Raw genomic sequence first — 144,179 nt, 5'->3', positions numbered from 1 at the left:
TAGCGCCACTGCGGCCTGTTGGTAGTCGATCATATCTGAGGGCGTTTGAAACATGGCGGACGGGCGTTAGTGTTTTTTAACTTGGCCGTTAAGGTTTTTATGCATGCATGTCAGCTTTAAGCAATCAACTGATAACTTAGAAATTTAAAAACACATTCATTTTACATCGCCGTGTTTCGACAACAAGGTTCATGTTGCCGAGAGCTGCATAGGAAGTCCGACAGAAAATCCATTTCCTCGATATCAACTTTTTGTTTTTGGGCTCTAAGCGGGGATTTATATGTCCAGGATTGCCATTTCTAGCCAGAAACGTTCTCCATATCAGCCTTTTAGCAGACCAGTCCCGGAACATTGCTGCATCTAGCCTGTAGCAGTATCAGTTACCTGGGAAAGAAGATTCAATTTTGGCATGTTGGTTATTACCAACTGAATGCGGAATCATTGCGCCGACTGCTTCGCTATATCAGCTGTGTAAAGCATGTGTATGAAATAAATGGACTGTGTACTGGCTTTTTAGTACATTTTCATTTTCGTCTGGTATTAAGTACATCGCCAATCTTCGTATATTTCGTTTTATATGTATGTTTTAAGGGTCTTACATGGTTAAGTGCCGAGAATAAATTGCGTTTCGTTGGGACTGAGGCTGTTCTTATAAAAAAGGCAATTAGAGTTGATATCCCCGGGGACTTTCCATAAATGTTAGAAGAACCGATCATGACATATCGTTTAACCCACCCACTGGTTGAACCCTATCTGTACGCTTTTAAGTGAATTTGCCTTGAGCTGCCGTGCTTTTAAGTTCTTTCGTGTTATCTATAATTCGTTGCTTCTTAAGGGCACTTGGATGTGGTATCACTTTTAACATTTCTAAGAATATATGGGTGTATTCAAAGTTGAATTTATTGCTAGTTCTAGCTATTATTAGACAAAGTAACTGATATTTGTTCACAGTGACATTTCTTTGCCCTTTCGAAGAGACTTTTAATAAAACTTCAAGAAATTTTGTCGGTTCTACCTCTGCATGTCAGCGATATGCAATCGAGTAATTACTGAGTGATTGATGTTAATCCATAAAATTAAACCAAAGCACGACACGGTTTGACAGTAAAAATTTAGCAAACATCACTCTGCATGGCATCAATGGACTGATTGTGGGTATCATCCAAGGCTTCTATACAGTGACAAGTATACGCTGGCATGTTTAGTAGTACATTAAACAATCAAAAGTCCAATCATCCAACGTACACAATATGACAGTTCATTCTCAGACAGGCGCGATATATCATTAGCTAAACAGAAGACAAAGGAATGTCTGAATGTCACTATTCTTCGTCAGGGGCACCCTTTGACCTTAAATACGTTGACGACATCAAGCTTTGTCTTCAAGAAAAGCTGTAAGACATATTCTGACAGAAGAAATTGGTAAAAACGTTCATCAAAGAAAGTTCAAAGGATCGGCACTGAGCCGTTCATAGCTTCTTAGTTTCGAGGACAAGGATGGTTGAAGTGATGATGCCGTACCTTTCTGGGGTACTAGTCACAACTGGCATGAATGGTAAGATGGTAGTGGGGATGTATTACATCTTGAATACGTATCATTATCATTGCAGTAAGCTATAATGGATGTACATTTAGCTATATTTATACGATTTATTTGCAAATTAGGAAATGTTCAACTGACTGCACAGACTAGAACAACCACGACTCATCCCATTAACAAAACATTACTTTATTTGTACTCGATATCATTCATGCATAACTAATCGCACTTGTCGCATTCGCAGTAAATCAAGTAAATGGAAGGGGTGACGGATTACAAATTAAGCTGTCACCCCTCTTTATTTATTGGACAACTGCAAAAGCCGAACTATCGCTTTCACTCCAGCTGAACATTCAAAGAACGCTATATCCGAGTTTATCGTTAGAAAGAAATAGAAGGCCCATACGATCCTGATACATCACCGACACAATGGCGACCATAAAAACAATGTCAGCAAAGTGACCAAGGTCTCCTTGTTAAAAAGACAACGGCAAGAATTTGACAAGCCTATTACGCTGGCAAGCAAAAAGGAAGTCGACAAATAATCGATCAGAATATGCGATAGTAGGAAAAATGAAATGTGTAGGCCGCATTTCGTGTCAGTTGGGGAATCTGAGCATTTACGAGGAAAAAAGATCCAATATTTCTTTTAGAAGAGAAGCAAAGACATGGACGACGACACGACCTGCACTGAAACAAATGACAGGAAGACGGTAAATAATCGATCTGCAGATTCGATGGCAGAAAAGGCGTCACATGCCAACTCTGTGGAATCTGAACCTACCCGGAAAAGCATGCTCGTACCATTTGCAGGATCAACCCATTGACATGTTTGGCAATGAAGAAGATCGACTCCTGGAGAAAAAGTGTCTGTCAATTCGATGTGATCGGTGTGTTTTATTGGGTGCTTCCAATCATCCAAATGCATTCGATGCTTTTGAGTTTGACACGGTGAGATGTAACGTGAGATTGTGTCTAGTCCGACAGCGTTGTGTAATGGATCGCAGGGGAGTCGGATGAGATGATGTTGTTAATCGACTTTTTAACCAAAGACAACTTCAGAATCTGAATCTGTCGCCGTCAATCAGGCATGCCTATTGCAAGCGTGCAATGTCTGATACTGTGCCATGGCGACTGTGGGGTAAATTCCTAGGCTTTGGTATGCAAGGGCCAATCCACCAGTCACTGGTGTGTCATGCAGCAGGAATAGGCTCCTGTTTCTCAGGTTGCTGAACCTGGCAGCGGACACCTACTTACATTGAAGATGATTGTAGACCAGATCACAATGACCACGATGACGTGGCTTTAAATCTACTAATCACTTCCAAAACAATTCAAATTCTGACCACATTCGAATACAAGCAGTAAAACATAAACTCACCGAAATCCGATCAGAGGTCAAGTGTTTTCACTCAGGTCTGTACCATCGATAAATCGATGCAGTATAGTCGACCATCTACATGTATGTTCACAATATAGTTAAATGGAATAACTTGTAGTTATATGTAGCTATGCAGATAGTTCATTGTTATAGCAAAAGTGACACATGTTTAGGGACGCAGATGTTTGCGGCCGGGATTCTCATTTAAGGTTAATGACATTTTAAAACTGAACAGTTTGTATCAGCCGAGGAATCACTGGAATGATTATCGTTAACTTGGCTGTGATACTATTTGCACTGGTAACACCTGCGACTATACCTTAATCGCAGTAGTTTGACCATCATTTAATGATCTTTAATGGGGCCGTGGATCTGTCCAATGAATAAAATGAAAATCAATTGACTGAGGTTCTTTTTCTCATAGTCACAACTGATAGTCAGAAATTGAAGAACATGACTTATTAGGAGTAGAAGTAGTTTCTCAGATGGTCCAACAGGTTTAAATTAGATAGACCTCAAAGTTACTTTGCAGTATTTGGCGTTCAAAGTGTCTTTCGACTGAAGTACAACAGAGAGCAGGAGGGGAGTCCTTCTGAGACATGAGAATCCGTAATCCGAGCACATCCCGAAAGCCGCGACTGAAAGAATATACTCCTTAGTATGGGCAAGCTGGTCTTGATGTCTGAATGGAGATTTGTCTCGCCAGTTAGATCAGACATCTAACAGATTCTCCGATTGGGCTTGGTGTTGGAACAAAGAAACGAGCAAATAAGGGTGAGATATGCCATGAATACTTATTCATCGGCAAGATGGTTGATTTGCCGGGCAACAACTAGCGCTCAGCCACAGGTCGAACTGTCGTCGTCTCGAAATTAGGGTGGTTGTTCTGGCGATTTTGTAACGATGGAATGTCCGTACGTCGATACATCTGGTGACAGATGCAGGCACTCCAACACGATCAGCAAGTACATTGTACATATAAGACCAGTTGCAATACTGATAAAGTATCAATTCGGATCAATCGTGAATAACAGCTATTTCATGTAAAATGTACATTTTATAACCTTTTCTTATCGTTAACTTAACTCAATCATTTTTCTGTCTGTATTTGACGAGCAACCTGATCACAACAAGTGATCGATCACGTATTAATACACATGCTGTCACTATAACATACATGTACATCTAAAAATAAAATTGAAAGTAAAAAGGAATCATTTCCCATGATGAAAATCAATATGATATTGGCTCGGATCGAGTCTTAAACATGGAACTAACAACCTTAATAAAAGAGGCACTTCAGCTCCAAGTAGTAATTAGCCAGGATAGGTAATGGGTCATGTCGAGTGGCGTGATAGCGGGTAATACTAGAATCTCGCCGTTTATACCACTATAATCAGAGTCAATCAAAGTCAGACGAAATGGTTATACAATCGCGATTTTCAATTAGTATTCTGACAATAAACACGCACAGTCAGTCAGATCGATACGTAATCATTTTCATTCACTTGCCAGTTGCAGATGCCCAACACGAAGGGTGGTCCTGTAGGTCAACCGTGGTTGAGTCGGGCCCAAATTGCATGAAAGAGAGTGAAAAGTGCCGCCTGAATGACAGGCTACGTTAAGCGTTGTGAGCTCTAGTAGTTGATGATTCTCTCTGTGAACCAGAACAATATATACCCCAGAAGAACAAACATACCCCAGTATCTGTACAACGATCAGGAACATGTTGCATCTCAAGTAGTCTTATCGAGAAACCTTATTTTTCAAGACGCCCTCTCATTAATCAAGAATATTCTGTACGAAAACGCAACCTCAAAAGCACTTCTGAAAAACAATGGAAAACGACTGTTTAACAACCTCAAACACACAACGATGTCAAATTATAGAAATCCTTGCTCCGTTCAGTTTAACTAAAAGTCGTAGCCTTTGATGGCACCTCAATAAACATTAGCAGAAAGCAACGGTTATCTTCATGACGAGCTTTGATCGTCTTCTTCCTCCAAAGTAAAGATATTTTACGTTTATCTTCCCCGCTTATCAAGGGCATTTCAGTTATCGGAAGAGGACTTCCGATGTAATTATAACGTCATATTTAAAGAGGGTCGATAACCTGTTTGACTGAGGTTTGCAAGAATGAGATAGTGTTCCTGAGGACGTCAGATGGGTTTGGCTAGTCGGAATTTAATCGGACTGCCTCGTCGGCCTAATGACTGTCAACCTATGTGACGCTTCACCAGTGCTTATTTGCGTGAACTACGCATCAATATTCCAGAGTGCAGAGAAAGGTCTACACGTAGTCACAAGCGTCAAGCAACAGGTTCCCTACTTGCGTGAATCTCTAGAAAAAAGCACAGCCATGTCGTCGGACAGAATGCCTGGGATGGATTGAGCCCTGGGCATATTCTGTCACAACTCAGTCTCTAATAGAGAAAGGGAAAGCCGAGTGCTTGAGGGGATGATTAAGGCTTCCAATCTCCTTAATCCCTCGCTCGCAGCAATGAATAGCAAGGATGGGAATGGCATCTAAACTTGCAGCTGGTCCCTCGAGGCAAATTATGTCATATTCTCTACCAGCAAAGTTGGGCTGCCGTAGGTATAGAGATACTTCCAAGATTTTGCAAAGGATGATTTGATTCATCGGACATATAAGTCATCGGTGCGCGGTATACCCATCTTTATGACGTGATCAGTGAATTGTGGGGTACTCGATGAAGCCATCGTTGTCTTCGCATACATGGGTAAAGTGCTCGCCCCCTCCCCTGCAATAACTGACCCTGGTGCTGTCCGATGGTCATTCGCAAACTGAGGCAAAGAAAACACTCCTGTCAATAACAACAGTACGAAATGCGTTTCTGAGACACAAGTTGGTACAGATTTACACCCTGATGACGGGATGCTGTAACTGTAGAGAGAACAGCCTGCGATCACCGAGTGAAAGGACCTCACCTAGCTCTGGAGGCCTACGTCTGAGCTCCGTTAACGTCACTTAGTCCTGATCCAAGGTAGTCGAGTATGTTGGCCTCAACGGCGTGAAAAACCTGAAAACGGCTCAACATAAACCATGAGAACATCACTGCTGATAGCCATGTCACCTCTTGAGTTGCGTGCCAGTGTCGAAATAAAGCGAAATACGGCGTTCCTTAATCGATACACAGTTTATCCATCTCATGGCGTGCTGGGGGGTAGTGATGATCCGAATGGGCGGTGAGCCGTGTTCCTCAGCAGTCATCACGGAATGCGTGACCAAGTTCACGGGGCCAGTTGGCCAACTATTAATTGAAAATTGTAGCGCTGAACTATTTAAGTGTAGATGGTATCTTAAGCGAAATGGTGGTGAGGCTGATCACGCACTGATCGTGTCTTGAACTAATGATGTGACGTCACGTCATGGTGGAAGAAGAAGATGGATGGATGAGAAATATTTGTTTTGTGCTTAACAAGACAACAATGTTACGACCTGGTGATAAGACATCACAAACACGTTATCCTATCGGCGATGGGGATTGACAACAAGTTGATTGAGTCAATCAGTTCACATTTATGGCGCACAATACAATGATACCGGGTGATGTACATGCTCATGTCGACCAATAATGAAAAGGATTTATTTGAAGCTTTAGGGAATGTGGACCATTTATCCATGGTTTCCTTAGTAATGACACACTCCGTAATTCATATGTTGGACAACTACACAACGAACTAACTTAACTTCGTTGTTGCGGGTTCAGGGACGCTGCCCGAGGATAGGATAGCAATCTCTGATGGCAGCAAATTTGATTCTTTAACCTTGGTCGGAGTAGAATGACGCTGAGTTATCAGTTAGAATGGATCGGGTAGCAATGGGAATGGTACTGACACGGCCAAGTTCGGGGCTTGCTACTTTCGTTCAAGGTAGAAAGAAAGTTGCAAGTCCTGCAATGTCGGGACATGATAAATCATCTTTGGTTGTTGCTGACCTGGTTGATTGTCTTGCCATATCGTGAGTGCGTATGCAACCTACCTTAACTAGTAAGTTGAATCAAAATGTTCTGATAACCTATGAAGTTAAAGGGAACTAGTGAGACATACCTGAGATCTGTACGTGTTGCGACAACGGTTACTCAAGCGATACATGGTGAGATATGACCATTGCGAGAAGGAAGGCTTGTTGGTTCTTTGGAGACCGTGTAAATTTAGCATGACGGTTTATCACTAATGCACATTTATCCGTAAAGTCTATTCGTTCAATAAAGCCTCATACGATACCAATGCCACGAGAATAATCACCTGCGGCCTAAAGTATACATAAAGCACACTGATAAGGAACGATTGAAATAAGAGTTATTATTTGTAAATACATATTTTACGCTTTATCTTCGAACATACCTTGCCTGAAAACTATTTCGAACAGTATGACATTTCATTGACCCACTAAGTAAGCTTATGTGTGATTATTATCATTAAATATAAGTCATTCACCAAACTTACCTGAGAGGGTTTTTTTCTGAATTTTGACACCCACCTTCCGACCGCAGGAAGCTCCGACATTGGCCCCAATGTAATGGAGAAAGCGCATGTGGGCTGATTTAGCGCTGGCATACATGATCATGAACGCGCCCGACATTATCTAGGTCAATCTGGCATGGGTTGATACCCGCCTGCATCAGTTCGCAGTCGGACAGTGACCCCAGGGAATGCTTAATCAATCTAGGTGCAATCGTATAGGTGCAATTGGTGGTGTTTAGGCGATATCGATGCGATTCATATGGTTTTTATCCGCGACATATCGCTTTTTTCCTTGCAAATGGCACTAATGCACCACTAATTAGTGCAGATATATCGACCAGCCTTGAGAGTAAGGATTATATGTATTAGCGACCAATTGCAGATGTGGCCATGATTATGGTTTTTTTTATCTTTCTAGGGATTTTCGTCGCCACTATCCATCGAATTCGGTCTGGTGTGCAGGGCATGCATGTGCTAATTAGCCCACATGATATTGACCATTTCGGAACCTGACAACTCGGTGTGCATCCCGAGAACGGAAGCGGTCAAGACTGTTTTTGTAAGGATACATTATTGATGGAATCATTGATTGATTGGTCAATACCACAGTAATAGGCGCAATGTTTGTGTGCATTATCGTACATCAATGTCTCTGTCTATAATGACTTAACTGAGAGCAAATGATAAAGAAGGAAATATCAACAAAGTCAACATTAATGATGCCATTAGTATAGCGAGAATAGATAGGAAAAACAAAGTGATGGTATCATAAAAATGATCAATGGCCATTAATTATCAGAGGTTTTCTCTCATATAGCTGATAGCCTCAGGCAACATCAAATGTCAAGAGTTAAACCATATCAATACAAAATATATTGAAGAAGAGTAATTGTGCATTTGAGGTCTACTGGTGACCAACCAGTTGTAGTCAGAAAGGTGGCTCATAGACATCAACTTCTTATGTCTAATATAGACGAAGATCCATCATCAGAGTTTCACGGAGTACGGTACGTCTAACCATCACCACAATCAGATGAGATGAGGACAAAGTGTTAGTCAAAGATGCTGTCAAAAGTCTCGATAAGTGAATAAGCAGTATTTCCGCGTCCATCGATTATATGACATGAACGTTACTTGTATTCCTATTATCCGGCTAGACATCAATGGCCATTACAATATCATTAATCATAGGTGGTGAGGTATCCAATACTATGATCGGTAAACCCCGTTTGCCCGTGACAACACCGACCACTGATGACAAGTTGTCTCCATCAAGTTGACAGATGTAACAGGCTTCTTGACCACTTCCCTTTACTCACGGGGTGGATCGAGAGCATTGTGATACTTTCTTTTTTATCATGTCGACTTAACTGTCTCGACGACCAGCTAGCCTACAGGTGACGGTTTGGCGATAACGAATGACCTTTTGAGCAAACATAACGCTGCTGCTGGTTCAGAGGTCATTTTGTATTCGTCCCAGTCTTCAAACCGCTCCGTCGTATAAGACCAATACTGAAGTCATCTTAAAGCCTGCTTCATTCAACAACGAGTCGGACTTAACCTAATCACGTTCATGGAGGACGTTCTAAATCACTACAAGCTTCCTTTGACATCTTCTAATCTCGGGGAGACAACTCTAAATTGGATATGCCGTTTGTGAGATTAGACACCTTAGTTTCAAGGAACCCTTGGTCTCTATAAACTAGGCCTTCTCCACTTACGACCAGAAGGTATTCGGTCTGTAAATGTTGTGCTGTGTTAAAACCGATGTTCGAAAATAACGGTAGCGCTTGTCACCACTGAAGTCATTGGTTCGACGTCCGGTCGGTCACGTCTTTATGTGATCAAGAAGATGACTACCTAAGACAGCGTAGATTCTATCTGCAATGTCCTTCGACCTATTGGAGGTCATAATGGCCAGTTGAGGAATCGACTACTTCATTGATTGCATCGATCGGATGGGTCAAGATTCAACAAGACATCACAGGGATACGCCAAGCGATCAATTGGTGTTAGCGCTGGCTCGGCCAATTAGAGATCGTTTGTTAGCTGAGTATTTAGTTTCCAACTGAGACTGACATGACTGACTGACTTCTTTCGCGAAAATTTCAACTTAAGACGCTAGTCGGGATGATCTTTCGGTACCGATCGATATGCAGCTATCCCCCAAAGATCCTACATTGCTGCTCATCCAAATAGACCCTCAAAGACACAGACAGTTCCAAATTGCCATGATTGGACATAAAGAGAGAAAGGGTTAGGATCAATTATCGCCTCTACTCTCTCAACTGTTTCCTTCATGCTCCGATAAGACATTCTCCAGGCGACAAAACTTGCCTACCATGTTAGGAAATTAGCCATTTGCACTCTCCAACAGAGCTGATAACGAAACGACAAGGTCTTTAGCACCCCGAAGCATTCTTCCTAAGATAGATTTCTGTCAAAATGTTTTGAAATCTTGTGGATTATGACATCCTACCTAATGCACTCTTGGGAAAATTGATTATTCTAAGAACAACCTCCACACCCATTTTCCTCGAACCCGCAATAACTTACGAACGGTAAGCTCGTCGGAATTATGACCGAAGGGCAACTGAGATTGAAAAACATCAGAACTCTCGTAATTGAATTGCAAGAAAACTGATGCTGCCCAGACCAGCAATTTGTATTCTTGAAAAACCACAGGAAGGAAAGGGGAAACTGCGCACCATGCAACTATAATCTGAAGAACTGACATGGATTCCGACCAATATCTCGAGACAAGCTCAACTTCACCGAGTAGCCGGACACTGATGTACAATAATCTGTAATGAGTGGCGATTCAGACTCTGTTGTTGACATGGCCCGCTAAGTTGGGGGTCTGAGCTAACACTTGCGTTACTGGAGACTACAGACATGTGTAGTGATGTACGATACTGACTCTTCGATTTGAGAATTCTCGCCATTATGTACGGCAAGCATGCACCTGCTGTCGATGCATCAGAAAACTCAATTGAGTGAAGAGTATTGCAAGTATCGGCGATAGAAACGGAGCTACCAGTGTAAAAAGAAACTTGTTACTTGTAAAGTAAGCTGGCAGGGAGTACTTTTTCAGCCAGATCTAAACACATGCTGCTTATACAACACCACTATCGAAGTTCTGTCTGGACAGTGGACAAAAATTAGGATCACGGAATCACCGTTTGTTTTTCTTTGAGGCTCCTTTGAATAATTACCGCCTATCTCTGCCAGCCGAGTTGGCTAACTCCTCAAATAGGTTTTCTTATTCTCTGCGTGCCGGCCTTTGATCATAGTCTCCTTACGATAGCTACAGGAGTGGAAAGGAGTGATATGTAAGTCTATTGAAATAGACTGTAGAATAGAAGGGGTTCATGGTATGATAGAGAGGGGAGGAGCCATAACTTATAACAAGAATCAAGACATCTACTTACTAAGCTCGTGAGATTCGGTTATTCTGCTGTATCTTGTATCGGAGTATTGACATCGATCATGTAGTGCTCCAGTTCTCATACAGAAACATTCTCGGCATGCCGTTCTTTCCTTCTCAATACCGATGGATCAAATAACTTAAAAACATTCCACTTATGGAAGAAAGCCACAATGCAACGATAATCGATAGTGCATACTCGGATGCCAGGGAATGGGAAATCCGGTACCGATTTGATCCCAGGTGGTTCAATGTTTCGTTTTTATTACCACCACCTTTGTTCGATGTCGTTCCCGTATCAGTCACTAGCAATGAGATTCTGAAAATAAGTTAAAGTGACTAAATTCATGAAACCCACCACTTCCTGACTTGACAGTAAAATGTCTCGAAAATAAAACAGATTCAACTAGGTAGAGAGTTACAATGCCTTGCTTCGATCTGGCCTCATTGGAAGCTGGTAACAATTTGAACCCAGGTGGTTCAATGATAATGCAGTACCATTCCCCCTTTTCAATGAGGTTATCGTATTCATGCATCGGTCGTTGGCAGAAGACGAAATCAGTTGGTAAAAAAGATGAGTAAAGCCCAGTTCATGAGAGCCAATACTTCGTGACTTTCCAGTACTGATGCTTCCAAAAACTCTACAAGATTACCACTTGGTAGAGAGCCACAAAACCACACTTCGATTTTGCATCGGAATGGGAATCGAGTAACGACCAGAACACAGGCGGTCCATGCTTCGTATTTCTTACTATTCCCTTCGGTCGTTGATGATAACGTATTTCATGTCTATCACTCACGGGCAAAGGAAGCCGTTTCAGATAAAATGAACCTGCAAAACAATCTTATGTTTTTTCCAAATTTCAAATCAGTGATTCATCATGACTTATTCAACACGATTTAACATCCAAGATAAGATAATCACTCAAAGGGGATTTCTTTTGAATCCAATAATCCATTTGCATGTCAAGACATCTTTCAAATTAGATTAGAGAACTAAGAAATTATCCATTGGTGATTAAGGCAAAAATATGAAACGAAACGATGATTAAGGCAAAAACACGAAATTTGGTGGATTTTCCAGCGATTTGATGATGATAATAGTGGAAGAAGTTCAGGAAGTAACGAATGCTTCTTCGGCAAGTCTCGCCAAATAGACTAAGCTATATTGCCTTCATTTAGATGGAATAGGCTTTTTTATACCAATCATGGTAATTAATGAGGATAATTAGTATCTCTGTTCAAGCGACACATTCTGACATGATTAGAATAGTGCAAAAAAATAAGAATGGCTTGAACAGGTTATGTTTGTAGTAAGATCGTAACATCATTAAATTGATATAAGATATGGACGTAACCAAAATCATGCTATAAAACTCAATCTTATTGATGATGTATTTTCGTGTTTCCGATGATATGAATGGCTTTCATTTGTTGAGGAATTTGATTTATAGGAACAGCAAGTAATGTTTCCTGAAATTAAATCTATGATAATCCTTTGTTCAATGCACTCTCCGTCTTCAGAGTTCGAAGCCATTAAGAAAATATCCACTGATTAATATGCAGAATATGTCATTCTAAGGAAATGTTGCTTAATAAACTTCAAGTTTTCATAGATCAAAGGCTTTTGTTTGACTGACGAAGTGGACGGTATTTCTTGCGGAGTTAAGTTTTATCAAAGGGGACTGGGATCGACTAATTAGAGCGTATTCAGGTTTTTTCTGAGATATGATGGGGACAGGTTTCGTCGTCCTCTGTCAAATGATTTGACTGATCAGTCTGAACAGTTAAAAAGTATCTTTTTAAAGTGTACACTTTTAATCCATCAGCGCGCTAAAGCTGACCAACTTTCTCCCCACCAGCATCTTTCCCCCCATTCACTATTTCCCCTAAAGACAAAGCAGGTCTTCCAATCACTGTAAGCCTACTGGTACTCAATCAACATTTTTTTTCAGAAAATGAAAATCTACAGCCTAAGAGTAAAATCATGTTTAAACTCCCCAGAAGTGGATCAGTAATCAAGATCCAATTTATTTTGTTATTGGCACAGCAAATATGCCAAGCCAGATGACCGGATTGGTCCGCTTTGAAATCTTGTTGACGAAGGACAATCCTTGAATCGTATTACACTGAAACAGAATCCGTCTTAGAAATGGATCAAGTATTTAATCCTGTAGTGAGACAATAGCTCAGTGCGAGTTGAGAATTTGAGAGTATATGACAGCAGAGTGTAGTTTACTGAAGTCAGTATTGATATTATAATCCCCTACCGACATTTATGCTCACAGACTCAATTACGTGGGAAAAGATAGATAGTTCTCTGAGTTTTCCCAATGGACTATTTAACAATCATAAACCGATATAAAGCAAAGATGGTGACGCACGAGCCACTGTCAGTGATCTGGTGCGTGTCTGAGGAGATCATGCAATGACCTAATGGAGCAGGAAGCAAGCTTTGGACAGTGTCAACATTCTTCGAAACGTTGCCTATCTTCTGTCGAATAAAGTCGAAATCGAGACGCATATACATTTTCCTGCGAGCATGAATTATTGATGTGAAGTAGGATCTTCATTAGTCATCTGTGAAAAATGCTGCAAAAGTGTACTTCGACCTAGGTTTTGTCGGATTCTTTTACTGCTATATGTTTCATAAAGTAGTATGTTGGTGACTACGGGACGAAATAACCTACTGACCTAGTTTGGTATGTCCTTGGACCATATGTAGATTCATATGCGACCTTCACCTTTGTACAGGCCGGGAAATCTCCCTGACCTTGGTAGACATGAACGTTCATATGTTCCGTGGTCACATTCACTGGGTCAAAAGGTCAGTTCATTCCAAAGTCGCCCACATACTACTTAATAAAATGCCTTCATCGCGTTTGTTCGTTCGGAAATCACAAAACCAGCTTACAAAAAGCTGTACATGTACAATATCCCATTGGAAACAACATAGACCACTCTTTTTGGCAATCATGCAGCTCGTGCGATAGCTACTTCCCATTCATGATCGAAATGTGTCCTGATCAGCGTCTAATCATCTTCGCCGAGTCAAATGCTAGCTGATGGAGAAAAGATTACACAATGATCATGATGGTCGAATCAAATTATGCCATTACTTGGTCAATCGATTTGGCATCAATCGAACTCACATGATCTCGAATCAACCATATGCCGTAGAAGGATGGAACAAGCTTGGTGGACGATACCATTGTCATTGAGGTCATCGATACATTCATTTCCTTGCACCATTGTAAAGTTCATAAGTGTTTCTACAACTCGGTGATTCCCTTAGGAGGAACAGGAAGAAACTTTACACATGATACATTGTAATGATTGCAACATCGTCAAACAACGTACACCTACTCCAATGCAAATTCCGATATTCGGTTTGTCAAGGGGAATTGAAGAGTTACATTTGCCTATTGTTAACAGGACAATGATAGGAAAGAATACTCTCTCATCGATCAATATAAGTGGGAGTGATCGAGTGGAATATCACACACTTAGTGTGATACAGATGGGAAAAGATTTTCTAGTTTCCACGGACACAATATACAGGTCAGACGTACGTCTACATGACCTAAATAAGTGCTACTATTATCGACTGCATCAACCATACTACACTGTAATTATAATGGGTATAATGATAAGCCTTTACCAAAGAAGGTTAGTACATTTACTTTCGAATAAGGTACATACATGAAGATGGTAGGTAAGCAACACCTTTTCTCAACAGTGGCAATACTCTTAAGTGGACGATAGAACTTTTTATGATCATGGTAAGGCATCATGTTATGAGCCTAAATGTTCCTGGGCTCCAGCACTTGGGAAGAAACGGATATTAAAAAAGCAATGACTTTGTTAATCCGTTATGTGAAGAAGGAATTTGGTCCTGCTTTGGAAGATAGACACTCGCTCTGTATGGGTGACTTCACTATGCCATGCAAGGAACAACATCGCTGATCGAGAGATAGACTTGAGTGAAAAAAGTCACTTCATGATGACCCCCCCCCCCCCCAAATTCCTGTCTGAAATGAAGTCTGACTTCACATCCCGAGGCTAAGCTGGGTGTTGCTAAGCTGGTCCCTCTCGTCGCACCTATCTTTACCATTGATCGATCATCGAACTCGGATGTTCTCAACTTTAAAGGACTGAAGACCACCACCACAGCAAGTTGTTTCATGCCTGCTACCCTACTAATGCAATCAACTTCAAGTGCTTTGTATGCCTATTGAACAGCGAACAACTTGTCCAATTAGGAACATCACAAACTTTTCACAAATAAAAAAATTGAAAAAGACTCATCAGTTTGTCAATGAGGAAAACACTTCAGATTTAAATGCATACACAAGGTTGATTTTAGATTTTTTCCCTTCGGATTTATTTGTCAATTTGTCAATTTGTCCCATATATCCCTTAACGTCTGTCTTAACAGAAAGCTCATTTGGTGCAAACTATGGCCGCTTGTCAGGTGCGATGACAACAAGATGACAGCCTTTAGATTCCGCCTGCTTAGGTTCGTATCCGCAATGGGAATGTCCAAACATCCCCCCAGAGTTTTCGTTAAGGACTTAACGATCTGTGGTCAACCTGCCACCTCCTATTAGCTCTTTAAGACACTCTATAAATGTAAAGTGCATTCTTTCGCCTTGCACAAACAGCACGAGTGCAATGAAGGAGATGATTCGTGTGTTTCTAAAAGCAGGACTGCTGTCACCCTATTCTAAATATTCTTTTAGGATAGTACATGCCAATGTGCTAGCATATATTCCAGTTCAAATCGAATATTCAGCTTATTCCGGGACCATAGACAGAGTTGAGAAGAAAACAACTCGAGAAAAACACTGTCGTATTGAATAAAAACAAAATATTCAGCTATACTTTTTAGTTTGCAACAGGTTACTTCTAAACTGTGGCGTCCTCTCTTCCGCTAAATCAAACTTTTTTTTCTTCAAATTATTACACAACACCCGATTTTATCAGTATTGCAGTAGCCTAATCTGCCCTTAATAAGCAAAAGGCAGTACTGACCTATGTTTTTAATGATGAAAAAGGGAAGAAAGTCTCAGTTCGTTACGTTTCCCATGAATCAAATTGATAAAATCGTTTTCATTCACCTGTTGATACTCCAGGTGCTACAAACTGGCCAGGTTAAACCAAAAAGACAATCAATACATTTGTCAATCCATTTATTAGAATAATTGAGACTTGATTGATTTGATTCCATTAACCCATGTCACCTTGTCTCTTGGGACTGGATGTGAAGGAAAAGCATTTCATATCAATTGGTTGAACTCGATTTGATGGGCTTGCCTGATTCGAGCCGTAACTTCAAGTTAAACGCAAACTATCCTTTGTGAAAGAAGGGAACAAGTAAGAGCAAACATTCTTCCACCAATGATAAAAATGACGGTTATTGTATGGTACTTTCAGATGTAAGAAAAAATAAGCACATTCATGATATAATCGAAACTGAGATACAACCTACCTCTGAACCGATGACGCTAGGTTTATTCCCTTTGCACACATGACAATGAGCCTCCGACAAAACGATAATGCTCCTCCCTAATTGTCCTTTTCACTGAATTGCCGATGAAACTCGATCATTTGCTGATAAAACGAGCAATTTGCTTAAAAGTTTATTTTCAACAACCTTCAACAACTTCCACTGCTAAACAACTATTATCATTCCTTAGCTAACCTGATGCTTTGACAGAAATGTCAATACATGTCTTCTATCATTACCGTTTTACCAGGAAACACCAACAAATTTAAGAATCTCGATCACAATTATCTCGTTACCGACAGGTTTACAATGCCTTTGGTCAAAACGAACCGAATTTAAAATTCTAATTTTACTCTCGATTAGGCAATGGTTTACTTATTCAAAATTGAAATTTCCAAGCCAGTGGTCCGGTTAATCTTTCAACAGAATTAACCATTGTGAGTTATTTTGTTGTATTTTGTACCAGATTAGAACTACACTATTTCCATTAAGTAAAATCTTTGGGATTTGCACACATTTAGTTGGGAACTTAAAATAATGTGTTTAGTTGATATAAGTGGTTACCTCCAAGGCCTATGCCGAAGCTATTCATTATATTTTGGGCGAGGGGAAAATAAGCACAGCAGGGTCTGGCTAAGGAGTGTTAGCTGTCGAGGTAAGGATCTCGAAGGGACCAATTAAGGTCCAACTAGTCATTCACTACGTTAAGCTAACGTATAGTTGATGACAGGCTTACGATCTGAGTGATATTCAAATGAACATGTCCCGTGAGTAATATCGTCAAAATGCCAATACGTTCTCGTTCGCGGATCTACTGAACCTCTCTAATGTCCTATGGAAAGAATGATGTTTTTCAATCCCAACTTTAAATCAAATTAACGAATCAGTTGCCTTGTGAGCAATATCAATACAATAAAATCATCCCAAATCGATTAGTACAGAAATTGCTTCTTCGGAAGACACACATGAAAAACATATAAAAAAATCAGACCAGTACAAAATCGATCAACATTTTGTCCACAGCTACCCATTTTACTCTTTTTTTACTTGCTATCCACTTTTGCCATTATGTGGCAAACCATTTCTTGGGCAATAGCATTATTTCACAAAGCCAATAATTCTTCCTGTGCCCGGATACCTCTGACAAATAATAGGCTAAACCTATCCCAGCGGTCAGAGAATCCTTTCAAGACGAATACTTCTTTTATTGAATGATGCCAAATTTCTTTAGTGTTCTTTTTTACAGTAATCGACGCAGGAAAGAGAACGATGTCATAACAAGCAGAAACATTTCTTGGCATTTTCAGCAAAGCAGAAATCTGGAGTTTCCATAACATCCATCTGTATATTTGTTATGATAACAGCCAGCTTAGATAAAAAAATCCATGATTTCCATTTCTCTTGATAATGTTAATTTCAGAGATGATTTGAAAGAAACTGAAAGAACTAAATAAAACTACGGCAACTGTGTGTATACCACAATGCACACTGTATAAGGCCCCAAGAAGATGTATGTGTTCCACTTCCACGTCACTCCAATGTGTCTGTCAGTCAAAAGTTTGCCTGGATCTAAACGTAGGTATACCCTATGTCTTAAGTTGGGACATCTAATCATACTGTGTGCAGTTGAATGCAAAAGTACATGGCTTCATTATTGCTCGTTCAACATACCAGTCGCTGATATTTAAAGCTTTTGATTGAAATTGATAGATAAATTGGATCAATAAAATGTCCATTGACGATTTATAACTAAATTTATCGACGAAAATCACGAAATGAAGCCATTAATTCTGATGATATTGAAACGATATTGATGGAAGTCACGCTGCACGTTGTGCTTTGGTAACCGGAACAATCCAAGACTGATTACAAAACCATTATTGAATGGAAAGAGTCATTACTTGCAGAGGCATGTCATCATCTCATATTGACTGAGTGTCACAGTAATGACTGCCGAGACAATTTCTAATCTAACAGCTTTGCACAGACGAAGGCTCAAGGTCATGACGGCCAAGAATCAAGCTCAAACGGAAGGGGCATGTTCTTATCTTACATAGACTGATAGTCATGGTAAGCTTACCAAAGAGTATCTCACACAGAGTCAAGGTTTTCGAAGTCTTGCTTGTGTACTTTTTTCAAGCTGAATGACACCACTTTCCCAAAGCACTATTCCCAAAGACTTCCTGTCGCGTTAACCAATCGGAAACCACCTCAAACCTGCTTCATCGGCTCACTATTCGGAATTGTACCAATCAAAAGGGAGCATTTCCGGCCTTTGCAGGCGAAGGAACATCAAACTCGTCTTCGAGATGGGCGAGCCTGGACTACCTCGTACAGGTATGTACAACATCCGTCAAGGAGTACACTGATGTTTGCCGTCCAACCTCACTGACATCACGACGGTGTTTCTCATGTTTTTCACGGACTATAGAATCGAAAGCACATCCCACATAATGTGTCAAAGATAATCGACAACAAGCAGTCTTCCTCGGTGAGAAAATCACTTCCCTTGAGGTATTTATATATAGTTTTATAATCGCGTTGCTGAGGAAAATGATTAGACATAATTAGAGTCTTTAGTGGCCAATTACACTGGAGCCCAAAGTAAGAGAAGGATCTAGTGTCGCGAGATCGGCAAGATCAAATCAATTGACTTCATGCTTCCTTCATTGGAAGACAAGAGTGCTTCGTGTTCTTTATTGAAACATTACCAGATGATTTGACTCAACCAATTGCCCTGCTACTTCCTGTTTCGATCATTATTTCAGAGTAAAATATCATATGAAAGTAACTTCATGTACATTGTATCTAGTATCGGTAAACAGAATAAAAGATATATACACATGACGCTTAAAGTCAGCTGACTCGGTCCTCCCCCGTTTGATGAGGAAAACAAATTGAATTACAGACGTATAAACACTAAGGAGTATCCTTTGAAGAAAATGTTCTGCGGGTGAAATCAGTCATTTGATTTTTTTCAAAATTGGATTTTCTTTTAGTATAGATGATATGCCAAGGCATCATTGGCATAGCATTTAGAATGAAGTACAACACGATCAATAGGATACACCCCAATAGAAATACTTTCAACTTTATCAAGACATGTATGACGTATATTTATTTATCTTGTGGGAGAGTAAAAATATTACGTACATCAACATAGGTTTCGAAGTTGTAGACGGTGACGTTAGGCAAAACTTTCCCTCACATCCTAGGTATGTCTGTTTGTGAAATCTTCTTATTTGCAGCGAGGGATGAATAGATGAGATGAGTAAGTCAGTACTATCGTATTTCAAGCTTTAAATTTGAAGTGGTGAAAGTGGTGGAAAGAACCCACCACCGTCAGATACATAACTGTATATTCAGACTCCCCTAGTTTAATATCACCTAATAGACCTACTTGGAATCGGGGTAAGCATAAGAATAAGACATATACTGCTTCCAGACGTAATGGTCTGCAACTCACCGAGATCCTGGTCAATAGTGAAATGGTCATCTCTTTCTGAACTAAAGTAGCCTCTTTCGATCGCAAAGTTGGAGTTGGAGAAGTAGGTGTAAATGAGTGTACAAGCTAATATTTCAATCAACTTGTCGAACATTTTTTACCACAACAGAAGCTCGCCTTCCTCATCCGTATTCGTCTCATTTGTGTAGTTTGTCACGATGTCGTGTCATGCACACTTAACTGCGAAATACACAGCGATGCAGAGGTGAGAAAACATCCAATGGCAAACAAAGTCATTGTAAAAGTTGGCCTTCGTTTACAATGACTAGTGCAACTCGAAGGAGAATATCTGAAATTACTAGTGAAGACTACCTCAACCTAACAAACGATCAACCTATAATCATCCATGCCATACAATATAACCTGGGGAAACCAGGTTATACTCTATTTGCACCACATATCGATGTCCGTCTTCAGCGATTTTAATAGCCCTGGCATAGTCGAATCGAGGAGTTTCGAGAGGTTGTCGCCCGATCTGGAGATACAGGTATCCTTGGTCGACTCTTAATTGATTGACGTTGATTTTCCTTCTTTATTAATATAGACAGTACAAAGAGTGTGAAATTGCTTCTTGCGGTAGCGGATAGGTAGCTCCAGGGCTGACACGAGGGTCAATAAATATTCCTGGCGTAACTAGATAACAGTTCGTCACCCGGGACGTCAGGTGATGGTAATGAAATTCAATTTATCTTCAATAAGCAATTTAGATATGTGATTCACTGGAGTCCAGAAGATAGCGAAGATAGAATTGATAACTCATTGTGCTAAAGCGTGATAGGACAGCAGCATGGTCTGACAATACATTTGTACAGGCAACTAAATGTGTCAGCCGGAATGGGAGTCGCAAAATATATTTCGTATCAGCACCTTGATGGACTCATTCGTAAAACTGCTTCTAGTTGTAATGGCAGACGATAAAAAAGTGAATGAATGACTCCGCCATTCTCAAGAATACTCCTAGTGTCCCTTATCATAGTCATCTAATTGGTACAAATCATGATATCCGGATCAGAAATACAGCCTCTTCGAGGGACATTTGGCGCTCAGACAGTGGAATCTCTGAATGTGTTTGTCATACAATCTTCGCTCAGTTAGCGTGGGTGCATGTGTAGAATGTTGTACGTACGTATTGATAATGATCGACTCGAATTCAATAAGTAATGGATGGTAATAATGTTATGTTGAGAGTGGAGCGACGTGGTTTCGATTGTGTGACAAAAATGCGCTGAAGGGTACTGTCAGCGATGTTCTTTATCTGATAGAAGTGTGGAGAAGCCACTGTCTTTTTTGATTTAGTTCATGTTCTAATCCTTGATTCAAACTTTGTGAAGCGCGCTTCCAATCTTCACAGGAGCAATGACCAATGCTGTATAAGTGTAAATTCTGCGAGCATGGCCACTGTGCACGGGCCTGTTGACTCTGCAAAACTCGTATTCGAACAGACTTACTCTGAGGGCAGATGTAAACAAGATTGCATGATATTACTGAAGAATGGCTAGTTATAAGCCACTACTATCAAGCTTCATTTCATCTAAATGTCCCTTGAATTATTTGTCACATAAAACCGAATTAAATACCAGCATGGAGACAAAGGGCACTTTTATCCTATCACAGTTAGTTTATTGTCGCCATACTTTATACCTTCGTGCTGTAACCAACAAAGCATTAGGGGTAACTGTGAATAACTACTGCTGTCAAGACATGGTTTTTTTCCTGTATTTTAGAGCGACCTTTCGTAAACCACAGTTTGGGTGTATATGTGACTAAAAATATCGTTTAAGAGGTGCGATAATCAAAGGACATGTAATATCATATCGCCACCCTCATAAAATAATTGCCAAATACTCAAATACGACTTAGGCAGTTTTATATCTGACTTAGGTAGGTCGTTGTCACAAAGGGGTCAACATAAAGGAACATACTGCAATACAGAATATCATACACAATTTCATACACAATATATTTCAGCACAGTCTATGTAATACCTTATGCGTATGCTACGACACTGCGACGGAAAAAGATGATGCTTTTCTTATCCGCATGGAAACTAATAACGCGTCCTTTGATCCTTTACGAAGCCCATTCTGTCCGGCTATTGTCAAGGACGTGAAGACATGGTCTTAGCCACAGTGACTTAGCTGCCAGAGATAGGTTCTCATCCATAATTATTTCCCCATTTTTCATCAAGTTATACTCGGTGTATGATGTCGACCTAAATGTCACAGCATCAACAAAGGATTTACATTAATAAACTTGTGAAAAATACGAATTGCTTCAGTCGAGTTGGAGTATTCATCCATTATAACGGCAAACAAGCCATATTCTCACGCGCTATTGGTCTTCGTGTCCCAAGGCTACGTCGTGTTTTCTTGTCAGAGACACCATACTGTTTTCGCCCATCTGCATCATATTTTCATGAGAAAGGCCAATATTCTACCCAACAAAGGAAAATTGGTATATATTTTTATACTGTACATTGTACTGTCTCGAGAAATGATTTGATGAATAGTCGGGCCTACTATTTATAAATGATGTGACTAAACCGTTGCAAATACAACGAGGGAGGATTATCAATGTAGTGGGTGGCATATTTTTGTTCGCAACCTGCCTTATGAAATTAGTATGTTGAAAAACTAAATATAAATCTGTCTGTTCCTTTCTCATCACTTTCTTTGATGTCCCACTGAGTCTGTGCCTTGACATTCTAGGCCCTATCTTATGTACTACATGCTCCAGTCTAACGTATTAGATGATAACATCAAAGATTACTGTACTGTAGTACTTCCATCCTTTAACCTTAAGCGCCGCGCAAACGAGACACCTTCTTGCAGCGACCTGCACTGACTATCGCATGAGACAGAAATCCTCTCGTTTGAGGAAGTTATTCCAGCTATTACAGGTTTTACCGGCAGACGAACAATCTTTTTATCGCCCTTTGCAATGATAATTGCCACAGGTCGCAAGTATGCCATATTTTCAGCACACCACGATATTCTTTGATTTATATAAAAAGCGTTGACATAAAAGTAATTCTCGTGTGGTTTTCCGGTCCGCAATCACATTGTATGCCTACCTTACGGCCGCATCCGACGCGGCACTCACCTGCTAAAACTATACAATTAAAGTTGATGAATTGATAAAAGATTCATAGATTAAATAAATGTTCATCAATTAAACATGAAAGCCAGACGTATGAATCATAACTGTGAACGTTCATATGTTGGTATCGGGTTATGGTCAGTGAATGACATTGGTGAATGGATAAAGTGCAGAAAGAGGAAGACACAAAAAATTACTCTCCAGATGAAAGGCACTGCATTAGAAGCAAATTGAAAACATTCCGGTCGTGTTATTTTGGCTGTCCTGAGCAAACCTTGGCGAACATGTGTAAACAACTAGCAGCTATTGGTGGGATACAGTTTTCCACACCTTAAGCCGCGGACTTTTCCTTGACAAGGCGGATATAAGGTGGTAGCGAACAACAACACATCAAAGATACTATTCGGACAATGATGAAAATGTTAGTAATCGTAATGTTAAAAAAATATTCCAGAATCTTAAAAATAATAATTTTGAGAAATGATTGAAGATGTGATTGCAACTGAGTACGTGTCGGACAATTGTAACTTCTCTGTTCAGGTTTTTTTTTCTCTCACGACTGATGTCCTTAAAGTAGCTTTAAGCTGACGAATGGCAGTAGAGGGATGTGAAAAATATCTTGAGCAACAAGTATATACTACAGAATCGTGAAGAACAATACCATCTCGAACCTTACGAGCATCTTGATGTAACACTAGGTTATGAAACGAAGGTCATGCGTGCGAATGTTGTTACTTGATAGTATGAGCCTTAAAAGGAATACAAGGTAGAGTGGTGTCATCAGACTTACCTAAAATTGAACCAAATGCCAAGTAAACTGTTGCTGAAATCCCGAGTTACTCCAAGGAATTCTCACAAGAGAAAGCTCTATCCGACCACAGGAACAACTGCATGAATGGCAAGCTAGCACCGGGCGGACAACCTTAAGTAATCTAAGTAGCTCGCATGGCGGAATGATCCCAATGTTTATAGCCCTTGTGTAGCGCCCAGGACACTTTCCACTGCCCTGAACCCTGTTTTAACGCGTTAGCTTAATTTGGCTTGTAGTTGGGCTTCGTTGGTCGGGAAAACAGGCCTTGTTAGGATAGCTGTTTTAAATTCAAGTGCCAGAACATAAGGGGGACACAATTTGTGTTCCCTAAGTAGATAAAATCGGAACATTTCCCCAAGGTCATCGACCCAAGGGAGGAATGTTAAAAACTGTTCCAAATTCTTCCGTCGCTCCATGACAAATTGATGTAACGTTCTTGAGTAGCCACACTCTTCAGGACAAACGCAATCATGGAAAAGCACATCCGTGCGTTTGCACCGATATGAGGATAAAACGAAACTGAGTGTCCAAGGAACAGCGATTCTATTGCTTTACTGACCAAACGACTCAATGGTCTATGGGGATTGGACCTCAATCAGTCATCACAAACCTCCCGCGCCTATTCATACCATGAATTGTGATTCGTAAAAATTGCCAAACCGATCAAATTGATGCTACGGTATGAAACCGGTTCCATATCTTGGCGATCATCGCATGATAAATTGCTTTGGAAGTCAGTGTTATATTTCACCGTTGCATTTGGATAGAATCCGAATATCAGTCGACGCCCAAGGTGTACTTGTTGTACGTGTAACGTGTTTCATACAAGAACGATGACATTAAGATATCTAATTTTCCAGGAGTTATTGGTTATATCTGATTCTGTGCAATGATAGCGATTATACTTTAAGAGCGAAGATTGGATTCTGCATACATGGAACAGTTTATTATAACTTTCTGATACATGATATAACAACCTGACAACAGCAATAAAGATCAAATTCGGAGTGTTTTAGCCTTGAACTTAAACTTTCTACATCGGTAAAGAATAGCGCAAAATCTTACGTTAGCCTTGAAAACACCTGATGAATGGATTGAAGCGCTTCATGCTGACGCAACAACTGCCCTCCATCTGGAACATTCTCCTAAGTCTCAGATCACTTAAAGTACAAGCCATCAAACAAATAAACAAAGTCTGATCAGGTTTGTTTGCCTTAAACAACATCGATTCCAAGCTTCAATGAGAATGAGCCTGAATTGTTTCGTTCCCACTGGGTTTAATGAATAGATTGTCTGTGTTTAGTTGGATCGATAAGATGTCGTGGTTCTCAACAGAAATTCGACCTAATTTATACTGCTTTCGTCAGATTCAGTATAACTTCCAAATCCAATCTTCCGTCAGGAATTCGCGGAGGCGCAACGACTTTGGACGGGGCTGAGGCGACGACACGTAAAGGCCTATACAGTAATCTCACGAAAATGTTAGCATTACACCACATAGAAATCTGGCGATTCACCGTAGGGTAGAGTACGTTTACGACGGCAATGACCTGCGTCAGGGTAGTTTAAACAGCTAGAAATGAAGATAATGTCGTGAGAACAACAGGTGACAACGCGCTGGGCATCACTCAGATCAATTTCAGCGGAAAGCATCCAACTTGTTGCGGCTTTACCTCGGCATTAACCTCACATCAATCGGTTTCAATGGAAAAATGCACAACTACATAACCTCTTATGAGCAATACCAAATATTCTTCCATGAAGACTAGGACTTCAACAAAGCCCTTCACTTCAAGCACTGGCAGAAGATCGCATGTCCTATCCGAACTCTTTCAACCGCGGAAACCAGTATGAATCCCACAGAAAAATGTCACAAGTTATTATTATTAAGTGGCCAGCCTTCATCAGTATATAAGCTTCATAATCGCATTGACCGCATCCGAAAATTCTTATATGTCGTACGTAGGAGCAATGACCGATGGGTATTGCGTCAAGTGTAAGCGATTATCGAGTGTCTCTTGCGTGACTCCGGGCAATTTTATCGGCAAGCGCCCTACATCACCTGTGCAAAGCAATTGTGCCCAAGTATCCCGGATCCTCTCTTGCCATAAATTAGCCGCCGTAATTATTGTAATCAGTTGTCGAAGAAAAATGTGTTCTGCTGTTGGCGACATATTAGATACAGGAAAAGACTGTCAGCTATAGTAGGCTACTCGATTCACCATCACTCTCGTCGTCTTTACCTCGCTGGCAATAAGAGAGAAAAGTCTGAGGGCGTATCGCATAACGTAGCCCAAACAGTCCATCTACCTTGTCGGAAAATGAAAGCTGATCGCCCAAAAGATAAACTTCATCATTGATGAAGGCGACCCTCAGTCATTCCAAAGTCCAATCCCTCTTTACGCGGCGTAAGTTAGTTACTCAGGCATGTAAGTGTTTTTTATGGTGGCACATACCAGAAGATAACATTAACTGTATGGATACCATGAATTTCTGACGTGATATTGATATACCATGATTAAAGATGCCATCAAACGGAATACGCAGAGTCGCCTTGGTTCGTCGTTCAGTAGGGTTTGCGTTTCGGCTGGTATGGCAGTGTTACACTTAGAACTACATGTATACGTCTATTGATTTGTGGTATCGACAGACAATACCTTGTGCCAAGATTGCAAATCATCCTCCAGATACATCTTAATTCACACCTTTCCCTTAATTCAATCATTTTCCTACTTCCAATCAATAGCCCGTCATTCTCAAATCTCTCTCAGCAGCCTCAGTTCACCGCTTCTCTTCCCATACTACGCTATCGACAGGGTCAAATAGCAGTCATATAAGCTATCTCATTAGTAACACGAAGATGTTTTTCTTCTTCGATGTCATCCATCATATAGAATTTATCAATATACCACCGAGCATGCTGGAGGGGGTGAAATCGCATACATGTCGTAGCGGCTGGGAATACCTGGTTTCACTTTTTTGAGAGTTTGTAGAATTTTAGATGCAAGCTACACTTACAATCGCTGTGAGTCAGCACAATCTCCATCCAAAACCTCATGGTCTATACCCCAGGGTGAAAACTATGTAGCCAGGGCGTGTCAGTGTTAAGAAAGAAAATGTGGCCATCAGTCTGCCCGCCCAAGTTTAGCATCAACGTCAAATGCGTTGGAGATACTACATCCCGAGTTAACGTTTTAGATATATGGGGTCGCTGCCCTGGACTACCGGAGGTCATCAGATGCGATGGTCTGGCTTTGACGTTCGGATTATCTACAACCTGGTGATGATGTCTTGAGGTGTCGTTACGTTTATGATTGATGGTGCCTCGGTGCACTGTAATAACCTCACAGTGCGTTCTGTTTGTGGTAGTTGGATTATCTGAACGGCATAAAGTTTCTTTTGGAGTAAAAGTTATGTTCGAAAAATGCAAGACTACGAAAGTTGTTCTGGCTCTACGTGACTTTGACGGCATCATATAAACGACACTCGCTTTGTTTCCGTTCACAAACAAATTCGTGCAATGAATTGAACTATCAAGCAGTTTTCAGTAGAATTTCAATAATCATGTAGGAGTCTGCACCATGCGGTGCCTGCGAATTTCACCATGATCATTACATTCACAAAGTTCATTGACATTGCCTGTCACAAAAAGAAAGCTATTTTGCAACAAAAGAAACCAACAAATACACGTCATAGCCTCTGGAAAAACGGGTAAAAAGATGGCTCTTTATATCCAATGAGACCGTGATTGGCGTGAACCGAGAGATTGAAAGACACTTCACACTTTTACGGCAGCAACTTCTTCCTTTAGGGAGTTTACAGTCTTTATGCCCGTCTTCATTCAACCGTTCGAGTGAACTTCGACACGTTTCGCTCCACTTGGGTCTGCGCTGCTGGGTTGGAGTTTTTTATTCTGAACACATCATGCGCCTTTCATGAGATTTAACACTATCAAATGTCCTTGTTAAAGGATTTATGGGAGGCGAAGCAGACGCTGGCATGTTTTAAAGAAACATTAGATGTCATTTGCCGAATGACGTGTTATCGACGGCTACATCCTTCATGTCTCATATAGACTGCATGAATCTCTTCAAAAGATTATACGGAAAAAAACAAAGAAAGATAATACAAGGAATGCTGTTAGAAAATATTCAAAATATGTTGTAACCACCAGCAATTCTACTATATATGAGACGATGAGTATCGTGAGCTGAGTGAGTCTTATCACTAAATGAATCCAGATAGCAGTCTTACAGGAGTGTTGACGATTTGGATCGTTAACTCCCACGAATTGTGGCTATAAACAGAATGTCAGAGATCATACTGTCATCACGAACTTAACGTCTGAGCTTTTGAGTACAGTCTCACTTCTAGTATTTTGTATCTTACATGTAAACACGTGTTGTTGTGTAGTCAGTTTAATTTTGCACTTGACAGGGTGCCAGTGTAATCCATAAGGTCGGCTAAGGACATACATCTACATGGAGTTCATATGACGTTTAAGAGGATTCGTAATCCTAGCAACACGAATTTTAGAAACCATATCGACGTGATCGACAGCCACACTCGATAGTAATATAATTGTTATCAGGTGCGATTCGGAAGACGAGTTGATCCCTGGAGGGTACCTGTTCTTTTCTGAGTCCATTTTTATATGTCTGCGTTGTTTGAGAAGTCTCTTGTCCCGTAAAATGCTTCGTGTCTCGAAGAGAGTTACGGCGTAGACAAACTTCAGCACCCAAACCTCACTTTACCTTGAAAGACTCTTTATGAACAGCGATTAGAAACAGTATTTTGAGAGAATGCGGATGATCCACAGGTTTCCCAACAAGATACTGATACGTCAAATCGCCAACAGGATTTCCTTTACCATCATGGTCTCACGCCAAGTCCTTATGCCGACACATTCGTTGGATCACACCCTAACTAAGATAATCCCATTAGGTGTGTAAGTACCGTAGGCTTCTCCTCTAAAACTTTCGAGCAGCATCCTCGTGCTTTTGAGAAAAGAAATGAAATCATTTTCGCTTCAAATATTCTCAATCTAATTGATGCTGATGCACTAAAGGCTAGCACATCGCTGCAAGATAATGAGATTGTCTTCTTTCGCACCAGATTCCATGCCTAAAAGAAACATTCGTTTTCATACACATGAAAATCCCCATGGCAGTTGCCATTATTCTTCACCTAGTGTTGATGGTGGTTTTGACACCTAATCAGGTTAACGCTGATGTGATGAGTTTTGAAATGTTTTCTAAGTTTTCCTCCCCTCAAAGTTAACACCATGAATACCGATTAAAGTACGATCGCTGAAATTGCCACTTTAATCTTGTATGACGCCATGGATATCACTTTGTCAGCCACTTGACAATCAGATAGGAGAAACCGGGAATCCTTGTGATCATGCGTGGGAAGGACCCGGTTGCTCAATCGACGAAGCAGCATCTTTGGCGTTAAGTCCTAACGCCACTTGGTGAAACTGAGGGGCGAAAGGCAGTGAAAGGGGAGCCTTTCATCCCTCTTAAAGGCCAATCGACAACTGAATCCGGCGTGTCTTCTGTCTATTTCTAGCCTCCCGTCACTGGTATTTTTATTTGAAACACAATGGAACAATCGCAAATAATTTTTTAGGTGCTCTTTTTTTAAAAATTGTTTCAATATTTATCCTTTTCTTCATTATAAAGAGTTGCCTTTACTCTAAAAACATTTACGTCCTTCCGTCATTCTCGTCATTTTGTAAGTCGAGACAGACGGAATGACGATATCAACACAAAAACTGTTCTTTGATGTTGAATGCAATAGAATCTAATTGTGATTAATAACCCAACTTTGACTCGAGCGTCCTCTAATCATTCCCTCTTATCACGCTCATTCATTTAATGAAGCCGTCCCTATGAGTTCCATCTACGGAGTCTGATATCGCTCCCGACATGTGGTATTCAATTTAAGTAATGACATCGGGAAATGCGGCTTCATGGTCTGAAACGATATTCAGTTAAGTCACTTGGGAAAATGTTTGATATTTTAAGATGTTTGAGTTTATAATCATTTACTTGTATTTCAACTTAGAAATCAACTTCAAAATGAACGTTCGACGATTAAAGGTCTGATTCACTATAGCGCTTTCCTTCTGCAAGTGCAGGGCTGCAGCCTCGCAAAACTTCACTCGGCTCCTGCGGTTTCTTGGTCCTTGAAATTACCAGCAAGGTCGGTTGGTGGAAGCGGAGGTATCAGTCAAAAGACGCCAACGTAACCGCACCGGCATGTTATTTGTATGGACCAAATAACAGATGAAGCCGTGCGAAGTTTTGCCGCTGCGGCAAACGATAGCAGGAAACCTACGTACGAATCCTGACATTATCTATTTGACATCGAAGCCGAAATGTATTATTTTGCCCCGTACCTCGAAGAATTCATGCCGAGCCCAATACACTGCCCATTGTCTTTGAACAAAGTCCGCTCACACCTTTGTCTAAATTCCCTTTGTTCGGCTGTCCAACAAAGCGTTATCAGGGCAAATCTTGATAACATCCACCCTACGAAACAACTTCCATGAGGGTCAAGGCCACACTGGCAAGGGCAAATAAACTTACTGCTTCAGTTGTGGGTCTCCATCTCAGCTAAAATGTGGATCAGGTAAGTAAAGCACTAGGACGTCTTTAGATTGTTCCTGAGACCTACCCCAACCAGAATGAATGTGAAATGTCAAAAACGCAGTTAAGCGCAGCTGTTTTATCATATAGATTCACTTCATAGCTTTGTTCAGTATTAAAGTACCAGAAGATAAATGTTTTGTGTACACCATCTCCTGAACGTTACCGCTAATGACTGTGTCGTCGAGCTAGTCGAGCGTTAGAGCGTCTCTAAGTGCTGTTGATGAGAACCATGTCACAGAGTTAGCGTGATTATTCACAACGATACTCAATGGACCCCATGGACCTATAACATACTTAAGATAATGAGATTACTCTATAGATATCCATTAATATCGTGTATTGGAGTCCAAGGTCGCCAAAGTACTACTCAATTGACCTCAATTGTAGTTCGCACCAAAACAGTGATTCCCCATGTGGTCATAGTCAGCTAAGCTTCTTCGGAAGGATACGTCCCAAGGTAGTCATGTTTTCTTCCCTGCCTGTTGATATTTACAAGGATAGGTCCACCCACAAAGTTTGAGAAGGTCCCAAAACCATATAGACCAAGCTTTGTTTGAAAGGAACCGTGTGATTATGTTTCCCGTGTGATATTGTTCAAGGATAGGCCAACCCATTGATTGCACAGGGTGCTACCTTAAGGTACACCCAATAACCTGCCCATAATCCCGCAGCAGACCAATCACTCTCCTGAGGACCAGCACGGGTCATTACCGCTGGTAGTCAATCGCGAGGAAAATGGTCCATTAACGCGAAGCCTATAATTTCTTGGCATAGTTAGGAGTTGATGGATGCGAAAATCATAACACTCGGAAAAAGAATTATTCATCAGCAGGTAGTCGGGCTCTTGTCACTTCCTTTGGAAGGTCGCCTTTTGATGTTGGTGACGGAAATGTGGGGTATTAGTAAAGCCGGGAACTCCTGAACTAAAATACCCTCCATCCCGACACTTAAAGCTCTGAAGATATTTAATAGCACATGGACTATTGTAATTAGAATCAATTTTGTGCATATATTCTCACATCATATTAAAGTGCACTGACTCTGGCAGTTATAAACAAAGGATTGCGGTTTTTGGGAATCATCCAAAATGTATAAGGAAGGACTGAGCTTCGACATCCTCGAGATCAAGAACTTTCTTCCCTTCCCTCAGGGGAATGACCACAGATGAGGCAAGTTAATCCCAATATACGTCCGATGACCGGGGGTCATTAAACTTGCAGACAGGCCGGGCCTCGATCGGCGGCATTTAGAAGCTCGGAGGCATCTATTCGGCCGAGGTAACTTAACCCCGGAGCTAACTACAATCAGCCAGACGACGTGGGTCCGATGACATGGCCGCGGGACCTAGTTTCCCTACCAGTCTATAGGAAATCGATCAGACATTTGACAATCCAGTTATAGCTTTTAGATAACTGACAGCAGTTAAACAGTATCAGATGTCGACATATTCAAGGTATGATAACGAGAGAGATCGTTATGTGGTCAGAGTTATTCGATATGCTTCGTGATATATTGAAGGTTTTGCAAAGAAACAATCATTCGACGTTCTCTTGCGCTGGCTCCGCCAAATCGTAGACATAGTCATCGGGTAAAAGATATTTTCAAGGGATATCGATAGCTTTTCGGTTAACTATATCACATCTACTCACGTTTGTGTTTCACATGACTAGAAGGTAAATGACCATGATATTCAAGTCATCACGACCAAGATAAATCTGCTAAGAAGCGAATCTCAGCCTTTTCTTCTTTAGATATAGCTTTGCACGGTACTAAAACGTAAGCCTTTTTATGAACAAAACATGATTCTTCCGCTTCAACCCACCCGGCACACTCTATCGATTGCCGCTGTCTCCTCCAGGTAGCTGGCAACCTTTTTAATTACTCTGTTCCATTAAATGCATTATTCTAACTTAAGCCTGAATAAGCAATGTTGTTAGCTTTAGCAAAATCACGTTCCATTAGTTAAACTGGAAAAGCTATTGAGACGAAAAACAATGAGATTTTGTCCTATATCTAATCAGGTTTTCTTCCGATTGATCTTTTTTGCCTCTTTAATAACATTGTACATGTAGTCCTTCATATTCCGAGGCCGAAACCAGCAAATTATTACCACTTTCCCATAGTAGGAATCTGGGACTTCCGATCGTACCAGTACTTTTTGCTACACGGCAAATAATGGCTACAGAAAACGGTGCTTTTTACTCTTTGCAATGATATCGTCTCTATCACCAAACATTGACTGTAAAAGTCAGTCTCCGTTAGAGACTGATTTATGCAGTCACGATAACCAGCCACCGAAGTTGGGCAACCTTTTTTGTTTCTGAATTGATTCGCCCGTTGCCAAAGTTCACGGGATGTAATAGAAAAATAAATTGGAAATTGAATCGATCTCAACCAATAGATCCAACCAACGTGAGTCGTTGTATTGACTTTGCACATGCTGGAGTTACACCGTATTGCCAGTTTGGATGTGAATGTCTTGGTAGTCAAATACCACCTCAGCGTCATTGAATCCAGTCCGAGAGTATCTGGCTTACCGCACATTCCCCGTTACTGACTGATTTATGCGTTAATCTCAAGGAATTAATAACCCTCGATGGTATCCTATCAGATCCGTGGCCCTGGGTGACCAGAACTGATAAATCTGTAACAAGCGAATAAAGTCGACGACGGGATAATACCCTGAAGCTATTGTTATTGTGCGAGGTATCTTATTGCAATTATTGAGACGCTGAGCGCGAGGATGTCTTCTTGGAGAGGCGGCAGTGTGTAATGGTGGAGATAAGGTTATTGTCTTGGCATGGAGCAGTACGAGTCAGTAAGGACCAACAGTTGCTAATCTGGACCACCTTCTTCGTGTGAAGTTGCCTTGTTATCGCATTATCATGTGGCGATGGGAACCGCATATGGCTAATCTTCTCCTGTTCTTCCGTCAAACAACACGTCATATTGGATGGACATGTTGTCAAAACTTATCTGGCATAATATTGCGGCCAAGTCGATAGCTCAGTTGTAAGATCAATTGACCACCTATCATTTCGAATTAGCTGTCATCAGCCTGTCATAGATAATTCGACACTACTGATGATTTGGCAACCTATCAATCTGGTTCTGTTGAATAAAAAAGTGCCAAACTATCAACATCGTCACCAAAGTGGTTCGTCATACAGAAGGTCCGTTCAAGCAAAAAAGCATAATCTAAGTGGTTGTTTCTTTAAGGTATCTTCTGGCTCAGGTCACGGCGAGTGATATCCCGTGTGGTATTTGGAAACGTGGTTGCCGATTACACCATCTCTATTATGTACGTTTGGCTATTATCAGACGAAAATGACCAGCTATCATTTGACAGGCAAAAAGATCGAATATAATGGAAAGGAAATCATATCTTCTTCAACCGATACGTATCTTGGGAAATATATGTCCATCCCAGACGCCCTCCAGTAAATAACCGCATTATCTGACCACTTGTCTGGCTATTATGTCAAGTACACTATCATCCTGTCAACAATAATTAGGTGCCAGGAAAGCTATTGCCGACCCCCAGACATTCATCAAGGCAACAACGAAGAGATGAATATCAGAGTGTAGCTATCACTAGTGACTTTGTGAAGAAGGAACGTGTGGAATTGGCTGGCTACTAACGTCGCCAGTCAACAGTGTTCAATCGAGGCTAGGATTAAGGGAGCGAGAGTCTCTTCCTTTGAAAGCTCTCAGCAAGTTGTCATTTTCCAAGCAGACATGATACTCAACATCTTCCCCTACCAGTATTAAACTCCATGTTGTAAAGCGACTGCACAACGTGCATTCGTTCTTGCAATAAAAGCAGCGGAGGCCACAAATTCATACTGGAGTCCAGTACCAGTGGATGTTCCTTATTGAAGTCATGCCAGTGGAAGTAATGTGACACAAGAGGAAAACCCAGGTTTGATGCCAACAGGCTCGTTTGTTTGACAAATGGTAAAGACGCGAGTCCTTCACAATAACCCCCTCTCCAACCCCAATCAATGACCACATTATCGGGACAGTCAACCAGCTATCATGCCCGATCCACCATCAGCCTGTCACTGCTAATTAGCTAACACAAGAATGAGATGAATTGCCGTCGTCTAGCGAATAACTAGTAGGAAAGGACATCAATGCTGAGAGTGCCCTTATCGAGGACGCTGATTCTGAGGAGGCAGTTGTCTGCGTGTTGCCCCGGTGTAATGCTCTGGAAGAGCTCGTGTCCGGTTAGAATGGTCTACCCGACCAGTGTCTCCATTGGCATTGCAGACAGCAGCCTTATTCTCTATGTAGCTCAACTGCTCACTGCCAGAGTTTCAGTGCATGGTCTCCCACCAGGAATTCTCAAAGCCTTGCTGATTAGATCTTTCCATAAAAATCTCCCGCATGTAATGCAACTCATTGAGAGCTGCCATATGCATACCATATTATCTATCATAAACATGGTTCATTGGGTCCATCTTCCTTCAGCATGTGCACTTCACAGCTCTAGGTAGAAAGCAGCAGAAGGCCCAACTACTTTTCAACAACCTGTTGCTGATTATGGAAACGATGGTTGAAATGTGTAGAAATGTAGATGTTGATGCTTACAGACTTTGAATGAATTGGTTTATCATGTCCATGTCAAAACAAACAAGAACGTGGTAGCCAACGGACAGGCTAAACGTTAGCTATTACCCAATCTAAATGTTTAACCATTTTAACATTATCACTGAGGTTATAACTGTTTTAACAAGACACAGATTAGTTCCGAAACCAGACTTTCGTATTTGGATGCTACAGCCAAGGTCAACATGACAAAGTACCTTGTATAACGTTCTTTGGGTGGACGTAGTGGTCAACATATGACTTTCTCAAGCTATATGATTGTCTTCGTAGCGCAATGCCTCCATCAAGCCGTGGGTCACAGCTGTTGTCGGAGTCATTCCACTTACGGTAAGCTTCAGGCGCTTAGAAACTACCGTTAGACTGAACGTATCGTCGAGGAAGGCAAGGACTCTAAGATACACACCATCGTCCCGAAAATGACCTGACGTACCCTTAGTAACGTTAGCTGCATTACCCAGACTGCTATTTGACTCCCCGTGAAGCAACTTTGAGCACTGATGAAGATTTTCAACCACTAATTAGGTTTTCCAACTTGAAGGAGTGTCTGTCTATGACACACTTCGCCTAACCGTCGAAGTCGGTGCATTTAAGCTCATTTTTCCAAACCAAATGATTGCACTCAGCAATCTGTCGGCGTTCTCTAATTAGGTTGATGGGTTTTGGAAATTATGCGTGTCTGTGCATAAAACCTGTCTCAAATTCACGTTGTTTAAGGGGAAAATCATGACCTGGTGTTAAAGTTGAAGGTCGTGTCACATTTTAAAACCAATACATGTTTATGAGATTATTACTCTTCCAAGCCGGGACCAATAAAGACTCACTCGATCAATATGAAGCAAGAAACAAATGAATGTACCAATGACTATATAAATATTGAAGATTATGACTCTGCAAACGCCAGCACTTCTTGCTTCCCAAAGTTGCAAATTGACAATTTATCTCACCCATAGGGAGTAATATGTCTGCATATATTGTGTGGCTAGCATAGGAATGTTTGCCCTTGGACGAGCTAAATGAGATTATTGCACATCGACAGAACATTGCAAAGTAATCTGGTAATGTTGGTGTGAATTGTGATATCACATTAACTTTCCCTCGAAATGCTTTATCCGTTTCTCACTCAACATTGTTGAGACATGTTATTTCCGGTGAACACAAGCAATACAATTTGCTTAAACTACACAAATTGTCGCCGGTTTTGTAAAGAAAGCAATTTGGTAGCCTATTTCACGAGAGATTGGGTAAAGGAAAAAGTCAAATTTGTTAAATATCAGTGGCACATTGAGTGTGGTATCTTCTAATGCGGGTAGTGACTTCGGGTTTGAGCAACAATCACGAGCGGTGTGGTGATGTAGGAGCTTTAAGGGAATAACGCTGCTGGGGAACTACTAACAGTCGGTGCAGATATCTCGTTTTCGGTAAAGTGCTGATAATGAGCGTTTAAGGTGGAACTGTTGCAAGTTTTTTTGTCACGAACTTGTGTATATTTCAATTATAAGTTTAAGAGATTTTGTCATTAGTTTATCTACATATTCCACATTTTTTTATCATTGGTGGTGAAACCTTCAAGATTTTTTTTTCTGCTAAACAGCTAGTTCAGATAACAAAACCTTACTTTTGTTATTAACAGTCTAGACAGTTTGCAGGAAAATTGCCCGAAATGGGTTAAGTTCAGTGTTTTGATCAATGCATTCCAAACATAGTGGTATGATGTTATGTTACGGTTGTGTATATGCTGCAAATACCATGTACGTACACACAAACGTCATCTCAGCTCAACCTAATCACCTGGCGTATTAATATATTCCATGAGCGATCATGACTGACGTGATATTGCAGCACATGTCACTCATTGAAAAGCAGTCAATTACTGGTCCATTCAAACGAGATCGATATGTAGAGTGAAGCACTAATTGAATTTAACTGGTCAGATCGCTTACCTACATTCACTTCCACGGTCATACTATAAGTTAGCCAGGGTCTTCAAAGTAAGATGTTTGGGCGAAGTGTGTGATCTGCTTAGTACATGAGGCAGTTATTGGTAGTCTGACCGATAGTGTGAAACGTCTACAAAGTAAGGTGCATGAGGAAAGAGTGTAACTTGCTTGGGAAAGGATACAGTCCTTGGTATAGTCTATCTGATGGTTGTAATACGTCTACGAAGTAAGATGAGTCGTAGCTAAGTGTGCAATGTGCTTCGCAAATGAGCCAGTCCATTATAGTGGTTGTCTCGCTGATTGAAACGTGCAGACATTAAGCACACAGATCTGCCAAATGATTGACAACATCTTTTATCATCTTCGAATCGAACGAAACTTCTCCAAAATCTCCGAGACAGACATTGCGTTAGTGGAAATCATAGAAATTAAAGTGCTTTAACAAACCAACATAACATTTCTCAAAACTAATCAAACGGGCTGGTATCTTGGACACGGATGCAAAATTGACTCAGAAATCACAGGACAATTTCAATGTCGTCTACGCTATGAACCAAAGTCCCTCGCGGCCAAATGAAATTGCTTTGGAATTCAATTTTCTCGTCAAAACCATAGAACATACAAGAATTCCTACGGTTGGAAAGTGCCAGGTTTCTTCTTGTGAGTGATGGGGAACTAATGTGTCGTCTTTCAAAGAAATCTTGGAGGGGTTCTTATGAGAACGCATTGATTTGTACCTTCGATCATCGTTTCGAGTTCCCTAAAACCTGTTGCGCGAGTACATCTCACTTTTGCCATTTCCGGGATCTTTTCCCGCCCGAACTGCGCCTGCCTAAGGTCTGTTTTTCATCTATGGAATAGCTTTCGATGTCACACCATACAGATGGCGGCCTCAATGGACCAGAGTGCAGGTTATGCATCATACTTATGTTATGACCTATTCTTATAATTACCACTGCACGATAAAGCTGAGCACAATACTGACATGATCATGTACCAAGCTCAGAGGAATCTGACAGGAGACCTGCGGAGAAAGCACGTTGTCTATTTCTGGACCGTTATGCCATTTCATTCAGTGTCTTCTTGCAGACAATGCGCATTGTGTTATGGCAAGAAAAGTTCCTTCCAGTGCGGATAAAAGAAACCCGAGCCAGTTACATATGATTCTTCGAGGAAATGCGGCATTGTCGATGGTGTGCTGAAGGCAGCGGCCTACTGTGAATTGATCCAGGAGGTAGATTAAGGCAGTGACTGCGTTTCCCAAAGAAGCGTAACTGCTTTATTGTGATGATTGCGCAATTGGGCTAGATACTGGTTAGATGTATGATATTTAGCGTGTTTTAGCAAGATGAATGTATCTGATTAAGGAAAACGACATGACGGGAACACATGTGAACATTGAGAAGTTTCCTTGGTAGCGTTCATAGCCAGCATCTACAGGCTATCTGCGTTGACATAGCAATATATCTTTTGAAGTTGGAAGGCCCATCTTTCTGTAACAAATGTGTTCGTCTTTGCAATCAGAATCAAACACAAATAACAATCCTTTCACCCCGGAGTGTAAACCAAGCCTTTTCTCCCAGGCGTCGGCTGAATCGTAAGCACTCCACGTCAAACGTAGGCGGCGTGATGCAAATGCCGGATTTGGTTTTTGATTGAAAGACTACTTGGTGGAAGAAACGTTAATTGTGTGAGCGTTGGCAGCCTGGGCCGAATAATGAATGAAACAACTCAAAGAAAAAAACAGCCTCTCGGCTTAGTATGACTCCGCCGTCCTCCGGAGAGAGAGCGTGGTCAGAATCTCGGACAACGTTCCCCTTGACTTTTGAAAGAGTTTGGAACCTTGAAAGAGAACCTTAGTTGACTCTTGTGGGAAGGTCTTGCCTGGTTTATACATCAAGTACCCCACAGCGGTTGACACCAGGGAGGGTTGACTTAACTAATAACCTCATACGAAGAGTATATAAAGATGTTATGTATCAGTTTTGTAAGAGTTTAATACGCGGAACTGCTGTTATAACCAGGCGTTAACAAGGCGATGGCGTTTCAGTTTACAAGCTACATGACCGTTATTGCTTCTGTTACGGCATTGAGAACAAGTCCATGGTTTCGTTACGTCAGCTGTAGAGACATGACTCAACTACCCACTCACTGATTCATCAGTATACAGTCTTCTTCCAATCAGTTTTAATGAACAACTACGGAAAGGGAAAAAAATTATTTTGGGTAAGTTTAAGGTATTTTGTGTAGTGATTCAGAAATCGAGAAACTAATTTCCCCGATGAAATAGAGATGTGACTCTAACAAAAGCTAACGTTCAACGAACTCTTCTTCTGCCCCAATAGAACTGTTCATCTATAATCTCAACTCGATTATGCTTCACTTTCTTTTATGCTGATCCGACCTCAACGAAATGAGGCAATTATTCTCGTAATGAAATTAACCAGAGTTATTAGACAGGAAAAAATGTAATTTATCTCAAGAAGTTCGCGGGGCGCATCGCATTAGCATCCATGTTGAAATGTCAAGGATTTCGATTTCTTTCAATGCAATCGGATTAAAGCAATTAATGTTGTTAACGTAACTTTGGCATTGTCATGGCGGTAGAGATGAGGACCATAGACACTATAATGAAATTGTTTCACGGCGAATCCAGTCCGAATTTTACTCCGTGTAACTGGTGGCAACGGATGGAACTTGAATCATTCGGGGGGGGGTGGATTTTGGAATTCGAAATTGATTGCTCTTTTCTTGTTCCTAATTGGTTCTATGCGTCAAAACATGTCAAAGCAAAATTCATGGCTTTAAACTAGGCCATCGCCATAGTTATCGCTCACAAGCTCTCAAACTCGGCCAATGTCACCTTTAAACTTGGCTTTGAAACAAGACAGTCATCGATTTTCAACTTATAATTGCTTTCAAACTCGGCAGTCACAAACAGAACAAAAGGATACGAAATCACCTCGACAATATAGAATTCGTTACAGTTAAGTGCTTTACTCATGTTGTTTTTGTGTTCACATCCTATTGACCTTCTTTGTAAAAGCTCTTAATGGGTTTAAAGAAAAGTGGTTTGATTCTGACGAAGAAATATTGAAGATTATAGATAAGAGCGGCACATATCAAAGGAGGCGATATATTAAAAACATAATTCCATTCCAGTAGACGTTTTATCAATCAGCTCGAAATTGATGACACTCTATTATAAAGATTTAGTTACTGTGTTTCCTGTTTTTCTTCAATAAATAAGCGAAAGACGTCTTTTAAAACATTTTAGAATGCACGTGACAATGCCATTTTTGAAACATTATCTCGGTGTACTGATATTGATGACACTGTTATTCCTAATAATAATAATAATCAAGTTTGAAAGGAAACTCCTGACTCGTTGCTTTAACGATTATTATTGCGCTGGATGTTGAACTTGCCGTTAATATGTTAGCAGACACCGGGACAGATCCCTCCCTTACAACGGAAGGCAACAGGAAACAGCTGAGCGCTTCACTCACAAAACTCCCGCTATCTCTGCGCGTCATCGGTAAGAAATCGCCCATTACCGTGACGAAGGAAGGAATTCTCCACAGCAAATATTGCAAAGACCTCTTCGTCTTGCGTGTAAGATTTCAACGCTTCAGCTGCAAAACTGTGGTTGCTGATATACAGCGTCAACACGTTTGCAAATCCCTTCGTACGGAAGCAACAGTTGAGTATTCAATCACGACATACCGGCTCGTAAGTATATCGACAGGAAATCGCACATAACCGTGCGGAAAGGGATTCAGCTCCGCCAAAATGGGATTTGGTAGCTGATTCCAAAGTGATATATGGTTCTATAATACTCTATTTGGAAGCAGTGATTACTTTCACTGAGCAGATCTCCCCGCAAGATAGGATCACAAATTGACTTTATTAACGTGTCATTGAAGGCGCAAATGCAATAAGATATAATGAAACTTGTGATGATGTGCGGAGTGTTAAGTGAAATTATTTCATTGGTCATTCGTGGCTCATTCTGTGTCAATCATTACCACTGATTGGAAGGCCGTTCTACAACCTGCGACAGGAGTCATCAGGAAAGTCGAAAGAGATTGACCATGTCGCCATCAATCGCCCCACGAGAACCCGATATTCACTCCTTGAGCACCACAGGTAGAAGTTATCATAGTGCATCAGCATTGCATTATGGTATGCATTTGTAAGATATCGGTAAACTACCAGGGTGAGTCATATGTTGCCACCCGACAGCGATCCCCTGTCTTTTAAAGAGTTCTTAGAATCAATAATCCAATATATTGAATGTTTTCACGCCAACGAACATTTAGCTGCTGTTGTAATGCATGTTTTAAAGCTATAATGAGTATTTAGTCTATTGATAACATTTAGGCTGGGTTTTTTATGTTAACTTCAACAGAATACCAATAAAGAATATTTAATTGCTCCCCAACGGAAATGAATATTATACGTATGATAGAAACCCTTTCGTACGATAATGCTTGAAAAAGCCACCTCATCACTCTCTCGCAATGATGAGAAATACTAACCCAAATTGAACTAGAAACCGAAGTTTCAAATTTATGCAGTCATCTCGATATCAAAACCAAACAGATGTTACTATGTTAATTAATTCCAGTAATCTGTTACAAAAAAGCTTACAAGATACGTCTCAATGACACGCTAATTAGCTAAAGATGATTGATAATCCTAATGATAAAGATCAATTCATGTTATTTTGTTACTGGCATGTTTTCTAAGTCTCCGAGACATTCAAACAGAGCCGGAGGATTGCTTTCTCTTGGTGTCGACTGGTATTACCCAATCATATTAGGAAATTCACTTAGAAATTTGATTCAATTTTGATAGGTTGAGGACGAGAAGTCTATTGCGTGGGCAGTGGCGTGGGAGTATGGCTGTCGTCTCTTTTGCACCGACAGAGGAAATAGGACTTGAATCAGAAACTTGATGATTCGAAGATGTTCACCCCTCCCTTTTCCTTCAAATTTATCACTGAGAAGTTTCCATATATCTTAAAATGTTTTTAATCACGCTTGATCCCTTGATTTTTTATATTACCGGGACTCAAACACGGATTTAAACTCGACAGACTTGAATCAATGACTCAAATTTGCCTTATAGGCTTATTAGCGACTTCACAAATTAACTTCATTTATGAATTCAAACATTCTACCTCGGGTACCTTCTTCCTGATCAGTGATATAAAACATTGCAACTGTTGGTAATAACTCATGTTATCTTGGCCCAAAGCTACAAGGAAACGGCCAGGAACAGTATAACTCAACCACGTCAAACCCTGCTGGATATACCACCTCCCGAAGTTCAAATATCCAGAAAATTCAATTTGCTACATTCCAGCTCAGCGGAGTATTGCCCACAAGAGTGTTTTCACAGCTTCTCCCCTCTCGATGAGTGCAATTCATTGCTTTACATTTCACTTCATGACGTTCTCCATAGCAGTGCAATGGACTCCGAGGACTTGACCGAACTTGACTGTCTAGTTATCTGATGCATTTAATTGCCAACCATGATATCAGCGGACACTTGTTGAACTGAAAGCGACAGAGAGACAGAATACTGGTCCTTAGCAGGACCGCAGAGACCCGAGATCGATCTCGCCTGTCTGACCGATTCAGTGTCTAGTGTCTCATTTTACATACATTGGCTGATATTTATAAAAGACTAGTAAATGCTTTTACTTTAAACTTCATGTACATTTACACAAGCCATCTCTGTAGAAAACTGTAGTAAAAGCATTTACTAGTCTTTATGAATATTAGCCATTAAGTTATCTGATCAAGATATCTGAGCCATCAACCCGTCAATGGAATGGTCCAACTGGCCAGAGACCTTTACTAATAATCAATTTTCGTGGTCAATCCCTGGTCTACCTCAGTTTGACTCCTGCTGTTTGGAAGATATTCTTACCAGAGCACCTGAGGCGATGCCAACTCTTGAGGACATGAACCGACCGGACCATCAAACCATCTCGAAATGGCAGCGCTCTATATCAACGGACACTTCCTAAACTCAAACAAATCTCATTTTACACACACTTAGTAATCTGATCGTGATATTTGACTGACCGGGCCACAATGCCGTCAATGGAATAATGAAATTGACTGACGATGTTGACATACAATCAATATGGGAACAAGCACAAAGCCAATTTGACTGAGAAGAGAAGCACAAGTTCTGCTCTTGGAAGGTACACGTATTTGGATTGGTATCACAGCACCCGTAGCGTTGCCAACTCCGAGGACATGAACCAACAGGACCGGACGTCTACAGCCAAATAGCAGCCGGCACTAGATATCGGCGGGCACTTGTTGAACACAAACAAAGCGACCCGAAGACATAGTCTTTGTCTTCAGCGGGTCGGCGAAGAAGCGAGATCGATCTTGCCTGTCCGACTAATTCAGTGCCTATGTCTCACTTCACAAATACTCAGTAATATGATCGAGATATTTGACCAAGCCGTTTAATGAAATGGTAAAATTGGCCAATAGACATTGCCCAATTATCAATATTGGTACAAGGATAAAACCAATTTGACTTCGGAAACAGACGTCCGAGTCACTTGTATTGGCTTATAACTCTGACGTAGAACCATCGAGGTTGATAGCGGCACTAAAAACGTTCAACCCGCCTTAGATATGTTGGAGAAGAATAATTCCTCCCAGTCTACAGTGAACGTTTTAGAAGTAAGATAAATCGATTCAAGCAAATTCGACTGCTTGGCAGCTATTCAGTTCGCTAGACACTTAGGGATCGAAACTGTCGATTCAAAATGCAACACGATGATGCCACTCACTGTCGGAGTAGTCAAAAGAAAGTTACAATTTGTATCTCTTAGCTTGCCGGCTCAAAGTGAGTCACGCGACATTTGGTGATGCAATCAGTGATACACTGAACTATGTTATGTTCAGAGATGGCTGATTACGGCAAAAAAGGCTAGGGACCTTTTGAACCAGCGAATCATTCATACTTCACCGACTGTTGTTGTGTCATTTGCGGTGCAGTCCGCGAGTACGACATAATCTTATCTTGCTGAAGATAACAACTTGGCTGCAAAATGATCGGAGCCATGACTCATTAGTGTAACTGATAAAGAAGCTTTAGAGACATCACAAACGAGACTGGTAACCAAAATGTATTTAACTGTAACATCTCTAACAATCATACTGCACTTTTGCCGGCAGAAATGGCATCGATCATCCAGAAGCGTAGGTTGCATTCTTTTTGAGTGACATCGATATCAAATCAGTGTCAAAATTAAGTCTTTGGTGGGGTGTTCGCTCTGAATGTATCATCAGACCTAATTAAGCGTTGTTAAACCTTAGTTGCTGTCGTATGACCAGTTGCGTGCTTGTCGCTTCTGTGGGGGTGGTTTGGGGTTCCACCTTCGTCGTCTCTCTTCAAAACAATTAAATCAATGGCAATCCGACGGTAAAAAAATATTGACAATTCAACGGCGATCGACGGAAAGGTATAATTGCAAGGTATTTTTAGTTAAATGATACGATAAGTGCGAAGCTTACGATAGCTATAGTTGCTTCAAAGAAGATGATGATGATGGTGACCGAGATAATACCGCATGTTCGACGGCAAAAGCGATAGGATATTAAGTGTGATGGACCTTGCCAGGAGGTCACGATCCCACGTCCGCCGTCTTTTGTGACTGCAATTTAACAAATTGGCGATTCCCCAGCAAGCCAAATGGGAAATAGAAGGATGTTGATGCCAGTTTAACTACATCTAGTCCGCGTTATCGTGGCCGCATGGAGAGGGCATCCGATTTACCATATGGTTTCCAAAACTACATTTTGATCTCATAACTTTGATATCAAGATCCCCCTCCCCCTCATGCCATACACTGTTGAAAACGTATGATACCTCCAACTGAAAACAATAGCTATCATTAGATACTGATATCATGACTTATTGGCCTATCGTGTAATTCATTGAGAATTAGTTAGGCAATAATACAGCGAGGGGCAGGTGTGTGTTGTCTTGATATCACGGGCGATCTTCTCGTTTATGCAAGTTTATATTATAAATGAAGAACGCTAATGAGTTAACAACGACGTAACTGTTCATTTGGTTCGGGCTTCATACTGTAGAGTTTATGGAGTTCGGCCCACAAAAGAGCGATTTTGGCGCTTCGACCTGCGATCATGCTCGCAGGGGACAACATTTCGTTTGCGTTGGTCATCACAGGTGCCAGCGACAAGAATCGGTGATCGAACCGACCAGCGATTAGACCCGAGTCCCTTGGGGGTAAGTTTTATCCCCTGGTGGCCACTTGATGAAACAGGTCAGATCGAACTTGTCGGCTGGCACTGACAATCCCCACTCGTGCTTCAACGCCACCAGATGAGTCAAGCTACAAAGTCAGCCAAAACAACTCTAATTAGTCACATATTGATGTCATCACTGTTAAGTATCGTTAATAATTCACAACAACATCGTCCAATGACGGAATGCTTGTGTCAGGTTGATGAGTGACCCGCACGAACATGCCATGGCCGAGCCTGCAGGGGGTACCGACTCGCATCGGCCGAATTCCACTGGTAGTATTATCTGATCAGATCCCCAAAGTTGCATTACCAGTATGCTCGTCATCGTTGGAAGTTCTGATGAGGAGGACTGGACTGACAACAAATTTAGATCAAGTTCTCTAACTTTACATCCGTTTTTGTTGGTCAATCTTTATGGTTCATGTAATAGCACTTAGCTGCAGGCGTGAACGTCAACAGTTAAAGGCTGGGTCGACGTCATTATGTATTTACATATTATCTAAACCGATATTAAATGTTACGATTTGAACGTTGACTGACCCCAGAATCAATATCGAAGCATATACCAACTCAATAATGATACCTTTACTCTTTAGTTATAAACGGATATATCACAACCTTTCTGAAGGCTCATCACGATCGTTTGACGACATTCCCAGCAGATTCCGATGTAGGTATCACGAGCATTTAGTCTCGAAACCATCTTCAACATTCGGGAGTGCCCGAAGCATTGCATAGTGCAAGATTTACCACCGGTTTGTCCCGAGTACGAACCCATCTTGCCAAGATTTGATGAAGGATCCAATATGATTGATCAGGTCATCCAACGTTTATGAGTGGATGTAATATGGTTTGAGGTCATGGTAGCAGAGAAATTGTTCGCCGAGCCATGTTCGTGCAACATACCATCATGCGCCAAAGAATGCATGCAGTTGGCACAATAACTACCAAAGTTATGGCCTGAGAGCTTGAAGAAATCTTGAGTCCAGGTCTTGTCTAATCGGACGCGAAAGAGCTGAAAGGATGACAAACAGTCATGCAGCGGTCAATGAGAAATGAAAGTCCTTGGTAGTGTCGAATCCTGACCGTAGAAAAAGATCGATCGCCCGAGAAGGGAGTGACAGTAACGACGCGGCAGCAGTCCAAGCTAGATTGTTTTGATAAAGAAGCGCCAATTGTTGTTATCGGTGTTGTATTTGTGTCTTATCTACATGTAGCAGACGATGCTTAGAATATCTCTTATTGATTAATGCAAACCAAAGATGTATCGCATAGATGAAGAAATCACGACATGCAGAACGATAGTGGAAGACTCATCAATAAGCAATCTGACACGCACAGGCATTTGTTTTCAATAATGCAAATGTTTTCTGAAGTACTATGGGTAAACAACTGTCATATTATTTTGTAAATCAAGATATTTTTCCATTTGAAGGCAAAGCAAAGCTGCAGAAGTAGCGAAGTGGAAGTGTACCAGAAGCAACTTTCTGATATTGGTCATGTGAGTCTACTATTTGTTACTCGCTCAATTCAAAATAAAATGTATATCATGGTAAGAAACGTCACCTTAGCCTCATCATTTTTCTCAACATACTATGGCTAAATAATGCAATCCTACCTTAGTTTTGCCTCCAAAAGTATATATCCCGATAGTTTGTCAAGCGTCCCGTTGATGAAATAAAGTATCTAATCCAAGTATAGGTTTCAAATCTTTGGAAGAAAACTGCAAGAATCTCTAAGAAAGTGATGAAGAATTCCTCCAAGGATTACTGGTATTACATTCCATAGCCCAAGAAAGTATCCGTAACGTCCTGCTAAGTGCCTTGGCTAAATGCTATATGCGGGAGAAAGATCATGAGCGGCCATGTGGAGATCGTCAGAGCGATTATATCGCGTTGCTTCATTCGCCATATCGCGTAACGGAGCAGCGGCGCGCTATGACGTCACGTACAGCAAATCATTGCCATTCGATTATTGATTCCGTTCTTGTGGGACCGGCTAACCTCGTCTTATGTTTTACTTTGCGGTAGTTTTGTTATTGTAAACATGTCGTATATCTCTTGGGAACAAGGTATCACAGTTCCAATCAAGGAGAAAGGTTTTCTAGCTGGGGCTGACAGGTGTAAGCGCTAAATCATGTTCATTTTTTCGCGACATAATTATGGACTATTACGTGACGGCAATTTTTGTCTCATGAGATCTTTCTTGTATATCAGTCATTCACCTCGGTTTGCATATTCACCGCGTTCATTTGTGTGTTATTCTCCATTCACAACCGGTGTAGTATCTGTGAGTGTTTCTGTGTGTGAGTGTTTCCCCTTCAACTGGCCTCGAATGCTTGTCGTTCAGCCAGTGATCGCCTTATCCGTTAAAATGGAAACGATAGGAGTAACACTGAAACATGGGACAAACTGACAGATGTTACACCGGCTTACGTTCGAAGAAGATTTGTGAACGCATGTGTGCTACCAGTAGACTCTTGTTCAGAGGCGTAGAATGTAGAATATGCATTGGGAAGTTGTGGACCTTTATCTTAGTGTGGTTCATCCTAAACTTCTACTCTGTTACAGGGGACTGTCTGCTATTAGTGTCAGCATGAACATCCTTAGGATAGAATCACCTGTGGTACGGTTGGGAAAAGGAAGCTACATTTTAAAATGATTTCATTATGGCGCCTTGAGCAGTAAGGAAGAAAACAGCGGTAGACGTACGCAAGGTAAACAAACTCTAAACTGCTGTTTACTAAAGTACAACACACCTGGGGACAAAACTGAACTTCCACATCTCGAAAATAGTTTTACAGCAACTGCTGAGATACGTTGTTGTTGAAAGAAGCTTCCTGTGAGTGATCTGTAAGTGATCTCTGTGTAAGTGGAGATTTATAATGACTTAAACATTGGAATTTAACGTTGGTTCCGTCAGCTGAGAATGCGAGCCAATGCCTTCAGCCAGCTGCCTCCGGCTGGAGAACGCTGGAAACGGTACACTGTTTTATTTATCGCGAGCAAGGATTACAGCAAATAGTTTATCTAAAACAACTCCTTTACGTTTTATTTGTACTTCGAGGTACGAAGAATGACGGAATGCATGTCATTGTCTTAATGCATAGACTCTAACGTGATCCATCGTTACCACGATGGTGTTACGAACAAGTCTTCTCCTGGATGTTCGATTACCCTTCATCCACCTTTCAACATGCGAAGAGCCATCTGGACTCCTGAAGCTTCATCGCCAATAAGACGGAAATATGAACAGAACGCCTGCACTTGGCTGGCTCTTTCATGTGCTTTAACTGAGACCAGAAGACGGAGGTACCGTAAAGGTCCATCCTGGTGAGAATGTACCTGCACAATAGTGCAAGAGATGGAGTTACTGAAGAACGCCATCCTGATGAAGATATCTGTCCGACAGATCACGAGATGGAGATACTGTTGAACTCCATGCTGATGAAGGTATCTGTCCAGTTATATGGCACGGCTTAACCCTACGTATAATACTTCCAACAGAACACGAGATGGAGATACTGAAGAGCTCCATCCCGATGAAGGTATCTGTCCAACTGATCACGAGATGGAGATACTGCAGAGCTCCATCCCGATGAAGGTATCTGTCCAACTGATCACGAGATGGAGATACTGCAGAGCTCCATCCCGATGAAGGTATCTGTCCAACAGAACACGAGATGGAGATACTGTAGAACTCCATGCTGATGAAGGTATCTGTCCAACAGATCACGAGATGGAGATACTGTAGAACGCCATATGGATGATGGTATCACGAGATGGAGATAATGTATGACGCCAACCAGATGAAGTTACCAGCTTAACTAATACACAATATTCATCTGGTTTATTAGCCCTTGCCACAGGTCTATCTACCAGCGTGAAAGGTGTTTCGTGGGGGTCGGTATTATTAAGGTTTGCCCTGGTGACCCTGCTTTGATAAGACTTTAGAAATATGGGAATTTAAGCCCAGGTGCGAGCGGGTTTTGTTGTAAGACAATATATCGTGTTTTGGGCTAGGCCAGAAATGTTTTAACCTTCCACGTAATGCAGGAAATTGCTAAGCCTGTTAGGCATATCAAGAAGCTTCCTCTGAGACCTCTTGTCCTGTGTCATCGGCCATGACCTATGTGGTGCGTTCAACATAAAATATATCTACAACAAACTTTATGAATGGGAGCTACAATTTTTAATGTTTGAGTTAGGATGCCTTTATAATGATATTTGACTTTGTATTTAGGCTGAAGAGCTATTGTAAAAAAAGTGTTAATATCTATCAACCTTGATAAAACAATTTCATTAAAAAAACGTGTTTTAATCCCATTTACAAAAAGGCGAACAAAAAAGAGGTTGGAATTTCGCCCACGAGAATCTCGTGCGAATGAGAATTAAAGGAAATCTCGCCACAAGAGCCTCACGTGGTGTTTAGATTGGATAATGTGTCCTATTGATGATTTACATGAATAATTGGCACTCTAAGGGCCATCCTTCAATAGCGAGGCAACTTTCGGCCGCGTGCGATGACGGCCTCCTAGGGCGAAGCCAGCTGACGCAGATTTCTAGCACGAGGCTCGACTCCACCCTACGGAGGAAACCTGCGGTGGTTCAGGCGGGGACTGTTCATATCTCTCAAGAACCTGGCGTTGAAAAAGGTTGAAGTGAACTGATTTTATTTATCTGATTAACGCTTTAGTTTTCTCGACTTTGCTCAGTCATTCTAAAGAAATCATTTCCAGCCCGATCAGTTCAGTAAAACGTACCCGGAACGGCTCTTTCGTTTTTCTCAGAACCCGCAGGCGAAAGCAGCCAATTGAGAGAAACGGCAGACACACCCAAAAGAATTCAAATTATTTTGAGGTGCAGAAAATATATATCTGAAACTGCTCTCTGTGCTGACATCTTGCTCACTTCTCAAACGCCAACTGCCAACATGGACAGTTAGCGTATAAGATGCCAAGCGGAAGACTAAAGTGTACCCTCATCCAATCTCAATTTATGTTGACATATGTCCAATTACCAAGAGCGAAAGTCATAAATTTCCATTATTTTCCGCGAAAACCTGTTAAATAGCTCCTTAGCCATTATTTTCGCTTCAGGCTAGGGCCTATAATGCAGCTACATTGTCAAAGAACCTAATGCCAGATGGTTACATTCAGAAACGAAATCTCAGTCAAAGGTATTTACAGCAAAATGATAATACGTTTGACGCCTCACCGAAGATGTAAAATTTCACGGTAAAGGCGGTGCGCGTGCGGACCTTTCTCGTGCACGTGGTCTCACAGACGTTGCACGTGACCCGGAAATGTCGGCTGTTCTTTCAAGAAGGTTCCTCCCTCGACGACAACCTGTGGTTCCCCAAAACGAAAAATGATAGACTTGAGTTCTAAATTGAAATAGATGCATGTTCCCTCCGGTATACGTTGGATAAACAAGAGCCATCATCATGGCCATGGCGTTTGTCTTGCGGTGCAAATATTCCTCGCACACTGTCTTACTTGGTCCGTTGTCGCTCAGAAATAAAGTTGCTGCCACCTTTAGGTGTATTTAACACGACGGCTTGCGCTTTATGCCGAACTTTCAGAATTTATCACCGAATGTGCCAATTCTGCTGGAGAAAATATAGTGAACAGATTTGTTGGCGGGCTGTGTACAACTAATCAAATAGCCGCCGAAGGAAACAGAATGGCGACGAAAGGAAAAGGACAGGTTGGATGTCGTCCGAATCAAAAGCATTAAAAGCAATCATTAAACAGCACGTGTTTACGAATAGCTTATTTCCGATGGCCGGAGGGTTGGTGGTGCTATGGTTGAAGTTCTCACCGGTCCGATGAGCGGCCGGGGAGGTACGACACCTGATCCTGGTCCATCCACGTCTGTCCGCGCGCCCTCAAGATCTTCTGCGTGAGATGGTGGAAACTTTGCCCCGACTTTCGTCTTTAGTTACCACTACCTTGAGATCATTTCGCGAACGAATCATTCACGAGGACAGTCATGCCAGGGGGAACTCTGCCTTTGAGTCATACTTTTATAGTACCTGTCTTTGATTACTTATGATTGTAGCCTGAGGATTCTCTATGGCCAGTGAAGACCAGTCGATCTCGACTGCTGGGGCAGATATTATGTTAATAAACGCGGTACTAAACTGTTGCGAGAGAACGGTTAAAGATGCAGTCGCCCCTAGACTTCCAATTTTGATATTTCAGACAGTAAAAGTCTTTAGTTTTTTTCTTCTCACACCACATGCATGACTCCTTGACTTGTTTCAACCCAATCGCCCATTGAAGAGCAAGTGACTGCAGCCATCATCCACCACATTGCGTCTCTGGCAGAAGCAATTTGCCATCTTATAAATTATTCCATTTGAATCGTGGAGATGTTGATGTCACTCCGTTATATTCATCTCATTTCGTAATTAATATCAGCCTTAAATTAGCTCACACTCCGATCAGCTCCGTTCCACGTTTAATTGGGTTGTCGACATCCATGATTGCGCGCCTCTCCCCGGGGCTGGGCATTCCCCTGGGTGAGTAGGATGGGTGACCCGACCTCGGCCAAGGACCTGCCGCCCATTCTGCCCTCGTTGGCACCGAAAGGTGGTGAGAAAGTAACAAATTGTATACAAATATCTGAAAATTTAAGACATGGCCACAGATTCTAGTATCGTTCGCAACATTGAGGTGATGGAACCGGAACTTGGCGAATATGAATTTAAATTTCGTCACTTCGATGTGTTGATAACGAATCTCTGTGAGACAGTCCAAAGATCTACGGAACTTCAGTCAAACATCATAGGGCATTGGCGCCCTGAAATGATTTTAGCGTTTAGAGGACATGGCCAAAGACGCCTTTTGGCCGCCACATCCAAGATGCAGAAAACAAATTATGACAACACAGCCTGGTGCTATCCAATATCAGTAGGAGAGACACAGTATCTATGACATAGTTGATGTACCCGGTATACAAAATATTGAACTTAAAAATAAAGCTCAAGGCAGAGTTATTACTACACTCCCGCCCCAAATTTCAGTTTTAATGATAATAGAGTAACAAAACGTGAGAACCGTTCTCCAATTGCAACTCTTGATCCTTTCTCGTGCTGTGAAGTATCGACATTTTAATCCTCACATTGACTGGCTAATTATCATCTTAACATCTTCCTCGAACATCACCCAAGGCTAAGGGCGAGGTGTCATCATTGTGCCCATTTTACAATTAAAAATCACAATAGTAATCCGACCTGCTTTTGTGGCGGATGGAGAAATCGTGTGGATAGTGCCTAAGGGTGAGAGAGCATTTGGCTAGCCATTAAGGAGACAGGTCCGGCTTGACAGAGAGGTGGACCTGATTGATTATCTCTGGGAATAAAGGTTATTTGGCAAATCAGATCATAAAAATGTGATTTTTGTAAGACTTATTTAATTCTACTGTCGGCGATATGTTTGAAGCAAGGTAAATTTAAGTTTGCTGCAAACGGCAGTGTTTTCACAAAGGCTTCCATTCAATGATGACATCATTATACAGGAGTAGCTTGTCTTTTTTGTCAAATATGTATTTGTCGTTCACAAAGCTGTGGTTACATCAAAATCTCACCGAATCTCTCCTCTTTATATCAGGTTGATGTTACAAAACTGGCAAGAAAGAACAACACAAAAGCCTGAAAACATATTTTGAATTGCTGCTCATTTTACAAATCGCAGTGCGTTGTATTCACAAATTTGAACCTGATTCCAGATTTGAAAAGTATCAGGAAAAAGTGTTGAGTTGCATGAAACACGATGCATGGATCTCCTGGATAAAGCTTACGAACGATATCGCCGGAGGACTATCTTTCATTTGGTCATTTTATGCCGAACTCGGCTGAACCTTGAACAACACACCAAAGTACATGTACGTTAGCTCAATTCGGACAGCCTAAAGTAAACGTATAATCCTGTCGTAGTTCAAAATCCTGATGATTTTGCTGACAGAATATAAGGGTCACTGTCAGTATTAGTCGTCCCTCATCCTTAAAAATGCCTTGGATGATAGTCACGATCCGTGTCCGCCCATTTTGAACTCCGCGTAATGCTTAACATCCTCCTCATATTCCAATTTCAATTTTATTCAACGGAATGAGAACGGCTGACGACATTAACTCGTTAATAAGTTTGACACACAAAAGATCAGCCACCATTGTTTGGAGGCCACAAAGTCGACGCATCACGTTTCACAAGGAAAAGTCGTCTGCAACTCTATAGAATCCTTCCGCCATCTTGCCTGGATATACTCTCGAGGCCAGGTTAATCCCTCTTTGGCTCAGTGGGGTCGTGTTCCTCGCCATTTCGCCCTTTAAATGGATAAAAGCTTGCGAGATGACTATACCCTTTGATATCGTCTAATATCAGGCCCCAAAAGACCAGGGGGAACTGAACGCGCTGTAATGAACCATGAAAACATTGTTCCATGTTGCTCCATTCCAAACTCCTCCTTTCACTCCACCATCAGTGAAGGTGGAAATTCGAGATTTTGCTGTAAATTGCTGGGCATGCTGTCATTTAGAGAGAGTAAAAAAGGCCTCCCAGTGCCAACAATATAATTCAAACGCTGCAAAGCCCAACGTCTCAAATCATGTATCTAGGGAAGTGCACTTTCCGATGTCGGACAAAGGGAGGCAGGGATACATACATATTGGTAAAGGGCTTTATTCTTTATCTTCCGGAGGAGAGTCTACGATATTCATCAAGTAGATGGCTTAATTCTGATGACATCCTCTTGTACCTCTTTCATCCTGGCCTATTGATTCAAGGCCAAGTACAAAAGTAAGACCGAGAATAGACCAACACGAATGGACGAACGCGTACATGTACACCTGATGACTGTAAACTCGCTATGTACATGGATTCCGTCAATTGAGACTTCATATCCCATGAAAATAATTTTTCGTCCAAGTCATATCGACCACAACTGTTAATGTCATACTTTATGAAAAGATGGCAAGAATTAACATCCGACACATGATTGGATTCTATCGAATGTGACGTCATCAGCGGTCGACATTTTGCACATGCACCATGCAGCATATTCTTTTAGAAATAACAAGGTTGATCCAAAATTAATATTCTTGATGACTCGACACATGCATGTCTTAGATCAGACATAAACTGTATCATATGGCCACCATATATCTTATTGTCCAGCACCGTCCTTGAGAATAGAGCGCCTTTCATCGCCAAACACCACGAACTAGCTCCTAATGGCGGAACAATTGAAATAGATCGCTCGGACCATCGAGATTTCCTGTGCCTATCTCATGTGATGTGTACAAATTATGCCCAGCCTAACAAGACCAATATCAAGCAGATAATTATTAATGTTCTTAATCTGTGACTCTTGCTATGCTGATAAGAAATTAAAGGAACATGGACTGGTTGGATGATTCTTTTTGCTCATTTGTCGATGGATTACTGGCATGAAGATGATGTCGTTTCGTCCCTTCACCTCCACACTACCTTTAACACCCGTCATACCCGTCGACGTCGCTCTGCACAGCCATATTTCTATATTAGACCAAACCAGCTGACGCATTCGTTGATTTATCCGTGATTAACATAATGAAAATGCACTTCATGTTTGAGCATTGATGACGCCTAGTCACGATATTCCCTCCTTACGCATCAAAAAATGAAGCGCAATCGTTTAGCCTGAGCGTATGCTTGATGAGGTAACTACTCAGCGTTAGCAAATTTGCGAGCGAGGACGGCGTACAAAATCTCTTTACGTTTGCTATTGGAGTTGAAACGTGAACTTGCGGGACTTCCAACTGCGTTTTGCCAAGATACTGATATAGGTGGATGTGTGGATCCTTCCATTTTTTCCCGATCTGATGTACCGGATTCGACCCCAGGAATCGCATACTTGCTGAGTCAACCAGTCAGCGTCCGCTGGCAAATTTTCAAGGAAGGACGGGCTCAAAATCGTCGGGGTTGGCCGAGAACGCGGTTGTTGTGAAGTGCTTTGGTCCGGACCATGCAGAGACAGTGGCAAGCGCTATAAGCACCGCAAATATCTCAACGTGAATACGTCTAATTGACGAAAATGTCAGTTGAGGTACATTTTCCAAGCAAAAACAAATAAAATAATACACTTTCTATAATAAAGCATTCTTTTCTCACGGATTCTACACCTTTTCACACGTCCCAATATGATTCTTTTAACGTGAACATACGCGTATGGTGTTTTCGTGATGCACGCATGAAAGTAACCCTCGGAGGCAAACCATTTCCCAAACAAACCCGATGTTTCTGCCAGAAACTATTACATCTTAGTTGATGACTTAGAATAATTACTAAGCTAAGAACAATGGCTCACCCGGGTCTTCAATGCTAATCTTTTTCTTGACAAGCAAATGGAACTTTTAGAAAAGTCCATTTCATCCTTCGCATATGCAGTTCGTAATGGTTTTAGTACATGACGTACACTGTCACATCCATGATAGTTGATGTGGCTGGCTCTGATGTTCGCCTCGGGGACCACCCTACACCACCACATGGCCAGTCAAAATAGGGAATGATGTGCCTTCGACTTGTTCGTGTTTCTCGCGGGGCGCTCCCAGGCGGGCTGTCAACATCTCACCAAGACAACTTACAAACGACCCGGCCGAACCAGTCGCCATTGTGGGAGTGATACCCCGTAATTACCTCACTTCTGTGACCGGTTCTTCGCCAAGAGGTCCATTTTACGACTTGCGATCTACTTGACAATTTTGACGGAGTATTGCACCCGTGGGAGGAAGCAGGCGTTAGGGGGATTTTTAGGACATTACATCTCATCTTTAAGACTCCGTCGATAGAATAGTAGTCCTCGGCCTGAAATTGACTGTGGCGTTCATGTTCACTTTTGTCTTGAAGCCCAAAGTTGTTTGAAATATTAGGTCCCTCGGCCGTGAAACTAAAGATGCAAGGTCAACATCCGAATAGGAGAGGTGCTTTGCCTCCGCCCCTTGAGCAAAATTTGGCTGAGATAAGTCCTGTTTTTGGAGATTGAAAAAGACAGTAGGTTCTTTTTTCTCAAAACTGTACCCACAATCGCCGCGAATTAAAAATAATATCTCTTCCATCACAGTCGTCGAACTCGCACGTCCGCTCGCGTTATGAAGAAGTTCACACTCCTTTCGATATATGCGATCTCGACTTCCATAACCCCTGGGGCTATTCTTTAAACTTGCCCTCGAATTAGTTCGAAATATCTTCAGGCAATAAATGGGTTTGTCAAGAAATCGTTTGATCGTATCAGAAAAATCAATGAAATAGTATTGGTGACGGAGCCGTGTCTTCGGATGTAGTACTCGATTTCAGTCTCAAACCAATCAGGCATATTTCAAGTTTGTGCATTCTTGATACATGTAGCTTCAATGAAATACTATTGAGAGGGTGAAAAGCGGGTCATACTATACCTTTATAGCTCCAAGATTTTATTTGTTTTTCATTCCAAAACAGCCATATTCGGTCAGTCCTGAATCTTAGCGTATTTTCCAACAAAATGGCTTAGGCTTCCAGCGCTGAAAGATTAGGTCATTTCCAATGCATTCACTTTGGGTTTTCGTCCCCTGTCTTGGACATCTCATCATTGACCTCATAAATATTTGAACAATCATTTTTAACTCTAAAAAGCCAAAGCCACTAAGTTGTAAATAATCTTCGTTCAAATTCGGATCAAGATTCGCATGAGGATAATCCATCAAAGGGCGGATAACCAACCGCGTATTATGTGGTGCCGCTCATATCCGAAAGAGGATAATAACTATTTGATGATTTCAGAAAAAAATATCAAAATCTTCTATTTATGTCAGAAATTAAATTGATGTTATAAAGTTCTGTTCCTTTAGTTTCTTTTTCTGAGTGGTTCAAAGTACAACGTCGTTTACTGCCGTTAGTTTTCGACTATTTTGGTATGACTACATTTCAGACGGCTGAATGATTGGCCAGGACAGAAAATGATAATATTATTAAAACTGCATGCATTTGAAATAACATTTTACTGCAATATTCATCCATATTATTGAAAAGCTATGTTTTGACAGTACTTTTCCGAAGGAAAAAACGGGGCATTAAAACGCACGCGTTTTTTCAAACTCATGATTCGTTTAGGAAAACTGGCGGGACAGTAAATAATGTCGGCTGAGTGCGGGCGTTATTTCCTGTGATTTGGTGTCGTGAAGTATGAAGCGCACATCGAGGCGTTGATAATCTGATTGCATTATGTACGGATTAAATCATTTACATTGTGCCGAAGTCTGCAACTGTTAGTCGTGTGCAGAAAAAAGGTTACAGACAGTAAAAGTTAGGAGATGATTTAGTCATGCAAACAAGTACATGATTGTAGTATTGCGTCACCGGTATACGGGGAGGATGCTCAAAGTTTTCCTAAACTTTTCTTTGAACGATGCTAACAAATATATGGGAACAGTGAAAAGTATCGAAGACATTCACTGTTATTATACATTATTATACATTATTATACATTATTATATATTATTATACATTATTATACATTGTTATACATTACACGGTGTTTTTGTAAGAGTATACTTCAGGTAAAAAGACGGGGTCTTACACAGACTGACTCCAACAATAATTCGGTAAGATTTTTTGTATTTATTGAGAAGCTAACAATGCCAAAAAAATTGTAAATGATATGATTTTTAGTTTCATACGGAGGCCTCCTCTTGCCACTAAACTATCTAATATTGAAATGTGAGGCAGTGCGCATTTATAGGTCATTCGCGTATTTGAAGTATTTGAAGTTCCCCTTTTCGGGCAATGCGGCGGGTATATTTTTTGAGGGTATATTAGAGACTTGATTAATACTAACAAGGAAGGAAGGTCATCTACATAGAGTAGCCTTGCAATAATGATGGCGCCGCGTAACAAACGCCAACCAGCCGCGAAGGCACACTTTAAAGCCCTTGGGTGGCTAAATAAACGCGGTGTATACCGTGGTTTGTAGAGCAATTGGAACAAAAACACCACAACCAAATAAGAAGGTCCAATTTGACACAAGTTTAAGTTTGCATAAATTCACCTTGCCATTGAAGTGCGGGTTCGATGAACCTAACTAAAACTTAATACGCCACGGGTCAATTTGACGGCGGCGTTTAGTGGTAGGACACGGGTCTTGACGGGTTTATTAGCCGTGTCGGGTGAGAGAGATTGGGCTAAAGGTGTTAAGGGCGAACCGAAGGAAATGTGTTTATACTTTTATGAATGCAGAGTAAATAAAATTCAAATCTCAAGGTGACAAAATTGTGGTCGCGACTTTGTGACCACATCAGCCGTTTCCGGTCTTTTGAAGTGTTACAGGGATGACATGGATTGGGAAAACTTAACTCGGACACATTTTACGGCGTGCTATGATATTTTTGATGTCCTAACTAAACAACCGAAATAACAACAAAAGTATTAGTAAAATTAAGAGCCAAAACTGTCCAATAGAATAGCGTTCACCAGGTTCAGCGATCAAAATCTGAAGAAGCGAAAGTTTGACACCAACAGCTTTCGAGGGAAAAGTGCCGGTGGCTGAGGTTAGAGGCGGGAACCACGAAACAAGGACAAGGAGGTGAAGGTTATATGGAAAGAAAACAGACCGAAGTAGCGGGTGGCGGTTCCCCGCCCGCCCGCACCTGTCGGGCCGTGCGCCATCCGTCTACGGCATTGGCGACCCGCCCCGTGTCCCGTTACCCCAGAACATTCTCGGATAAGAGAAAACGGAGGCACGCACATACGGTACATCCATTGCACAATTCTAAAGAGAAACTCTCCAAGAGGTCGAGTATCCAAAAGAAAAAAGGAAGGTTATCCAAAACAAGCGCACAACTAAAGCGACTTCTAGACACGGCGCACCACATACGCACTGACAACCAACACGAAACAAAGACACGCTCACTCGCCTAATTTTATTGCACAAGAAATAAATCTAAATTATTCATTCCGCTGGAAAGCCAGCACATATGTGAAAATATAGAAGACTATGGAGAATCAGGGACATTAGATTTAGGTCTCTTAGGTGATTTTGGTTTGAATTGAGAAGGCTTATTTTCCTGGTGGGAGCCCTTGGACGAGTCTCCACGGTCCTTCACGGCCGCACGCGACTACTTATAATGCGATCAGCCTCTGTTCGGGCCGTGGTGTGGGCTGTATCATAGCGCGCAGAGTCATCACTCAACGCGCCACAACAATATGCGTCAACCAAGCACACAACCCCGTGGCTAATTCTATGCTAATCCAATGAAGAGCTATGTGTCTGTTCGCGTTCGGCGGAGCGTTCCCGTTGGAAGCGTCGCTCCGCAGGACGGACTAGCAGCGACAAAGGGGAGGTTCTTAGCCGTGGAAGATCAATGCCGGGCTAGGATTGGTTGCGGGTGACAGGAGCGAGGTGTAGCCATTGCTATCCCCTGGGCTCCGGGGTCCATTGGGAAGCGAGAGTCACTGCTAACACTTGATAGTAACAAAGGAGGGGCCCAAGAGATTCGGAACTACGACGGGAAACACACTTCCTCGCTCGATGGTAATCACCTCCCCGCTTGCCTGCCCCTCATAACCCGTAGTTATTACATGAGAGCACTCATTCTGGCTTTCTAAGTGATTGTATCACATAGTTAAATTGCCCCCGTGTGCCATCGCATTCTCTACTAACGCAGCGTTTTTAATGTTTGGGATTCAGGATAGCCTGCCTTCACGGGGCCCTGTGACTAATCTTAAGGAAGAGCCGCTCTCAAGTCAGCTAGGGAACGTACGAAACTGGATGCAGCCCACAGTGGTCGACCAGGGTGCCACGAGGTTAGTTTTGATTTTCTCTATGGTCTCTTAAGGCCCCTTAAATATATTTACCAATGCTTGTTCAGTCAATTCCGCACGGTGGATCTATTCCACTGTGTGGTCTCTTGGCGAATTGCTTTCCGTACGCGATACCTCTGCGGCCGCTTCGTCAATGTTGCCATTCAAATTAGTACCTTTGCTTTGCTTCGCTGATACGTGCGCATTGGGCCACAAACATCTCCATGGTGTGCTTATGTCGTCCCTTGTGATACAAGTTGTATCGGTGCGTTAAACCAGCATGACGGACCACTGACTCAGGAACGTCGCACGGTAAAAATCACATCCAAAAGCATAATACAAACTCGAAATTGTCATTCTGGGCAAAAGCACTAAAGTACCAAATTTGTCTTAAGTTGCATGTCCCTTTCTCTGTATGTTGTCTTGCCCTCAACATGCTTTAATTGTCATCCCGAGAGGATAGTGCCCGCAAAACAAAACCTGGGGGATTAAGAACATCTCGCGACAGCGTAACACAAATCATTCCAATAATCGGTCCCGGATGGGCCTTTTGCTTCCCTGAAGTAGGAGGGACAGGTTCGCTCCAAATCCCTTGCAAGTTGTCATAATTCCAATATCTGTCATCTCATGTGGCCAATATCCACCAAAGCAATATATGAAGGGTTTTCTCGAGGCGTTACAAGGGCTAATCAACCAACAGCATTGCTCCCCGGTGGACCCTAGCTTCTTTGAAATCTGCTTGCTTCAAATCCCTTGCAGATCATCTAGGTTACCATCAACCTCATGTGGCCAGTGTTGTCAGTAGCTATAAACTTTGCTTGAAGCTTGTGTTAATTTTAGCCCTGGTCATTGCACGAGTCCGACTTTATAGTCTACAGGTTGCACCAATATTTATCAACAACTAAGGGAGATGACAACTACATGAAATGTACCGTTCAAACTTGTGATAACGGTGACATTGGACCTTGAGACGCCTACCTTCCAATCTTTATTTAACCCTTCGCATAATTTTGAGGCAAGACACCAAGGCAATATTCCCCAAGAACATGACATGCCTTTTCGAAGTCTCTTTCTCAAGAACCTGCTTCCAATTCCTCCTCCACGTGTCTTATTTTGACTCAAAGACGTTGAGTTAGTTGTCTTACTCTGTAAACATGTTCCTGGTTAATCCGGGGGTGATATATGTGAATTTAATAGTCTAGTGATACTGATCGAATTAAACCTGTCCTTTGGCAAGACTGTGAGACCTGTTTATATTCTATCAATCAAAACAGAGACTTAGACTATTTATTTAAGCATCATTTGAAGAAAACACGTGTATTAAATTTGGGAAAAGGCCACCGTGATACGAATAATGGAATTGCTTACATGTAGTAGCGGTAACTTCAACTAAACGCCCAGCGAACTACCAATGGAGGTTTAAACCATGGAGGTACTATAAAACGTCCTTGTTTAAACTAACCAAATCGTTACAAGTATTCGGAGTGGCTGAAGGGTCCACCTGTCCAAAACTTTTGAAAATGAGTTATTAGAATTGGATGATTCCTCATACAATTTATCTTTAAAATCATGTATTATGTCGTTGATAAAGTACATTTACACACTTCGCACTTCTTCATCTTTCGTTTGCAAAACCTGCGTATTACGTCGTATAGACAATGTAGAAGTAGATCGCAGCTAAGAAGGTGTCATTTCATCATTGATGCTATCATATACTAATTGTAGAATATTACTTTCCAAATTAATGCGTTACGACAAAAGGTGTTACAATGTAGTCACTCCGGTGTCATCTTCAAAACAACAAGTCCCTGTTGATGAGGTGTTTTGGTTCATTTTCAGCCTCTCATTAGGGGGTGTCATCCATTGATATAAAATTGTTGTGAAAAAATAATTATTCTGTTGACATAAATAGTTACATTCGCATTCAGGAAAATGGCCTCGACAACGTCCCATTAAGTATCCTGAATGCCATGTAGGATTGTCTTTCCTACGAGGAAATAGGCAAAAAAGCAAAAAGATAAAAGATAAAACTTGCATAATAACTCATTATCCCAACCCTAACCCAAGCACATTTTGAGAAGCGGCGGCCAAACAACCCCCTATTCTGCCCGTGTTTTCAGCACCACCCCTGACCCGCGCAGCCTCCTAATATCTCCGCTTGTTTTCAGCAGCACCCTGACCCGTGCACACTTTGAGAAGCAGCCGCCAAGCAACCTCCGGAAAAGCAACTTCTTCCACTTCGTGCTCGCACTCTACGACAGACAGGGCCAACCTGTCGAGATAGAGCGGACAGCCTTCATTGACTTCGTGGAGAAGGATGTGGTAGGCAAAACTTTCAATCATTACTGTTCCATACAATAAAGTTGTTTGGTCATTTTCGATAAACAAGCCTCATATCAATGTTGCAATGATCATCTTCAGATCACTGGTAATCAACAAAATTTACTGAACGTTTAACAATACTCCCCCTCAAAGATGTTCACTGATGAATTCGCATCAAAACATCAAAATGAGATAGAAAGGTCAAATAGCCGAATGCGTAATCAAAGATAAATTGATGAATTCAATGTTGGCCCATTTGGTATTGATAATTTGAGATACATGTGAGTTAAAACAAACTTCACTCTAAAAGTTATGGGTTTTTAGTGTTAGACACAGCTTCATCCTCACATATGAAACGGAAGGCCTAGCTCAGGCTTTCTTTGTCTTTCGCTATGGTGTGGGTACTTTTTGAGTGTCTCTCGGTATCTTTCAGGAGGTCGAGGGACAGAAAACGAACAATGGAATACATTACAGACTCCAGCTGCTATTCGCAAATGGTAAGTAATAGCAATTTCATCATTCAAAATGTTCGATCGACTTTCAAAATGGCGAAGTCATGTCTGATACATGTGCAAGCTTATTGGTGTGTATAGTCGTCGCTTTTGGTCCAAAACGTATGGATCTCCAGACATGCCGAGGGATGAGAATAGCTCACAATACAACAGCATACGTTCGACTCGTCAGCATAGTCTGACGGATATTTTCACCACGTTGTGTTGTTTTACAAAATGTTCATAAATGACAGAAGGAAAACATAAGAAGGATATCAATTGTTTAGAGAGAAATAATGTGTTGATTACAAACAAAACACAAACAATGACGGTGTCACATTTTGTCCCATGATTTGGTTCCTTTACACATTGAATTCGATTTCCAAAACAAAGATTCCTGGGGGTACTAGTAAATGCGGCGGCTTTAACAGTTGAAACCTAACAGTAAGATCCCCCTCCCTGAGGTGCCGTGCCGAAATTCCACAGGACCCAGCGGGGCCGAAGCGGCTGGCTTCCCGGCTTACCTAAAGCCGACGCTGTCACCTGGGACACCAACCCCAATGGGCCCGATACCTTCGCCAGTCCCTTGGGGCGCGGCCGCAAAATGGTCTGAGGGTAATCAAAATTGCATTATTAGAAAAATAAGTAGGCTTTATTAGAGTAATACAAAGTAATATAGAGCGTTACACAATCTATGGTGGTCTATATGGTTGTTTATAGAACAAGTGGTCACAACAAACAGAACAATGGGTCCAATTTAGCGGGCGTCATCCGACGGGCTTTAGAGTCCACGGTCTTTGATCGTCATGGCTGGGGTCCTGTCCAGTGTCAAGCAGTGCAAAGATTACCAGATATTAGGTCAAAATACATACTTTTACGATGGTGTCTTCTCCAAATGGCTTATTGGCATATTGGGTTTTAAATGTATACAATTGAGGTTAAATCCGATGAATTAAAAAAATCTAATGTAAAATGCGGCCATTTACTCAATGGTAAACAACCAAGTCTTGACAGGTTCTTTGGATGGCCGACGGTCTCTTACTAATATGATATTGGTCAAGACCTTTGTCGAATCATTAAGTCATATCATATTGAAAGAAACCGATTGAAATACAAGTTATGTTGGCTCACATACAGAAGGAATGGAATGACGACTGAAGAATCCACTTGCCCCGATTCAAACAACCTGTCTTGGATAGCCGGTCCACCTTCGTACTGACGTTAGACCCATAACTAGTACACTGAGTCGAGTCGTGCTATCTCTCTTGATGGTCCAATCAAAGCGATGATGTTATGTGTTCTATCATCTCTCTGCCCTCATTATCACCGTGATCAGCCCATCAGTTATAGGTGCGCTATGATCGATCAGGTGTCATCGCGACATCAGCAACCCACCCATCACTATCTTCCATCTTGATCAGAAGGTTATGGTGGAAAACTAGAAGCAATGGACCTGGGCTTCAAAAATGATCAGCGGTGCATCGCACTACGAGTATAAGACGTTTCTCTTATTCTCGCTGCTTGGCATATGGAACGTTGTTTTGTCGGTGGTCATCTCTTCACGACATCAGCCACCATTCATCTCAAGTTTTCATGTTAGTCATTGATGACAGGGTGCTGAGACGGGCTCTAGCCTAGTTGCGCAGTTCTCAGGCCGCAAAGCGCACCAGGAGTACTGTCTCTGGCTTATCCGGCGCAAGGCCTGCAAGCTCATTTTCATTTTCTTTGGATTCCTCGCGACAAACACTAACCAACCCATCACTCCCTGCCATATTTTGTGTCTATGGTATGTTATGGGTGAAAATATCGTACATGATTGTTTAGCGTTACATTTATCCATAACTGTGGTTAAACAACGGGTTAATCCAGATGTATGGTTACGTGTACCTACATGACAAGATCCCCCTCTCCCTAGAGATGGATGATTCTCTGGCGCTAATTCATAACGTCCCCATCGTCCCATATCTCTAATGAATGCAATATATCGACTCATCGATTTAGAATAATAGTGAATACCTTTAATAATTAATCAACGAATTATTTTTACCCAAGCATGCGTGTTTTGATATACAAAAACAGAATTTACACTATACGTGTAGTTTGTGTTTGTATGCATAGTGGTTTACATTGTCAAGTAAATTGAGATTAAAAGTCACGACGCCATGTTGTTTAATCGTTTCTTGACTCTATGAAGGCTAGGTTTTACTTTCCAAAACTGTAAAACTGATGAATCCAGACCATGCTCAGAGAGACGTATCTACGTTGAATGTCTTCTGATAATCAGCAAAACAGTCCATCATAGAGAAACCACGCCAATGCATTTGTCGAAGCGAAGTAGAGGAGCATTAAGCTATTGCCAAGAACCCCATGCGGCGCGATCCGAACACCGTTTTGGGATTGATCACATTTAGAAACAGCATTTTTCCAAAAAACAAGGGAATTCCCGTTAACGATGCAAAAACCCTACTCTTTGCCACGTGTATGTACTTTGATTTGCTATTCAAAACCTTCTCATATTTTCATTCGATTTCAACACCATTCTTTGGACCGGGACGTATGCAGTCGTGCGTGCAGTGGCCATCTACGCCTCCTGGCTCCATGCTATAGCCACCACACTCGCTTACAATACTCTCAAACCCCGATGAATTTTTCATAAGCTTCGTTCATTTTCGTCGCCGTAAATTGGACAGTGTTGGTTGTGATCTCGTATTTAATAGATACAAGTTCACTTCACGACTCGCGCAGGATCTGGGGCCATTACCTCGATCCGTGGCTGCTACATTACCATGCTAACATTGCATTGAAAATGAGGTGCCGTGAAGGAAGACCTGGAGACCGAGTTACAAATCCTCTGTTTACCAACAGACAGCAATCTTATGTCATCCCAACTGATGCGTACGCAAACAAGAAGTTGAAGTCCTCTGCTTTCAAAATCTTCCTTCTTTCTTGCTGCATATTGATGACAAAAATATTCAATCTCCATTCCTGAACATTTTCTTTGGAATGTCTTCAAAATCTACTTGTGCAAATGCAAATGAATCAAATTGCGACAATTTCCGCGATTTTCTGCCTAATTTACTGCATCATCATTCTTGGTTCCCTCTTTTTTGCCGATAATGACATCTATCTGTCCATTTCCTCTGGAAGACGCCCGGGGGTTTTGCGTCTCCCAGAGGGCCACGTATCAGATCAAGCGACTCTTAGGGGTGGTCAGAGAGGAATTCGTTCAGAGAATTCGATTGCGATAGTTTGAAAATGATTGTAGTAAGCAAGGAATAGTCCGTTGTTTTTGGTTATCTTAACTCTGAACAGACGTCTTCTTTCTTGAGTTAACGTCTCATCTTGAAGGCTCTCTCCCTCATCATTTGATAGCTCTGTACGTGAGTTTTTCCTTTATATGGTAGTTCGTGGGGAATCATGGAACAATCTTTCCTTCTGTATTTTGTTGGTAATGATTTGCCCTTGGTTTCGGGAAGGGCCTTGCCTTCATCAAGTATACTGAAGCAATATTAGTCTCTAAACTAGTTTCCATCGATGGAAAAGGCATCTTCGGTCTCAGGAACACCTTGGTTCATTTGGTTACTTTTTTAAAGATTCCAACTTGAAGCATTCTGGCTTACCACCGTATTTACAGATTCGCTAAAGTCATGACAATACTGCTTTTTTTCGTCAAACTGCAGTCCATATTGTCAGTTTCAAATAGCATTCATTACAGCTACAATTAATTTAAACCTTGATCTGCATCACTAATTTCATACGGTATATCATAATCACCCTCAAAGAAACACCAACTGTTACCTATTGGCAGAGTAAACCTGACCCCACGCTTTTCAAAAAACCGGAATCGGGAAGTAGAGACTCTCAATTAATCCGACACTATTTCCTCACAAGTGCACACATCAAATGGTTAGTTTGTACATGGGATGCTGCATCACAATGGTACGCATGCGGCTAATGCAAAGAATTACAGTAATTAGCATTGTTCGGTGATGGCGAGGCGATGGTAGTGCCAGCACCCAAGAATGGGATGATTACCGTGGAGGAGCGCTCGCCACGCGCTCCGTCATCTGTCGGGGTGTTTTGAGAGTGCGGGTCGTGACTGTGGCTGTATACTACATTCTTTGCGGCGGTTTCCAAAGCTTCGTAGCGCATGGGGTTCATCTCTTACGTTGACGAACACCTCAATATAAAAGTTGAACGTGTAGACATGGAATCGGAAGGGCCGTCCAACTGATGCTGATGGATGTTGTTCATGCTCGTAGCAGAGCAGAATACCCTTTTGGCTGCGAAGGCTTATATTGACGTCAAACGTCTTGGGGAAGTTCCCACCAGTGACATGATACTTGAGAACAGCAACAATGTCTTCAATTTTCCATCATTGGTTTCACTAGAAGTGCTCTAAACCACCATTACATGTGTAGCCGTGTCACTAACTTTTTTATTGGCGTCCAGAGACCAACACGCATACATTCATTATAATTACACACCGATATATTATTTATTATATGGAGAAAATGAAAGGATATATTCCTCACACCATTTTGCCGGGTGTATATAAATTGGTCACCTGAGGCCGAATAAACGAAACGTAAAATGTGCGGATCATATGAAAGCCATGGGGACCTATAACAAGTATAAGTCCATAAAATCGAAGGAGGCGTAAATTTCTTATTGAATCAAAAGCCACCTGAGAATACGTTCTCGATCAGAATGAATTCTTCGTGAGTTGAGTTCTCATCCCAGAGCAAAGTTCGATGATGGTCTTCTCTGAGAAGTTGTCTCACTTAGATCAAGTGGTCTGCTCTACAGCAACGTTTTACACAGCATATACAGAAGTAACCATCCATGTACACCAGCACATTGTCCCTAAGATTGATATTCGGCGTCTGTCGCTAACAGCCAGCGTCCAGTGACCAGAGAAGATCTCCAACGTCAGATACGAGCTGGCGGAACGCTGGCCAATTGATCATGCTCGATTTCGGGTAAAGCGAGCAAGTTTCCATTGAAACCACTCGGATAAATCCAATATTGCTGCACTTACAGCGGCGAAAATCCCATTCCAATGCTGTGCTGCTTGTGTTCGGCATTGTAATCTTGTTTATAGAACCATGATTTCTGTGGCTTGGCATGCACCATCTCATGGAATCCTATATATCTCCTGATTGTGTGTTTGGACATTGGTCATATAACAATCGGATACTATAGATTCGGACAAACAGAGAAATACAAGCTTTGCGTTCTCTGTAGGGGAGTGCTGTGTTCACACGTCAAATCAAGCCATGAGTGTAATAGCTTGGACACACTCAAAACAGGCTCTAGTCTTTTGTAATCATAGGCCTTCTGCAGGAGGTTAACCAGCTTTCTTACGCCATTGAATGACTCGATTTTTTTCGGAAAGCATTTGCTATCAACCTGCCAATCCCTTTATTATAGTTATTGGTTGAACGCATCCTAGTATCACTCCCGCCTCATCCCCCACTTAAGCAGCACTTGTCACAAATTAAACAACCTCCTCTTCCTATTGAGATAGTGCTCCAACAACGGACGTCTTTGATACAAACTATCTTCCTTTATAAATAGAAGGACAATGAATCTTCTCACAATAGCCGCGAGATGTGCGATGCTAATAGCTGTCAGTGCGATGGGGTGGTTGGAGCGGTTCGCTTACACGGGGTGACGGGTGATATGGCCCTTGGATGCTAAAACAGAGTATCTGACCCAGTAGCAAGGATGGACTATTTCATATTCTGGGCTTTCCTCGCATTCTTCTTGCCGTTGTAGTGGGGAAGTTTATCCGTATGAATTATGATAAATAATGGTAACTCCACGATACCAGCGCCAACCAGAACTTTAATGGATGAACCTTCTTTTCGATAGTTAGATCATAATGGGTCATATTGGTATCTAAAACTGTTTTTCTTTCTTTTTCTCGAGTTCGTCGGTTTGTGGACCACATCTGGCTACACAAGGCTGACATTAGCAGCCATCATCCATGAAAGTGAGATGTTTTGTCTCCTCTATCTGGTGTAATATACATTGTTCTGTACCAACTGGTGCGAGTCCAAGTCGACAGTTCGAAGAATCACGGATTTGCTGGAGATTCGAGGTGGCTGTAGCGAAAGGGACATTCAGACATTTAGACTGACCATCTGTTGAAATTTTCTCCTTGATTCAAGCAAAGACATTCCCTGGACTAAGAGAGCATTTTGGATGGGTGGTCATCTGAAGAGCCAGAGGTCCTTGAGCAAATTCACCTCAGCTTCCTCGCACTTTCAGAGGCGAGAGAAGTCATTTTTCATCGGTGTTATCGCTAGTGGCGAGTAACATGAGTCAGTGTCAGGGTCCATGTGATTCAGCCCGTAGCAGTGTGAGCAACGGCCTTGCCCGGCAAGTGGTGACTGGAGAACTATTCTGAGGTTGGAATCTGTTCTAATAACCGCGTAAATGCTAGTAACAAACAAATATATGTACATTCCTCTGGTGGAAGGCCCGCCATCCCAAAACTGCATGTGTGCGTTGAATCGACTTTTTAAATGTATCCATATGGCCGATCCGGTTCTACTCCGGATTTCAAATGCTCTTTTCAGAGTTTCCCGAGATGAAAACTAAAATGCAATATCCAAGGTTTTCTTCTTAGCAACCTCTTCACATTTCTGAATGCAAGTCCCAGAGGAAGATACGGTGAACTCGCTGCAGGCACGGAACCATACACAACCTTGTTTTAATGCAGCATTGTAAATCACTGTTTTTGTTATGATTCGCTGATCATTCTTGAAATTTCAAATTCGAATTTTTCTTTAGGTTCGCGAGAAATTGTAGCCGACGGGCTGGCGTATATGTACATTACTCTTGGAGAGAAAAGTTCATTATTTTTAAAAGAAGATAATCTTCAATGCATCCATCTTGAGAACTCCGATATATGACTCAAGGAGAGATATGTCTTTTTTTCCTCGAGCCGTGCACCTCGTTTAAGCGGGGCAAGATTTTCCTTCCGATCTCTAATATTTTAATGCCATTGTTTCGCGACGGGCGCTTGATAATGCGAAACGTTTCATGTTTCCTGTGTAGTAGCCATATCAACTAAAGTTTGCCTGAAATGTCAGTGGATTGAGTGTAAACGGTGTACATTATCTGTACATCGTGATGTTTCAAGTTAGCCTCAACGGATAAGTATCAGTATCAAGCTTTTGGATCGCTTGGAAGCGAGTTGACATGTGTCGCATTCGCCTTTACTCTGTAAACACAATTATGATAAGATTATCTATGGAAAAATTGAGACCCAATTGTCAATTTCGCTGAGATAAAAAGTCAGCGTTCTTGTAATCTCCATCGTCAGCTATTTAACTCCAGTTATCGAGATTCATATGCTTTTCCTCCCCCTGGTCTCTGTTCAAGGCGAGTTAACGCTTTCTGCAGAGAAGGAATGATTAAGAGTTATGAATACTTGTCTTGTTGATTGATAGACACAGTGTTTGATTTTTACAATTTTTCTCATTAAAGGTGTGCGGCAAGAGCAAGACTTATTTATACGACTCATTGACTCAGTCACAAAAACGGTAAGTTATAAACCATCCATCACAGCCAACTACGCAATGCCCAATGGAACATCTTCCCTGAAGAACTAGACAACATCTTCCCCACAAAAGAAACAACCAGAAATGGAGAAAAACCATTATCCTTCCGCAAAAGCATTCAAGCTGCAATTTACCCAACAACAGTTTAACTTGCACAAAGCTTGGTGAAGGAGACAGGAAAGCCGCTTGGAAGTCCATTTTCTCCCCATCAAACCTTGTCATTAACTGCATCGTCGGTGGCTTTATCAGTGTTCATTAGCTGATGTATGGCGACACTTGCTCTCAGTTCCGCTCGCCGTCGACATGAAAGCTATGCTACATTCTTAATGACTGATCAGTAGCCAGTGATCACTTCCAATGTATTGGCAGCGATTTCTCTCAGCAATTTGCATAGGTTGAGGCCAGATTCAGTGCCAGTTGCCGTGGGCTCTCTGGCTGCCATTCTTAAACTATGTCATACACATTTTCTCTGATAAGTCACCAGAGTTTGATGACATATCACCAATATAACAGATGCAACATATCGTAACCTTTCTTTCCCAACAGTTATCACCATCATCACCATTATTGGTCATCACCATCAACATCATCCCCACTTTGGGAGTTGGATGCCAGTAACCCATTTGTGACTTCAAGTTATAAGAAAATGTTTATAATACGTGTAGGGTTTCAAATTTTTTTTCAATTTGAAATAAAAAAATCAATGTTATACTGATGCCGATCTTCAAAGTGTTGGTTGAAGCATAAAAACATACACATACATGTACATGTAATACTGTAATACGGCAAAAAAGAGGACAGGGTAACATTGACGTAAGATTTCCCAATGTCCTGCAATTGAGAAAAGACTCTATGGCGATCCTGTCGTGTTACCTGGGATCCATAATCGCATCAATTTTGTTCGTTTGTATGATATTTGTTGAATCAGCGGCCATTATGTATGGTTCAGTAGGAATATGATGGAACGGAGGCAAATAAACCTCAGACAGTATCAGGTTTACGTCATCAAAATGTACAATCAGTGCACTTGATGTACTATACAAGCATGTGTATTGTTGAGGTGAAAAACATCACAGTACATTTTCGTCATTTTCCATATGAATATGAACGAGTTCTTATGTACATTTACAGATAGTTATGCACTAGTTCTTCGTTCATTTTATGATGAAATCTACAGAACTCATTATGAAAATTGCCACATAGAAATTGGTGTCGCAGTGTTTGATCAGTTTTGTACCAGCCTCGCTAGTAGCCAGATGGCCCGAAGTGAAATCGTCCTCATTTCTGCAGCATCCTCATCCAAGCTAACTTAACAGCAAACATCAGTATATTGTTGTATATGATGCATGTTATAGTCGATCCATCAAATATGATACGTACTTTTCCATCTAATACTATAATATCCAATGTTAGGATTAGATTTTTGATCCTGGGCCTTTATTTAATACCGGGGCGCGCATTGTTCAATGAGTAATAAAATGGATTTTGATTGAATGGATGTTTGCAGATAATCAGCGATATTGGAGCGAACAGAATCATGTTTGCCTGACATAGAACCTTTTGGCTCTGGTGACTTTTCCATTGTGATTCTACCACACGAATACAGTCATAACTTGCTATTGTTCGCTGATAAAGCCCCCGGATTACTTTAAGTGATAGCTATTGTTGGCTATTTTCCCCAACTCGTACCAGAAATTGAATATCGTTTATGGAATGAAAAATCATCTGAAGTATTTTTGTGATGCAAAACTTTTTAAATGAATTGATTAATGACTGATTGTAGTATGATCTAATGCTTTTGGTGAACTTATGGATTTGAGTTTTTTCATATTATTGCCTTATCGATTAGGTAATGCATTCAGCATCAATTTTGCACAGTCGTTTTCAAAATAATTCCAAACGACGATTCGGCAAATTGATTTTTAGCCCATATAAAAACGTAGTGCGCATAGGTACGTCAATCGATGATGGTACCACTTCCGGCACTACATGTACCTTTCGGAAAGCGTTATGAAACGCAGTCCGTCAGAATGGGCAACGCCAACGCTGGATATCTCAATAGCATATTCTTAATGATATCCCTACTCATTAGATAACTTTATACTTTCAGGCCATTGCATATGAAGGCCAGGATAAAAATCCAGAAATGCGCAGGGTACTACTTACACATGAAATTATGTGCAGGTAAGTCATATTTAAGTCCTCAGAAAAGACACTTTTTATTTTCAGGCCATTAAGTATGAATGCCGCGATACAAATCCAGACCTTTGCAGGGTGCTGCTTACCCATGAAGCACTGTGCAGGTATAGTATTGTTTTCTTCCTTGAGCAAGACTCTTTATGCAACCTTTCCTGGGTATGAATACACCGAAACTGTGCAGTTGTCAGACAACTCTATATCATATAGATTTGGCATGAGTTGCTATGGACTCATGTATGTGATTATAAAACATTTAAACTACATGGGACAAACTTAATAGAAGAGTCACGTTACGCTGCCGGACATACAAAATCCTAAAATTAGTCTTGCTGCGGACAGTGGATGCACGCGGGTGATTTCTAATCGCCTGGTAGGATAGCTTTCTCTCTGCCCATAGCCTTGACTAATCCTCAGTCCCTAAGGGACATATTTCCCATCTCCTTGTTAAGATGAGTATACATTATGTAACAAAGTCACTGTCATTCGGTACAGATTAGGCGCTCAATTGGACACCTGTAGACTGGGGCGTTTGGGACATATTTGTAGACAAATTTGCGATCATAGTACATATAGTTGTAAACCATTATACCGAAGGGACTTTTGATAGACCCACAGGGACCATTACTTAGTGCTGTCCAATACCCTTAGCTGGCAAAGGTGAACTTTGTTTACCCCACTGAAGGCAAAGCGAATCTTCATACTAATGTATTTCTAACTACAGGAGCGTGGATCCGGAGATCCCAAAACCAATCAATCAATCGCCCCAGCACAACAAAAACAACAAATATTGCATTTCAAACAAAAATTCATATGTTCATCTTCACATTCGTGGTCAAATTGTACATACGGGTGGGGGATGACATGGGCCTTAGACTGAGGCATGTGGCGGAGCTGTGCTGTAGGCTACAGCTTACTATTCACTGTAGTGTAATACCTCGAAAACATTACTAATACCACACTGCATCTGAATTAAGGCAAGAAGGGTGCCAAAGAGAAAGTTTTAAAATTGGGTCACTATCCAGTCAAAGCCTACCTCAAGGTGAAGAAGTTGCCCATACCTTTTTTGAAAACTTTGTAATATAAATGTGCAATCATTTTCTCTTTCAGTCGATGCTGTGATAAAAAAAGTTGTGGAAACAGAAACGAAACTCCATCAGATCCTGTCATAATAGATAGGTAAGTCCATTTATCCGTCTTTACTTTTGGAAAATTTCATACTTATAAGGTATCAGCACCCCAATATGTGCTGATTTTTCACTAGTGTAACTACATAGTCTCACTTAACAACTAAAATTAGCTTTGTTAAAAGATGTGAAAAACTGCCCATATCAGAGATCACAAAACTATAAATATTCCCATAACGGAAATCAAAGACACATTCTGGTAATGACACAAAAACGAGGATGGGTATTTCTTGGGGGGCATAATCTCCAAAGGAATTGAACATTTGACTCCCAGGTTGTACAGATGGGGAACAATATCATCCCTGCTGCGTTCCACCGATACATCATTCAGGATGTGACATGGAGGAAAGTGAAAGAAACACTAGAGTAAGACCTGTGATTAGATGACAAAGGCTCGCCAGGCTGCTGGGGTTCCCTGGAGTTTGCTGCGCTTGCCACCTGTCATTGTGTTATGCCCTGTGTCCACACTTATTGCAGTCACAGTTGACTTTGTTTTAGCCAAAGTCCACTGACAGGTTTTAAATTGCAGTATTGAAAAGGTCCGGTTTTGTCTTACAGTTAGGTCAAACATCGCTGCAAAAGCAGTTTATTTTCCGTTTTGTTGTTGGAGAAGAGAGAGAGTACAGTATGTTAACTAAAACATTATGCATATATCTTCCATTTCAATCCACCTAAGTTCATTAAGCGCAGGGCTAAAACGCCTATAAGCCTCACTACTACCATATAGTCCCGTCCCCTTGAGTTTCCTCACACATTCACAACATACACACAACCCTTTCTACATGTATCACCACCAGTCCCAGACTCCCCGAATGGGAGGACATAAATTCACTTATTCCCCGCTTGATTTCACCAGTCAGATCCCAAGGGGTCCAGCTCTTTCAGGACACCATATGGGACTATGGAAGTCTTTATTCTCCTCAAGATGACCTTGTTATGGATCTTGTTCACATTGGCCCCTCGGGAAGCGCCACCACTTAGAAGTGTGATAGTCCCAGAGTTCTTTTCAGATTTTATCCTGATTTGTGCCGCATTCCATGGTCTCATCTGAATCTTGCTACTTTAGTTTCTTACTTGTTTATCGCTGCAGTTTTTAGTAGAATCATTTTCGTCAGGTTCAAGACCCAGTGCATAGTCCCAGGTTCCACTCATTATTAGTTAATTTTCCTACAAAGTGTGATTCATCCAGATTGCCTAGGGTGTCGTCCGTCTCACATTTTGTCATCCTAAGTTTGGGGAAGAACTTCTCTGTACAACCACGTTTCAAATGAAAATCACCAGTAAAATATGTGTGTCAATCTTCTTCAGACAAATTTTGTACTTTAACATCTGATTGAAATAATTTACTCATCACTATCAGATCTGAAACAAGATAATTTTCACTTCATTCAAATTTTAAAATGGTTTTTACTAAGCCATGAAAATGCAACAAATAACTACTTCCCGTTTTACCATTAGATCGAATGGGAACCAAGTGAAGCAAAAGAGACAAGGACCACATCGCTGTTGAATTTATTGTACTTCCCTGGAAATACGGACCAAGTCAGCTGTTAGATTAAACATGCTTCCCCCTGGTTTAGACATGGCACCATTGCTGTCATTTCCCAGTTCTCTTGGCTCTTCTCTCTGATGGGTTCTAATAGATTTCGCGTAGGAGGAATTGAGGTTCACTGCAATATATTTGAACACTATGATGAAAATATTTCTCGCTATTTTAGTGCCCCATCTGTTTTCAAATACGATAGTTTGCAATCGACTGCAGTTTTCTCAATCCAAAAAGTTATTAAAAAACTCAGGAATTTCGTAATCCTCGTCTCTAATACCGAGAATATTAAAATCCGGCAAATATCTGGCATTAAAAACTCGTCTCATCCCCGTATCCATTTCATACTTGGCACATAACAAATCCTTTTGTCCCGTGAAAATAAGTCGTCATATTTCCAAAGAGTCATCGTGAGCAGATGTCGGAGGGCTAAGAAGATCAGTGCGCCATTAATCTGCTAAATGGCGGACGCACTTTACAATTCAATAAGCCAATGCAGACATAGCTCAATCACGGAGACAATGCAAACACCAGCTTCAAATGCAATCGGAAACCCAGTACAAGCGAGGCCTCGGGCATTAAAACGCTCATTACGCTACGGAGGGGGATGCTATGCTAGCATGTAGCGCGGCGGTGAAGACTTCCGGTCTCGTTACCTTGTTGTGGCAGGTTGATGGCAAAAACAACGACCGACATGCCATCTTGCCAATCCTGAAGAGAAGTGCCACAGATCGACTGGAAGGGGTCATGTCAACAATTCATATTTGCTATCTTGCTTAATGTAAGACTTTTGGATACTATGAATAAGGTGTCGCCCCTTAAATTCAAATGTCAATTTCACACTAAAAATGCATTTATTGTATTAGACCGGGATCATTCCCTCAGATACATTCCCTCGGTCCATCACCTCACTAGATATGGCCCTTTACTTTATCAATATGTAATCAGGGCCAAAGTGGATATCACATCCATCCACACTTACTTCCCCTGCCTTCCCCGTCCAAGATATTTCCAAACAAAAAGATGCAAACCACTAATTCATGATTGGTGTTCACGATTATCTTGGTACACAAGTGTTACATGCGGATTTCATCCATTTGACTCATTTAAACACCGGCACCACACCTGTGTAGTAATAAAGTCGGACTAATTTTCTCTCGAAGCAATTAAGGGGAACATTTGATGCAGTAATGGTTATACTTTCTTAGGTGGTCAAATGAAAAAGAGGCACTTCTGGGGGACATCGATATTTGTTTCGAGTCCTTTATGTGTAGTTCTTAAAAAGCCAGAAATTGAACTCGAGGGGATACAAAAAGTAAGAAGAAAGGAATATTATACAGTTATCGGTTAGATTTATGGCCTTGTTGGTTGGCCATCAACTGACATAAAACTCGATGCCATCCACATATTATAAAATGTGTTTATCACAGAATATCTTTTTTCCTATCTAAATAATAAAAACACTAATTGTAACTAGATTTGCAAAGAATAAAGTAATTAAACATTAGGAGAATTATTGCAATTTATCTTATCGAAAATGCTGTTTGCAATAATTCCCGCCAGTCTTGGAAGAAGAATATAAATCATAAACAAGTGACAGATAATCCCGCTTATATTGCTCTCAGTCCGGCCATAATGCCTAGTTACTGTTTGTGAAGCATCACCTAGGCGATCAGTATGTGTAAAAATCAACAAATGCGTTACCTAGGGAACGATCAGAACAAACGTTTTTGAGATATTTCCTCGGAGAGCATCGTATTTGTTTTGGGAAGCGATCAGCGTTTTGATGATGGTAAACTTCGTAAAAAGGTGTTTACACATGTGTTTGAGGAGAAAACAGGGATTTTAAGCAAGCGAGATATGTCATAAAATTCGCAGAGCGTTTCTGGGTATTTAGCTATTATGAGAAATTGATATTGTTTTTGGCAATTAGAACTAGGCTATAACCATATCGTTCATATTTTCATGAGTTGGCAATGAACATACTCCAAGGGTTTTTCATCTTGCTGAAAAAGTCTAATGGATGGATATTTGTGTTGGCTGAAAAATCCTTAAAGGTTTTCCACAAAAGCTCAACACCTTATGTCAAGAGTGCATATACGCTTCTTATCTTTACAAAATCCAATCAATGGACACAGAATTTTGTTAAAATTGAAATATGTCTTGTACTCAAGGTTTCAGGTAGTGGTGTTAACTTCACAAGAAGTCAAATTAAAAACTTGGCCCTGTCAAGTATTGCATATTTGGTCCTAATGAAGATTTGGCTCCAGACATTTTGACACTACCGCAACAGCTTAGGAGGGTTACGTAATGAAGTCAGAAGCAGCTAATGATTCGGTATGGCAATCGCCTGTATCGCTTACTGCTTGTTCATTCAAAAAATGACATTAGATCGAGAACAATAACTGGCTTCCCTGTGGACGTGATCGATGTTCATCTCAAAGAGTAGAGGGAAGTAGAAACATCAGTTTCAAGCCAAGAAACAGTGAGTGAAGAATAGAAAACAGAACCCTCGGGACTCAAGCCCCGACTCGGTGATGTAATTGCGTTATGGTTCCCTTCAAGAGAACGACAGAATGGACCAGTTTTTCATCATCTCTGACTCTGGGTGCATACCCGTAATGAGTCAATTGCCATAAGACAATGATGGGAAATTGGAGAGAGTTGGCAGGTCCGTCAGGGGAGCTTTAATGATTTAGGTATTAGCCACTTGGCTCAATTGAGTTGAGTTCCACAGGTCCCGAGAGGTCGCCCAATTAGGGATCTCGCTCGCTACTGCTCTACTTGTGTCTAGAAGAGCTAAACCCCGAGGATTTCTCGTATAAACCCGAGGCATTTGAAGGTGTCCACCTATAAAGAATTCTTATTATGCGGCCAATCCACTTCTGAACCTCGAAGGCCTCTGAGGACGATCCTTTATTCTGGTTCAATAGGATGAGGCAGCTTTACATATGGCTTGGGACCATCATGGTGTCGCTCTTATTTGTACGGGCTTAATCAAATTCCCGTTTGTCATTTTAGGGACATCTACTCATTATTTGAGAGGTTGGACAACAGAGATAGTCCATGCTTTATTTGTCAGGGAGGATTACTGACCGGGCATAAGGGCTCTGTGCAATCTCTCTTGCCAAATAATCAACCATTTGAAGACGTCTGGGGAATTTCGCCAGCGTTAGATAGATGGCCGTGTTAAGAAATTGATTCTGTCTTCACTAAACAAGCACTTTTTCGCGACTTACATGGCGATTTTCATGTCCAAATGCTTCTAAGGCTATGAACAGACTGTTACTGGATCTTGTTTTTGTTGTTGTTTGTTTATTTCCTGCTGCAAGTGGGATTTAAATATTATCAACTTATCGAAGCAATTGGGAATTGGGGGTAGTCAGTTATATAATGGCAGTTGGGAATTGTGAGTAGTCAGTTATAATGGCCATTCATAATTGAGGGTTGTCAAAATTAGCAGTTAGGGACTCAACCAATTGTCGAACTGCAGGATCAGCACCACATGGATGATAGAATGTCGTGGCATTAATATTGGAAAACTATGTCTTGTTTCGGTTCTTCTTTGCTCTGTCCTTACATGTATATATTTTTTCTCTTATAATACGCTTACCACGACAACATTTCGAACATTGTCCAACCAGTGCTTACAGGTTTTTAGCTGAGCAGATCTGCACTGACCAACATGGGTCAAAGCACCGCCCTAGGGGATTGGTAGGCCACACGATGACACTTACATTCATATTTTTGAATAGGAAGGTCTTTTATCCAGCGATTAGGGATTCTCTTGACATACCTAGAGACCAACACAGGTCTTTGGGGAGAATATTGATCACCACCTTTTGTTAACTTTTATAACTTTAACCCAGGCTGAGATTGCCTAAATATTGTACTGATTCCTTTACCAGATATACATTGGCTTTTAGTCAGTTTATGATGAATTGAACTTAAGTAAAACATTGAAGTGATCCGCTTTGGGAATAGTCTATTCTTCTTCAATAAATTCGGTATGGCATCATAAATTCCTTCTAAATCTTCCAATCCTTTCCCTTATGAAATTGGTTTCACTTTCTGGATCTACACAGGTTTTCTGTCAATGGTCAGGGTCATTAAAATTTACAAAAATTACATGGAAAGGGTATACTTTTAGTGTTGGGGCATGCAAGCATTGCGCGTAAAAAATAAGCACTGATTTTTACCAAATTCTGTGTTTTGATAAAATTAATTCCCCAGTTCACTTTGACTTTCCGAATGTTGATATTGGTTGATCTCCATCTCTTCGTTATTCCATCTCATCCTAATTTCTACAGCTTTAAGGCAAAATTGACATTTACTGAATATCAATTCAATAATTTCATTGCAACAGACCTGTATCCATTGTTTTCTGCTGAACCCTTTGTCTTTCACCATCAAGTGAAACATAGCCCAACAGATGGACATTTTAAGCTTGGCTAGCTCCCACATGTCCACCCAATTACTGCCCAGAAATGATGGCTTATAGCTGGGTGTAGTTTTGCCCGGTATGCAATGCAGACCGATCATTTTGCGAATGCGAGTAAAATCAAAAGAAAGTCCGAAATAATGTGGAAAGATGATTCATATTCATTCAAGAAATATTTTGGACTGACTGTTGAAGTATACACCTATAGTGAACATGAATCTTTATATTTTGCCCATAAATAATATCGTGAAGATGAATATTCTTCTTTGAACTGCATTCTCATTCATAACAAATATCTGACAGAACTTGCCGTGAATATTGATGATGAAGGAAAGTGTAGAAGAGACTGTGAGATATCAGTATGTCTGTATCCCCGGTACTGAAAACTGCCTATTTTATTTGGTTTTAGAGTACAAGAAAAATGATAAATTGGTCTTAAGATTAGGTATAATCTCTCACATGAGATCTGATATGTGATTGACACTTTTAATAGCTTGAAGTCGCAACCGATGTAACCCATACAGTAGTGTCCGCTATTGAGATAGGGCACTGGATAAAGTCCAAAATTACAGGAGAATTGAGGATTTAATGGTGACTTTTGGGAATAACTTTGACTTATGAATTCCCCGGTTATGACAGGTTCGTTGATAAACACGGGACAGATTAAGCCTCTACTCGCGCCCAATCAAACCGTCAGCAAATTATTAGAAAATAAAGGATTTACAACGGACCAAAGGGAGCAATTAAAGGCTAGATCCGTAATCCCTCCGCCTCTAGAATTGGGACTTTTGGGACCTATAAGATGCGATAAATTTTGATGCATTACATAGTAAGCTTGTACCAATTGAGTGGTCGCTGCTTTAAGTTGCAGCGTCCTGGGAGTTTTATACAACTTCTTTGGGATTTGTTTACCGATTTGGGCAAGGGTTTCCATTGGCTGACGGAGATTTGATCGCTGTCAAGGGGATTTCTCTGGGATGTGGTCAACTTAAATGTGTCGATAAAGTGAATTTGCTTTCATTTTAATTTCGCGGTTTTGACTCACGGCCTTAGATTTGCTTTCGATAAGGTTTTTACGCTTTATAAGCCTGAGGTGTTCTAACTATTGTGGTTTATAACAGCCTCATCTTCAAATCTACCAAATATTGTAAATTCTTTTTTTATTAATCCAAGTAAAGATCCGGATTCGATAACATGAGAACACTTTGTTCGGAGATACCATTGACAGTGAAAATGTAATGTTGCCAAAGTTCCTGAACTTATTCTTTTGTTATTTACACCACTTCAAAGACAGGATTTATGTAACTTACCCAACACATAACATTTGAAGACGATTTAAATATATTTTGCACTTTAAAAATTCGAATAACGCCAAAATCATCACCGCAAGTTATATCTAATCAAAAAATCCATTGTCTACCTTTAACAACCGACAGTATCTTTTGTTAGAGAAACTGAATATGTGATCATCTTATCTTTATCACGAAAACAATCACGAGAGAAGACTTCTTCCGTATCTTAAATTCAGAATTTCACATTCTATCTTGAAAGAACGCGTATCATACAAAGCGACCAAACACGGAGAGAAAATGAAGGCATCACTTTCATAATGCACTTATACCATTTAATTAAGGCGCACAATGGGACGTTATTATGGACGAGTTCGACCTCTGACCTCTGTACCCGCAATAATAGAGAGACCTCGATAACAAATATCGCTAGATTACGCCGGGGATAATAATTCATATGCAAATATGTCACCCACACTGCAATCTGGACACTTTCTCGAAATACCCGACATTTTGTAGAAGTTTCAAGTGGATTGAATGAAAGCTACACGGTTTGCTTTATGCATGTTCTTACGGATTATATGCAACGTACACTCGGGTTTCTTGGCTGCTAATTAACCCTCTAAGGGCTGTTCGTGGTGTCACTGGGGAAGATGTGATGTGATATCTGGGTTAGTGCTGGCTATATTTATAACATGGTCTCTTTTTTTATAAAACACTGATCCAAAGTGTTTCTCCCTTGAAAGGTTTGTGAAAGATTCAGACGGAATTTATTCCTACTAAAAACAATCGGTAATAGATATTTTGATCAGTTTTGACAAACGTCTTATCCTATGCAGTTCGGAACTGTCCTTGACTTGAGCTATCGTCTTGAGCCAATATGTCATTCTTCTTCATCCCATGGCGGACAATTCTATTCGATGACCAATGCATTGATATTGCTGCACATGTACAGCAATAATATGCACAAATTTGCCCATAAGTATCAGTCATTCTCATCATGATAGACGATTACCCGCCGCGGTAGCACCGCACACAAAGGCAACATACACACGGAAACACCGCCGATGAAAAATGGCGCATTACCCTCGGTCATTTCTTCTTCGGTGCAAGATGTTAAGCGATCAATGGCGTATATGACTGTCTGTCAGATATTGATACATTCCTAGAAAGGTGTTAAGGCCAAGTAAGGATAATTTAACTTTCCTTCCCCTTCATGATACATGTAGAGTGTCTCTTTGACCAGCCTGCAGAACGAGTCCAAAGTCTCCACTTTAACAAAACAAACATAGCATGGTTGGGTGTCTCATTCTATCTTTAAAACAAGTCTCTAGGCGACCTTACAAATCATTTGATGTTGTTTTCTGGCCAGATTTCGTCAATACTCAAAAGCATCTTAGTCTGTTTCAGTAGTTCATGAAAACCGGGCGAAATTGTCTCTGAAAACATGTCTAGGCCGAGATGTAAGAACATGAATATCCCTAGCAGGGTAAATTGTTATGTCGAGAAATGCTGAATTCGTTTCCGTTTGCCTGATATTGGCAACTTGATCTTCGAGCTAACATGTGCTATTTCGCTTGGCTAGTGCTACATAGTGATCTACTTGACAGCCAGTGTAGGATGATCATATCATAAGCAAATCTGTGAGCAGTATCTAAAGCTGCTATTGATAGAATCAAACTGAGAAGAAGAGGCTAGCAGGACAAACAGACAATGTCACTGATATCTTTTTACAGTTTCCAGATCCTGCCAAATGAACAACCTTATGCCGTTTATGCAGGCACGGGTGCAGGGGTGACACATTTTGGTAGACATCCCCCTCTTCCTCAATGGCACCCTTCCTTTCTCAGATTCCTGGACTCCGCTTGATTAAAAGTTTTATGGTTCTGATTTACCTAAAAAGGCATCCCTTACTATTCAAATTAGCAGAATGAAAAATTACATTTGACAATGTTACTCAACCACTGACCAAATCTTGTAAAAGATCCTGTAACTTTACACTAGTTGTAGTTATGAAAGTAACTATGGATCTAATAGGTGCCTTGTGGCAAATAATGATAGCAATCTTACCCTTGGTTGAAGTGATCCACAGAGTATTATAACCAGGCTAGGGAATGAAATGTCCCTAATTATAGGGAGGGTGGTTAACTATCTGCTCAGAGGAAGCGGGAGTGACTCTGCATGACTGATAATTAGTCGGCTAAAAGGAACTTGAGAATTCTTATGAGAGTGACTTCTAAACAGGCCTGGTGGATTAGGATAAAATGTCCTTGCCGGCCAGTTCTGAACCCAAGTTAAACATGTTATGACATGATCATACATCATCTTTGAAAAGTAGGATTTTCTTTGACTGAGTTTGAAAAATAAACGGGATTCTTTTGAATCATGAAATGAACTAAGCAGTCTTCTAATTCTGCCATGCTCATATTTCACCTGAGACAATGTTAGAAAAACCACACATTGCTATGGCACGCTATACCTCACCAACATTGCTAATGGCATTCACGATTATTATGTATGCAAAAGGATAATTTTACGTTATTTGCAAGTCTAATCATTTTTCTCCTAGCGGACCTGACCTCCATATAAATGCCGATTTAAAAACCCTCTATACTCCCCAGACGGGATGCTTATTCAATTTCATGAAACAGTCTTGGCGCTGAACCTGCCGTCAATTTGCATGAGGATCCGGCCGCCCAAGGGGCTTCAGAGGTCCACCCCACTTAATCGCGACCATTACGAAATGATTAGATCAGGAATCCGGTACACAACCAAAAGCAAAAACGAAGCGCAAGAAAGAAGTTATGGTTAAAATGTAACTGAGAAAATGTGGTTTTGTTTGGGTAAGTTTCATTTTGTCTTGGCTAGGAATTTCATACATTGCTTTTGTGTTTGTGTGTACACATTTTGCAAGTTAGGATGGAAATTCTGTTTGTGTGGATTTAGCTTTCGTGTCCATCCCCTAATGTAATTTACTAATGCTGAAGATTTCCGTATCGTATCTCTACCGGTGGGGATTCGGGGGGCTAACTCAAATATCTCCCAATTGTTCTTATGAAAGTATATACCCTAGCTTCGTATGCTGGTTTGATTTCTTAGTTTAACAATTATCTCGCAAACCCTCCGGCCGCGGTCATTGGAGGATTCGTTACCATGGAAACCTAATTACTACTGTGAAAACCAAACATGGTTTCATGCTCGCCAGCCATTGGCGTGTACAATTGATAGAATAACAAAATTATATAAATTCAATTCCATAATCTTAGTATTCCGAGCCGACCTCTGGAACCGCGCTTGTTGACTTCTGTCTAATTCGTATTAAGCCAAGCATCCAGTTCTATAACCAATCATAATGTCATTGGGCGAGAGCTTATGATTTCGCTTTACCAGAACCATGAAGTAATTTCAAAACCAACTCCTTAGAGGGGTGAACGCGACTTCGCATTGTGACCAGAAAATTATGGTATCACCTTACAATAAGGAGAGTCCTCGTTTCAATAATATGGGGGCTGGAATATCGGTGAACTTTTTTGTTATGGTGCCGAGCGCTGTATTATGATTTGAAAGATCAGCCGTGATGGTTGGCGCGATTATGAACTCATGATTTTCATCACTCCAGCATCGTTTTGGTCCAGTGGACGGTATCCAATCATATCGCTATTTACCAGGGGGTCAAGCACCGTCGAGCAGAACTCGTGCGGAGAGCGCTTATCATAACGCGAGACTAGGACACGTCAGTAGCCAATCATGACGCATCTATAGCTGAATGTTGGTTACTGATAAAATGGGGACTTGGTCCGTGAAGTGCCGATTGCAGTTATAAAGTAGAAAGGCGCTTGTATGATGAATTACTCCCATGATGGGTGCGCGGAATTTCATCGCCTCGGTCTATCGCCGGTGTCACTATTCACCAGGTTTTTGATAAATACCTCTGAGGTATTGGAACTTTTGGAGAATTCACAATTATTTAGAGTTTCATTGTTTTTGTTGCTACTGGGAGGTTTCATAACGCCATGGCGCCCATCTATTTGGTTGAAATAAATTCAGAAGAAACTGGTAAACATTCTCACCAAATTTGGGTAACAATGATGTAGTCCTACTTTATAAATGTTTCAAAAAGCCTGCCAAAAATTATAGTGTTTGAAATAGCTGTTACAGCAAATTGATAAACGATATGTTTTATGCAAAAAAAATTTAAAAAATGCACTAGCCTCTCCTAAATGGACAATTCACTTATTAAGTATACACCGGCCATCGGCTGATAAACAGTGCGCAGATACGAAAATGCCAAATTTCATTACAGTTCATTTTGGAAGTACTAAACGCAATTAGTACATGATATGACGTTCCTTAAATGCCTCCTAATCAAATTAATGTTTATGCATTAAAAGCCGGCGCATATGTGGACCGAAGTTAATTAGCCGTGGCAGGGACAAAAATGCTCGTGTATTGAATTAGCCTCGGAATACAACTGAAATTAATAAGATCATCACTGCCGATTATGACCAATAATGCACTACTTTAGAAATGCAGTGTTCGGGCATCGCTTTAGACACTTAGGCTGATGTGATTGGTTTCAACTCAAGTTTGCCTTCGTCAAGTGTATAATTTGTGTGCACCAGTGTGTCCATTTAGCGACTAACTGACAATGGAATAGACATGACCATGGCATTTGATTATATAATTTAATCTCTGATGGGCTTAAAAGTGTTGTTGGAAAAAAATGTGGTGCTATTTCATCCATAATAAACATGCATATATTAGGTCAAAATGAAACTCGCTATGAAATACCCGTTATGAGAATTTTCTTTTCTTCTGATGTCCATCAAAATAGGCATAATATTGCTTAACCACAGAACCAAACACATAATCTTCAAGCTCATGTATTTGTTAGATCTGGCAACACCAGATCATGCGTATCCAAGAACAACTTCACATTGTCTTTGGAATTGGAATGCTCCAAGTCAGTTTCTTCGATGATATATTTAGCACTCCTATTGTGACTTATTTGGCCTAATTTAGGATAAATGCAATAGACGTTGTTTCCTGAAATTTTCTCCAAAATGAGATACTGCCTATAAGGAGAACGTCTGACTGTGACGTAGATCAGAGTAAGTTAATGACCAATATACCAATGTCACCTCTGGTATTGATGATGTCATCTTACGGTCCCCTTCCCACAACACTGACAAAAGAAACTTCAAATGGTCTTCTCACGAAATTACATTACTGCTAATTGTAATGGCTATTCTGGTTTTCTCGTTAGCTTAACGACACACACTAATTATATTGTCAAGTTTGTCGTAGCCTCGTCTTTTTCCCTGATCATTTTTTGTCTTTGCGTCGTTAGCACCTCCCGCAAGCACCCGGCACTTTCATTGGTTGATACCCAACTTGTTGCCGCGTTTTCGTTTCTAATGTACCCGGAAAACTAGGACGCAGGTGAACTGGCTAATTGGCCATGCATAGTAAAACACTTTATAGCCTCTCGAAGATTGAATTTGACGAGTGGTGATATTTGTCGTAGCTCTGAAGTTAAGCCTTTTTACGGAGACGTGTTTCGGCCGTGAATTGCCTCTTGAGGCTATTCTGGGATCAATGACGTTGGCTACGATGACAGGAAGTGGCATTTCAGTCTGTGTTTATTCAGTTCAGATGTGCCCTGGACTCGCGTGAATGTTCTCTCCCAAGATACTCAAATCCCTAACTCAGCCAGTGCGACCCAAGTTAAATTTTCTCTCCCAAGATGCTTGGCTCCCTAACCAAGCCAGTGCGACCCAAGTGAGTTTCCCCTCCCAGGATACTCGGCTCACTGACCAAGTCAATAAGGATACTCGGCTCCCTGAACAAGTCAGTGTAACCCAAGTGAATTTCCTCTCCCAAGATGCTTGGCTCACTGACCAAGTCAGTGTAACCCAAGTGAATTTCCTCTCCCAAGATGCTTGGCTCCCTAACCAAGCCAGTGCGACCCAAGTGGATTTCATCTCCCAAGATACTTGGCTCCCTAACCAAGCCAGTGCGACCCAAGTGAATTTCCACTCCCAGGATACTCGGCTCGCTAACCCAACCAGCATGGTCACATGATATCGACCTCAGGGTGTCATCTGATAGGCAGTGCACACTGACGATTCCAGAGTCTGCTTTACCTCTTTGGTAAACAAGTGTGAGCCCGTACAGAGAACTGGCTTTCATGGAGTTTCAGAGCAATGTCTTCAAACAAATTTCTCCAAAAAAACAATTGCTACATGATGAGTTCCATTTGTTTGGTTTCTATCTCGACTACCTTTCCATGTTGACATGTACCCTGCTGTGGGCTTCACAGAAATCAACCTGCTACTGACTGGCAGGTGACTGAACCTGTTCCTTCCTTCCATACACCACGGATACCTGCTGTTTTTTTCACCATTTTGTTACAACTGCAAAAAAGGCTACCTGTGCCCCAGCTCATAGGGACACACACTCCCTGGTACTCAATATAAAAAATAATGGATATTTGTTCTAAGAAGTTATAAGAAGTAGCTTTTTCGAGTTGCAAAAAAGCCACCGCAGAAAAGGATCGTGTCTTGATAATAACTGGAACACTAAACGGGGTGGGGGTGAGAAATCTTTTTCAGGAAATATCTCGATCGATTGACTTACTATCTCGATCGCTCGAGATGAATAACTTGATCTCCCGAGATAATATGTCGATCGCTCAAGATAAGTAACTCGATCACTGGAGATAATATCTCGAGCGATCGAGATGATAAGTCCATCAATCGAGATATTTCCTGAAAAAAGTTTCATGTTGAAAAAAAGAAAATCGTGTGATGTCCTTTCCCAGTCACCGTAGGCTCTTGAGCTGTTGTGGAACTAAAAAAGTTGCGGAGTGTTGACACATTGCAATCTGTCCTCACCTGCCCGCCAAGTGATTACCTATCAGCCTCCTGTTGAGCCAGTTTTGATTCTAGCTCAAACAAGTGATGAGAGATGCGAGGTAGACAGTTGTGCTTCACACGCTGCAAGGTGGAGAACCAGCGGGTACCCCGATCCACCAACAGGGACTGGTGGATTGATAACGGTCGCATGCTAGGACCGCTACATTTCTTAAGATCGACACAGCGGGAATCTTGGCTATCTAAAATATCACCAGAAAAAGAACAAATTTCACTGATGGAATCAATTTATCTCAAAAACTTACTGAAAAGCTGAACTTTTTTGTTAACTTTTCCATATTTCTTCACAGATTCTTTACAAAGGAATCTACCACGTTTACTTGTCACCTATTGGCTAAGGTTTAGTGTTCAAAGCTGATTTTGAAGAGTAAAGCCTGAATCCACCCAACTCTATTTCTTTCCTGGTCCTGTCTTGTTGTCTTGTCGCAATCAAGTGACTAAACCAAGGTTACAGGGGAGTAACGTGTAAGCATTACCAGCAGTATCAAGGGACTCTCCTATCTCCAGTATGGACATTATCACCAATGCAAAATGGGATTTCATATACACGTTCGATCAAATCTATCTTGGGCTATCAGATGCTGGTCACAGAGTTTGAGCGCTGTTATGAGGAGCAGGTCGACATGGTGGTTGTCATCTGTCAATATGATGAACGCGATCTTGTCATCGTTGTTCCCTCATCTGTCTCTGGCTGGAATAAGTGGCGCATCTGGTCAGCTTGAGAATGTAAGCTGCAGAACTATCAGTGCAAGGCTCGACTTATACCGTTGGTTCCATCTGGAGCACAGGTCATCTACGGTCTTCCTCCACCTACGGTGTTGTGCTGCTGCCTCAAATTGCCTCCAAGACAGCTACAGGGACTTTACCTCATTCTCTAAGGATTGACCCTACGTGCTGCGGGATCCGACTGGTCATCGCCTCCCTTGTGGCTTCCAACTAAGAAACTGTCTGGTATTGCTGGCTGCTGGTTTTCTCAGTGAGTGGCCAAGCCCTCCCAACTTTCTCTTCGGCACTTGGGTTTCTAGTTTCTCTTGGTTAGTTCTCCTCCATAAATCAACATTTGAAGCATTCCATATGACGTTGAGGGTGTTCCTTGAGCATCTGTTTATAAAAGTTGAAGCAACAGAATCACAATCATCCCATGTGTGTTCAAATGCGAATCATTTCGTGGAGTATTTCAGTCGATTCCCCCAAGTCAATAAGCATGTCAATAAAGCAGGTAATAGTATGTGGCAGATTCATCAATGGTCTATCCTTCTATCATCAGGAACCACCCAGGGACCCGCGATGCCCTGTTTTATTTAAGAGAGATATTAGCCGATCAAGCATGGTTCTTTAACCATGACATAATTCATGTTTTGGGTCGCCCTGAAGAGAAATTACAATCGCGGTTTAATTTTCTGGTTAAAGCGAATTGCCGATTTCTGTCCACGATAATGCATCCCCGTGGAATTAGAAAATGGCATAGTACTCTCTGGTCTTTTTGTCCACATATTCGTGCAAATAACTCGCTATGAACCGAGAGTTTCATGTCCTAAGTCTGCAAGATTAATATTTTATTTCTTCACCTCCCATTAATATCAAGAGAAAGTTACGGTGGAGCTTTATGTGCGTATTCGCTTTAAATTATGTATGAAAGATGCCGTGTCAAGAAAGATTACACCAGTATACACCAAGTACCCTACACACACTATTGTATTAAGAAATCTAAAGAAAATGGCTGTTTTTGATGGAGAGGAAAGTTTTACTTGTATTCCAGGAGGATGCATTAAAGAGTTTGTTGGAATATGTTCTGTTGAAGGATTCTTCTGATTTTTCGCCCGTTGGAAGACACCCTTTCACTCCTGCCCTAAAAATATAGATAGAGATATCAAGTCGCAAATTCATGTTATGATGCTTATACTGTTTCGCTACTGTATTCCAACCTGGTGTCATAAATTAGTCTACTCCAATCGAATTTATCTTGCTTATAGTTTAATGCACTTACTATATTACCCTCAAAGTCATTACTCTTGAAGGCTGGGTGTTTCGTAATAATTCATAGTCATATTAAAAAAGTAGGAGGATGTGTCTTTGGACTGATGGTCTTATTTTAGGAGATTTCCAGGGCAAGTGTGTTTTTATGTTATTTCAGCATGCCTCCTGACTGCAGTCAGGAGTGAAAGGTCTGTCTTCGCCTTTTAAAAGTTAGATTGTTTCTGATCGAACTCTTTTAGAAAGTATGGTTCATCCCAACTTTGGGATAATGATAATACCTATAGTAAAAGACTACACAGAAGAATAGGCAACATGCACCAAGACGTTCACAGATGCAAATACAGTCCTGGAACCTTTTCTGTTAAGAAATAACATATTTCGAAAAATCTAAACCATGAGAAAGGGACACGTTTAGTTACATGTAGGCCGTGTTCATATTATGATAGCCCCTCTGTCATGTGTCTCTTCCTCTACTCCTAATTTCCTACATGATAAACGACAAACAAATCGCCTACAGACCATTTACAAAAGTTCTGATTGAAATTCCCCGCGCTCATATGATAAACATTTCAGGCAAATTAATATTTCTCCCACGACTCTCAAATAAGGTGCAAAATTCTTCCGAAGGATAGTTTAATTTAGCGGCCAAGTCGCTAACAGTTTTTATATTGTGTGTTGTACAAGGAAATTAGCTCAGAGAAGCCTCGGTGTCTCAAACGGTCCCAAAAGTATATGATTGATGCCCGGCGCGGACGCGAAGGTTCGCCTAGGTAGTTATAGATTACCCCGGGCACAGCGACTCTTATGGATTTCATTACTACTTGGTCTGATTTCTCCCCTGGGGTGTGGACTGGGCCTCGGGGAGCACGAGTTTTATGCACACCGCATCGTTCCAGCGTTAATGGTATATTCCCCTAGATTGTTAATATCGCCTCCCTCGTGTCATTGGAGTTTAATACATTGAATGGCTGATGAGACTGGGGGTATTTACGCAGTGTATTATCAACTCTGGGGTGGGTCCCTAGTCGGTCGTTTGCTGTCATCATTACAAGCGGAGTGTGCTACATATTACAACATGGCAATGTAACTGATGCGGAGAAGACCAGCAAGTTTAGCAATAATCAACCAGGCAGTGCAGTACGAGATTATCAGGAAAAGGCACTTGGGGTCCAAAGCGGTTCTGATAATAAGTCTGATGAAATCAGCACGAATATCTTACAAATGTTAACTCCAGTTATGCTGACCTTTCACTATATCAGGACAAGCAAGTCGTCTCCAAAGAGAAGAATACATAAGGCCGGAGTTATATAGGATTCACGTTGTCACTTGTCATGTTCCACTTGACACGAGTTAACTGACTCAGGCTTAAAAACACAGCGTGGAGATGAAAAGTTACATCGTGAATCGTATTTAGCCCACACTTTGGAAATGACTTTTCACGCATGAAAATTGAAGAGTGACACGTTACATGTGAAAACATGAACTCTCTATAATTGCGGCCTAAGAGTCACAATGTCACTTTTACCCTCATGTCTTCTTTGAAAGACTGAGTCAGTTACAAACATGATTGTCACAAGTGACGTGTGACATCTGAACTGTGACAAGTGACAACGAGTCATGGAGAACATGGCCTACGTTGCATGTATCATTATAACTGTAAAATCCGTTAGGATAAGTCATTATTTCAGGCTTTCTTGGTATGAAACTGAAGCATAGTAAAAATTAAAAAGAACTGTCAAGACATTTCCTGATCTTGATTAAAACAAGCCATGAACCTTGATTCGATTACAATGTGTAATAAATTGGCAATGATGCAATTCCTTCAAGACAATAAAAGACGATGATAAGTAAAATGAAGAGGAGGACATAAAATGTGTAATAATGAGTAATTGTAATTACCATGGCACAAAAGGTGAATGGTGTCCTGTAGCCGTGTGGTCATCATCTCAATAGCCTAGATAATTGGGTTCTATTGACTGTTACAGCATTCTTACTAGAAGATATACTAGTCATGAAGTTGACTCCAACTCAAATTGGACCAGGAAAAGTGTATGTCATGTACTATAGAGCATACGTTAATTGAGTTTAAGTTGGCTTAAATCAGACTGCAAAGAGATGAGTTTTGAGTTAATGAACTGTCATGGAGAACAATAGGTGATGGTCAGAAGTTTTGTAGACATCGGATCTCTCGGCAGATGTGGTATCTTGCGTGTCACTAATTAGCCGGTCTTAATGAGACACGAGTGAGGAAGGTTTATAGTGTTATAGTAAATTGCGCGATCTTATTGTGTTGTTGTGTCGAGACATGACGTCAGGTAATTGTGAACTTCCTCCAACCAATATCATCATCTAGTGAGTTTATATTGTCCAATCAGGTTATTCCTAAAAGACCACACTGTCCCACTTACTTCCCTACATATTCCCAGCAGTAAATGATATGCCCAACCTTACGGAAATGCACAGAGCCACTTGCAGCAAACAAGCAGACTGTGACATCAACCTAAAGGACCAGTCATTTGATGCATTATTTAAATCTGATAAATTGGTCCCGGGCAAAATGAAACAGACGACGGCAATCGGCAGGGAGCAGAATGGCCACATCAGCGGAGATAGATATCGCAATCGCTTGGCGGATGAAAAGCGATTGCCTGCCCTTTGTTGGTGCGACACAAAAGGAAGAACCAATTTAATGAAGTGGGAGCGAATTCTCAATAAACTGATGCTGCGGAGCTCGTCATGCTCGTGCAGCATTTGTCTGAAGGACTATATTGGGCAATAACAAGTCGGGGTTGTGGCGTAATTGTTCCGGCTCATTCTCTTTAGGGTAGTAGACAGAGAATTACATGACATTGGGCCGCTTAGTGGCGACTTGTGAACAATTGAGCTGTGAGATGTTGGTGTTGGTATTGGCGGATGATCCCATTAGAGTAACGCTTGGACATTGAAAACATAAAAGCGGATGATTCTGGTCAGCTGGCTTCATTGAGTGAGATGAATAAAGACTAGTAAATGTCTGAAAAAAATGTACATTTTACATTCGGCCTTTATGAACAAAACTGAAGTAAAAGCATTACTAGACTTTATTCATATCGCCCAACTGTTCAAGCAGGCTTCAAAACGCTCTCTTAGTACTTGCGAATCAGAGTAAACATCAACCACTCCCTTTGCATCCCTATGCTTTAACTTTGTCACTTTCAACCCATCCATTAAAACTAACCCTTCGCTACTCCTTCTTGAACTACAATAAGCAGAGCATAAATCTCCTCTCTAATCTGCAAAAGATTTAAAATTTCTTGAAAAAAATAACTATTTCTTGTCTAATCATGCCGCCAGTGAACTTTACCGAACTGATAATAGACTATGCCTCCATCAACACTATATCGGCTATCACCCCAGAGGGTTAATCCCCGAGGTCCAAACTTTGACTCAGCACTGTGCCGCACACATCCTGAGCCACATATCAAAGTGAATTTCACTCCGGCATTTCTCCACCTGCTTTGAGCGAAAAAACGTCCATGAAATGGCCAATTTACCATGTCCTTACCAAATAGTCCCAGGGGGAGAGAGGTAATTGCCTGATCTAGGTAAGAAGTAGAGTCAGGATGTATTAGGGTAGGGCGAGATCAGACTGTCAAAGAGAGGGAAATCGACTTGATATTGAAGCAAACTAGACCCAGTTATGTTTGTTATTTCGCAAATGGCCGTTGTAGTCTGTAGTAATCAACATGATAAATGCACCCTATTCTTAGCAGCGCTTTCTCCTTTCCTTTGGCGGTGAAAAAATTGGGAAATATCACAAGAAGTTGTTTGTGCTTTCTCAGGATGTAAAGGTTAGGTCCTTCTCGGATTATCAAAGTGATAGGATATCGAAAGGAAGCTTTGTTTTGATGTTAGCTGCCTCAACAAAGATCATCCGTTATCAAAAAGAGGCCTGAGAAAGGGAAATATCATTTGACTATTATTGGGGCCTATGTGTTTATACTTTGAAAAATGATATCTGACATTTTCAAGGAGATCAGCAGGCCTGGCTAAAACTGATTACTGTTTATAGGGCTTTCGACAGATAGGCCTATATAATGTCATAAATCTTTCCCAGAAAGCCCAAGTCTCCATTTCTTTTAAAACAGTTTCTCATCTGTGTTATCCTATCTTGAATCATAAAGGTCTCTGGTGGCATTTAACTCAATGAATCTTGTATTCGAATGGCGTACTGATTGTAACCCTTGATAGGTTGAGATGTGTAATCTACAACCACACACCAATAGACGGCGACAAAACCATGCCTTCATGCCTTTAGAGTGGGATGATTTTGTTTTATATCAACAGCTTCAAATGGTACAGGGTTTGAAGGGCCTCTTGTTGAGCCCTTGATGAACAGCCATGATGTTTTCTGAATGTGCTAAAGTGCAAATATTCTTTTTTTCTGAAGAATCGATTCCCCTGCGGCCCCTCCTCAACAACCCACTTAACCATCCCTAATTGTTAGTGATGGCCGCCTGTCAATCAAACACCTGTCATCATCTTTGCCAGGTAGGCTGCAACATCATCTTAGAACAGGACTGCTCGCTGTTTGTTCAGGTTTGACTTACAAGACAAGATGACAGCTTACAAAATATTGTAAGGGTTGCTCTCTCTCAGATGGTAGGCTTGTCAGCTTACAAACTAGTGAGAAAAACGTCTGAAATGTATCGAAACATAGTCTACTCATTTCAACTCAAATCATCAGATCATTCAGTTAAAGGAATTGTCGCAGTTAACTTCTATTGAATCGAATGAGTTTTTGAACAGCCCGGTAACAGTTTTGAGGTAGCTCATCAAATAGTGTCGTCTTTGATGTCTAAGGTTACATAATGTATAGGAAGACATCCCTTGAGTAATGTTCAGTTGGTTAGCTTATGCCAAGCATACACTTAAGCTCTTGGTACTCAAATGAATTTGCTTTGCTGATGTGAATGCCTCCTTTCTTTATTTTAAGAATCATTTTCTTGTTCCCCCCATTGCTCAAGTCGAAATTCAGTCCAAGGTTCAATAACAAAATATCATTCACTCTACGAGGGTTAATTTGAAAATAACTGCCATAAAACACAAGTAAAGCTGATCGCTTACGATATAAATGTTGAATCAGCATTTCACCGAGGCTGAGATCAGTCGGAAACAGTCAGCATCCGCAACGGAAGCCATCGCGCGGCATTTCATGAAATTTTTAAGCCTGTGCGGAGAAAATTCAATAACGTCTAACATCTGGCCGTAATGGTGAAGGCCCGTAATGTAATTAGTAGGTTTAATCCTATCACATAGACTCTTGTGGCTGGTCCATGTTTCCCGCAATTATGACCAAAATATGACAATTTGTAAAAAATTTATGCGCAGGGAATGTTAGTTTAGGAATGGGAACACTCATAAGTTCCCTCGGGTCTTGAATGATGTAAAAGTGCACGAGTTTATGCTTGTCAATAACGTGGTCAAAAAGACTGACGTTTCTGATATCTCTTAGTTAATACCTTCGGTAGTCCATGATGACACGTCATTTAAAAAAATATGACATTTTGATTAGCTATTGTAGCCTACAAAAAATAAAGTATACTCTTTCCTTTCGTAATTACGAAGTAGTTCTTTGATGGCCGAGTGTATAAAGCTTGCCTTTATAAGGCAACCTTAACGCACATTTGGGTACTATCACGAAGAAACAAACGTTTCTTACCATTTCGCCTAACTGGCTATCTGACTGTAGCTCGAGTCTCACACCTTCACGAGCTAGCATGGTGATACAGCATAGTTAGTCAGCACATGATGGAGCTAGAACGCTAACCACCCAGGAAGTTGTGTCAAATCATTCGAGGGTCGACACGGGAGAATTTTCTCTTGGCGTGATTAGCGTAGGTTAACCCTTTAGAACGTAACGATTCGTGGAATATCTAATGATTTCAAGATCACCAAGCATAGAGCATTACTATTCCTCTTTCATTTCTTGTCTCAATGCCCCCTTTTACCCCCTCAATGGCCCCCTTTACCCCTAAGGACAGGCAAAGAACCTCATAAGGAGACCGGAAAAACTAAACATGGCTTAATCAATAGCAAGTCATTTGAAGTCATACAGCCAAATCCTGACACTAAAGCCCAACATGCTGATTCCGTATCAAGGGCTCCAATGTACACGCATCCTGTGTAAAACGATGTTGGGACAATAACAGCGGTGACTGTTTATTGATGAATATGGTTTCAGATATATAGCCGTCATAACTCTAGATGACTTTGATGACTCAGTGCCAAAGAGAAAATTGCTGGTTGGACATTGTTGCTCTCTTGGTAAGCAATTCTCGATCAGACACTGAGATGTAAGTCCCCCCACACATTCACATTGAAGTATTGCGGATTGGCACAACTGAAACAGTGGCTGTCTCACTACTAGGTCCATGATTCGATTCCCAGTTAGTCCCGGTATATTTCTGCGATCGAGAGGGAGACTCTTGACATTGTAAGATCCATCTGGATGCTCCGGTTTCCTCACACTACACAAATCACCGAAATATTGTCTAAAGAGCCAATAACGATCCAAAGTCAGAGCTCGCATGCTCTCAACTTGATATTTGATGTCAAGCTATACGAGGCTGGTAACTGATCTAATGATATTTCTTGTTTCAGTAAGACTCTTATAGTATGACTGTATGATATACTTGCAAATGACTTTATACTGATTTGCCTTTCTCTTTTTACTTTTAGGTAAGTTGAACTTTTCTATGTAGAATATAAGTAACGGTAAGTGCTCATGTCATCAGCAACAGTCCTGATTAGTGCAATAATGTTTACCCTATTTCTTCACTATGAAGAGAGCAAATAAAATCACTTGGCAGGAAACGTGTGTACATTTCTTGTAGAAGTATGTATACATGGCTATACTGGTTATTCTATCAATAGGATAAAACGATGTCTTGTACATTCCATTTAAAATAGCTGGAATGGCGAGTGCGTACACTATTGTAGAATGCACCACAGGACAGGGGTTATATTGATCAAGTTAACTTGGAATCGTCAGCGATGACTATGCTCTGATCCTAAATTTCCTTCCTTGCAACGCTAACTGGCTCTTTATTGTCGCTGTGACACGCTCTCGCACAAATGGCGAGATTAGTCGCTATTATGGCCGTCCAATTTAGCCTTTCCTTATCAAGGAAGCAGTCATGATAGACGGACTCCTCGAGGAAGCGGACCCTTTAAGTCAGCAGCCTCATCTTGCATGGATGCAGGATCGATACTTAATAGCACAAAGAAACATCGCTGTTTATATTTGGCGAATTTTGCGATCAGGTGGCCCAGTAGCGGAAACATTCAAATATTAATTCAGCAAGCGTTCTTTCAAGATGGGCATCAATCGAGCACACGCTACCAATTCATCTAAAAGGGTTAGCTGTGCTATATTAAACCCAATTTACCAGTAGAAAATTACATATCATATCCTTGTGGTGAGCCGGAGGCGGGCATTTGTATTCTGGCTATTTTGACTTGGGCAAACTCTGGAAATGCTATTACTTAAAGAATATCTGGGATCCGACTGGCGTAGGGTTTTTGTAAGATTCTTCTGAACTGACAAGTGCTGGCTTCAGACTTGTCGTCAACAATCACGACCAGAGCAATGAAATCCAAGAAACGTCTCGCCAAATGCTGCCATCCTCTTGGTAATTTGTGTTTACATGAGCCAGATTCAGGATCTGCGATATCAGAGTGGCCTTTCATCAGATAATATCAGGCCATCAAGTCATACAGGCAATTTAGGGGATTAGCCGTTGGACACATCATAGATTGTTCCATATTCCTCTCAGGGCGATGCAGCGAGCCAGAGGATTTCGTCTCCATCCCCCTGCTGGTGAGGATTTCGCCTCCATGGTTAGTTTTATCCTTCGAATGAAGCAAGGTGACAATAGGAAATATTGCTCAATATTGAATGATTGGCCATTGTGGGGTTGAGATGATGCATTAACCCACTTATGTTGAGATGAACTCCTCTTCCTGTCTCGCGTTCGCCTCCGTTCTTATTCGAATGGTTTAGTGTGCATCGAATTATTGTTCGCCTTTAAGTGCTCACATTTGATATGATAAGGAGAGTTAAGCGGCAAGAAAATTATGTAAATATATCAGATAAGTTTTTTGGTCCCTAGACCGACTTTTTACTGTGTCACAAAATGCTAACAGATATCGAGGATTGTGCACCCCGAGATCGTATCATGCATGTTTATGAATTCCTTGTCGATGGCGATCCGTGTTATTGGCTTATTTCATAGAGAGGCTTACTTGGGATTAGGCCATACAGGAATCATACATTAAAGGCTACAACTGAGGGTCCCCAGGGGTTTGATAGCTACAACTGGGGCTCCCGAGGGGGCTTCCACAGCTGTCTCTATGACAGTTAGTGTCAAGAGGTCACTTCAACTTCGACAAGTTGAGACCTTCGATTGTGCTTGGGCACTATCTTTATGAATTAACAGTTATCTTGTTAGACAAGGGAGATTCTGATCTGTCATATCACGGTGCTGTGGCTGGGAAAGAATATTCATTAGCTACCAACGACTCCTGAAATGGATTGATTCTGTTCTTCCAGTCTATTCTAAGGTTATGGAGAGAATCCAACTGTATCTAGTCCCTCCATTCAAGTTTGTAAAAAGCAACCTGAAAGTGTTTCAGATCATTTTACGATGTTGCTGACGCGGAATCTGTGGATCGACTCCGATGATTTTGCTGCCTTGTCTTGGTTCCTCTTGTGCATCATTCGACACATCCCAAGATTTATGACACCGTTGACAATATATGAAGCCACACGATTCGGTCATAATACTACTTGGAGGCGTTTTTTGTATGACCTACAGTACCGCTGGGCATTGTGTTCATACCAATTTGATAATTATTGCAATCACTTTAATTATTGATGTAATATTTGCATGTTTAGTGGGGTGTACTAAAGCAGTAAATTATACATGCTCAGAGTCATACTGCATGTATCTGTATATCGGTTATTATTTCATGCTTGTTGGCTTCATTGAAAAGCTTGGTGAATTTTCAAAGACTGACCCTCTATCTAAAGTGGATTAAAATCATTTATCGTAGTTTTGACATTGATCAGATGTCGTTTTTAACCAATTAACTGATTTGGGGAAACAATAATAACAGAATTTTCAGAAAAGTTTCCACTTCCAGAAATGTTTGGAAAATTAACTTCGGACGTTTTAATATTCAACCTTCGGGTGACTTTTCCCAGAGGACAACGGATTACTGAGAAATTTTAAAATGTTTAATTGCTGACTATGTAATAAATAAGTCAGCTGGCGAATCATATTGCGGCATTAATTGACGTACTGCAACCTGACAGCTGTCAATTATATCCCCAAGTCATGTACGCATGAATATTCAGCCTCGTCCCTGGGGGATGCAGTGGTGTTAACCCGGGATCCAATACAACCAATTGCCAAATGAGCTGGTCCTACTTTACAAGTTTTCGCAATTTCTGACGTTTCATGATAAAAAGTGAATTCAGCATGGTTGAACTTTTTCACAATTTCACTTGGTGCAAGTTCACATTTATACACATCAAACATCTGTTTTTAAACATGCAGTTCTGGTCAAGATGGTTTAAAGCGGACGGAACAAACTGGCTGATTTATCATCATTTCACTTTTCTACCACATACATCAATTTCCATATTGGGGCCCAGAGCACTTTTTGCCAATTGTTTACCAAATCCTCTCACTGTACGAAGTCCATGCTATGTATCCACAGTTTAACCTCAGGTGGATAAACCTGAATCAGAAGACTTGGTTTCTGCCAGTTGCCAGGATATAGTCAAGCGTTGCTAAAACCATGCTTAGAGACGTACAAATTGGATGTTTTCATCAAAAATGGTCCATTTCTGCTCATTGTTTACAAAATCCCTCCTCCTCTGGAACGCTTGGTTTAATCTCATTTCTTTTTCTGTCTGTTTGTCCATCAACCACATTCCGGCACGATACCGTGCACGTGATATCTAGAGTGGAATGATATAGAATGAGGAATGAGCCGGTAAACCGAGCCAAGCCGGATTCCCGGCCATTAGGGACATCACTTGTCAGAATCCAAAGCTACAAATGGCAAAATCGGCCGGGTGTGGTTTACGTTGTCTTGGTTACCACGAAGATCTCCAAACTATTCTTTGTCTCAACAATCTAGTTAGATCCTGGGTTTGTGTACGGGTTATGGAAGTTATGAAAATTTGATTGAATCAGTGAATTGGGAGCTCTCCTCGAGCCACCCGATCAGAGATCGCACAATGCTGACATGATTTTCTAATTTGTAAATTGATGGCGGGGATCAAAATGTATAATCGGACCTGCGTATGAATATACTCAAGCTGTTACAGAAAAAAGGATAGACATGCTGTTCTGGGGAGGAGGCATTTCTGTAGTGGTTTTCTTAAGTGGTTCAGGATGAAGCGATTCTGATTCAGATTTTGAGACTGAGCATATAGTATGTGGATTCAGTGCATAATCTGGAGCTGCAGAAGTCGAAATAAAAAACACTAAGTATCTCAAGAATTTTCCTGGGCAAGGAGAAGACCTCTACCAAAATGTGGTGACAACTTATTTTGCACCTCGTATAATGGACAAAGTCACAGAGGCAAAGAGAAATGCCTGGAGTCTCACGCCCACAGTAGGGATCGAACCAGGGACCACTTGACCACTGGCCAGAGACCTACTGAACCACCATTGGTCTGATGACAGGGGGCATCCTTGAGAAAGATGAATGTGCTGTTGTAGAAGGTTCTACAAGCTGGCAGCCGAGGACCGTCGGTCATCAAGTCAAATTTGCCAGTTGTGGTAAGAACATTCTCATCTCACTTCTCCTCAAACACTGAATCTGTTGCATTATTGATTCTACGCATCAGAACATTACAACATTTCATGGCTCGCCTCACAAATTTCTGATGAAATTCCCGCTAATATCATCAGAGTTATCCCCAACATCAGATGGGCGCAATAGGCCAAGACTAAGAACCAGTTAATGAGACCTTATTAAGCTTGTCATCGCCGTCATCAAAATGATATCTTTAATTATAAAACACTTCTCAGTAATCTGCAGCTTTTGCAATTACTAATATTAAGTACGCCGCGGCTCATCGGGCAAATATTGTTGGCGGTCATGTGGATTATTCCAGTGACATGGCTCTAGTTGTGATGCGGTTGTTTACTCATTATCTACTGATTACTCATCGAGTGAGATCACTGGAAGCTGTTCTCAGTCTTATCAACACTGCTGGTTTTATTGAAAGAAAGCATGGAAAGTTGTAATAGTGCTGCAATGAAGCGGTTGTTTCAGCAACGAAGTGAGGCTTCATCAAACTCTACTCATAATCAGTGTCACTGAAAGACAACTAACCCAACCGTGTCCTGCTGAGTAAGAAGTATGGATACAAGGTTTGGTGGAAATGTCTCGTAAATCCAATGCCTTCCTCTGCCTTCCAGTTGCCTCAGTAACGTTAGAAGAGAATGACAACCACTGGTGGATTCTGACCCATCATTCGTCTCTTCAACATCATGCAGCGATTAGATTCTTATGAGTGCAGTGCAGTTCCATTCCGATAGACCAGAAAGAGTGCATTTGCTGCTCTTGGGTTGTGTACACAACATCTAGAGCCAACAATCCTCCCTCCACTTGGTCACTTGAACACTTCTATTGCTTGTTATACATCATTAAGTGGCCAGAAGTGACTTGGAGTGTTTGCCAAAGTTATTGGGGGACTCGAGTGGCCTCAGCATTGTTGGCTCAAATAATCTCATCTTGAAGGGCTGTATCACTCTCCGAAGAGCCTTCCAATGCAGCTGAGTTGTGATGGTCGAACGGCTGTCCTATCTGCTTTACAAGTGGCAGTAGAGGTCCCAGGTTCAATTCCTTGGCCATTCAGGCAAGTTGCATGGTTGATAATAACCTAGAGTGGTTAGTTACTTTGCATCGCAACTGTACTCCCGAGTTGTACATCTTTCTAAACACACGTAGTAAATGCACTGGGGTTTTTTCTCTCTCTCTCCAAAGTACATAATATTTCATCTTTCAAGATAAAGCCCGGCCTGACGTTGAATACCCCAAAGGGAAATAACATGGGCTTAACCTAGAGATCTCATTCACTTAGGAAACCAATAGGGTTAGTTTTTTGGCGCTCTTGGCTTTTTGTAGTACTACGCTTATCCCCTGGCATCCCGAAGCGAACATTCCACAACCTGCTTCAGACTCAAGGGACCCCAGTCCAGTGATCCTGTTTGGATAAACATATCAATATGTCTTTAGAATACGCCATCTACAACCTATTACATTGCTTTCTATCGAGAATTCGCTGTCAAGAAAACGCCAAGGAGAGAGCGGGGCATTGTAGGAAATCCCTAAGCAACTCAACTAATATGTCCGCCGGGACGCACCATTTACACATCAGCACTCTTTGAGTATAGAAAACACCATATCTGCGAATCTATCATTTTGTCATGGCGTGCTACAGAGACGACTTTAATTTGCCGTATGGGAAATGGCGGCCCATGGGACCGCGTATTCCGTCGGGTAGTGCGGGAACACAGGTACTTCTCCCTTTGGGGCTCTGTGTTGATTTTCTATATTTATGACTTTGTGATTCGACGTGGAGTTCAATGAATTTTCGCCGTATATCTCGTGTTGGCGACTGTGTCATGCAAAGACATCGATTGGTGAAGAATAGCGTAATCTAGTAAGAGTCATTGCTCGTCTGTTCGGCGGTTGGATTGCAGTATGGTGGATTGGCGCACTGGATCACATTTGCTAGGTCAAGGAGTATGGTGTCATGGGACTACGTTAGCCATAGGGTAGGAATGCCCACTGGCGATGTGTCCGGGCCTTTAACCCTTGAAGGGAATAGGAAGGATCTTGCCCTTCCAGACAGAAAACACAGTCGCATTTTCACCAGTCATAGGGTTAAAATGTCCACTCGACAAGTGTCCAGACGTTAACCCTCAATGACAACGCAATAGATTACCATATTGGGTAGTATTGCAGTGGTGTTCTTTATCAACAAGAACACGATTTGACTGGATCGAACCCGGACAAGCGGTTTCTGAAAGTCCGGTGTTCCTCTGAGTCAGCTAGTGAATCTTTGTCTAATGACTCCAATGAAATTACATTAATTGCCATCGTTTTTGGTTAAAAGTAAAAAATTTCTCAACCATCAACTTCAATTTTCAGTTCGGGCATATGATTTTTCATAAACTGAAATGTACAAGAATATCAGTGTTCACAGTTTAGTGTGACCGGATGGCCTTCATTCATGATCAAACAAGCTCATGAATATTCATACGAAACCTAAACCGACATTCTACTGTCGTCTGCCAATGAATATGATCAAATATGAAATGTTATACGGCAAATCCAATTGGACGACGGAAGATCAAACATCGTGTACGTAAGATGTACATGTGCAAGTTGTGCAACTTCTGTCATATCAATAGTCGCGATCGGACGGTGGAATCGAGATCCTCTGGAACAGTACTGGATAGAAATTCGGTTGAGCTGCTCCTGACATTCATTAGCATAACACGCTCTGGCTTGCTTCATAAAACATTTATACTGCAAAGTCATCGCGGGCAGATAAACTTTATTATGAGGATCGTGTACACTACATCAAAATGAAAAATGAACTATCGTCTTGCTTTTATCGCTTGGTCATGAAAAATTCATCGGGATAGATAAGAATGGTATTGTGACGAGGATTTCAGACTGAGGCAAACCAAAAAAGTGACCCATGTTTTTTTCGTTTTTCGAACTCAAAATCCAAGGTACACACAATCTGATCTTCTCATTATTCCTGTTCACTGAATAGGTTAATAATTTATAACTATCCAGGTCTTGCATATGAATAAATTATGACTTTGAGCAGGAATTGTCGTGCATAATATCGGGCTTGTCGGCGGGAAATTGTTATCACATTCGTAATGACATTAGCTCAAGAGTGCTGTATCACTCGTCTATGTAAATGATGGCTTTGTCATTGCACACTGGGTTCTGCCACGAAGTGGTCCAGGCATTGCTCTAATGTACGGTCTTTGTCAGAAGAAAATGACCCCGCCTATTATAATAGCTCAAACAATTGTCCTATTATCGGGTTTGGTATGCAACATGGTATATGAAGTATCATACATACGGAGTACTACAGCATCACAGGTGATGAACAGAGTGCTTTATAGTGAGGATTATTGCAAGATACTTCGTAGAAATAGTAGTGTTTTATTCATGCACCATGCCGTACATGACAGAATGCGACAGAATGCAATAGAAATTGCTATATAAATTGAAATCGTTAGCAGAATCTTGATACTTGGTCTTTCCGTATGATATGATTAGCTCCGACCCCTACTGAGCACAATTGCCGCTATTTTCTGACTCAAAAAGCCTGGTTAAGATGGGGTGTTTAGAGGCCATTACTCATCATCCAATCAGCAGACCACATTGTGGGCTATAATTGGAGACTGATGAAAACAGTAGTTGCACACACAGCTGCTGAGAGGCTGTTAAGACGATGCGAGGGAATCAGTAGGTTTTATGACGTTTCGTCAAAAAAACGTTTCGTAGCGTTAGATTTGTCAGGATTTAAGACCAGAAGCCATGAAGAGATGTTTTTGTATCTGATTTGGCCGATGAATGGATGAGAAGATTTTTTCTTGGGAATGAGGCATTTACGGTAGAAAGATCTATCCAAAGAGTCCAATGTCTTTGCCATTAGTACTGCAGTTCCAGCCCGTCTAGACAGGATTCTTAGCATAAGTTCCCATCGGAAGCTCACTGACATTTCATCTGAGAACTTTCCGAAGGCTAACAACAGGCCTCCGACCCCAGTCATCCATAACCCTCTGAACTGGTCAAGACGTGATGTGACTGCTGTGGTCCGCTGATAATACCGTTGTGAATGACGATCTGTCAAACTTGCGTATCTTCCGTTTGATTGTCCTGTACGTCATGACGTATCAACTATAACCCTCTGAACTGGAAGGATGCTGGCCAGCTCGGTACGTACACCCACCAATTGTTTGGTGATCACTATTCACTATCAATTTTAGAGTCAATATGGTCTTTAAGTAACCTTGATAGTTTAATGGTCCTTTTTTCCACTCTTCAATGGCATAAAAGTCCCAATCATCTTGATCGAACTGTACCAAAGCTAAACACAAACAAACCGAAAACATCTGCGGCAATTCCTGAAAGTGAGCGCAAATTTGGAGCGTTTATCCTCCCAGTACCTCCGGGACTAAACAAAGCATCTTCTTGTTATAGGCGGCCGGGCCTGGGGAATAGCGCGCAATGAAATGGCGGGTTTTACCATTAAAACAATATCATATCTGTGTAAATTCGCCGACTCTACAGCAGCACCGGCTCAATTCTATAATGGAATTTGTCAGCTCCAAGTAGATAATGGTCCCTCAAGACCCGACACCCGTAAAATCGTTAGGAAGTCTTAAAAGAAAAGTAAATTTACGCTCTTGTTCCTGTTAACTAATTTCTGCCGCTATATGAGCAATGGTCGTAATGAAGTTTAAGTCATTTACCGCCATATGTGACAGCGCTATGTTATACCGGGTGAGGTGCACGCACGGTATTCTGGAGAGAAACAGTGGCATGTTGTTAAATGGTGCCGTGTTTGTGAATAGCACACTTCTTATGGTGAGAGAAAGTGCCATGCTTATCTCCAGGAAAGGGATGCTGGTTTCTTGTCTTCTTTTTTTTAAAAGGAAGACGATTATGTGTTGGTATAGATAATTTGAAAGCTGATTACCTAATGCCTTGGTATCAGCACTGGTGTTATTGCTGTGATAGAATATTTCGTGAAATTTTTTTCATCATTTGTTTAATAAATAAATTGACAGCCAAAGCAGTGTGCCAGTGCCAAGGGAAATTGGCAATAAGCCTAGATACAACTACAGTTGTATAATCCTTCTAAGAAGTAATTCGGTCAATTGTTAAAGCAAGCTGATGAACGTATCAGTTGCCAAGAGTTAACACCGTCCATTGAACCTGTAGCAAGCGAGAAGCAATCAGTCCATCAGTGTCTCTGCATTCATTATCTCATCGCTGATTCCTCGTTAATTGCAACTCGAGGAGACTAAGCCTTATGAAACGTCCACCAGATGCCAGCCGAAGATCACAGAAACAGAAAACACAATTCCGCATGCGTTTTGGTCATTTTGGCTGTCTTCAGTCACATTGATGAGTAGAGGGTTGCGGGAATAGATGGGTGCTTTATTCCGTTTCATTTGTACCTGTCTGATTGGGCGTCAGGATGATGGATGATCAAACACCTTCAGTTAAAGCATCTTTCTCCAGTCAACATTTGACGCCTTTTAGGCAAGTCGACATCTAGTCTAAAGTTGGTCAGAGGCGAATCACTTTATCCCATCTCAGTGCATGATGTTCAACTGGGATGCTTTCTGATACCTAAAATAAGTTCAAACACATCGAAAAAACTTTGGCAAAGATTTTTTAGTGTCATGGGAGATGCACTTTGACCGAAATAGCAATGTGGAGTCAATGTAAAAAGCAATATTGCATGTGATGCTTTTTCTCCACCCTCAGTTGTGAGTTGTCATACGTTCTGGCTTGATTAAGCCTGACCATGCAACTCCCAGGTCACAGACTCGGCGGTATGGGTACGCTATAAAACAATTGGCGAGTCTGTCCGGCGACTAGCGGCTTCCTAATTGTGGGCAAGGTCCCCTCGGTGGAGCCAAAGTGGCATTAAAACACTATCCCATCTATCTGACCAGCTTAGGGACCTGAACAGAGAATGTCCAGGTACGGGCAGTAATTGGGAAATGTGCAGAGAATCGAATCCCTCGTCAGGTTTTATAACTTTTAATTGAGGCGATGCGGGGAATTTTGTTGATATGACCCAAGGGGTCGGACTGGTCAGTGGAAATAGACACATACGGTTTTATTCGAGTCCGAGCCCATAATACCCAATTGAAGCATCCCCTTAGGAGATATTTATAACACATTAGAAACTACCAAATTGCTTTGGTCATCTGGTGTTTCCATGCTCATATTGCCAAGAACAATGTACCTTTCTGTAGTCAACGTATACATCGTTTCTCATCAGCTTGAGATGAAATGGCAGTTAGAGCAGCTTTCACCCTATCTTGGACCAATAGATACTCACATTATGAAGGAAGGTTGCAGTTAAAACCTGTTCAAGATGGTATGGAAAGCACTTTGTCAGAGCACACTATTTGGTGAGCCCAGAGTAGCTTGATTAACTGCACGATTCTGTGAAGACTTCCCATAATGCCTTATTTTGGTGATACGCTCCGTAATTTGCCAACCTCCAAATGAATGGTTTCTGTCTTTGCTGCCAATTGGTCAGGTTTTCTCCCCATTTGGTAAGAGACGCTGAATGCTAGAAACGCCCCGTGAGGCTTTAGCATCCTATTTGTTTAGATCTTAGAATGACCAATCATTAATTTGCTGCTGTTATCTAGCTCATTTTACCATTTCTTAACTTACTGTTACTGAGTAATTTGAAAAACTACTGGCAATTGTGCTCTGGCTGTGAAATACATGCTCGGGCCAAAGCATCGTCAGTTGACACGTTTACATGAAGAATGCTTTTCGTGACAGAAATTGCCACAACCAGCTTATATTTTGTTTAAGCGTAACATTTCTAGGTTGTAAGACATATTGAAGCAGCAGTCTGCAGAAGTGTATAACCGGTCTTCCAACATCCCGCAAGCTTATACTTAACGTTCATGTACATACAAGGTTACAAAAATGATATATGAATACAATGAACCGACCAGCAAAGTTCCTCATCAAATATGCAAATACTTCATTCCAGAAAATGGCCGCTATATCACATTGGTGGTCATTAATAAAGGAACACCTCCAATGCTCTGCCATTCATCATTCAAGTTAACCAATGGTTGCATATTTCATCACATGGTGACATTCCTGACGATTATGATAGGTAATATTCCTGTGAGCTCCAACCTTGAAATACTTGAGTATGATTGGTAAACCATTGAAGTAATACATAGTAGGGTTATGTTACACTGCTGATTGTTAAATACATTTTAGCAGTACATTAGACGGATAATAATGCCATTTGAAAGACTACAAGACGTTGGTATTATCAACAATTGAAGGTATACAAAAGGTTGATAGCAAGTATGGATCAACCCTATACATGTTATAGTAACAGCTTTTGAATTACTACTGAAGGGCTGATTATGACATCATTAGAAGCATTGCATGAAAGGCTCATCGTAACATCATTTGAAGGAATACAAAAGACTGGAAGTAACAGCATTTGAAGTATAATTGAAGGACTGATTATGACATCATTAGAAGCAATACAAAGGTGCTGATTATGACATCGTTAAAACAAATACAAAAAGACTGGTAGTAACAATAAAGTGATACAAAAGGCTGATTATAACAACATTTAAAGCAATACTTGAACGGCTGATTGTTACAAACATTGAAGCAATATAAAAGGCACTGATTTTAACAACTTTTCAAACAGTAGGCCTACAGAGAGACTGATTATTGCAAGGCGGAAGGATGGTTAAATCAACCCTAGCTGGTTATAACAACCACAAAAAGCTGTTTATTTAAGACTGATTAGAAGCATTGAATTGAAGCAGTACAGCGTCATCCTGTGGCAGAGTCACCAGTCAACTCATTCTGAACCATGAGCTAAATTTAGTGGTGAAGTCAGCGAATGTACGAGTGCTCTAGCAGCGTCTCACATCAATTATGTTTTCGTCCACATTGAGTAATATAATCCAGATAAACCTTCAGATATTACCATAAAGTGGTTAGATTTTATATCAACCATTTTCGCTAGAATTCGAGTCAATAAACATGCATGTGCATGCATGAGAAGTTCTAATTTCTGTACCAATATTTTATCTGTGCCAGCTTGTGTTTTTCCTTGAGCTAGACACTTATCATTCTTTTGCTTCTTTCTTGTTTTGTTTATTTGGTGTCTGATCTAGAGATTTATACCACTGCAATACATTGCCCCTTTAAGAAGTCACATGAGTGATGTTCTTGGAAATATATCATAACAAAGAATCCCAGTAATAAAAGCTATATCAGTTTCAACCTGATATAATCTGAAGCTCTGTATAAATATGTACAATTTCTGCATGAAATACACAGCATCTTCGTACCAACCTCGAGTTGAAATTGATGAAATTATTCCCGACTTTACACATCTGATATGAGCATAGAATCCCACAGGGCCTCATAGAAACGCACTTCTAATTCATTTCAAATAATACAAGCCCGAGATTTTTGCGCCATTATAGGCGAGTTATTGACGTTTACTGATATTCCGAGTGTACAGGTAGAGCTATGGGAGTCGTTAATGCATTGTATTAAGCCCCAGTGCGCATACCCGACATGAAATACCTAGCTTGCTCATTATATAGTATAACGGGGCCACAAAATGTGGCAAAAGATGCAGAAATAGACGACATCAGATTTGAGTAATGCAGTATTTGATGAGAAATAAATCTCAGTTCGTATTCTTTCGCGATTTTAACTTTTTTTCAAATTTTCGTGGATTTTACTGTTAATGGACAAATGTGTTTTGGTTGGTTTGTTTCACGTGTGAGGATTCCCTTTGGAACGATTTCACCGGTTTAGACAATATAAGCGGTTTTTGAATCAGTTTTTCCGATTTTTGATTGGTTCCTCGGGGACGTTTGTGTCTGGGAGATATTTAACTCATCAAAATTTGCATTAAGGCATAACGAAATGGATCCGAGATAAAAGGGAAATTATTGAAAAGAAGTTTTGTTTATCAATCAAGAAATTAAAAGTTTTTACATTTGAGTTATCAACATCCATTCAATACAAATATAATTGTTTGATATTTTCTGAATTATTTTGCTGTTGACTTTGCATGGTGGATATTTGCTAACCAAGACAATGCATTGGACATATCATTTCATAACAGAAGGTATTCTGCGTAAAAATAACGCGGAGTCCAAAAGATTTATGATTGAAAATATCATGAATTCCATACACAATGTTTGTTTTCGCGGCGGCCTTCATAGGCTACACTATACCGTGCTAGATTTTAATTTCACAAATGAAAACCAGCAGTTCTCTGCAAATACGATATCCTCATGCTATTAGGCTAATTGCTTAGCTTTATTGATAGCATGGAGGGAGGTTTGACGGCATCGCCTCGAGAGCTCGCCTTAAATGAGAACGAATCGACTAAAACATCGTTCATGTCAGGCGTACCCATGAAGAATCATTGTGATACGCAACCATGACACATAATTGCCATTCTTTTGGGCAGGGACACCCACCGATAATTGCCAAAATAATACGTTATTGTGGAAAATGTACAGCGCAGATATTCTCTGGCTTTTTATTCAGGCTGCTGAAAGAGGAGCATCAGAATGCACCAAAAATATTTCAATTTTTTTCCAATTGAAACAAATTGAAATTGAATGGTCCTTCTATCATCTGTTATTTTGGCTCGGTGGGAGGAGAACGATGTCTTGTATCAGCTTCACCTGCTTATATACGCCGAGGTGCAGGTGGCTCATTACCTCCACCAATCAAGAACTAGCGATTCCGGCGACTCGGATCGAGCGAGAGTTGCAAATGAATTTCTCTGTCTTGGTATGACTCGCTTGGATCTGTATGTCTATATTTGAATTGAAGTTTGAAACACTTGAGTATATTTCTTTGTTTCCATCCAGCAATTGTGATAATTTTCATTTCATATCTTACAAAAGTTCCCGTCAGGCATCATGTCGATGAATTTGAATAAGACGACCGAGAATGGCGACCATTTTAAATATGGTAATCTCGCTTCATCCATCACATTGCATCATTCATCTCACTGCGTTGACGACTAATATTTGACATTTCGATGGGTTATTCCTAAAATGATGAAGTTCGCACTGTCATCTCGTGCTCGTTCAAAACTTGTCCGATTTATAATTATTTTGATCTTTTCGCAACTCGACCAGCAATTAGATTTTTGGATACCTGAGTCCTGACTCATGATTTCTCGGTCTCTTATGTACGATACATCATCATAACTACAAGCATCCAGGACAGGTTAGAAATACCACGATATTATTTGATATTTTGTTTGTTTATGTATAGATCCCTTAGGGCCTATCGTTGATTATGAAATCGACTGAAAAGACGGGTCTGGCGAATGAAATCACGGCCCAGGAGACCCATCTGTAATCTTGAGTATCTGCAGCAAATAACGGGGTGTCAGAATCTTGATTATACCGCGGGATCTCCCAAACAGGTAACTGTCCCCTGGCGGCCGAAACAAATTTGTAAAACGACCAAAATGGGGAAATAACAAAGTGTAGTTATGACTCCACAGCTTTTCTCAGATTCTTCCCGTTTGAAAGTGCACCCCAGGTGCCGTGAATGCAACATTTATTTGGTAGCTAGTATTTCTCTAGTCTCATCGGATTAATAACTGGTCTCAGAAGAATGATAACTGGATGGTTTTAGTTGTTGTAGTGCCGAGGTTAATAGAAATCATGTTGGCCTGATGGTTCATTGTTGTGGTTTGAATGTGTTTGAAATGCCTCCTGTCTATTATCTCAGGGTCAGAAGCCAGAGTCTCGACTCTCTACGATCGTTTTTTTATTGAGAAGTAAGAATTACAGGCAAACATGATGGTCTTCTGGGATCTTTTTATCGCCGCTGTCCTACCCTCATAGCTCATCTGATTTTATCAACCCATTGTTTTAAAGTTAGGTCTGGAATGTCTGTGTCTGGTTTTTGATACTAACTGTACTGATTTCCAACCTGTCCTGTCTAGAAGAACCGTACGTTTTGAGAAAAAAAGAGGTTGTCATAACTGCAAGCAAACTCATTGTCGTATTGTAAGAACAACCAATGGATACATTTATCAATAAAAAAATCCTAAGCCGGGAAAGTTTCCCGTTTTCATTTCAATATTGTTTTCAAAATTCGACAGAACTGGCATACTAGAAACCGCATGCCGTTACAGTTCACAGTCAGTGTCAGTCCGCATAAATTCAACACTGCATTTTAAATTTCAATCCAGATGACTTCAAAAATTTCTGGTGTTTCTTGAAATAGCTGTCAGATATGCGTGCACTGCGATCATTTGCCCGTATTTTCACAGCGAGCATGTTTGATTATTGCGAGGTGTCATCGGCGCTGAACTGACGGAGATCTCATTTGAATTTATCAGATAATGTTCACAGTAATGCCCCTTAGCAGGAGGTTGCATTAACCCTTTAAGGGCAGGGACGATGCCGATGAAAATTTTAGAAAATGTGCTCGTTTACTCATATATAGGTCATATATAGGTTGTATGACAACCATAACACAGGTGGATTTTTCAATGTATGATCATGGGATATAAAAACTAAACTAAACTTCCTCGGTATGATCGCAATTGTATCAATAGGTCTGAAATACTTCTTCTCTTTGGACCATTCTCTGGTTCTCAAATAGTAAAAGTGCAATAAAAAGGAGTGGTTTGTGCCTTTGAGAAGTTTACCTCTTACTAACTTCCAAATATATCAGCATCTCAATTCATAAACCAATTTATCATTTCAGTTCAGCCTGCTGTTCATCAATTTCCAACCACTTTCAGTTTAAACGCTTGACCATGTTGTGCCTTTTCTGATGACGCATCGTCACCTTGGCCGGTTCCTTCATGACCCTCGCGGAACGCGCCCCGTCATGAAATGTATTATGAGATAAAGACACAGGAAATAAGGTGGCAATCATCGCGTTCGCAAACGCCGTAGAAATATCCCGGCAAGACGCTATCGCCCGCTATTTCCATTGTCGAGGGTGGAACACCTTATCACTAATTTCACGATCGTCATTGAGATAACCAGAACATGTAACTAGCTAACAGCTCAGTTGAGAATTATACGCATTAACCCACTGAGGATGGAGAGTGATCTTTGTCACCAGCGCCTAGAAGCAGTCGAAATTTTACTCGGTATTTTTTAGTTTTAAGTGTTAGTTAGGCTCCAAATAAATTTATCAGTAGAGGTGATTGTTTTATTCTGATGTAGGCATTCTAACTGTTTTGTTAGCATAGCGAGAACGCGAGGGTGCAGTGCGTCAGAGCCGCTACAGCTGCAGACCTTGAATCACTCCTCTTCTAGCAGGCCTCTAAAGTCAAATTGGGAATTCTGCCAACCTCTGATCCGAATTGAATTCTATTGACATGTGAACTTAATATCATATTCAGGTCACTTTTGATATTACCTCGATTCAATCACCCGATGACGGTCTTGATCTAAATTGTCCAAAACTCGTTAGCGGTTTATAATTAAGGATATTTGCTCTTGGGCCATGATGGCCGAATCTTGCATGACATGATTGCCAAAACAAAACCATAATGGAAATTTATTTGCAGCGAAGTCAACACTTCTGTCCGCATTTGTTGTACGCTATGTTTACATTATGAAATGGTATTTACAGATGGGGGGCTGAGAATACAGATCTCTCATTAGGTGATTGGTGACGAGTACAACTCGCAGTGCTCCATCAACGCAGCCTCGGCTAGACTGACCCTGTCATTGCCCGGATAGCGGTCAGTCGGATTTGAAATCTAGTATAGGAGTGGAATTCTAATGAGGGGGATCTAGCTGATGCTGATGCACTTGCACATCCACCAAATAAATCTCAGCATCTATGACATCAATGCCTTTCTCCATCACACAAAGCACGGCACAGTCACATCAGAGACCTGGAGGGTTAAACCTGTCTAATACCCTTTTATTTCAAAAACCTGTTCTCGCGAGTAATAAAACGGGCGCCCGGGGGTACGTCCACCTGCTGCTGTATTTTTCGATCAGCCTCGCCCGTGCCGGGGTCGCCATTGCTAATTTTGTGATTCTCGGTGTAAGTTTTCATCCGCAGATTTTGCAGTTTTCTATCTTTGTGAGATGTGTTTTGTGAAAACAAAGGTAATGTTTACAAAAAGATTAGGGAAATGGTCACTGTCAGATAAATTGGAGCATGACATAAATTGTCACTTATAAGCCGATATTTCCCGAATATAAATTCGAAAATCATGAAAGATCATTTTAAATGACTCCAGTCCTTCTGTAAAAATACATGTATGATCTTCTCAACCTTATTGAAAAAGGTGCCGCTATCGCACAAGATGAAGTGTAATGGAGCCTTCTTGAGACTGTAAGAGCCCTCTGGTGGAGTTTCAGCAAAGCTGCTTACCGTGATCTTGGCAGAGGTGGCTTCTTATCGATATGGGTTTAGCCATGGTACTCTTGGTATTGCAAGATCATCTGATATTGTGAGGAATGAAACCCACAATTTCATATTGTTTCACACATATAAGAGGTAATTTGACTTACGGCCGAGTAATTCATCGCTGATAAATGGAAATTGTTTGAAATTTACGTTCTGAAACCATATAACTATAATTATCTTCGTACATCATATTCTACATACATACTGTCCGACTATTCTATATTTCAAGCAGTTCTATAGTCATAACTCTAAATTGGGTTTGATATACCAATGTAAGTATGCATTAACGTGCACAGGTAATTTTACCAACATTAGGTGGAACAGAAGTAGCAGAAGGAAGTGATTGAGCAGCATATTCCTCCCCATCCATCACCACATTATGTTTAATACATTGATTTTATCAAAATCAGAGGGTGTCAGATTAATGGAACATAAAAAATATCACGGAGAGTTTATCGCAGGCTAGCTCAATCACAAAATTCAAGTTGAAAATGCATTTGTGCTCGTTTCACCTACGTCGTTATTTCGCGTGATTAGATCTTGCTGCGGATTGTAAATTATGCAATATCATCCGAAAGAATCATTTCCAGTTCATCATCTTTTTGAAAAAGTATTATCAGATTGTTATTCTTGTTTTCGGAATCAAATTGGAATTCTGTAGTTAATCAACACGAAGGAGAGAAGTGGATATTGCATTAATCCAATGACAATTAAATGAAATTGTCTTTTTCGAACTGTGGAGGTGGAATGGTTTCCCACTTTGTTAACAGCACTAACAATGCTGGTAACACAAAAACTTCTTTCAACATGATTAATTTTAGGCTCATATTTGGGGGGGGGGGGCTCTCCTTCCCTTATCGTGAGGAGGAAAGTATTTTATCCCTTGTTCTTTCATGGTTGGGGATGATGATAGAAATCAGCTGGCTCAAACAAAAGATCGAAGTGTGAAAGTGGACTCATCATAATAGTGACAAGTCCTTTGAATCAAGTTGTTTTATTCTGAAGCCAGTTTTCTGCCCACAAAGGGTTACCGATCCCATTACACTGCTCATCTGTACCTGTCACACTCTCGTCTTTTTCCGTAATTAATAACCAGGGAGTAATTTGCAATCACAAAAACAAGCTCCGCCGAGAATACTGTTATCTTCGCCAGGAAAAGTCAAGCCAAGATGGACGCAACCTTGTAAAGACGCATCACCACTAAGGTTAGAAATGGTCAAAAGAGTAATTAGGGAACGACCAACATCCAAAGGTGTCATAACGTTAATAATAGATTGCACCCTGCCCCTATAACACTGTCAGGGAAAAATTCCCCTCGTTGTTTGACCCTGCATTATCCTGTTGATTGCGCAAGTTGGACATCTCGGCAAGCTGTCCACCCCCGATAGTCACCCTCCAGTTAAGAAAAAATGAAGCGCCGAAATGACTGGTAGATTCACACGTTGCATTAAAGCGCTGCGATGCCGAATCACCATAGAGGAATCTGTGGCCGCTCTTGCGCGGCGTTGATAGTTCTCCTTCGCTGGGCGGCATCGCTCGGAACGAAGACGATATTTTGGATCTTTACAACAGAAATCATGTGGTTGATACGCTGTCATTTAGCGGTGTCTGTTCGTCATGATAGTTCTTGACCAATGGTTACGGTAATGCTGTATGTCGGTTGGAAGGTAGACGCTGTAATCAAGCTACCATCACCTTGATCTGATCATTAACCCTTTGCATGGTACAAACAGTCTGTCCAGAATTTAGAAAGATAATGAACTGGCTCTTGAGGTGCAGTTTTCTTACATAACCATAATACACCTTCCTCCTCCTCATGAACGCAGCATACTTGCTGTTTTATTTGGATTGTCCCCACGCGCCAGCGTCTCCTGATAGAATTACTCTGTTTCCTCCTCATCGCCTTTAGATTGTCGTGCCGAGCACTGCACAATCACATAATTGTTAAAATCTAATTCTTGGGAGGGTGTGAGGTGCATGCCGAGTGCAGGAACCTGCCGCATGACATTGTCGGGCATTGTGTGTATCTTGTAGAGCTGGTGTATCAGTGGTTCTGATCGCTTGTCATAACCACAATGATAACTTGATAGCGCCATGTCAGATCTTACTGGAAACTTTAAAATTCAGTGATTTTTTCCAGTCTTGACCTAAAAAAAATAAATTAATATGGATTTTTCTACCCAAAAATTGGCCGAAGCGCTGAATATTAACAAAGCAAAGTCTCTATATGAGATGACTTTAAATTTGCATCTGGTTGATGAACAGCAAAATCGAATGAATTATTGTAGCCTATTGTTCAAATAAAATGATTTTATTCATTAGACTACATCACAGGTGTCAAAAGTCACATTATCAACTCAGCAAGGCAATTCAAGCTCTTTAATAACCGAAAAAGGCGCCAACACGTAATTATCATTAATACGCACATTTGAAAAATTCGAAAAATTTGCATTTAACTTTTGCGAAAAATGACGCTAAATTATTCCAATGTTTCTCGAAAAGTTTATTTCACACCCTGGTAGTCAAGACTGATTCGTTTTTATACACTCCATGGATACAAAGCTGTGTTTCGCATGCTAAGAATGCCATCGATTCACAGACGCACAATTTAAATTTGTTACTTCGTCTCTTGATTTTCGATTCTGCGTGCATATGCGGAGGCCCCTGGGTATATTTTGATGTAGCTCAGTGCGTTTGCAGTTTATTCCCGTTTTCCGCTAGGGAGCTAAAGTGAAAACAAATTGTACTAGAGCTTAATCATGAATGAGATAACGGGCAGAGATGGATGAAGATCGCGGAATAGATCATGACACAAATGCTTAAACAACAGAGGTGTTGAGATGTAATGTTTTGTTTTTTTTCTGATCGTTCATTTTGAATTCGAAGTTTGACTTTCTGATTTTGGTGTATGTTTTGGCCATTAGCAGATGATTGGTTTAGCATTCCGTCAGAATACTAAACAAAACTTTGTTCGTAGGCAGGCCATTTTCTTACAGCTTTGGGGCGGGTCATCCATAACTATCACCATAATGAAAGATTGCAAAGAGTACGTTGATGGAGGGGTCGGTGACAGTGGACGGGGTCAGTTTCTGGCCTATTTGGGGTTGTTTCGATGTGGCATAATAAGGTGAAACTGCGGGGAAGTTTATGCTTAATTAGTTCCATTTTTGTCTTGTCTCAATTTTCTCCAGGAGGCCGAAATAGGGGGAGGGGGCTGTTTTACAAAATTGTTGAATGGATTACATCGCAGTGACTTTGTCACCTCATACTCCCTAGACAAAAAAAAACATTTCCAGCATCCCTGGACGAATCTTTTTTTAAATGATGGAAATGATTTGTTCACAGCAATATTTCACCTGATCGCATCATTTCAATCTGGGCCCAGCAAACAGATGACGTTTGATCACCGCCAGTGCGCTCCCTCGTTAAATATTGTGTTCGCCTCACTTCTTTTTGATAGTCGGAGCATACAAATATGACGAGGGTCGGGCCGCCTGTTTGGGGAATTGGACCTAATGGAAAATAATTACTGTGTTAGCTCCGTGCTAACGGGTGCCGCATTCGTAAATAGCCCAATGACAGGTCGCAAACAAGCTCACCTTATCCCGTATGCAGACGACGTAGACCCATCTGCATATTAGATGGCGATATATGAAATGAAATATCATTGGTTGGGCCACATGGGATTTTACTCGCTGGGAGGTAAAATTTAGAACCATTAACCGATATCAGTTAATGTTCACCAGTGTTACTGGCCAAACCGCGGGGGAATTTTGGAGCAGCGCACCATGATTTATAAACGAAAAATTATTTAAATACGCTGACTTTTAAAAATGAAATTTCACAATAATATACAGGAGCTTAATGTAATTTGCAATTAAGTGTTTTAAATGCACCATGAAGCAGACATAAGGTCTCGGCAGAGTTGGAAAAGATGGGTGTAATTTTGTTTGTAAACAAATTCTTGTCCCAAGTGCATAATTTTTGATCTCATCCCTGTGTTAAATTTCGTGATTTCCTGATGTCGGCTGAACGTTCTTGACATCTTTTGGAATTTCTAAGATTTTGATTTTATTACAGACACATCATTTGAGAATTTGATACATATAACTCTGGCACGAGTCGGCTTGAATCTGAGATAATGCGCTGAAGAAAAGATATATCGCTCCGGAAAAGCTTTGAGTTCATCGATGTTGTTCTCTGTCACGAATTTTCATTTTCAATTTTCGTTTCATGTGTTTTTCCGCGACTTGTTTTGAATTAAACAAACAGTGTGCAGGTTAAAATGGCTCATGTAGGTTACAAATTTCCCTTGGTGACAAAAACAGTACTATCACCCCTCGGGGAGGCCCACAAACTTATCTCTTCAAAACGACAACATGTCCAGAAAATAAAGTTTGCTATAATGGCCCGTTTAGAATTATCACGACCCGTCTCCAGGTCGATTGCGGCCACCGGGATGATAACAGTGTCCGTCTGCATAAGGGCATGAATATTTCATCAGAACCAATTGCAGGAGTTTTATCAGTACTTTTTGTTCGAGTAACTGTCAATAACATTTTCGTGAATTGGTCGAAATATCGCAGACCTGAATATGAAACACTTATGCCAATCAGGCTGTTTACAGGTTAGGCTATACTTACATGTATATGCTGTACAGTGCGTCATTTGAGCATCCATTTTAGACGTCAACTTGTGTCTATGGCATCATACGCGCCGCCGGCGTACCACAAGAGACGTGTAATCCATTTCAGGCCATTTTCTCTCAGTAGCTAACTCATATATTGAACTGATAAAATGCAAGGGATGACCGAGTATGAATAATCCAAAAACCCTATGTAATGAAATCAAAACATCATTCTGATATTGAAGAAAACATGATTTTTTTTATCACGAGAACTGAAAAACATTTTAGAAAGAAATTATTCCCTTTATGTTTGTGGTCCATCATTGTGTAAACAGTCACGGAATCCCCTCGACACTTGTGCGGAATGTTGATAAAAATTAATTTCATATTGAAACTGAACAAATTAAGAAATGTAAAGCTGAATAGTAGACAATGGTTACAGGACATGAATGTGGTTTAAAATTGATTAAATAACATAGAAGTTTCGTGGATACAATACACGCGGATGGTGGACCATTCATCAAGAAATGAACTGACTACACCGATATTTCCAAGGATGAACTGTAGGCTTAAAAGGCAATAGAATGCTGGATACAGTGGCAGCAATAACAAAGTCCACAAGGGAACAGCCTATAGATACGCAGCCATTATGAGCATCAAATGCCGAGTTCTTTAAAACATTTTGCTCAAATCCATACGACCAGTCCAGTGGTCTAGCCGGCAAAGGTATATACCACTGAATTATTCTCCAAATTTTCAAATATCCCTTCAAAGATTACCATTGTCAAACCTTTTGATAAATTTTGCATGAACTTTCCAATTTTTCTTAATCTTGTCCGACCAACTTGGAGCTTGCGCATCTTTCCACTATAACATTACATATCTGCATACATAAATAATACGATAATTCGTCTTAGACAAAAGGACTGACTTCGTTAGCGAGACCAGGAGAGACAATTTACTGAAATGAATCTCGCAGACTGCGTCATAAATATTAAATGTCTCGGTATCCCCGAATTCGACTGGGTGTCAGAGGTCCTTTTCATTTGATTAATAATGTAGGAGAGTACCACTCAGCGATATTGCAATATCTGGGTTCGGGGCGCCGGGGGACATGGCCGGTATACCCGTGAATGAACTGTAACGTTTTCGCGAGATATCGGCACGGGTGGACTGGCGTATACACTGATTCTGTGGACTGTCTTTACTGACTATTATAGGCTACTGTAAGTCATTTGGAAGAACTTACATCATACCATGCCAGAAACAGCTCGCTTGTGAAAAAGCTGTAATTAAAAACAAACTTGGCAGTGTCACCTCGGAGAAGGTGGATGTTGCAGGTTGGGGAAACTAGGTTTTTTGGCGAATTGATGAATTTGTCTGAAATCGTTACATGTAGAGCAAGTGGTCTTTCTCTTTGAGCCATCATCGATTGAGGTATTCTGTTAATACGGGTTAATAGCAATGTTTTCAGAAGCCATTCTCAACACACCGACACATCTCATGAAAACCTCAACCCTTCATCAAACGGCGGCCTTTAATACCCCCAAGGTAATATCAGCCACCGATGTAAACTCAGGCAATTTCCACAGAAAATTAGGTCGAATTACAAAATGAACCTGAATTCCCAAATTCCCACTCAAGAGGCGAAGGGGAGTAATAATTTCAGAATCAGTGCATGCTTATCTCGACCTTAATCGTGATTCAATTTTCCCAGAAACGTATTCTCATAATGGTTATTTCCATCTAACTAAAATGATGTTATCTGTACATCGATGTATAGCAAGCAACTCATGCTATCCCGACAATATTTGCTAGCCCAATATAGCAGCTACATATCTGACAAGACCTTACAAAATAACAGATAATTTATGACCACTGAGGGCAAAATAACTCCGCCTTTCCGTAATTTCATTATCATTGTCATTTTCCCAATAGAAAATCTCGCAACAGAAGACAGCAACATCGTTGTGTACAACACATGGTTTACACAGCCCTTCTGAGTTCATATTTTGGTGTCAAGTTCAAAATTGATTGCTTGTGGGTTTGTGGCAATCGCGAGGGAAAATTTTCAACTCCTCCCCGTTTTGCGTATCGCTCCTCTATAAATCAATTAGTGAATCCCCGAGCTCTTGGCGGTGTATAATGCATACGACTCCTAACAAGTGTCTAGAGGTTTGCAATTTCCTGACTGGAGTGTCAAACTCCCGTGAGTTACGGAAGTGGAGCGTTCGTGTGTTTAAACTCTCCCTCAATCCAATTACCTTGCGGGTCCCAGCAGCTGAGGTGGCGAGAGAACCACTCCTTAGGGCCTCTGACGTGCATGCTTCAAAGACCGAGCACTACGCAGATCCCCGCTAGAAAATTAAATTAAAAGTTCCTAAAGTGTATAGGGATTTCTTGGTCCCCCACAGGGGCCTGTGTTACGCGGCTGCATCCTAAATGAGGTACCCCGTAATGAGAACACAATGGTAGCGACGTCGTCTCACCTTTCGCGGGGTGCCGAGGGAAATGTCGGGGAACTCGGTGGTCGCGGTTTATGTTTCCCAAACAAACAGACGTGTTTGGATGAGAGTAATGCTAGCCTATGCCACGACTGACACGAAAACGACTTCAACCCTTTACATTCTTGGATGACACTAAAACGTGACTAAAGATAATATATCAGACATCTTTTTGAAAAATATGTTTGCCACTTATTCATCAACGATAGCAGTGATAGGCATCAGAAAAATGTGAGGACATCGTGAAATTCGGCGACATCTTCGTTCTACCATTAAGTATAGAGCAGAGAAGAATGAACCACTGACTCAAAATAACAAATTGATTCTACACACAGGTCTGATTTCTGAAAAACACATCTTCGAACTAAATACATGTATTTGTCTGTCCACATCGTCTTTTTCTCTTGGTTTCATTGTTTTTGTTCTGAAGCATCAGATATTCCTTTTGAATGGAATCCGGCAACCACACAATTCCGGATTAACTCCAAGCTTTAAATGAACGTAATTAACAACTAATAAAGCTCTCATATTAACGGTCAGGTGATAATTAAAGTTTCCTAATGGGTACTCTAGCACCTTATGAATTCTTTATCTGGTGGACGATGCCTGTTGTAATCGCTGACGGCTTGATATTAGGGGGTCATCTTACCATGATGAGGACGATGAGTGGACGCCATTATCAAACTAATATCTTGTCCGTTATTGATGGATTAGCTGGATGCATTATGAAAATGGAGGCACGGGAATCTCTAGAGAGTTTGGGACATTTTCCAGGTTAAGCTGGGTTATATGAGGTCCGCCTCCTTATACAGATATCTGGACTGTAGTTTTAGTGTTTTAAGCTTGTGAAATGTACACACATTCTCTTCTACATTACTTGGAATAGACTGATGTTAACCTAAGTATGTTTCAATGTGAATACCTCCAAACCCCTCAATATTTCCAATACAGTATACGAAGCATTTCTTCAGTTTAGAGTGGTTGGAATGAGCTTGTCAATTCATAAGGACACAGGTATCAACATAGAATTTGCCATATTATGATGTGATAAATAACAGACCCAGCCAGCCTCAGAAATTAAAAAGATCTCAGATTTTTCTACCATAATAAGAAGACCTGGTTTGCATGATGGAATCGATCCCAGAACAAGGAGAGTGACAATGAGATGTTGATGTTCAATGGACTGGATGAATCCATCCGGCTGGAAAATGTGAATATTCACACCGGTCAAGCAAGCTATCAGGGTGGCTAATAGATGATTGGGGTAGGGTCATCAGGCATGCAACAATTCACCCCCGATTAATACCAACCAAGGATCGCGATTGCGATCTGATTTAGAGTTTTGTAGGCGAAATGAATCTGTTTACGGAGTTAATACCCCGCGAGCAGCAATTCCCTGCGCGGGTTTACTCGTTTTGTCATCACCTGTATCACCAAATAGAGAAGTTGGAACATCAGTTGGTGTAACGTTACAAATAATGGGATTGGATAAGTTATTACGCACACGGCTAATCACAAATCGGCAGAGCTATAAACCTTCACTCGGAGCTTATTGACGGCGCTGACCTCAGGGTCTTGGGGGATCGTACATCAAACATCACGACACCCCACGGGTACGTGAGAATTAGTTGGGGGTATGCTATCCGATGCCGCGTCTTCTAACAGATAACTCGCGAGCACACCGAGTAATTATCAGTATTAACGACTTTAATGGACTCGGTGTGCAGGTCAGAGTTTGGGGAAAATATACGATATCGATAGATGTCATTGGTAGATTTAGAAATTACATCAAAGGAGCAAGAAATGTGTCGAGGGAGACATTTATAAGCTTATCAAGCGACCACATGCGATCTCGGAGGATTGCTTTAATGCTGTAGACAAAATGACATTGTCCGCAAACTGACCAGCGGGCCCGACGGTCTTAATAGTTACTCTTAGTCTATTTTATCTATACTGTGGCGATCAGAAAGTTTGCGTGGGTCATGTCCTATCAGAAGATGAACTGGTGTCCCTGTAGGCTATGATCTCCAAATTGGTCAGATGACCCATAGATGTGACTTTTGTCCCGGCACAATCTTGGATGTGCTCACTTGTGTCATCCTTGTTCAGAAACTGTCTTCAAAGGCTTCAATTGCAAATTGGTTATTTGACCCCATTTATGTCTTCTCAACTTTGTGATTGTGGTCGAAGAGCAGACTGTAAAACAGTATCGGTTCATATGGGATCATTAGATAAGGTCAATACCCAGTTTGTAGTCATATAATTGGAAATTTGTAAAACAAGTTCAGATTCAAATTTTGATCCTGGCCTTTAAGACGTTTTTCACCTGTCAGCCTCCTGACTCTGAACAAAAACAAACAGTCGTCTGATGCCGTTTTGATTACCACTAATCTGCAGACCATTTAGACAAGACTGGCCTATCAAGGGACAGCTAATTTACTTTCGGTCTGCAGACATGTCCGGCATAAATTTAAACTTCCTGTCAGCCTCCCCAAGGAATTTTTCACGAAATTGTGGTGCCCAGGTCGGATGAAAGCGTTTTAATACGTGAATGTGCAGAGATGTTACTTCTGAACAGTTTCGGTAATATTTTCTTTTAATTCCATTTAAAGATTATCAAACTCATCGACCAACTTAGTGTTTCAGAATACAATGTTTCTAGAAATACCCTTTTTGATAACATTTATGCAGATTCTTGGATTGCCTCTTGATTTCTGGTACTAAAGAAACGCCTCTGTTTTTTCGTTCCAGGTTTTTCTTAAAATTTTTTATGAAATGCAATCAAAATTGCTTAAAAAATGCAGGAAATCCAAGGGACATGCGAAGATTTCAGGTGAGTTAGGAATCTTTTATAAAATTTTGTTTTTTCTGGAAAATTGACTCATTCTCTGAACATCCAGGCTACACCTTAGTTTATGTACACATTGAATGGGAGTTGTTGTTGATATTTTATGAAATGACCATGATCTGTAGAGGCCAGTTGAAATAAGAGAATGAGTTGAAATAAAATAAGACTTGAAATCACAAAGATAAGAATGAGAAAATGAAAGATACGTTTCAAAGTCGCAGGATTGTTTGGAGTTAATTGTCATTTATTCCATATAAAATCTGCACCATATCGATAACCGTTCCTGGAGACAAGGTAGTGTCACACTGCGGAACTATCAGCGACGCACACTCCGCCCGCAATGATTGCTACAATTTCATGATCGCTTGGAATTGAATGCTAACGAAGGAGCCGGGGTACAGGGAGTCACACACCCCTAACCATGCGTAACCGTCACAGAAGGAGTTATTAGATGATAAAATGAGTTGATTTTTGGGTCATTGAGCATGCCTAATGAATACGCGTTAGTTCAGAAGTGATATTTGCAATGAATTAATGAGAAGTGTCAGAAGAGGCGTCTTTTGGGATATGATAAGGTGACGCGGGAATCACCTCAGGAGAGTTCGCGGGACGCTCCAGTGGACGCTGGGGCATCATGGGAAAAGACGTCAATGATATCTATACCATGTATTTCGCTATTTTGTCTAATTCTCCTCCTGATTTTGTTTTTGCAAGATTGAGTGAATTATGGTGAATTAGGAGATGCAGCAGACTGTGCCGATTGAATTGATGGCAATTACAAACAAACAACGTTCTCAAGAACATTGTTGTTTTGAATTATTCAGACTGCTTGCATGGTCGTCATTAACCGAAGTTGTTTTCCTGTGATATGATGGTCGAAAATAACAGAAATTTCTATTAAAGAGTCTGCTTTTTCTGATGGAAATGATACAAAAAGTGGAATAAAAGCATGATTTCTGACACAATGCCAGTTCTTTAATGATGTCACCTTCAGCTCTGTTCAACAAAATCTTTCAATTGAAATGGACTCATGGCCTTAACCACTGATATCAACAACATCAGATGTTCACCTCCCACTATCAAACATTTTCGTTTCATGAAAATCAGTTAAAATCCTGATTGACATATGATGATCTCCATTAAACTTTTCCAATAAAATACTTAACCCAAAGTCAATCCCTCAAACCGAAATTCCATGCGAAATCATGATAATTTCGGCTGAAGATTCAGAATTGTAGCAACCTTTCCTATCAAATCATCAAACAGCGTTAGAAAGATTAACCTATTCTTCTCGTAAGGACATTGTTAACAAGCAAGCCATTGGAAGCCTTGATGTAGAATTTGTAATGCGAGAATGGCCCTCTCCACCGAGTACACCCCAAGCGAGGAGAAAAACCTCACATTGTCAACTCAGCCTCTCGGCAAAAAATGGACATCGCTCCAGCAACTGTGAATGCAACCTTAACAATAGCTTCAATAGGCAGATCATATTTACATGTAAGCGTGGACAATTAGTATTGTAAAATGTCAATCTTTGGATACGAAATCGGCTCGAGCTACCCGCGTATCAAAAGCGAATGTCGACGTTACGAAACCTCTTCTCATTCGCGAATAGAAGTTGGAGATTTAGCGTGGACCCTTGGGACACCCCAAACAATGCCCTCTTCAGGTAGACCAGGATAAGAGGATAAGCCAGCTTCGGTAACATTATACACGTCAAATTTCTCCTCCGACATTTTGAAGTATTCTGCGATGTTTTCGCGAGCATTCTGCCGGCTTATACGAGAGGACGACAAAGCCCTTGTTAACAAGGAGACGAGGATGTGGACGCAACACTCCAGATGAGGCTGAGAGGAAGGACTTGGGGGTCAGTTTGGACAAGTGGCTGTTCCATGAAGCCAGCATCCTCCAAGTATCGCGTGGATGTGTTTAACGAGTGAACACATTAAGATTACAGCAGCTGATTACTTTTCTGATAAAAGAAAAAACTGATACGAAACATTTTCAATTGAGCAGACAGGCCTGAAAGTGGATTGTTGGTGCTCTTGGCCTGAAAAAGTCAGTATCAGTTGCATAACCTCCTAGTCAATCACTGGTTTGGGAAAATTTCATACACGGCTGGAGAAATGAGAGCGGGTGGAGAGGTTTGTGGACGAAACACTTGAGGGGTGCTCAAGGGCTTGTCAACGAGTGGTCTGGTTGTGCAGTCGATGACATTCATCCAACCACTCTCCTGTTCACTCAGGAAAATTTCACACTTAACAAATAGAAATGAGACTGAGTAGAGTGTTGTGGACCAAACACTTGAGGGGGTGCTCGAGGGTGCATGGCATGGGGTCAGGTTGTGCAGTTTGGGACAGGTGGCTGTTGTGGTGTATAGATCATCACCGCTAGGTGGCTATTCTTTTCTTGTGTCATCACTTTGAGGACTTATGGCCGACAAATCACTGCAGACATGGTGTTAATAGGAGGAGTGAATTCGGACAAATAGTTGCTCTATATGTTAACTGACACCAGAGACATTGATGAAAAGAAATGTACACTATCGCATTGCCACATGTACATCCTCGAATGTTAATCCCGTCTTTTCCCGTCATCTACTTTCAGATAAACTCGCGTGGGACTTTAGACCCTTGAGAATAACTCTGTTATTTTTCTGTTTACTGCAGGTTGCCATATCAACGACAGTTCAAGTGGACGGCCCCCTGTTGGCAGTGTCAGATAACATGTTTGTACACAACAATTCAAAACACGGCAGAAGAGCGCGGCGGTTAGACCCAACAGAAGGAGGATGGTATTGTAAGGACAATTGTAAAATATAATTTATTTGCCTTCAACTTCTTAGCTCTAGACACCTTCATTTTCTTGTTTGCATGACTTAAACAGCCTTTACATCTTTTGCATCCGGCACAATTTCCTGAATATTTTTCAATGTCAAGTGAGTTTTGATTTTAGTTGCGGATATTTTTTAGTGCATCAGAAATTCAGCACAGAATTCAGAAAATTCAATATCAGTGTTGCAAAAAGCAACTCACTTTGTGTAGATCGGCGTGATAATGCGAGAACATAGACTGGGAATGACATTTGAATGCCATATCATGTAAATCCTGCAGTTGTGAAAAAGATGAATGAATTTTATCAAGAGGATTTGAAATTAATCCAAGACTGATGTGGCATCACAGACCAACATTGTCAACCCCTTCAATTCTGAGGTTCACCTCAAAATTAGTCATGAGAGTTCATTGCAGATCGTAGGACATGTCGAGTAACTCCGATCGTTTCCTTGATTTGGACATTTTTGAATTTGAATTCGTTTTCAAGAATGATATATTTTCGTAAAGATGGCTACATGGCAAATTTGAATGGCTGCTTCCCCATCAACTGTCATGCAGTTTTGTGTACATTAGTTTTGGCGAAACAAAAAATACACAAACTGGAGAAACTCATCTGAAAAATGTTTGCGCCAGTACTCATCAGTGATGTGGCGCAAGAGAATGATTTAACCTGTTACCAATGGTAACATCACAGGAGTAATATAATTAGGCAAAATGTGTAATACAATCCATTTGTGATGGAGGCCGGCTGGCTCGGCTTAATGCATTAGAGGCAAGTTACAGTCGTTTAGCTTTTACTTTTTAAAGCTTGGCATTAAAGAAAATTTAGAAAAATACATGTACATTTTTGGTAGAATTAGTATGCAACTAGATAACAGTATAGATTTTTGTTTATAATCCTGTCAAAATGATTACACAAATAATATCAGCTAATTTGCTACAAACATTCACGAAAACAAAACTAAATTCAAATATCCTTTCAAGAAAATGACAAATTTAAAGGTCACGTTTCCCGCCCACTTTTTTGTATAATTCAATGATGAACAGAAACCTGTCAAAAATAATTAGACTCCATAATCTCAACATAATCGAAATTGAATAGATTACAAAGTCTCTTTTCAATAACTTTTCAAAAATTAAAGGTCAAATGTTCCATATACTTTATTCAGTAATTCAGCGACACCTTATAATCATACTTCTGTACATTGGATGATGAATCGCTTAAAATATTGAATAAGTGGTCTCGCATTACGCTTTGACAATTCCGCCCCGATTAGACATCATCGTACTAATTAGAATAACAATAATGAGGCATTGTCGCGGCCGGGATATCCAGCTGCCTACGATCAGATTAGAAACTCCCATCTGTCCGCTCTGGTCCCGGCCATCTGGGGCCCCCAATTAAGAACGTAGCGAAACAGGTTCATCCGCTGGTGTTCTTGGGGACGTGAGCACATCCACCGACTTGGGCAGGAACGGCACGTGCATGTGCAGTACGGGGCTTAATCAACCAATTAATGGACACTGGTTCCGACGGAGAAGCGGTTCCTGGTTTCACAAATGTTTCCGGTGTCTTGTATTGTGACTTTGTGTCTTTTGATCCAGCAACAGGATCTGAATGGTTGATTGTGTATCAAGAAGAATACAATTTTCAGAATAATTATTCCAGGGGCGCGGGGTTGTTCTTTAACTTTCGACATCAGCCGAATAGAGTGCTGCCTCTTAGCTTCCAACCCTGGCACCGCTGAATATGGTGATGGATGGCTAGTTACATGCAGCTAAATCGATACGCTTCTGTTTCATGTCAGAGGTCCTTTTGAGAAGGAAATTAATTTGGCCGCGATGCACAAATTCAGTTGCAAAGGCTCATTTAATTCCCACCAAATTGCATCCAAAAATCCATCTTGTACTTTCCCGGTAGCAATCAGATCTTTGGACCTTTTGACGCAAAGCCAGAAACCATTTTTAGTTGAAAAATTCCCAAGATGGTCCTTTTTGAATACTTGATTTGGCTCTGTCTTTTCATCTAGTCCTGTTCTATGCATCTTGAGACTTAATCCATCGGAAAGCTGGCCAGTGACACTATATCAAAAGAGTCTAGTTCTCCGCCATTCAAAGGCTGGCGATAGCTAACTAGTTTGGCAGCCTCCGCCATTGTTTGACCAATCAACACACAGCCAGACGACCCACTTCTGGGCCGAGGGACGTGCGGCCTAATTGATATTCCATGAGAAGGAAACAAGGAAAGATTCGGCAGAGGGGCCAAGGGGGACGCTATCAAACATAGTCTATGACACATACATCATCCGCATGAGTATTCGCTAACCGGTTATTTGTGAACTCTGGCCGGTATCAATCTTAACTTTCATCAGGACGCGGAGACATGGGACGGCATTTCAATAAATACGCGGCCGTTGATGATTTCCCGCGCGACTAGAAGAAAATGAGGTGCCCAGCCTTAATTATAACTGTAGAGTCCACCCTCTTATAATTACGCGCATCTCCCGTTAGGAATTCCCGCGTAAATTATCCATCTTCTCTTGTCGAATTATTTCCCACGAGGCATGTGACACTAGCGGAATTACCTCTGTTTAACGTTTTTATAGCTAATTTAAAATCCCATTATTTTGAGACTCAACAAAAATCCCAATTGCTGAAAGAATTAAAAAATCATTTGTTCACCCGTACGAAATTATCAACGGTGTAATGCCCAGTAAAATGTGTTGAAGCCTCCCTGGGCACGCATATATAAGTAATAAAGGGGTTTTATATTCAGAGTACATCACTTGCCTCATATAAGCGAAGCATCAACAATTAATATCCGTTTCAAATTATCTAACAGTAGCTTTTGATTAAAAACTTGACTGGAATTTTTCCAAGTGTAAACTTTTTAACCTCTGGGGCGAAGGCTGCGTTTTCTTCATTATCGAGAGATCATCACTTTGAGCCAATCTTGTGAATTTGGAGATTAAAAGTCGTGGCTATTTTTTGCTGATACAGGCCATTATTTGCGTGATTGTGTGAGCGATATCCTGGAGGGATTTAAGAGGGGATATTGATATAAAAGGTACTTATCCAACACAAAACTTACTTACGCAGCTACTTCAAAGCTTTGAAAGGCTCTTCAGACAAGATGCATCAATTCGATCGAGTCATTTAGAGGAGGAACAACACCTCAGCATCATTTTTAGCATTCAAACCAAAATGACACCTTCTCTAATGAGTTTAAATGACCCTTACTGGTGTTGGAATGGATCCTGATGATACTCCTGTAAGAAGATCATTCAATGTGCACAAAAGGAACCAGCAGCACACGCTTCTTTTGCTCGCCATTGTTCATCCCATTGTCCCACGCGCCTCCTCAAAACGAGACATTGCGCTATTTACTTGCTTTTTACGTGTCAGTGATCACTAAGAAACTCGGCAAATAACAGGTGAATAGCTTGTAAACATTCACCAATGATCTTGGACGGAGCGTAAACATATCGTTATTAATCTGTTTGACTTTAATTTTCAAATGATTTTTCGCCAAAGTGATATGCGACGCGAGTCCTACCCTAATCCTGTATATCAACGCACACGGCTAACAGTAGCATGTGCATTGCAGGCTCGGCGGGAAATTCCCCGACAGATGGGAGATAATGCGTATGAAACAATGCCCTTCGCCCATCATAATAGCACAGTGTCATTTTTTTGACAGAAGTTGAGGAAACCGTGTATTATTCAAGCACCAATTAATCCGGGTTGGACGGGACGCTGCACAGGCCAGTGCAAGTGTAGCGTTGCCAGAACTGTAATTTACACGTCGAAGTCGGTGGATAAGTCCCTGAGATAAGATGGACATCTCGACCACAAGGACCCCCTTGGGGACATATTAACCCTTGGGGCTGGGACACCCATGGGGTGATCTTTTATGCACCAAGACGTTATCACACTAACTGTATCTCATCCTATGGGATCAGACTTTTTCAGTAGAAATGCGTTGCAAATGAACTTTTTTTAAATTTCATTTTTGTGTTACCATTGTTAACTCAAAGAAATGCGTGTCCAAACCTGTGCTCCTGCCAACCATTAAACTTTCTTGTCATAGTTATTTTTGCGATTTGCGGAAATTTCTAAAATGAAATTCTTGATTTTTTGGGGGGCCTTGTAAGGATTTTTTTGGGATTGGAACCAAAAAGTATTACAGTATATACAGCTTACAGTATGTTTAAAAGATAAATTAAGGGAAACAGCGGACATGTTATGGAAAACATATCTGTATATAGATGTCATGACTTCATAGATTATATACTAAGTAAATGAGAGAAAAACCATTTTCTCGGATCACAACTCAAAGGACATGACAATAAAAAGAAGATAAATCCGTTTTTTAAGCAACTTTTAACAGCACAGTGCGACGCCATGTCAAAATGACACCAGGGAGAGTCCCAGGGGTCGTGACCCTGGGCTCTAGAGGCACGAGGGTGGAGCCTTTCACACTCGTAAGAGTTTTTCACGAGTCTGATCCAGAGAGCGTTATCCGTAGGTGAGACACCCTCGGGAGATATTTCCTCATTTTACGACCTCTGTTGATTGAAATATGCAGATAGCGGCCGTTCGCTGGATAATTTGTACCTGTACGGCATGCCGATCTTATCCCAGTAAATCGACCAAACTAGCCTGATATTTTGGTGTATATCCGATCGGAATTAATGTTGCATATTTCATGGTGTGGATATATAAATCATTTAGGTCTGTCAACACCACGAATTCTGAAATATTTATTAGAGGATTTTTGATGGTATGAAAGAATATGTTAGTGATGTAGTCTTTGGGATTCTTAGAAAGGTTCATTTATCATTAATGGGATGTATAGTGAAGGCTTATATCATGATGATTACGAATTTGACATTGAATTATGACCCAGAATTCTGCTAATACTGCATATGACGCACTGAGAACTAAAACCGACTACCTAACATAATGCAAATGCTTAAAGGCTGTTCAAGAAAGCAAAATTAGTTCTGCACTTGCTCGATCAATTTTTCACTTTTACTCTCTTGTCCTCTTCCAATATTCCAAAAACGAGCCTTTTCTTTGTGTCCCTTTTTTCAGTAGTTTAGAGAAATTGCACTTTTTTCGGGACAGCCTTTCAGCTCCTTTACTGTAGCTGCAGGCTGGAGAAGATAGTCCTGCTTTTACTTTTAGTTTCAGAATACATGCGTATGAGAGCATTTTGAGAAGAGACGTGTTTTCCCCTTATGGTTCCCAGCAACTCATGAAGTTATCATATATACATTTCCTCAAAATCTCAATTCATTGAAGATAAAAATTTGAGTAAGGTCACGAACATCATTCTGTGGATAGCCAAGACTATTGTAAAGGTGGAGAAGGGGGATTGCGGATGGGCGCTGTGAACCTGTGACTAATTTGTCTTCCCGTCCTTCATTCGTACAAAAATATATTTTAGTTCAGAAAACAGGATTTAAACACTTGGCTCCCATTTACAATGGCCTTGGCAGCAATTGAAACTTGACTGCTTTTGCACAGCACATTGTCATTTGTTGAATTTTCTAATGAATTTTTTCGACTTTTTGGACTTTTAAGCAGATAGTCCCGGTAGTCAAGGCGAAAACAAATCTCCAGTGGCTCTACCTACAGGTAAACACATATACTAACTGACAATATTGAAGAATATTAACTTGTCATCTCAAAATATTGGATTTTCGTGATGTAGTTGCTTCTGCTCCACTGCATGTGTCTTTTGGCGGGAATAATAATTATTATTGGTTAGGGCGGCCAGCCCGTGTTTGGGGCAGGGGGGATCCATGGGGGGATGCAGGGGGTTCGTCCCACCCCTTCCCAAGTAAAGTAATTGCAAGAATAAAGTGATGCAGTTTATAACTGTACTGTTATTACAGATGTAGTGGAGTGTTAAGTAACCTACACGAATGATAGTTTTGACTTCGAAGCCGTTTGAAGTATTCAGCGATATTAAGCTATCAAAATGTATTAAGACATAATTGAAAGTTTGTATTATCTTCTCCAGTCTGTGGTTACTGAGCTAAAATAACAGGTCAAATATCCAAGCATGCTTTTTTATTTCCTCCTCTCCCCACCACTCCCATCAGTTACGCATGGTGTCGAAAATTAAACGATTTTTTAAAATTTTGTCAAGATTGTTCAAAAATGCTGGTGTTATATATTTCCATGAATGCTGCTTCTTTTAACGCTTTCAAACAGATAAGGATATTTTATTCAACAAGTCATTTCATCAGCTACAATAATATGGTTGGGTCAAATAGATGCATGCATAAGTCTTCATAAATTTAGCTGAATCACCAATCCAACAAAAGCCTTATTGGATTCAGAAGAAAGTGTCATTCACACCAGTTTTTTGAGGAGTTACCATTGATCAGGGCCAAGTTGGTCAATCAGTATCAGAGACAAAACATTGGCATTGCCTCAACTAAGCATCGTCTCCTCGAGCAAATTTTATTTCGGACCCAACGTCGAACTGAGCAACCCGGTCCTTAAAATATAAACTGCGATGATAATGCTTTGAAGATCAATTTTGAAAAACCTAATGAGTTCGCCAATTCTTTCAGCAACTCCCTGCATAAAAGCCATTTGTCCGAGCGAGGGATGGACCACAGGTGGTACGACGGTTATCATCATAGGAGACAACTTCTTTGACGGACTACAAGTCGTATTTGGGACGATGTTAGTATGGAGTGAGGTAGGTTATGCCCATGGATTCATTACCCCTCCCGCTCAAATATCTTTTGATTGGATACTTGACGTTTTGTGTCCTTCTTGATTTGAAAATAAGGTGTTCAATTCATAGGCAGAATGTTATAGTTTTCATCTTGACCAATCAAGGGTTACGCCATAGGTAGTTATTTTTCAGCTTTATTGGCTTTCTTCAAACATTCTTTGATCATATTTTGATATTTTGTCACTGATTGTATCTATTTCTGTTGCAGTTAATCACATCACATGCCATCAGAGTGCAAACTCCACCACGTCACATTCCAGGGGTCGTAGAAGTCACATTATCATACAAATCAAAACAGTTCTGCAAAGGTGCTCCAGGTCGCTTTGTATACACAGGTAAGTAACGATTATCATATTGCATTCCACTACAGTTGGGGACCAATGACGTATTGGCTGATCGAATCCGCTAGGGGGCACAGTCACTCCTCTACGCTATTCAGGGCTCATGAGGTCGGCTTTTAGGCCTATACCAGAAAAACAACAAACGGGATGAAATTAAACCGTAGCCGTAGGCCTAATATTAAGCCTGGAGAAGAATATCATTATAACAAGATACGTATTTATTGCAGCTTTAACAGAACCCACAATAGACTATGGCTTTCAGAGACTCATGAAGTTAGTGCCACGCCATCCAGGAGACCCAGAAAGATTACCAAAGGTAAGAAATCCTCTAAACACCTGAAGGGGGACTAAAGACACAAACTTGATGGTTACATTGATAGCTTGCGTGTGACAGGTATGCACAATTGTTTAACTCAGTGATATATTCTTCATACAAGCGGCGATAGTTTTGATGTACTGTGAGATATAAGAGACCCCTATCTGTGTTTTCGCTAAGCCCAATCTCACCCTCCCTGGCTCCTGCCCACAGCCACCCTATAAACTCTTGTGACTGAAAAAGTGAACATGTCCGACATATTTTGCACGCACTGTCACGAGCATTATGTCACAGCGAGATATTATGTATGCAGAGTCTGGCTATTGTTCGAGCGGTACAGCGTGCTGACTTAACGATCTAATGTGCTAATGAAGTTAGGGCAAGATGAAAGCCCGCCATATGGCCACATCTTTCTCATGCTGGAGCTCAGTGTACATTGGACGCCTCTGTATGCGCTTGTAACAAGTCTTAACCCTTTCAGGACTGCGATATTGTTACAAAATATAAGAATATGTATATCTATTATCCAAATAAAACAATATGCAGTACTATAGGGTAAGATTGAAAAGTTTCCGAAAACACTGATTCTCATCTAATTCTCATTGCAGGAAATCATCCTGAAGCGAGCAGCCGACCTAGCCGAGGCGTTATACAGCATGCCGCGGAATCCCAACCAGCTCTCCCTGCCCGCGCCCCGGTCGCCCAGTATGAACAACACATCAGGGTTCAACACATACACTGGCCAACTTGCCGTCAGTGTCCACGACACGGCCAATGGTCAGTGGGAGGAAGGTTGGTGGCGCCACCTTTTCCAACCTTCTGATTTTTTCGCTCTCTGGCGTCGCTTGGCATCGTCGATGGCATGCAAAAGTGTATAACTTTTCATCAGTTTTTCGTGGAGATGCTATTTTGAAAGTCTGGCCATATTAATCAACCACTGCAAAAATTCCAAACCATGTGGTGATATACTATTCTCAACAATCTTCCGGTTCCAGCGGAAGGCTTAAAAAGACTTAGTTACGTGCGAGACATGTCCATGTCCATTTCGCCGTATGCAATAGACTTGTATGACAGATTTGTTATGCCTCCGTATACTTAGTTGGTAAAAACAGATGAAAACTATACATTTGAGCTATTGCAAGCTTTTGCACTGCACTTGTTTTTCGATAACTGCAATACTAATGGCTAGTGCTGCCATCTTCGTCTAGACGCTCACACCAATTTATCTCGGAAAAGATCGGAAAAGGTTGGATTGTGTCTTCTCTTCTCGTTTCTTATCTGATCTTCTCTTTCTCACAAAATATTCAAGAACAGAGTTTGACCAAATGACCCAGTATTTCTGTGTATCTGCTGAATTAGGCAAGTTCTTATGCCTAGCATGCTATCCCAATCCATCCAGCAGAAGTGAACATCTATAGTGTCATTCTTCCCCTCTTTATTAAAAATGCGCAATTTGAAAAATGCATCCTTGGACAACGTAGACCGATTAATTTCTTGAATAATTCTCTTCACAGTTTTAAACAGTTTTCACATCTTTTGACGCTGGTCTTTCCCCAACAGGTTACAACCGAAGTCAAAACTCCAGTGTTTCACCGCGAGGTTACGGCTCGAACGGTTCAACCCCACACAGCACGACGGCCAGCACGTATAGTGGTGCTAGCGTAAATGGTTATGGTGCTGCCGGTGGACTGGGAGGCGTGGGATCAACGAGTGATTTCTTACATGGAGCTGCAAGTAAGACTCTCTTTAGTCTTTGAGTCAGGCTGGCAACGGGAGTTAACCTTAGTCTTTGAATCAAAGGGGAGGCAATGTTGGTCTTTGAATTTAAGGGGAGGCAATTCAAGGGGAGGCAATGTTGGGCTTTGGATTTAAGGAGAGGCAATTCAAGGGGAGGCAATCTTGAATTTAAGGGGAGGCAATCTTGGACTTTGGATTTAAATGGGGAATGTTGTTTGTGGAGGAGTGCCGGGGATAGATATGGGGGCGGGGGAACATGCTAATGCAGCTCAATGTCATGTTCGTCAATTGACATTAATTGTGATCTATGGTATACAAAAGATAACAACTTTAGCATTCAGTCCAATATTGGTCATTTTTTGGTAAAAAAACTTAATCAGAGGCTTTGGCTGTATATTTGGTACTTTGTTTTGAGGTTATTATAGTTTCTTCTAAACATAAAGAGTCAGCGGAACTCACTCAGTTTTAGGTTTCTAGCTAGTAAACTGGATAACTGTGTGTTTTTGTTGTTTTTTCATAACAGAATACCGAGATGGGGTACATTTTGGTGAGTGTTTAGTACACTGTTAGTCATGATATATGTGTGGTGTAGTTGTAGATCGTCTAGGTCACCCTGCAGGCACATCCAGGCATATCGAGATAACTCTTCTATATTGAAAGTTCTGTGAACTGCTTTCCAAAAGACGTATTTGGTCACTTTTATGTTTTAAACACCAAACCCGTCCCATGACCAAAATTACCCAAAAATGATTCGAATTCATAAACTAGAAAAGTTGGTTCCTGAAATAATATTTTGTTCTGAAGTGGCCTCATATTCAACAAAGGAAACAAAATGCCCTCAAAACAATTCCTGAAAATTTCGGCCACAGCTTTTTTTAAGCTAATTTTGACCAAGCATGATAGACAGGTGAAAGAAAGATCACAATTGACTGCTATTTCCGATGTGCCAAAAATGTGCATCTAAGTTGACCTTGTACGACAGCCAATTTTAATTTTTCTGCTTATTGTCTTACGTTTTTTTCTGTTTATTTTTGTTTTGTGCAGTCGTTCCATCTCATTCGCCTTCGCTGCCCCCAAACATGATGAATAACTCGGCCGGGATCTTCGCATTTTCCCCGGCAAATATGATCTCGGCGGTGAAACAGAAAAGTGCGTTTGCGCCCGTGGTCCGGACAGGTAACAGTCCCCCACCCCATGTTGGTGCTATGGGGCTACAAGGTGGATGGGCACACCCGATTATGAATGTTAGTACAAAATTTACTAATGTATCTTACGGTAGATATCTCCTATGGTTTTGGAAGAGTTCAACCCTGTATTACGTGTTTTTAAATTTCACATTTGAACAAGAACTCAGATTTTCTTTGTTTTCTTTCTTTGCTTTTGTAACTTTGGTTTTGTCTTTGTCAAAAGTTATTTGCCCTTTTTGTGGTTCGTCATTTGTCAGTTTTGTCAAAGTACATGTAAAAAAATTTCCTGTAGTTTCTCAGAATTAATCATGAACTGATATTTCAAACTGAAAGTTTGTTTGTTGATGCTGCTATCTGGGGTTAAATAAGTTAACTAACGATGCTTTTTAAGAGGCGATAGTGAACGATATCATCAATTTGTCATCCCAAGAAAACTCTGTCAAATTAGTAGACATGGATCACTCTAATGAAATCTAAATGATAAAATAATGGCTTAAGCTTTGGCAATGTTTCTCAATGCGTTCTATTTTTTAGTTCTTGAATATTTGACCTTTTGAATCATTCTTCAAATGCGTTTACTTCTTGTCATTTCAGGGATGAGCAGTATAGTATCGTCACCATTCTCAAGTATGAATCCATTCGCATTGCCCACGTGCGGCAGTCAAACCTACGGCAGCCCGATAGTCACACCCGCAAAATAGAACAAAATCTACGAATAAGAACTCTATGCCAATCACGGCCTACAGAAGGCCGGGACTTTTCAAAGTGGGGACTTACCCCACTGAATCAAAACTTTCAGGATAAAAGTTTACACAAGTGTTTCTTCCTCTATCGGAGTCTTTGTATATATACATTGGTCTTCTTTCAAATGGTGGCTTAAAGTGGTCCTCTCCCTGATGGGATTCTGGTCCATATTTTTTTCATTGTGTGTACTGTTAACCGCCTAATTTTTGCAGCTCTCTTCAAGCGATTTGCGATAAGTTCCAAAAAAATATTTTGTTGGACTATGAAATTTCTTTCGGTTTTTCCGGTCAAAACTTTTTCCGTGAAAGAAAAATCCATGAAAACAAAACACTGGAGTAGATTTTTCAGTAATTGCTTACAGCATGGTTGTGTCATTATGTCCTTTAAATACATCTGTGAGAACAACAGTTTACAGATGTCATTCCAGATTAGTACATCAGATCGCCTGGCTGGCATCAGGCCAATAACTTAACCATCTTGACCCTCAATGTATTGACATTTCTCAGCTTACAGACAGCGCGCGTCAATACGCGGAGGCTACGGAGGCAATAACGCTGGAAGTTCAGTATGGGGTTAACTTAAATTTTGGTAACTTTTGTGTGCTGCATAATCTTGGGAAGAAAATAGAATCCCGGGAGAATGAACAGCCATTCTGAAACAGACTTTCCTGATCTATTTTCAAGTCCATCATTAGGGACGTTCTGCACGCCTTTATCTCTGACACTATAGGTTTTCAGTACTCGTATTGAAATTATTTCAACTGATGTTTGGCCTCATCGCTTGTAAGTGAAGAAAAAAACAAGCCAACTTAAGGCGAGATAATCTGTATACAGGGTGTCTCAAATGTTTTATTTGTTTGTTCTGAGCAGATATGTGGGTTATCCTGGACTTAGGTGGTCCATTGAAAGTTTAATCTTTCAAAGTTCCAATTTCAACTTAATGAACTTGCCGCTAGTGTTGATAGTAACCATAATATTGACCACTGACAGGATGAGATGTTGAGAGATATTTTTGAAACACCCTGTACTATCAGCAGCTTGTTTCATGTGAGATCAAGTGAGCATTAAAATTGACTGTTTTATTGAATATAGATGAAAATGGTATACATTATTTTATTCATAGGTTTTGATTAAATTGAATCTAGTCAATGAGAGCTTACCATGACGTAGGAAGCCATGTAGATACTTTCGTCTTATCGTATTATGACGTTTTCTGCTCAGTCAAAATTTCAGACAGGGTCAATCTTAAATATTATGAATTATGTCATTAAATGACTGTGTGTAATCTGGTACCCCTATTTTCTTTGCACATTTCATCCAAACCATTGTACTTTATTGGATTCATGTAGAAAATAGGGGTGTCAAGTTGAAATGTCCTAAGCCTGTGTAAAGTTCATGCAGCTTGGTCCATAAATCATATCGAGGGATTTTGTACCTGAAAGATCATTAGTTAAGATTCAATTCTTTGAGAAATGAAGTACATGTACATGTAAGGCAAGATAGTACAGGTATAGCCACTTTGTACAGTAATGTGCACTGCCAGCTGTGTAGTCGCTCTATTTGTGCCATTTTACCCTTCCTGTTGCATGGGTGCAGGACAGTACTCCATAGTGTTAATGCACCGACTTCTACACAAGTTTGGGGAGCAGTGCTGCAGTAAATGTGACAAGAAATCTTCAGGGTCACGCCCTTGTCAAAAGAAATGAGGAACCTTTATCACATTCATAGTGTATTACATAATGATTTCGGGGAATTTTTTACATGAAATATGGGGTTGAGATTATTACTTGGGGTTTGCTCCTGAAGTGTACCTAATAATTATACACTGTCACTTTTTCTGCAGATATAATGCATACCTCAGTTTTATATTTCTATATGAAGTGCACATCGGATCTTAATGCATATTGTGTGTATAAAGTTTTTATCTTTGAAATATCTCCATACATTTTTCTTGTCGACTGTACAAATGAGTAATGTCTGTATCAATATTTATGTTCAGATTATTGTTTAACAAGGTGTTTTCGGGAAAAATTACTACCCAAAGAACGGAATCTCGTTCATTTGGTTTAGCTATGTGTAGGTTTCCCCCAGCATCCCTCCTCAGTGATATACTCAGTATGTAACCAAGATTAGGCCAACCACGAACTTTAAAAAGTAATGCCTACAGCAATTGAGCTATTTGAAATGTTCGGCGACAATATCAAACTGAAACATGAAATTATGAAAATGTGTCCATAGATGTTGATACAGACTTTCGATTTTCTTCTAAGCAATTTTAAACGACCAATAGTGAATTAAAGTCTTTTAATTTCTATCTTCTTAAAGTTTGCATACGTACTGATCTCAGAGTCTTTGTAAATATTGCACTTACCTTGGTGTTGTAGCTCAATGCCTATAACAGGCATGACCTGGTTCTTATAACTTGGTATGGCGATTGGTGATGGTGCAGCCAACACCATTCCGTGAAAACGTATGGAACCAGGATTGCGATGTATTGCAACCCTTTTGCTGGATGATCCGTAGAACATTCATCAGATATTAACCAATAGTGATATTTCGAAGTTATATCGCTCCACTTGATTGAAACTCACTGCTTAGCTGCCAACAGCGTAGGCAATTAGGTAGCAGATTCACGAAACCACATCAGAATGGTGTTGGCTTCGAGTCATATTACGCCAATATTTGAGTTAGAAAAGCAACATCAGTGAAGGCCAAGGATCAAGGCTACAAATTGACGCATGTTTTGTACCCAGTTGTAAATAAGTCTGGATATTATTTTATGAACAGTCTGTAATTTATTTCGTTTTGTCTATTTATGTAGAAATACCTCAGAAATTAACATAAGCCTAGATGTTCTTGCCATTTTAGGAAATGGTTTTACAGAAGATTCCTAGCTTTAAGTTTTTAGCTCCTTTTCTCAGTATAATGTATTGAAATTCTTTCAAGCTCGATGTTTACAGTCGATTTTTCTAGTCTGGCGGCAAATTGATACTTAAAGGTGACTAGCGTTGTGAGAATTGTTTATTCTATTGCTTTTAAAGAAACGGACAATGAATAACCTTCTGGAAGTCCATTTTTACCCTTCATGGCACCTGGGTCAGGGCTTGTCCCTCTTTACCAATAAAGTTGTTTTCATTGTCGCACTGTAGCCAATAACGGTGAGTTAGGTACAGAAGTGGATTCAAGGGAGGGGCAGGGTAGGGTGTCCCCCTTATCAAAGAGATATTTGCTATCGACCATTTATTTTGCCAAATTGAACCCAAAAAAATTTTGAGGGTACACCCACTGAAAGGCCCTGGGCACTCTTCATTTTCCTCTATCTGCCCCTGGACATCAAGCAGAATCAGGATGTCCAAAGGTCATCTTGATAGAGAACAATATATCTTTAAGACAGTGCTGAGGTTCCCAAAACCATGGTCAATTGGTTATCTGGATTCTGACAAGTAGTTCCTCAATTTATTTATCAGATTTATATTTACTCCTCAAATTAAAATGTATTTTACTTTATTTGATACTCAGATCTATTGAATACCCACCAAAGTGGCATACCATGACAGTTGGTTATTTGCATAACAATGACAAGAGCACCCTTCTCAGTCAAAATCCATGACATTTCCATTCGAAAGGTACTGACTTCGACATTTCCATTAATTTCCCCTTAATGAAGCCGACCATAGTCAACTTTTTAAAGTAAGTAATTGGATTTCTCAATAAAATACCTTGGTTTTACAAGTCGAAAAAATCAACACCACACAGTTAGAAAGTGAAGGTCAATCTTTGACACTGTTTAAAGTGAATCTTTCTGATTTGCAAATTACCCATCTAACTCTTGGGCAATATCAATCCTGTTGTACATTATGCATGCCTTCATTTTAATTTCAATGCATTTCTCTACTGGTAATGTACACAATTTATATGTAACAGATATTTAAATTTGGCTGTATTTAATGGAGATTTTTCATTGTCAATTTGCAATTTTAAATCTTTAAAATATATTGATATATGTTTAAGAAGAAAGGTTGTCTTGTTTCCTCTTTTACCTTTTGTGGGCATTTTACCTATGCATGCTAGAGCCCCATCGGCCAACACTAAAGGAACAGCCAAAAGTGTAGAAAGGCATGTGACGGGTGCGCAATACCGGTATGTGAAACTTGTACTCACCAGTTTAGGCAGCTGCTGGAAGTCAGATTCGCCTCAGCAGGATAGCTCTTTCGATAGATTCCAGCTTTCGTGACGTTCAAATTGCTGTTCAGTTCAGCTTTTCCGGGACGTTCCAAATTCCTGTCCTGACGTTAGAATTGCTGTCGACTTCACCCTTTCCGGCCCATTTGTTGAGATTGCTGCGTTGCGTAATGGATCCTTGGATTGGAAGTATTTCAAAAGAACGCAAGTGATTCATCATTTATTGATATGATAACTTACAGCAACTCTCACATAAAACACCTCTTGGTTTATCACATGAAAGAACATTTAGGCCAAGAAATTAATACCTCACCTTCGGTTTCTTCTGTCTCACCAAACTACGCTCGGTTTGGGCGGCAATTTCGCCAAAAATGTCGGCAGTTTTAGCTCCATCCTCGCGGTGTCTGCTGAAACAACTTAACCATCCAGTTCGGTATCAATCTTCCCGGCCGTTAGTCATTAGTGTTAAAATAAGGCACAAATCGATCGTCCAAAAGTGTTCGAATATCCAGCTCCAAGACGAAAGAATCACCATCACATGCACACTGAACACTAACTATGAGTATCACGTCACGAGGCAATGTTCAGGGAGTGGACAGTGCTTTGCACGCGCTGACCTACTTTTGCAACAGGTGGCCGCATTGCTCTGATACTGCGGTTGGCGGCCGTGGACCGCAAGTTTGAAATTGACCGCAGTCAATTTAAAATCGCCTGCATTAACTTCAATTGAATTAAAAATTTAATCCGTGCAAGAACTACTTAGGCAGTCAATTTAAAATCGCCTGTATTAACTTCAATCGAATTGAAAATTTAATCTGTGCATGAACTACTTAGGTGTTTTGAAAAATATATGACCCGGAACTAGCCGTAGGCAGCATTATATGCCCATCAAAAAAGTCAACTTCAATCCAAAAAGTAACACTTTAACCCGTCCATGTACATGAACATGTATCTCAAATTTCTATATATAATGTGACGTGTTGCAGGTGTGTGTGGGAATCTCCATCACAACGACTTTCATTGCAGTATGAAATCAGTGTGTAGGCCTATTTAAGTTTGTAAAGTTCGGGTTCAGGGGTTTTCTTCAAGATAGTGATGATAATGTTCCTCCTGTTGCTTCCTCTTCAGAGCCTGTGAGAGGGAGAGCAGGTTTGGCTTCGCTGGTCTCATTGATGATGGGTGTGGTGTCTGTCTCTCCAAGACCGGGGGTTCTAAGGTCTTCTCGAATGGGAAAATCGAGGGAAAATATAAATAAACAGCTTAGGTCACAAATCGGCCGGATATATATATATATATATATCTGATGGGTTTTAGATGGATTGTATCTAAAGAAGATGGCATTTCTACAAGACGGTGATGTTTTAAACTACTATAATGGGTAAGATAATCTGAGAGGATGCCAACTGTTTTTAAAACTGCTGTTAGAATCAGCCTAATGACCATCAATAGGCCATATGCCGTACGTCGGTATCCCTTCTATGTTGATCTCATTGTGCTTTCCCAATCTCTCTTTGGAACTCTTGGTCTAAATTACCTCATTGATTTCTCTGTCTCCGCCCTGTCATCTGAGGTCTCAGTTTCTTCAACTTGGACTGCCAAACTTGCTGCTGTAGTTGCTGCAACTCCTGCTGGAGGGCATCACATATTCCTTCCAAGCCAACATTCTTCAAGCTTTCCATATCGGCTTGCAACCTGGGTAAAATAAAGAAAAGAACCATTATCAAGTCAAGTGCTCAAACGCCAGTTTTAATGTTTGAATGGGTTTCTCAAAA

The 144,179-nt window shown here is 40.8% G+C and overlaps 2 protein-coding genes across 8 annotated transcripts in view; one reads left to right on the top strand and one right to left on the bottom strand.

The window, feature by feature from the left end:
• Positions 1–47,227, bottom strand: part of LOC135489156 (octopamine receptor beta-2R-like) — a 70,559-nt gene extending 23,332 nt beyond the window's left edge. The window contains exon 1 of one of the 2 annotated variants that reach the window (XM_064774365.1): positions 46,895–47,227. The gene's annotated coding sequence lies outside the window, so the exon portion shown is untranslated. Of the gene's footprint in view, positions 1–6,992; positions 7,066–46,894 lie in introns of those variants that run through there. The other variant, XM_064774366.1, reaches the window with a different exon arrangement.
• A 12,506-nt stretch (positions 47,228–59,733) lies between these two features.
• On the top strand, positions 59,734–142,231 carry LOC135489259 (transcription factor COE3-like). 6 transcript variants are annotated; one of them, XM_064774527.1, is made up of 17 exons: positions 59,734–59,819; positions 59,976–60,091; positions 62,257–62,410; positions 62,844–62,907; positions 70,402–70,457; positions 72,586–72,659; positions 73,782–73,850; positions 124,211–124,292; positions 126,977–127,106; positions 132,734–132,784; positions 133,732–133,862; positions 134,110–134,236; positions 134,470–134,558; positions 135,167–135,350; positions 136,119–136,292; positions 136,819–136,842; positions 138,077–142,231. In XM_064774527.1, exons 1-17 carry the CDS (start codon positions 59,817–59,819, stop codon positions 138,181–138,183), a joined length of 1,635 nt encoding a protein of 544 aa, XP_064630597.1. In that variant the 5' UTR covers positions 59,734–59,816; the 3' UTR covers positions 138,184–142,231. The 6 variants fall into 6 exon arrangements, with proteins under 6 accessions (XP_064630597.1, XP_064630595.1, XP_064630596.1 ...); XM_064774525.1 differs by having other exon boundaries at positions 59,734–60,091; positions 62,260–62,410; XM_064774526.1 differs by having other exon boundaries at positions 59,734–60,091; positions 62,847–62,907.
• The last annotated feature ends 1,948 nt before the right edge of the window (positions 142,232–144,179 follow it).

Source organism: Lineus longissimus, chromosome 6 (assembly GCF_910592395.1).
Source record: "Lineus longissimus chromosome 6, tnLinLong1.2, whole genome shotgun sequence".
NCBI lineage: Eukaryota > Metazoa > Nemertea > Pilidiophora > Heteronemertea > Lineidae > Lineus > Lineus longissimus.
The sequence above is the reverse complement of the archived record's forward strand: the minus strand, read 5'-3'. Positions and strand labels throughout refer to the sequence as shown.

Excerpts from the sequence above, each read along its gene's own strand:
- LOC135489259 (XM_064774524.1), top strand. The coding sequence starts at position 59,961 with ATGTTTGGGATTCAGGATAGCCTGCCTTCACGGGGCCCTGTGACTAAT. Across the intron at positions 60,092-62,256 it reads GTCGACCAGGGTGCCACGAG|CAGCACCCTGACCCGTGCAC; the intron begins GTTAGTTTTGAT and ends GCTTGTTTTCAG. Across the intron at positions 133,863-134,109 it reads CGATGTTAGTATGGAGTGAG|TTAATCACATCACATGCCAT; the intron begins GTAGGTTATGCC and ends TTTCTGTTGCAG.